At 42.1% G+C, this 144179-nt stretch overlaps 3 protein-coding genes and 1 pseudogene across 13 annotated transcripts; 2 read left to right on the top strand and 2 right to left on the bottom strand.

Annotated features, from left to right (window-relative positions):
• The first annotated feature begins 7786 nt into the window (after positions 1–7786).
• LOC147906242 (indole-3-pyruvate monooxygenase YUCCA1-like) lies at positions 7787–10278 on the top strand. Of its 4 annotated transcripts, XM_087377349.1 has the most exons (3): positions 7787–7865; positions 7942–8032; positions 8114–10278. In XM_087377349.1, the coding sequence occupies exon 3, from the start codon at positions 8143–8145 to the stop codon at positions 9925–9927; it is 1785 nt and encodes a 594-aa protein (XP_087233475.1). In that variant the 5' UTR covers positions 7787–7865; positions 7942–8032; positions 8114–8142; the 3' UTR covers positions 9928–10278. The 4 variants fall into 4 exon arrangements, with proteins under 4 accessions (XP_087233475.1, XP_087233466.1, XP_087233491.1 ...); XM_087377340.1 differs by having other exon boundaries at positions 7942–10277; XM_087377365.1 differs by lacking the exon at positions 7942–8032 and having other exon boundaries at positions 7838–7847.
• A 25684-nt stretch (positions 10279–35962) lies between these two features.
• Positions 35963–95415, bottom strand: LOC147906240 (uncharacterized). 8 transcript variants are annotated; one of them, XR_015541995.1, is made up of 5 exons: positions 94846–95415; positions 94676–94763; positions 67780–67907; positions 67214–67445; positions 36176–36308 (listed from the first exon to the last, which is right to left on the bottom strand). XR_015541995.1 is itself a non-coding variant. In XM_087383701.1 (5 exons), exons 1-4 carry the CDS (start codon positions 95412–95414, stop codon positions 55010–55012), a joined length of 846 nt encoding a protein of 281 aa, XP_087239827.1. In that variant the 5' UTR covers position 95415; the 3' UTR covers positions 36242–36308; positions 55003–55009. The 8 variants fall into 8 exon arrangements, 6 of the variants coding, with proteins under 6 accessions (XP_087239803.1, XP_087239827.1, XP_087239818.1 ...); XM_087383701.1 differs by lacking the exon at positions 67214–67445 and adding an exon at positions 55003–55070 and having other exon boundaries at positions 36242–36308; XR_015541997.1 differs by having other exon boundaries at positions 36249–36308; positions 67198–67445.
• LOC147906241 (uncharacterized) lies at positions 43495–44647 on the top strand. The gene is made up of 3 exons (XM_087378667.1): positions 43495–43598; positions 43742–44057; positions 44177–44647. The coding sequence occupies exons 1-3, from the start codon at positions 43510–43512 to the stop codon at positions 44645–44647; spliced, it is 876 nt and encodes a 291-aa protein (XP_087234793.1). The 5' UTR covers positions 43495–43509.
• A 7699-nt stretch (positions 95416–103114) lies between the features above and the next one.
• LOC147906239 (uncharacterized) lies at positions 103115–112789 on the bottom strand (annotated as a pseudogene).
• Positions 112790–144179: the final 31390 nt, after the last annotated feature.

Below are 144179 nucleotides of genomic sequence, written 5' to 3'. Positions count from 1 at the left end.
AAGGCAATCCTCCACATAAGGGACAATAAGTGGTCCTGCACCAATAGCTCTACAAGATGAGTCTGATTGTAGGGTGAATTTGATGCAACCAAAATGGTTCTGGATGAGTTTCCTGTGGCCCTCAAATATTTATTTTCACTTTCATTTACTAACCCTTCATTAGCTAACTCCAACTCTCCCTCCTCTTTTTATTTCTCCTTATTCTTCTTTTTTATGCTTCTTACTAATCCCCACTTAACCATTTGAGCCTCCCTAGGTGATATCAATGTTGATTTAAAGGACTTTCCTAGAGCCCAAGGCGTTCTATACCTCTTCAACCATATTCCTCATTTTAGGAGTTTGTATGGTGTGTTATCACACTCCTCTGCATTTGATGACTTGGATAAAATAAAGCTCTAGATGTTGCCACAACATTATTGGGCTCAAATAATTCCAAGCAAAGCCCTTAATGAAATATAATCCATAAAATGGACTCTGAAAGAACTTCAAATTAGAGGAGTAAAGAAAATTTTCTAATGAGAATCCAATAACAGCTCCACTCAATCCAAATATTGTACTTTGAGAGGAGTATGACAATACAATAATACTTACTCCACTAACACTAACCCCACTAGGATCTTACTCAACCCCTACTAATAACTTTTTCCTAATAACTTACCCCTTAGACTTTTCTTTTTCTTCTTCTTCTTCCTTCTTTGAATGGTCACAAGTACTCAACTTGGTTTACTCAAATCCTGAGCTGCTAGTTCTAGAAGAATCACTCATCCATACGTCCAGCAACAATTCCATAACAAGGATTCACTACATCCCTTTGCTGCAATTTAGCAAAAGAATATTCAGCCTAGTGCACACGATCCATGGGACTGGATTGAGAACTAGAAGGAGGGCATGTTAATAGCCATTGAGTATGTCAAATGGATTTGGCCCATTCAAACCCTATGGGTTTTGAGCCACAAATGCCTTGGTGCCATATATATATATATATATATATATAGAGAGAGAGAGAGAGAGAGAGAGAGAGAGGTGCAAGGAATAGGATTGGCCCTCCCTTCAAAAGGTGACATGTATAAAAGGCCAAGTGGTTGACTTGGGTCTTCATTGTTGGATGCACAAGTTTGGAATACAAGCTCTCTCTTCTCTTCCAAGAGTGTTTTTGGGTGTTCTCATGTTTTGTTTGTAGTGCTGTTGTGTTTGCCACTCCATCCCCCTTCATTCACCTCTTTTCCTTCCCTTTCCCCTCTTCCCTTTCCCTCCTTCTCTCGTGGAAACACATTGCAACAATCCAAGTGCTGCTTGAGTGACACTTGGGTGGATGGCTTGTGCTTTGCATTGCTCTCACAAGGAGTAGCTCAAAATGGAGGCTCCATCAGCATTCCTTCAAGATCCCATGAGATGTGAGTCATCGTCAAGACTACACAAATGCTTACTTGCCATTTTCCAAACAAAATTGCTTCAAACATTAGCCATATAAATATCTACAAGCCATTAAGAACATCAATATAGTTTTCTCTATGCTCTCAAACAAGTGATGAAAAGCATAACTCCACAAAATCCAACATAAATATTGGGAGACTTCAACATAGACTTTAATAATAACTTGGAAGCCATTAGTTATGTGTTGTGAAGGGCACCAGTATCTTTGTCGTAAGCAGATTCTTGTGGATCATTTTTGTGAGTAGGCTCTTGTGGGTCTACTATTATGGACTTAACTAAATGTCATACTAAAGGAGTAGGTTTGTATTTCTTCATGGGAAAACAGATGAAGGCCTTGAACTAGGATTGTCTTGTCCTTTGTGGAGCTTGCAGTAGGTGCTTGGGGTACTACTCCCTTTTTAGGAGCAAGTTCTTGTGTAGCTACTATAGGTTTTCGTGTTGTAGACTCAAACCTTTCAAATCTCTCCTCTTATTTTTGTGGCTCTATAGGGGTGAAGCTAGCCATGATATAAGCAGAGAAGGTGGGCTACCATGTTGATGATGCTTAGGGATCCACATTACCATCGTAAGATCTTTGAGCTTGCAGTAGAAGTGTGTATAAAAAGTCGAAGGAGATCAATATCTCTAAAATATATGTGTATTGATCATCCTTCACACCATTTAGATCCAAAGAAGACACTAGAGGCCTCTATATTTTCCTCACTTCTAATCCCAGCATATCTACCATCACCACTCTATAGCACCATAACATTTAGAAACCTATACAAGTTATGTCCATATTCTATTCCTTGTGTGTGATCATAGAGCATGCATCAGAGATTACTCAAATCCTCAACCGATGTGCTTATCAAGAAGTATGCATGCCAAATGGTCAACATGATAGAAAGCATCCCGTCATTCCTCCTAACATATAACTTTGATATGGTAGGGCTTTCCAAGAAACCAGATTGCAATAGAAAATCCCTCAAAGATACCCTCTACATCAGTTTCACCAAAGCCAATGCAACTTCCTTTTAAGTGGCCAATGCAATCATCAAGCAAATAAACCATAGCTTTTTGTAATTTGCTTTTTCCAAGATCTGTAAAAAGACACATTCTCTTAACTAGACACCATACTTGCAAAATGATACATATTTCTTTTGTGCTTAGAAGACATTAGTGCATTGCAAACTCTTGCCATTTGCAACAGAGCATATAAGAAACGTCCCAAAATGTTTTCATTTAGGGAGGGGGGGAGGGGGAGGGGCACTATGACAAATTTAATTGGAGCAAAAGGTGTTGGAATTTGAAAATATTCGAGCTATCAATAGATGTAACAATTGCAAAGCCAAGCCCCTATATATATTCTTACAAACGGATGCCAAAAAGTACGAGCACTAGCGTGGCCCAATGTTACAATTGATTTCTCCCAGGGGATGCATGCAGCTATTATCGGCAATGTTCCTCGATGAAAGTAGCCGACAAACAGTTTCTAGAGACATTCGCTCTCTAGGGTCTAAAGTAAGCATGCCTACTAAGATATTCCTATAGTTTACTACATAGTAACTACACTTATAAAAATTCAATAACATCCACCTAAGGAGTAGATATTTGCTGCAATAGACCATGGCCTTTTGGTTTTGCCATCATACACCTCTGGTGCCAACCAATTCTTGCTAGTGAACTTGCTTAAAGCTCTTTTAGGTGAGCACCAGGGTAATAAATTTCCCTTGAAATTTCCTCCCAATCACAAATGCCAATTCGCACTTGCCCTCCAGATGCATAATCCAAGAGAAGTTGCTGTTATGCAAATCACTGTGCAACCAACCATGCTCATGCAGAGACTACAAACCTAGTCAAAGGGCATAGGAAAGTGTTGGTGCATAAGCAACAACCTGATGCATTCTATTAGCGCATTGTAGGCATTTTAAATGCGCACTAGAGCCACAGCTTTTGCATCCACTATGATATTCATAGTAGAAATTATGTAATGTCCTTCCATTAAAGTATGGCACAAATACCCAATGCAGAGGGCCCAATGCGATAGTAGCACCCAGACTAGAACGTTGTGCTCTATCTGTATGGATGCTTCTTTCATAAAGCTCATCAATTTTTGCATCTTTTGTGGTGCCCACATTGGTATTCCAAAGAGTCTTCCTTTCATTGGACAACACGCTGCATTCAATGCAAGCTGCATGCTGCGCTTAATGCTTCCCTATAATTGTTGTGATGCATTTGAGTAGTTTAGTTGACCAAGCCTCCTCACCCATGCCTCCCATCTACGAACTAGTTGCCAATGCTTCATCCCGTTTACTAATTCTCTAGACAACTACAGCCTTGAACCATCTAACAAATCCTCATGTAGCCCAATTTCCATGATCATCATGCTAGCTTGCTCATCAGTGAAACAAGGGAAACGACTTTGTGCTGTACAAGGGCAACTAATTTTTTCCATTCTTTTGGGTCTCTTTTGGTTTCCATACCTACACATACATGGCAAAGAGTGGATGCAACATTTAGGCAAATTTCAATCAATAATAGAAACATAGCAAAGAAATCTAAATTGCATGTCACTTAATGTTTCAAGCAACTATTATTACGGCTAGTGGACAAGAATGAGGCTAATCCTACGACGTCTTGAGGACCAATGATAGGTCTCTTGCTTATTGATTTTGACTCTTCTACCCACCCATGGGTTGGGATATTCACTATGACAGTTAGGTTTTGTGGCTTGGCCATGGGCTGAGGCCCTTATTGCTCCCTCATTTGCCACATGTAGGTGCTTGTTACTGCTACCATTTGAGAAAGTACCACTAGAGGAAGATGATCTTGCTAGGGAGGTCGTGTCTTCATCCGACCCCTCTTGGATGATGACCTTATTACGTCCCTTCCCAATCTTCGTTGCACCCTTGGTGCTTACTCATGCTGATTCAATTGCCTCCCTTAGGCTGTGACATGCTAGCTTTATCCCTTTTGGCTTGTTGCATCCTTGGTGCTTACTCGTGCTGATTCAGTTGCCTCCCTTAGGCTATGATGTGCTAGCTTTATCCTTTGGGCTTGTTTGTTGTTTTGCGAAGCTCTTTATTAAGGGCTTTAGCTTGCAATCTTATGATTATGTTCAAGGATACTGCTAACACTTGGCCTCTTTCAACGCTTAACAAGTTAAGGCTTGTGGTCTTAGATGGCATTCTCATCGAACAATCCTTAAAAAGATGGTCCACACCACACCTAGTGCACAATGGCGATGGTGTATTGGATGGTGGCACACATGTGATCGGCTACTTAGATTTCCCCTTATACGGACACTCATTGGATGGGTGTGGCCCTTGACACATATGGCATTGAATGGGTTGTGTCTTGGTCAAGTTGTTCCTATCTCCCATTGTTTGAGGAATCAGTGCCATTTGGTAGACCGAAATGTATTGGTCATCATGTTGTATAATGTAGTGACTTATAATGTTGGACCTATTTGCATTGTCACCATATTGGGGATATTTGTTTCCACTAAAGGTAGGTTCAAGGTCACCCCAATCACTAGATAGCTTTTCTACCAATACTTGATTCACGGGAGCAATTCGTGGCGATGGTTGAGGTCCCACTACTGGCGGGCGTAATGGAACATTTTGAGCCCTAAAGAAATCTTGATTGGCTTTGTATTGCCAAATGTGCCTGATTGGATGGATTGGGTAGTGCAGGCAATGTTAGGTGTGGCCTTTCTTGATACATGGGTTGCAAAATCACCCTAGGATAATGACATTGGGATGTGTCATGATTTCCCCAACAAACACAATGGACACAATAGAGTGTTGACGGCACTCCTTCGTGGGATGATTTCTATTGCATACCCCACATCATATGTTATATCTTTGTGGAAATAGATGGGGTTGCCTTCCATTGGTGGCCCAATTCATTTAATAGATCAGTGGCAAACTCCTCCATGTTTAGCACCTCGGGCATCATGCTTGCATCCTCAGTTACTTCTAAGGTTGAATCCTTTATCGATTGGGACATATCAGGGGAAGCTAATTATTTATCCTTTTGGGGCTTCTCCCTCATGTTATTCCCAAGGCGTATCACCATCTTGGTACATAGCTCAAATGATGTTCATAGTAGCAAACAGATGACCATGCAGCTTAGCAGCCCCTAGCCTATGAGGAACATGGTAATAGCTGAGCATTGCTCATCCTCTCGTGGGGCTCACATCGTGAGTTCAAATGTTTAATCCTGGAAATATAGTCTCTTAAGGACACAGTCTCCTTCTACTTTACCTCATAAAGCTGGTTAATTAGGCTCCACTTGGGACCATTGGGGGCAAACCCCACAATGAAAGATTTACACAATGTGTCCCAATTTATTTTTTCCTCGGGGTTTAAGGTTCTGAACCATTGTCTAGCCTTGTCACCATCAAGGCTTAAGCCAAAAGCATTGGTCTTGTCTAGATCTCCAATATCACCAAATGTCTCACAGATTTGTTCAAATCTCTCAACATGGGAGACTGGGTCTCCTTCTCCTACAAACTTGGTGATTAGCTTGGAGAATGTGACAAGCTTGCTCCTTGAAGGATTGGTATTCCTTTCTGGAGAAGCTGGAGGTGGCGTAGTGAAACCCTTCCTGTGGGACTTCGTTCCCTAAGTACTACTTGTGATATCGGTGGTTGGGCCAGCATTGGAGGCTCTTCTGGTGCTCTAGTCTACCCAACAAATGGATTCAATATGTCAGCTAGGTCTGTCAATCCAAACCTTCCCATGATATTAGAAAAGGTTTCCTTTAATCTAGCTGATATTGTAGTAGGGGTAGGAGAGTGGAGATCATTGGGGATGGAGTTCAGAGCCATTGAATCTCTAACATTAGAGGGTTCACCCATGTCTCCGTCCTGACTCATGGACTCGTCCTAGTTGGATAAAACTCCAATCCCCCGCCCCTCCCCCTCACTCACCCACCCACCCACTAACACACCCATGGCCAACTATGAAGGGCACATGTGCTCGTGACGTAGCAACAGGGAGGCAACGCAGGAGCTACCTTAGGTGGGCGAATGCCCTACTACCTAACTTGCCACACTACTCTGCCAAAACCTCCATTGCTCATGTGCTAAGGAAAACGAGCTAAGATGTTGCAGAGCATTTATTTTAGGACCTACATAATGCATGCTTTTAAAGTGTACACATGTTAAACCAATTAGGATAACTCTAACCTAAAAAAAATATATTTTTCTAGCTCTTTATGTTGCAATAACATTTAAAAAATAAATATAAAGCTTTATGAAGAGATTGTTCGTAAACTGTAAGCATCGGCCACCAGCTTTGAGGTGCTGAGACTTTCTATCTTTTAAAATAATTGCAACTGGAAAAAAATAATTTAGCTCTTACACTTTTAAAACTAGACACAAGCAACCCTCCAAAGTCACACTACCAATGGAAACTCTAATCCATACATTTCCCCACAAACCATGAAAATTATAGTCCATACATTTCCGCACAAAACAAACAAAATTTTTTTTTGCTTGCATGATAGGGAGGTCTTTTTACAAACGAATTTCACCTTGTTGATGTGACGAGGCAATTGTCTTTATGTTATCGTGTAAATTCCTTAGAATAAGTGGCGACTACAAATGTAATTCTTGGCAGCTCTATAAATATCAAGTGCATTCAACTGTTCTGGCTTGGTTGGCTCGGAGTACTGATGAGGAGCTGGACTTCACGATGAAGACAACTAATGTGGATTTTATTATTACACAAATCAGACATACATATAGTAAACCCTGCTCTCCCTTTCTTCCACATCGCTATAGGGGTTCAAAAGCCCGTTTCCTAGAATACAGCTTGCCCTGTTGATTAAAATCAACAATTCCCAATGTTTTATCAAAAAGCATGGACCAAAGGAGATTTCTCCAAAGGCCTAATCGCTCTCCCTAATCGCATCTATGCTCCCTAACTATTAATTTGTCTATCTCTCCGCTCCCTCCTCCCGCCTCCTCCCGCTTCCTCCTTCCTCCCCTCCTCTGCTCTCTCCCTCCTCCTTCCTCCTTTCCTCCTCTGCTCCCCCTTCTTCCTCCTTCCCTCGTCGCTCCGCCTCTCCCCTCCTCCTTCCTCCTTCCTCCTTCCCTCCTCCCCTTCCCCCTTCCCCCTTCCTCCTTCCTCCTTCCCACTCCTCTCTCCCCCTTCCTCCCCTTCTCTTCCTTCTTGCATTGGAGAGGCCTTCAAAGGCCCCGTTGCCTGTAGTCTACCGCCCCCCTCATCCTTTTATACCCACAACACGAACCTTCTTGAGTCTCGAAGAAGCCACAAGGGTCCTGTGATTAATTACCATCACGAGCTGACCTTAATCTACCATCTAGGACCACGACAACTTTTCCTCGTTGGGCACTTGGGGGGGGGCCTATTTCAATATAATTCATTCTGTTTATGTCTGAAGGAGCCTAGGCCACACAACTTGTAAGCCGTCACCCGCGTGTGTATCGAGCGGTGGTACCGATCCAAAAGTTCACTTCCTGCACTTGTCCACGGCAAGCAAGACGTGTGAGTATAGCGACGTATCATCTTTGATTTTGGCTGTTTTTATGGCGCGGGCAGACCCGGAGTGAGAGACTAGTCCCAGAGGAACTTCCGCTGCAAATTTCGTGTTGATGCACAACTTTCTCTTTTGTCCTTTGATGCACAGTTTCATATCAGTTTTTGAGTTGCATCCCGTCCTTCTGCAGGTGTCGAGAAGTTCAGTAAAGGGACTAAGATGGCAGAGCTGGTGAGCGCTTGGCTGAGAAGCTTCGACACTGCGCTGCAGAAGGGGGACATGCTTGCCGCTGTGGAGCTCTTCCAAGAGGACGAATGCTTTTGGAGGGATCTACTGGCCTTCACATGGAACTTGTACACAGCGGAGTCCCGCGAGGAGATCCAGGCGATGCTGGAGGCAACTCTGGGGGAGACGAGGCCATACGGATGGGAGCTAGGGAGGGAGGGGGTCCTGGAGGAGCAGGCGGACGGGGGAGTGGAGGCGGTGATAAGGTTCGAGACAAAGAGGGCGAGGGGGAAGGGGCATGTAAGGATCAACAAGGCAGGGAAGTGCTGGACGTTGCTGACGGGTATGGAGGAGCTGAAGGGGTACGAGGAGAAGGCAGGGGCGTCCAGGGTGAACGGGGTGGATCATGGAGCTGCAAGGGGGAGAAAGACATGGTTAGAGGAGAGGCAAGAGGAAGAGCAACAGCTCGGGAGGAGTAAGCAGCCGTATTGTGTGGTGGTAGGAGGAGGGCAAGGGGGGATAGCGTTGGGAGCAAGGCTCAGGCGACTGGGAGTGCCGACGATCATAGTAGAGAAGAACAAGAGGCCAGGCGATTCATGGCGGAATCGCTACAAGTCACTGTGTTTGCATGATCCTGTGTGGTATGATCATCTTCCATATTTGCCATATCCGGATGACTGGCCAGTGTTTGCACCCAAGGACAAGCTAGCAGATTGGCTGGAGGCATATACCAAGGTGATGGAGCTAGTCTACTGGTCATCGACAGAGTGCAAATCAGCAAGGTTTGATGCTGAGGAAGGGAAATGGGAAGTGGTGGTAGATCGAGATGGTGAGAATGTGATTCTTGAGCCCAAGCAGCTTGTGCTTGCAACCGGCATGTCTGGAATGCCTAACATTCCAAGCTTCCCTGGAGCAGAGCTTTTCCAAGGTTCTCAATGCCATTCTAGCCAGTACAAAAGTGCGGATGCTTGGACTAACAAACACTGTATCATCGTTGGCTCTAACAATTCTGCCCATGACATTGCCGCAGATCTTTGGGAGCATGGTGCAGCCCAAATCACCATGCTTCAACGTAGCTCCACCCATGTCATCCGCTCCGAAACCTTACTCTCAGCTCTGCCTCTCTACCAAGAGTGCTCCCCATACCCCACTGCCACTGCTGACCTCCTCATTGCGTCTGTTCCTTACAAGATCTTCCACCGCTTCCAAATCCCTCTGTATGAGCGAATTGCTGAGATCGATGCTGATTTCTACCAACGCCTGGCAGGCAGTGGGTTTCTGCTGGACTTTGGGGATGATGGATCTGGATTGTTTCTCAAGTACTTGAGGCGTGGGTCAGGGTATTACATTGATGTTGGTGCCTCGGAGCTGGTGATCCAAGGTGACATCAAGCTGAAGAGCGGAATCACAGTAGACGAAGTGAAGGCAAGGTCCGTGGTTTTGAGCGACGACAGTGAGCTAGAGGCTGATCTGATTGTGTATGCCACGGGCTACGGCTCCATGAATGGATGGGCAGCCAAGCTCATCTCTCAGGAAGTGGCTGACAGTGTGGGCAAATGCTGGGGCTTGGGCTCCAGCACCACGAAGGATCCTGGCCCTTGGGAACGAGAGCTCCGCAACATGTGGAAACCCACACAGCAACCTGGCCTCTGGTTTCATGGCGGCAACCTGCACCAGTCTCGTCACTACTCACTCTTCTTGGCTCTCCAGATCAAGGCCCGCATGCAAGGCATCCCCACCCCTGTCTATGGTCTAGGGCGAGTTCACCATACCAGTTGATTTATTACAAGACAGAGATGCAGCATTCACTACACAGAACATAGGACACAGGTGATCGCCCAAAGGGAGTATGCCACAACAGTATCAAGTCCCCTTCCTACAAGCCACCTTATGCAAGCTTAATTTACCTCTTAGAGACCCTATAACTGATCGATGGATGATTTTCCCAGCTTGCTCCTGTCCAGAGTGGAGTCCTACTATACCGACTGTTAAATGCTGCTGTCTTTCTTTTGTGATACTTCTGATAACTATGTCCACAATTTGCATTTATGTGGAACATTAATTCAACGTGCCATCTCTAGCATCGATATGTTTCCTCCAATTGAGTTTCTCTCTTTGTTATTTTATCGCTGCCCTCTTTCTCTGTGTCTCTCTGTCTCTGTCTCTGTTGTTCTCACTGGATGTAAAAGACTACTATTAGTTAATAGTGGTCACCAGTCCCATAGATCCTGATCCTGAGAGTCTCAAGACGACTGTAATACAATCATATCATATTCTCTCTCTCTCTCTCTCTCTCTCTCTCTCTCTCGTTCGCACGGTAAATTATCTGCAGGCAAGATTGTTTACTCTTTCAAAAATCTTGCAATTCCAATTCAAGATGTTTGCAGGGGATAGACCTATATGTATCTCATCAGCTGACACATCATCACCTGACTTGTCTACCAAATTATCAACGGCAAAATCGCGAATGCCTAGGAAATCCAGTCACCGCATGGCCCTCATGCCTATCCTTGTCTCAGCCATGGATATCTGAATTCTTCACCTAAACTATTGCTCATTTTTTTCCCCTCGTAGGGGTCTTAAATGTTGAGCATCTAGATCTGGGTGTACATCCATGTAGAATTTATTGTTTAGGGCAGCGCCTGCCCTGTGAGCCCCATTAGGGGATATTATGCTTGCCCATGGAGATGCTTTTCAGGTGTTATTATGCCCTGTTTTGGGCAGGCACCTCAGGGGAAGAAAGCTTACTTTTGAGGACAGTGTACCCTGCTTTGAAGCTGCGGGGGGATTGCATAGGAGGGGCCCCCCATGGACTGGAAAAGACCATGTAAATGCCCATTTATAGGCAGCAAAGCCAGTCTGTGGGCAGACAGGTCGCCTGGCTGGTCTGTCAGAAAATGGAGGCGCCTTGGCCTATTTTCAGCCCTCCCGCCTCAGCCTATTTTCAGTGCAGTTCCCCTTCTTTCCCAGTGCCTCTACAGCCCTACTTTAGACTCTCTTCTGCATACAGCAGCTGTTTATGTTCTGCTTATCCTAGCCTACCTAAACCTCTGTATTGGCAGATTTAGTACGTGGCTTTTTATATCAATAAATATTGTTTTGGCTGTACATCAGAGTATTTTCTCTCTAGATCAGCCAAGTTCTATTTCCATACAAGTATGCACACGGAGTAAGTTGATGTTTGAATTGACATGTGATGTCGACATTCTTTTCTGTTAATGGAATTTGGCTATGACTAGCAACTTAGCTCTGTCACCCATATGGTGTCCACAGTGTCAAACAGTTTTAGTTTAATGCTCCACCCTTTGGAATGTAGAAAAACTAAAGAAATATTTGCCCAGGATAGAGAGTTCACTTCACAAGCACTTCACACATTCAACTGTGGAAATACTCTCACACAGTAAACAGAATGGTGATTTATTCCAGCTGAGAAATAAACGAGCCATGTACAAAATGTAACCATAGGGTTCCCAATTTAATGAGGGACCTCTGCTGCACGAAAACTCCATCTTTGTTTACCATCATTGTCGTTGAGGTAAGGTACCAAAACCAACTTCTGTATGCTGTACCTACTGAGGTAGACGACTCCTCTTCTACTGAGGGTAGATCTGCCCTCTCGTGTGCTTCCTGGAAAGTCCAAAGCTCCTGCAAAAATGACTGCCAGGAGATGCCCAAAGGCCATCTGTTTATAGGGGCTGAATGTCCCAGAATGCGGAGTCTCGGGGCCCTGCAAACTGTACGGCCAACCATACAATCTGGGCCTTTCCCAGCCCCAAGGCCCCACACATGGGCTCATGTCTGGGCCTACAACCATCATTAGAACACGGCATATACCCAGCCTTAATTGCTGGTCATATTGCTGTCAATAATACAACCTAAGAAGTGCTGCGCATGTGGCAGCCAGATTGCTGTCCACATGGCAGCCTAATCCATCCCCATTCTATGTTGTATCTCATCTTCCCCCATCTCTTACCAATCATTGTTGACCATCACCCACTTGTCGATGAAGATGCCATCAGCCCCCATGCTCTTGCTTTTCCAGGTCACATTCTGTACAAGCAAACAATACTAGAACACAAGTACCATCATCTTGTTGACTCCACAAATGTCGAGGCAATCATTCGTCTGATAGATGACCATCCGATTGTCTCCCTCACAAACTAAGGACTCCCAATATCCTACAAAGTGCCTTGCCTTGAAGATCTGTTCCAACCCAAAATTCAATTGGCACCATCCGGGTCTTGTTTTTTGATTCCATGCATAGTGAGATCTGTTTGGCTGCTCCACGTAGATCCCCACTAGTCGGAATCGCTCCAATTTTGTCTAGAGTAATGTAACCTTCCAAATCCCACATCTTCACGTGAAAGGCTTTGACAACATCCGGTCCTTCAGCATCATGCACTTGGGTCTACCAGGAGAAGCCTCCTAATCCTCCTTGTTGCCTTTCCCTTTTCTAGCTTGGCCATTCAAAGGACTTATGGCCTTTTACTCCACACTTGTAGTTACTTCCTTGGCCTCTTTCATACCTTCCATGAAATGCATATGATGATCCCCTAAACCACATTAGTAGAAGCATTTCTTTTTCTTTTTCTTCTTACTCTCACCGGATGCCTTGTTGTCCTTTGATGAATCCTTGACTTATAATTGGCCATATAAGCCTTATCATCACCTTCACACTTATCGTACGACTTTCTCTGAGCCTCTTCCTACAGCAATGTTCCCAAGTCCTAGTTGTTGCCTATCACCTTCACAAGGAAGTCGCAAGCTGACTCTCCTTCCCCCATCATCATGGTAAACGATTAATTCTAGAGCATGATGATTCTTTTTGTATCTCATCTCATAGAGATCCTTCAAGATCTGTATCTGCCAACTAGATATGGGGAGAGTGCTATTGCATCCTTTACTCTATTTGCACTACGACCTTCCTTGTGGAATCAACGTCGATACGCTTGAGTTCCGTGCCCACCACATGACTCCAAACTAAATATATGCGGATGTATACATGGCATCACTAATAGAAGATCTCTAGGTTTTATGGAGACGGTTTTGTGTCTTTTGTTGGGATATGTGTGATCCAGGGCTTGCTAGGTGCATGTGTGCATCCACTTGGTTGTGTGTGTGTGTAGAAGAGGCACACTTAGTGCCATAGACCATGACAGGTGATGATGTAGTGCAAAGGCCCCACATGGGGTGGTGCCTATGATTGTGGAGCTCCTATGATTTAGGAGTTACCTCCTTTGATGTAGGAGAGGTGCCATTGATTTAGGCCACCCTCTCTCCATTTCTATGAAAGAGAGACTTCCCTCTCACAATGATAGAACACCCATTGCTACATCTTTTAAATTCTCACTCCTCTTGCCACAATGCATCTATTCTCCCTGACGTTCCAACATTTGGTATCAGAGCCATGATCCTTCTTGAGCTTTTAGACTTCTAGGTTGCCACCTCATCATCTTCTTCAACCTTCTTCCATATCTCTCCCATTTTTCCCAATTCTGCCCGAATCTTGTAGCATCAATTTCTCTAGATCCAACCGTCAACTTTTAAAATACTTCTGGATTTAGCTTCCCCACGCTAGGGCGCACCTCTTCACCGTTGGGATTGACGGAATTTTACTATGAGCAGCCGCGCCGCTTCGTTCTTTGCTCGCCAATCTAGCTCAAAATTCCGCTTGTTGGGAGACAATTTTGCAAAACCATTGGGCACCTTATGAGCTAGCTGCTGTTCAATTTTGAGCACATTTGGTCCACAAATGAAGGAGAAAATGCAAAAAAACCAGTCGAGTTTGATGCTATTGTCCCAAGCAACCTGACGCAACATTGCGCCTCTACTTGGATGAGGATTCTCTCTGGTATTTAGGCTTCCATTTGCCTTTGAAAGCCCTCTCAAAGCTTATCTCTTTAGCTTCAATTGCACCCTCCAATTTCAGACTGCTCAATTTGGGTGTAATAGTGATATCTACTTCTAAGATCAACCATTGAATATGGCTAAGTGCTAGAAAGTTTCATTATTATCTCAATTGTCTTTGCTCTTTTGGATGATTGACCATTGTAAGTGATATGAGGCATTTTTTAGTCTTATCTTTGGAGCACTGCCCTTTAGTTTGATAGCTTTGGTAAATGCTCATGATGCATTTATGATATATTTTGAATTGAATATGTTTGAATCCTATTTTGTAAAGGATTAGCACTGCTTTGTAAGAGATAAGACCTTCCTAATGGTTAATATGAGGAGAGGCAAGAGAAGAGATAAGAAGAAGGGACTGGTTTGCAACTATAGTATGAAAGAAGGTCATGTTGAGTAGTATGGTAAAAACATTTTTAAAGAATATGAAAGGAAAGCTTGCCAACCTACATCAGCAGAGGAGTTCATTGGATTAGGTAAAGTTGACGGATATGAGCACGTAGATGATTGGGCATTTTCAAAGTTTTGCAATGTTTTTGAATCATTCCAACTATTTGTGGGTGTTCGATTTGTCTATTACAACTTGTCTCTTTGTGGGTTGTTGACAGATGTTTCTCTATACACTCTCGGATCCTCGTGGGTGGACTGGTATTTTTTGCAAGCTCTTTGGAAGCTATATTGTGTGTGCTTATTTTCATTGTAGTAGACATATTTGATTCTTTGCAGGGCGGACAGCTAATGTTTTCTGTATTTTCATGTTGTGCTCTCATTCAAAGTTAGGGGGGAATGTAGGATAAATCCTCTCAGGGCACTTGCTTTGCCCACATGTGAAGGAGGGGTGTTCAAAATCACATGGACAAGGTGACTCATCCATTGCATGAAGAGACATATGTGGTTGTTGTTTTTGGCAAGGATGACCAATTAGACTACAATGGGTTTGGATTATAGGAGGGCATGGCAGTGTCTGTCACCTTTTTACCTTGCAAACGGTAGTGGTGCACCACCCTGGTTAGGTCCTTTCAATGCATACAATCTTTGTTATTTTGTTGTGGCAACCATCTTATGCATTCAATTCATTTCAATTGTGAGGGGCTAAGAGTTTATTTCAAGTGTGATAAGCTTGAGATCATTCATAATCTAACACTCTTAACACAAAAAACTAACCTCCCATGGTAAGCTTTGGACATAATGTGTCATTGTATGTTTCTTTTATTTGTATAGTTATTTTTTCCAATTGTGGTGGAAGGATGCTCATCTAAAGATGTTAGAAAATTAATGTACAAGATTAGTGGTAGTCAAGGATGTTTACTATCAATCATCTAATATTATTTTAATAAATTTAGATGCACTAAATGAGTAATGTTGCAACCTTATTTTGGCATGTGGAAAAAGGGAGATCTTCTTATTGAGCATCACTAAGTCTAGGACTGATGAATCCATTGAGATTATGTGCTTACTTAACAGTTTTTCTCAAGCATTATGACAACCTAGGTGCACCTACTTGTGGAAAAAGGGAGATCTCCTTATTGAGAATCACTAAGTCTAGGATTAAATCCATTTAAGTTGTGCTTAACACTTTTTCTCAAGCATTATGACAATCTAGGTGCACCTACTTGTACATAGACTAGATGAGGTAGCCATTGCAAGAATAGTCCAAAGTCATTGATTGTTTTTCCTTGAAAGGGTTATGAAAATCTTAAAGGGATTTTTGAGGCCAAAAGTACAGTCTATAGCGGGTTTGTAGGAGTCATTGGTATATATCACAAAGTTTCTCGCATGCTTTGATCTTGATATGCCATTCCTTTGGCATAGTAAGTGTGATGATCACATGATAGCTGAGTTTGCTCATGGAGAGGGGATTTTTAGAAAAGTACGTGAAGTTTTTAGAGAAAAGGTCACTAGGTTCTGTATGCTCAACCCTTTTACCATTCAAGACACAGTTTCTACCATGGAGGCTTCTTTATTGGCGTGTCTCTTGATTGTTGAGATCAATCGGCAAAGGCCATTTGAATGATCTTCATGCAATGTTTGTAGGCTCCATTACCCATGCTACTAGAGTTTTACCCCTTGGGAAAGGATGCTATCATATTCAATTTGGCAAACCAAAGAATTTAAAGGAGGTTCATTATAAAAAAATTAGACTAAAAAAGGGGTTCTATATAGTGTATACGTACTAAAATAATAAAGGATGGATAAGGGAGCATGGAACCCTTTAGCATGATTTTACCAGGTGGACACATATAAATTCAATTTTAAGATAAATTAGTTTATTTACGAAAAACCTATTAAAATCTCATTGGCTCTTCACAATAAAAAATTCCTTTGATAGGTCTAACATGACCTTGTTAGTTCTCCTCATGTTCCTCACCCTCAAACCATTCTCAAACTAGAACCATGCTTATGTTTTCCTTACATTGAACCTTTTGGTTCATAACTTTGAATCCAAATAGGTCTCACTGAATTTCCCTCTGTTCCCAATTCCACCTCTACCAAATGTGAGCTATTGAGATAACCTCCCCTTGTAGCACCATTCAAAATCAGCTAAAAACCGTTCTCAATCATGTTTTTTCCTTCTCATGTTTTTTCTCTCTCCTCTTATAGTATTTTTGAACAAAATCTTATATCCATTCTCTTGCATTTGTGTCTCTTCTCTATTGTCTTCATCCATTCTAGATTCGTCTCTCTTTCAATCAAATATGAGGGTTGTGATGACTCTCTACCTTCATAGATGCAAGAAAAGTGCGTTTCAATGGTGGTTTACTATTTCCATCCTTGAAAGAGGAAACCAGGAGGTATGACCTTTCTTTTGTTCGTACTTTGATTTGCTCTACAAATCTTTGTGTATTGTATAGAATAAGGTGTTGTTCATGGAAACTTGAATAGAAGAAATTTGGATCTTGATGTGTACTAATCTATGAATTTTGGTTTCATTATTTGATATCTTTGTTAGAATAAGCTTTTGAGTTATTATCTTGGTATGTGCATAGGGAGTGAAACCAATGATTCGTTTTTACTTATTGTGAGCTAAAACAGGGCCCTTGCTTTGTTTTGTGTATATTCTTTGTAATAAGGCCTACCTTTTTATAAGCTTGAGAGAAATATGGAGAATGTTAAAAATCAAGAGTACAATAATGTATTAGAATCCATTGTATTGACCTCATCGAATGTCAACAACAATGTGCTTCAAAACCCAAAAAATCAAGATGCACTTCCTTTCTCCAAGTTTGGTGAGTTAGAGATCCCAGACTTTCCTCCTCTTGATTGTCCATTTTCTTATTTGGAGCTATAAACCCAATTTATTTTAATAGGTTAAGTAGATAAGTTTTAAAGTAGCTTTTAGTTTTAGTATAAACACCATATTCGATAACAAGAGGTTCGTTTCATTGTTCATTTTCTTGTGTGGGGAAATAAATTCAATTATTTCGATAGTTTAAGTAGTTTGAAATGATGTTTAAATATAATTTACAAAGTATCCTTGATTTTAACTTAAGAACGGTATTTATTTAATCACTTTTTGGAAGTAGATAACAAGGTAGTATTTCAATTTAAGTTTTTTTTTTTTGAAGATAGATAACAAGATTCACTTCTTTTAATGAACACGGCTAATCTTGCATTCTTGATTTTTCAACACAAATTTTGATAGATATTGAAGAGGTTTGTTGAGAGGTATCTCCTCCTCAATCTCTATCTTTATCAAGAACCATAGATTTGAATTAGTTACACCAAGCTTCAAAAACTTTTTTTTTTTTTAATGTTCTTTGTCTTATACGTAGTGAGTCTTTAATCCTTCTGCTTTTCTTGCTTTAAAAATTACTATTTTCTTTGAGTATTTTAGGCCTTTTTAAAAAAAAATAGTTGTAAAGTTCTAGCATCCCTTATTATCTAAGTAAGGTTTCATTGTTTATTGTTATCATTTTTTCAGGAAACATTCAAGATGGAATTGAAAATGAACAATATTGAAGCAAGTTACAATCTATCATCATGAACAATATTAAAAATTAACAATGATGAATGGACCCCCCAAGTAAACAAAAAGTATTCATGGAACAAAATATAGCCCACTAATTGGGGGAAAGGAAAGAGGATTCACGAAACCTCTCAAAACATTGGAACAGGAGAGTTCTAGACTTTGACATGATTTTTGGGGGAAAAATAGTAAACAAGGTCCATGTTCAGTATGCCTTCACACACAAGGATATTTGTATCAAAGATGCAATTATAAGGATTAAGATGGTAATTATTGACCGTGTCTTTAATTTTTGTTGTAGATGTTAAACAATGAATGGAGCTTGTAGGATGCATGAGCTAGGGAAAATTCAGTATGAAGGAAGGTCGCACTCCATCAACATTAAGAAGAAAAATAGAACTTTTTTAAATGGCTTGATGTTCATACTCCATGACAATGAGCTAGGGAAGCTTTATTATGAGGTTTGTACTCCATTAGAATTGAAGAAAAATTAAAGACTTGATGTCCATCTTGCATGAAAATGAGGGAGATCATGGAAAACTATAACAAACTATGTTGCCTTCCTTTGATAGTCTTGAATGGCCACTTCCTAGTATAGAGATGAGTGAAGCTTATAGAACCCAAATCTTTAATGATGTGTGATCTGCCATGAAGCCAAGCACTAGTGAGAGAAATGATCCATTAGAATTGAAGAAACATGGAACTTTTTAAACGACTTGATGTCCATCCTACATGAAAATGAGGGAGATCATGGAAAACTATAACAAACTATGTTGCCTTCCTTTGATACTCTTGAATGGCCACTTCCTAGTATAGAGATGAGTGAAGGTTATAGAACCCGAATCTTTAATGATGTGTGATCTGCCATGAAGCCAAGCACTAGTGAGAGAAATGATCCACTAAATTGGTTCCTAGCATTCCCCATGCTTTGTTGATTTCTTCCAACTCTAAGCAATTAACAAGGATAAGAATAACATTACTTGCAAGGGTATATATGAGGATTGGTTACGTGAGTTGTTTGATGAATGCGGATAATAAGAACGTCTAATGCAAAAGACTTGATGCATTGTCAAGTAAACCTTTTAGATATAAGATTTGGTGACATTTTTTACAAAATTTTGAGTATTTATAAATTTCATCAAAGGTTATGATAACAAGTGTTGATAGATTTTCATGGGAGTAGGTGCTTCATTGGAAGGAAGATTTTATGCATGTCTTTTATGTACCAAAGGTGGTGATGGAAAAACTTTTTGTGGGATGCTATGGGGATGATGAATTGCTAGTTGGGGGCCATATTCCATTAGTAGAGGTATGACATTGAAAGGCATGCCATTCTAAGACTATGTTATGGAACAAGAAGCGAGGAGGTGGAGTGATGCGATGGAAGGAGACCCTGGTGGGATAACCACATCACCTCCATCCCCTCCCCCTTACTGCTTCTCTACACCCTCAAGATCTAAATTTGAGTTTCTTTGTAGAACTAAATGATATTGAACAACCAAGTGATTTCCCTAAGTATGTGCAAAAGCCTTTTTCTTGGGAAGATGTTTCTTTCTCCTAGCTCCCTGCCAAGGAGGCTGATGCCCCTGCCATAGCTATTGTGACTTCCACCTCTTAGATGGCTGTGACATCTACTGTCATGACTCCCAATTGATCCTTGTGAGATAAAAGTGGAGGGAAAGCACCCAGTTCCTTGCCCCCTAATCCCATGTACATGGGCACAATCTAGAGCAATCAAGGCATGTTCTTTGCAATATCACTAGGCCAACAAAGAAACTATACTAGCTCTCCTAGCACCAAAGAAAAGAATGTGAAAAAATAAAAAGACACAACGACCACCAAAGAAAAAAAAGATGCTAACCCCAGAGCATCAACAAGTGCATCTAAATTTTCTTCAACAAATCAAGAATCTATAAATGAGAAGAGCCATGCCATGTTGGACATGATCCTCATGAAGGTTCCATGGATTGGCTAAAGAAACATGCATTGGTTGGTTTTCTCCTGGGTACTCACCCTCCTGCAACTACCGTAAAGTATTGGGTGAGGACAAATGGGGTCAAGAAAGGCATAGTTGTATCAAACATAAGGTTCTTGCCTGAAGGATTTTACGTTTTTCTTTTTGAGAAGGCCGAGATGGTAGAATAGGTTTGACAACATGTGCTATGGCCGACTCACAATCTTAATGTTGAGGGTGGACTATGGAATTCTCACAGGATAATCAATGGTCTACCAAAATCCGAGTTTAGGTCAAGCTCCCAAAATTCCTTCTATCCCTCTACAATCAGGTAGCAAAACTCTGTAGTAGCCTGGGAGAAGTGCATGGGAATGAAAAGAAATAGTTCATCAAAAACTTAGAGGCGAACTAAGCTTAGATCTATGTACAAATTGACATGTCAAAGGAGAGGCCAGACACCCTAGTAATCCTTAGTTGGAAATGGTTAGTTCTATAGAGAGAAGAAGCTAGTCTATAAAAATTTACCTAGCTCTTGTTTTATATATAAGGAGTCTAGCCATGTAGTTAAGAACTGCCCCCAGAAGATGGGTAAGGCTAAAAGTACCTTTTGAGATTCCTAAGACTACCCAAGGACTACCCCTACCCCTCCATGAACAAGTGGCTCCCCAAGGGAGGCAAGACTGTTGAGACCACCAAACTACCCCCTTCCCAAAAAGAGGAAAATAAGAATCATTCTCAAGGGCCACAAGATGACATGACAAAGAAGAGTCAGGATGTACACATCATCTCTAAAACTAGGTTTGATGCCCTTACAAATAAAGAGACAGAGGATTGATTAAAGAGAACCTAGAAAAGTAGGAATGCATGGAGGATGTTGTTGATGATGTTAAAATTAACCTGGTTGGGTCAAAATAATTTGACAGTGAAATTTACAAAGAGGATGCTATACTCACTGACACTATAGAGGAAAATGGGACTGAGGAAGAACTTCCCCAGCCCAGTCAAGGTGAAAATAATTTCATAGTGCAAGGGAAGACACATGCCACTATGCATAACATGAGAAGGAAATCCTAGATCAAGGAAAGTTCTCCCCAGATAACTGCAAGGCTAAGTAGGGGTCTAAGGAAATGGTAAGCTAGGGGATTGATAGACCCTAGTAGGGCTTCTAAGATCTCTCATTGAATGAGAGCTAACTCTAGCTCCTCAATAAGTAAAAGCTACCAATTAGGTCTTGGAGGCCAAATTGAAGGTTGTAGATAGGAAGAGATCTTGGTTTTTCACAAAACATGAAGAAGGGAGAGGAGGCACCACCACCATTAATCTCCTCTCTCATTTTCAAGGAGGTTTTATCCAAGAGTTCATTGGCACCCAATAGAGATGGGTGCCTATAAAATGTCATTTAAAAGGTGATAACTTGATTACTATTTCCATTTATGCTCCCATCAAGACCCAAAGTATAATTCTTACTTGGGATTCCTTAAGTTGAATAGATGGTGATGTTGTGGTGCTTGGAGATTTCAACATAGTGGAACATAGGAAAGATAGGTGATAGGACAAATGGTCAGTAATAATTAGAGGGGCTGAGCTACATGCTTGGGATCATTTTAAAGACTCACTAAAACTAGTTACCTCCATGCCTCCAAGGGAATAATCAAGTAGGGGATAATAGAAGAGAGGCAAGATTGGATGGAATTTATCTATCCCAAAATTTGATTAGTAAGACCATTAATTTATAGGATAGATTTTCTCCTCTCATTACAAGAATTTTGGACTAAAAAAGGGGGCCCTTTAGAGAACTTTTAAAATATTAGAGGCCTGGATAAGGGCATATGGAATCCATTAAGGAGATTATGCCATGTGGACTTCTCTGTAACAAAGGCTCCCAATTCTAGGGGAAGTTCCTTTTTTTTCCAAAATACCCCAAAACACGTCATTGGTGCTTCACAATAAAATATTACCCATGGCAGGTCTACTAGCCTGACCATGTCAGGCCTCTTTGTTTCTCTCTCATCCAAACTAGCCCTAAACTAGAATTGTGCTCACGCTACCCTTCTAGTTCAACCAACTTTGACTTCCAAACCAACTCTTTCACTGTTCTCTTTCTTCCAAAATGTTTCACCTCCTCCATGCACTTAAAAAATGCATTCCCACCATCTTGTAGCACATTGTTTCAAAGTATCTCTATTGTACTCTTGATTAGTCATTTTTGATAGCAGAAGTGAGAGGAGGAGAGAGAGAGAGGAATGCACACGATATAGCTACGTATACACACTGTGTATTGACAATGAATTGAAGATATACATGTGAACCCCTTAGGGCTAGGGTTAGGGTTTGCCCCTATGCCCTATGTGGATAGTGCAATTTACACTTTTCTTCAACACCCCCTCTTAAATTGCAATGGGTAAGTAGAGGGTACATGTACAAGAACTTTTTGTGCATTTCGTTTGGTGCATATGATAGCATCCAAAACTGACCGATGTATCATCAACTGTGTGATGAAAATAACTCCATGCTGGAGGCAGTCTGGTGGTCTGTGCAAGAGGCTTACCCATGAACCAATGAGAGTGTCTACCCATGAGAAACCTGTGTGTGAGCTGCCACTGGGGAGCTTATGCTATACTATCAGAACCAAGTCATGTGAGAACTATGATGTGCCAAGGATCAAGCCTATAGTAAAATGAAGATGACAACTACATGTTGGGAGTAGCCAAGAGGCTATACAAGGCTGATGTATGTGTACGAGAACTAATGCCAAAAATAGTCAACAAAGTGACTGTACATGGGTGGCATGTGTGTGTGCAAGATGTGTGCAACAATCCTAAATTCAAGAAAGATCACTCTACCAAGTGTCACACTAAGGTGCTGAAGTGCCAAATGCTAAGAGAACTGAATGGGTGTCAGATATGTGAATGTGTACATGGATGATAGAACCGCATCGACTGACGTTGGTGGGAACTTATCGGGTAATGCGACAATGGCTGACTTGGCTTGGTGGAGTTAGATCTCCTCTATGGCAGTGCTAGTCTACAACTAGACTACATGTCGATGCAATAAATGTAGCAAATGAATTTTATCTCGGTTCATTTTAATTGTTGGGTATGCTGCAATGGATCAAGAGGTGGTTCCGATGAAGAGGATTTGATAATGTTGACATATGGAAAAGTCAGATGGTAGATCTAAGGTACTCAGTGTGTAGAGCACAAATTGGTGATCATTTTTGCTTTTTATAGCTCTACAAAATTCCCTCTGGATCAAAAGATATGGGCCTCGGAAGGATAGGCCAAACTTTGATTCCAAGAAGGCCAAAAATGATGATGTGGCATATGGTAAGGTGGCAGTGGGAGGTCACATGTTGTGTACACTTTGTGCCTGTGAAGAGGCAAGTGTGCCTAGAAGGAGGGTCTAACATGTGGCACTACTAACTGTGCAGACGAACAAGGCAGTTGAGCTAGCACACTACTGAGGTGGCCATTGATGACATGGCTCATGCTGACATGGTGGCATGATGACATGGCAAGGTAAGGTTAGTTGATGCATTTGATATGCCACATGGATGAATGGTGACCAAGCCAAGGTTGGTTGGGCTTGGAAAGTTCCATGTGTGCAACAGAGATAAGGTTAGAATCTCAGAGATTCCTGACAAAATCTCTGAGATTTCATTTGAGTTCATTGAGAGCTGAGTAAAGCCATGAAGGCATTACGTGGCATGACGGGCTCGCTGGTTGATGGCATGGAGAACTATGGAGGCACTCTAGCCCTGCGTAGGTGGTTGTTGCTATGTTGAAGGTAGCTCATTTAAAGATGGCGTTGAAGGAGCATGTATGGGAGTTGGTCAGAGGAGCTCCATTTGCATGGAGCATTGGACGTGTCACTTTGGGCTTGTCTGAGGAGTTGCCTTGCTATAGTTTGCTTATCATAGTTGCTTGCATTGCAGATGTAGCATGGACATCCAGGCTGGCTACAATCAGGGTGCTTCATGGGCCGTGTGTTGCCACTAGAGTTGATGGAGCTTTGCTGTTGTAGCTCTCAGGACTTTGGAGTCATTCGGTCAGCTTATTCGGTTCAGCTTGGCTGAGAGGTTATAGAAGGTGATTGAACTTCTTTTGTGATTGCATGAGGTGTCGCACAGCTCATCTTGTGTAATCCTCCAGGTTAGGCATTGTTAGTTTGATTGCAGGAGCTGTTGTACTTTGCATGGCTGTTTGCTCGTAGGTCAGTTGTTGAGATGGAGGCGAGCTGGAGCCATTTGTTGATGCTGCTGTCACTCATGTTAGCGCATGAAGGAGTCGAGGAGTTGGATGACTGTGTTGTGGAAGGACCAGATATGCCTGTCATTAGAGGCTATGTAATTGGCCTTAGAGTTACTGCTATGGCTATGAGAGGCTGCACCAAGGTGTTGTAGAAGGACCTGGGGATGCTTTTGGTGAGGGAGCATTGGACTTGTCGGTGCTAGGAGTTGGCTGTATAGAGCACCTAGTAGAGCTGGAGCCCGTTGGCTTGCTATTTTGCTGCCTGGAGCTTGATCTGGTTATTGCAAGGCATTACAGCTTGGCATGGAAGCTGCAAGGTGGGCACGTCTCTTGGATGGACCTTTGGTTGTCATTGTTTGAAACTACATGGAGCTCAGTTGTATTGGGAGTCTCCAAGGCTTTGAGTAGCCTTGAACAAAAAGGTAGGGCTACCTATGTGCTTGATGCTTGAAGGTCTTTACTTCAAGCTCTAGTACTTATGTTGTTAATGTCGCATTGCATGAAGGTGGGCTTTGACGTTGTTGAAATCTCGTTGTGCCTGGCTATTGTTCTCTCAAAGCTTAAGAGAACCACTTCCTATCCTCTCTCAAACTGAATATCTCTCTCTCTTAGACTCAATAAACATAAGGAAAGGGAAAACACTAAAATGAGCATAAATAAAGCTCCATGAAGCGGAATGGAGAGCTTTTGGTCTAAAATGGAGAGGGAGAAAGCTCTACAAGCTGAGCTATGGAAATGAAGAAGATGCCTCAAACAGAGGGTATATGCCTTGGCGGAACAAGGGCTTTTGTGCCTTGGTGGAACAAGGGCTTACACTCTCTCTCAAATAAAAAACTCTCTCAAGGGAAGATGCCTCATGAACGGCGGGCTTGACACTCATGAAGGGAGTGGGAGCACCTGGTGCCATGATTCCATGATAGCAAAAGTGAGAGAGAGAGAGAGAGAGAGAGAGAGAGAGGAGTGCACATGATATAGCTACCTATACACTAAGTGTATTGACAATGAACATGAAGATATACATGTGAACCCCTTAGGGTTAGGGTTTGCCCCTATGCCCTATATGGATAGTGCAATTTACACTATTTTTAACGATTTTCTCTACTCTTTCTTTGTTCACGTTTTTCTTACACCTGCAAAAATCTCTTAGAGAAAGCCCTCTTCTCTCCTATTTCGTTATCACTTTCATTCATTGGTACATTACTGCTCTCTTCCTAGAAACCAAAGGTGCGACCTGATTCTTCTTAGAAGAAGTACAAAAAAAGGGTGGTCTATCATTTTTGCCTCTTCCTTTACCTTATTGGAGTATAGAGAATCAACTTCAAAAGAAAGAACACATAGTTTCAAGGTAATGAATGATTTCGCTTTGTAAATTACCTCTTTATTACATTTTCATCTTACCATTCGGCTATATGTTTGTTGCAAAAAGGTAGAGAGGAAGTGAATATAGAGGTAGATGATATTTAGAGCCATAACATTATTTTTAAATTTGTTTCTTCTCTAGTAGAAGAGGGATGGAGAGAGGGAGGGAGAGGGAGAGAGATAAAGAGAGAGAGAGAGAGAGAGAGAGAGAGAGAGAGAGAGAGAGAGAGAGAGAATATATTATAGTCTACAAAAGACCAAAAGGTCTATGAGACTTAGGAAACCAACATCAGTTAAGGACTGAGAGTTTAGTAAAACAAAAATATCAATTAAGGGTTGAGGGTCCAACCTAGTGTCTTTAGAAGACTTATTATTACATCAGGTATGGACTGAGTGTCTCCACATCTACATCTCAGCAATGTTGAAATCTTTAATGAGGGTAGCGCCTTCATGATATACTGCCCATTTTCCATTCTTTCGAGCTTCCCATACTTTTTGGAGTTCAGTAGCCTTCATCTTAAGCTGTTGAGGGGTAAGATCTTCTGGTATCCATATCTTGGTACCTTTCAAGGATTTGGTTTGATGAAGGATTGCCAACCTATCCTCTAGCATTTTGGATGTGATGATCGCATGAATTTGTGGTGTGCATTGGAATGCCTCAACTAATGCAGTGTCCCAAGTGATCTTGGGCATAGCGTTTGCTATATTATTAAGGTATTGCTCAAACGGGAAAAGAACTTTTGAATCCTCACTTCACCAATGCTCTAGTAAACCTCCACCAAGCCCAACTATTGCCTTTAAGACCAACCTTAATGTTGGCACACTTGGGCACACTTCCGATAAATAAGACCAAAATCACCAATGCTTGCTTAGCCCTTGCCTTGGCAGGCCAAAAACCTTGTTTGCATGTGTAGCCGCTGCATGGGAAGAGAAGTGGCAATCGACTCCCATGTAATGTAACTGGGACTAGGGGTGCGTGTTTGAAAGTTGTGGAAAACCAATGCATGCACGTTTGTTTGTGTGTGTGTGTGTGCACATGTGCATGTGCATGTGCATGCATGCGCATGCATGTGTGTGTGTGTGTGTGTGAAGACTCAATAAAACCCCGTTTCATAGTGAAATGTAAACAATTTTGGTAATGGAAACAAAATAAAAACTGCTATGAAACATTTCATAAAATTTGAGAAGAGCACAAATTGCAAAAGGTTTGTAGAATGCATTACTCCTTTTTTCTTCTTCTTCGTTTTACTCTTATATCTTATCTTTTCCTACTCTTAAGTTTCGCTTTCCCTTCTTTTATTGAAGAGGGGAGTCTCCATACTTGCCACCATTCAACAAGAAAAACGTGGTGAGAACCCGCTTAAACTTTAGTTGGGAAGAAAAGTGTCATTAACACCCCTCCGAGGTCACAATAAAACCTAGGTTGAGCTGGTTTCTTCCATTCCCATGTTTTGTTGATTTTGTTGCTGGTTGTATGCAATCTAGAAAAATAAAGATAACATATACTTGCAAGAGCTTAGACCTAGATTGACTGTTTCAATTATTTGACAATGGATGGATAACAAGAACATGACAGTGAAAACTTGGTACAATGACACTGAACACTTCAGATGTGACATTTTGGTGAGTAGGTCTAATAATTCTTGTTTGTATAAAAAGTTGAGATGTTACAAGATAGTATGTATCGACAGATTCCTATTTTTCTAGGTATTTCATTGTTTGGAAGGCAAAATCTTTGCATGTCTTTCACATATATAAGGTTTAGATGGAAAATTTTGCAATGGGAAGCAATGGATGATGATTTGCATGATGGGACTCACAGTCCCATTTTTTAAGGATTTATTTCTTGGCAAGGATAGCCTAATCTAATGTTGGAATTGGAAGAGGAGTGGACCATGCGGTTTATTAGAGAAGAGATGTAGTTGGTAGCAGTAAAGCCTCCCCAAGGCTGCTACTTTAGACTTTACAATCACAAAGAGTTAGATAAAGGGATGAGTAAAACATCCTTTGTAAGAATTTTTGTCCCCCGCATATTCTTGAAATTATATAAACATGATGGCAGGGGTTCATACTTTTTGTTTTAGAGATTTGAGATCAAGTGTTTGGATTCTCAGTGCTTCAACAATGCACTTGGCCATGAGGCATTGTTAGGTGTATGAACATAGCAAATAATACAAAGTGATGTTCATCCCCAGGACTACTATTTTAGACTTGACAATCACAAAGTTAGATTAGGGATGAGACAAACATCCTTTGTAAGAATTGTTGTCCCTCGCATACTCTTAAAATAATAGAAACATGATGGCAAGGTCTCATATTTTTTGTTCTAGAGATTTGAGATCAATTGTTTGGATTCCTCGGTAAGCCTTCAGCATGAGGCGCATTCGACAGTAATCCCTCATGACGAGGAAAATTTGATGGTAAGCCCTCAGTACGAGGCAATCTCATCTACATCAGCACAATCTGACTCTAATGATGCATGACCATCACATTCATGCATGGATCCAGCTCCATCTACTGTCACATCAAATGCAGATACTCAACAAGATTTCACCATTGATCATGCAGTTATTCTGTAGGTAAGTCCTTAGTACGAGGCTATCACATCTCCAGCCATATACATATATGCCACAATGCATCCAGCCCTGTGTGAAGTTAGCCATGACTCCACAATCATATGTGACTCTCTTTGAATCGATGCGTTTCACGCAAAAATGTCGTCCATATGACCATAATGCACTGTACTTTTTGTACTGTAAAAGAGCATCATTAAAACAATGAAGATGCATATATTTTATAGCATATATTGCCACGAATAATTACTTAATTATGTCAAGAGGTAAGAAACTTCTCATTGTCGCATGGGGACCATTGTAAATAGTTCTAAACCATTTTACATCAAGAATGAAAATACTAAATCGTCTGAAATCAACTTCATAGATTTCGCATATGGTTCCACAATAATCCAACTATGAGGAGAGAAGATTGGTATCCGAAGCACTTCTGAGACCAAAGCTCTAAGTATAGAGGTTGATGTGTCTGATAGTCTAGATGGCATGGTGCAGGGCCTTCCAAGCCATATCTTTAATCTCAAATAAAAAGAAAAAGAAACCTCTTCTTAGGAATCTCATACTAGTGACCACTAAGCCTTTTCTAATCCAATTATTCCTCAGCCATCCCTCAAGAAAAGCAGCTGGAGGTTTAGGTCCTGGGAGATACCCAATTAAAGCATCAGATTCCAGCCAATCAATGGATTTCTCTAATCTATTTTCGGGAAAGCTGCCACTTTACCTATGGCAGATGGTTTCTCCTCATCTTCAGATTGGTGATTCTCTTGTTGATGTGGTCCTGTGTCTTCTGGTATATTTCCTTTGATTTGTTCTTTACTGTTTGCAGGCTTGGTCCCTCCATTTGTGCCATCACTGGTGTTACCGGTGGGGGAGGCTGTTCTTCTCCCTAGGTGGTTGCCTGATCTGTGTCCATCTGTTGGGTGGGTGTCGACACTCTTGGAGGCAGTTGCATGTTCTTTTCTTCCTGGCTCAAAATCCTTCCCTCCCTTGAAGCGCATCGGCTTTCAACCACTAGCTCTGGTCCCTCCCGGTTCTCCAGTTGCACCCCAGTCATCTCCATTAGAAGTTCGTTGGTGATTGGAGGAATTGAGTCCCTTGACTATATCTTCTTGTCCACCGTTTGCTGGTAGTGCCAACAAAACGACGCGTGAACGAGGAGCCTTCTCTAAATTCCTAGACAACGCCTGTGTAAGAGGGCCTTACTGTTGGCCTAGGAGGTCGAATGCCAGAAGCTGGTGATTGGGATAGCAAAGCTCTATTCGTTGTGGTTCATACTCCTTCTAGGGAAAGTCGTTCATATTGCTCAATGGTGGAAAGTGGACAGAAGTGACTCGAGTTATGTCAACGTCCACATTCGGATTCCAAAAGTCATTATCATGATGGTCGTCTGTAGAGAATACATGCATGAAGGAGGAAGTCACATTGTGTGTACGAACAGTGGAAGTTGGGGATGGACTTGGAGGTGGATCCTTTCCTCCAATATCAGTCCCATCCCTCTTCAATGTTATGCCTTTCATAATTGAAGCGAGTAAACTCTCTTATTGACTTCGCATCTATGTATTTGTTTTTTGTCTTGTTTGTTTGTTACGATCATATTTGGGAGTATCATATTTGTGTAGAAGATGACAAGAAGCACAAAGTTGAAGGATAAACATTAAAAGCAATGCTAGAGGCTTTAAAAGATGCTTGACAAAGCCAAGATGATGAAGCATGACATTGAAAGAATGCTTGATAGAATGTATGGATAAAATGAACTTCTCGGGATACATTTTTGATGCGCTTAAAGGTGAACAAAAAGGAGTGGACATAGCTTTTGTAACTAAGTCAACACTAGAAAATCTAGGATCTCAAGCAAGGAGGGCATGGAGGGTCAAACTCCAATGCAGGCTCTAAAAGGTGAGTATGCAGTGCTCAAAATAGCTTGGAAGATTTTACAATTTGTCATGGGCAAGTCTTGGGGAAAATTCTAAAAGATGGAAAATAATATGAACCATATTGGAGGTGTACTCCAAAAAGCCAAACCTTCGTTGTAGGTAGTCAATGGACACAAAGATTAGAAGGTTACATAGGAGACCTTTAACACTATTTTGGTAGTAAAACAGGACATAAAAGTGTCCTTACGATGAAAAAAATTCACAACTTGATCAAAATATATTTTTTGAGGATTTCCCCTTGGGTACACTTATAAGACTATTTTTTAAAAATATAACATAAAATAGTCACACACATGATTTTAAAATACCCACAAAAGTATAGTAACATAGTTTTTCACCATGGCAAGATTCAACAAGTTCCACAACACATCTTGCTTTTATAGTTTTGAACTATTCATAAGTGTTCTACATAAAAGAATTTTTTGTTGGTATTACTCATTCATGACTAGAGCGATTGTGCAAGCATAATTTAGACCTTTGAGGGTTCTTATGATATCACTTAATCCTTGTATCTTGAAATTAGCATCAATTGTAGCATAATCAACAATCAATGCAAGGTTTGGATTTGACATTGTACATCATATTAGATCTCCTAAAACTCATGCTACTCCATAGTATCATATTGAAGAATATGATTGAGTTTGGAACTTCTTATACATGTCACAATAATGTGCAAAAGATCAAATTTTCTTAACTATCAACAGTCACAAAATTAAATTTGAAGTCCCAAAATTAAATTAATAAATATGTTTAGATTTCGTTTATTATCTTACTCTAAACATAATCTAAACATATTTATTATAGTTATTAGTAGACTATGGGACTTAAAAACTACAAAAAAGTTCTTTTTAATCAAGATGTATAGCCATTTTATCTAAAAGTTGAGAAAACAACTTGAAATTTCAGTGACAGCTTGACCTTAAAAACATTAGGTAAAACTCAAAGTCATAGGTCTGAGTTCCATTCCATAATAATTTCAAGTTTTTTAAAGCACACTGTCTATTATAGTTAATCAATCAAAATCTCAAAAGACTTATCAATGTCTTAGAGTAATTCTAGGAAGTGGCTGATGTAATAGGGCATAAAGCATCCTAAGACATCTTTTTGTCCTTCTATCAAAGTAGAATTAAGGAGGACACCAAAAGAAAAGGCAATGACTTAAAAGGTTCTGAGCCCGACATTCAAGATGGTCTTCTCAAGGACTTCAATGAGCTTGGTACATTGTTGGAAGCTTTGTAACAACAATTCTTATTTTGGCCTTTTCATGCCTTCATTAGCTTGATTTGAGTAGTTGTAGTTTCAATTTTGAGATAATGGTTTTTTGGCATTGTAGTTTTGTATATTTCCTCTTATACTTAATATATGTGAAGGTGTAAGTAATTTTGAGTGTCTTGAATTGTTAAGAAACTTTGACTTGTTTTGAGATTTGATCATTTAGCCATGTAATGCTTTAGGAGTGCATATTATCAATTACAAACATTTCAAGATCTCAAATGCCTTCTTCAAGATGAGGCCTTGCCATTTGGTTCTAGTTAGAGTGGGGAAGCGTGTATCCAATTGGCCCCACTAAACTCATGAAACAATAGAGACTACGATAATTGTGAAAGAAGCAATAAAAACAATGATAATTTCAACGATGAAGAAGCCTAGGAAATTACAACTTATTGAGTCATTGGCAATCCAAATTAGAAGAAAGAAAAGGCATGAACCATATAGGCAAAGATCCCAATAAAGAATACATTAGAGAATCAAAGTTGGATGCTACCAATGTTTAGAATAACATGTAATCAAAAAATTTGGCACAAAAGGTTTGGACAACTCCATATAAATATCAGCCTTTGTGAAGTAGTAAATTTAGTCCAAGGAGCACCATTAGTTCAATACCCAAGAAAGTTTATGAAAAATCTTGCATGGGCACATACGCAAACATCAGTAGAAGTAAGAACCATAGACTTTAATTGATACATATAAAGATCTATTCACATTTGAAATTGAGAACTACATTTACTCTCTAATTGTTATATTTAAGTAGCTTCCTAAAGTTAACTTTTTAGGGAGGCTAAGGATATTCCATCAATTTCATTGATAATCATTTTAGAAAAAGCATGGACATTATTCATGCCAAAAAATATGAAGTCATCAAGTAGATTCTGACGTTCATGGCCCAATAGAAACAAAAATTGTGAAATTAGCCTTGACGTATTATAATCGAGTTGTATAGAAACCTTACTAGCTTAATACCTTTAGTAGATATCATGGGATAAAATGTTTTGCATGCCTCTACACTTTCGATTGAACGGGGTTGCATAACAAAAATACATAAATAGTAATTGTAGAATACTTTGCTCAATGCATGAAAGATGAAGCGGATTGAACAAAATCATATTGGACGATTGGACAAAGGAATGCAACACTGTGGTCACGAATTGCGGCTTTGCAAGATATACTCTTGCAAAAACTATAAGTGGGTAAAAGCCGATAGTAAATTTATGCAACAATTGCATATACACAGATACTACACACCTTAAACCTATATTGAATAGTCGTGAATGAGAAACAGGTCACTTATAGACATTCCCAATAGATAATAAGCTATTAAGAAGATTAGGTCCACTACAAGCCACACATTAAGAGTTGGGTGAACTAAAAAATCATATGTTTTCATCGATACGATAGTGAATAGGTCCACTATAAGCCCCATAGTAAGAGTCAAGCCAAACTAAAAGGTTCGATGTTGTTTTCATTGATATAATAATGTACCATGATGTGCGTTCAAACCTACACAACAAAATTGTGAATGAATGTTGATATAAGAGACTAATGATGAATTGCGTGTAGGAAAATTGATGGCAAGTCCATTACGACTGGTGTTATTTTTCTCACTCTATTATTCAATGCTGGTATGATGGATTTCTTATTTATCCATGGTTTTTTCAATTTCATAAATAACAATTAGCAAATGAACAACTAGTGCCATTTTTTGTTTTTTTGGGCAAGTTTATATCATTTTTGTGCTGCAATTCTTTACTTACTTACAGAATTTTTGTGAATATGAGAATTTGCAATCTTGTACATGGACCAAGGAGAATAATAAGGATGACCCTCCTACACATCGTAGTTGCATAGTAAAATTAAAAAAGTTGGCGCACACATTCCCATGTTTGAAATTCAACACAAAAAAAAGGGAGATATTATGATGTGGAGATGGATATAGGGAATAGTTCTATGTATGTTCATCCAAGAAACATAATTTAGCATATGCACAAAAAAGATTGATGAAATTTTGAATTGACTGGGCATTGTCCTGTGGTTTAAAAATCCAAGTATACACATACAAGGTGAACACTTCACATATAGATTTGAAATGATCATAAGTGTGCACCTCCGAATGACCAAGGTTCCCTTAGGTGGAGTTGCGGTTTGAGTTGTAAGGTCTACTTGTGTAGCATAACAAGTACCATCTCTCCCATTTATTCTATTCATGGGACACAATGGGAAGGCTTCCATGCACCACCAACTAGAAGAGATAAGATATATTTTGTTGTAAGTGATTGGACCAAAGCTGTGTCTAGAATCTATAGAGAGGTCAAATGAAAGCTATTGATGTATCCATTGTCCTACACAATACCCAGAGGAGGGAATCAATTGAAGTCATCTACCAATATACGTGGTGTCTGAGGAAAGATCAATGTCTCTAGATGTGGTGTTTGATCAATAAAACAACTCTCTACGGTCTCATTACATGACCAAAGTGAGTAGCCCTCCCAAAGGCTAGTTGGATTTTGGTCAATCAACCCTAAACTCTACCATGGGTCTTGCAAATGGGACTCGTTGTAAATAGCTACTAGCATAGCTATTGATGTATCCATTGTCCTACACAATACCCAGAGGAGGGAATCAATTGAAGTCATCTACCAATATACGTGGTGTCTGAGAAGAAGATCAATGTCTCTAGATGTGGTGTTTGATCAATAAATCAACTCTCTACGGTCTCATTACATGACCAAAGTGAGTAGCCCTCCCAAAGGCTAGTTGGATTTTGGTCAATTGACCCTAAACTCTACCATGGGCCTTGCAAATGGGATTCGTTGTAAATAGCTACTAGCATAATTTCATCTCTCTCTCTCAAGGAGACCCATAGGTGAAAGGATCTCCCTAATCCCTCATTCGTGGACCAAGTCCCTCTCACCAAGCCTTTAGGATGTTGGCATTGATCTTGCTATTGGGTGCCCCACTTCTCAAGAAGACAAGCAATGGAGGCATTGATCCAAAAAAATTTGTGGTCTTGTCCCACACTATCCAACCATTGTAGTTAGAGGTCCCTAATAAATATGCTTCCATGTCTAAAATCCTAGTATACCATTGATTGGTGGCCTCTCTAGATTGGGCTAAATAAGACCTATGCAAAGTTTCTTTTAGACTCAAACTCTAAGCATCGATGAACCCTTCCTACTAAGGTGGTCCTATAAAAATATCCATTTGTGGAAAGATTACTAAGTTTTCTTGTCCTTAGGGTGTTTTTGAGGAGACATTTTTAAAGCAAATGCTTCCTAAGGAAGTTATTGAAGTCAGGCTACGAACAATAATATTTGCCCAATAATGCTCCATTTTTTCACCTTTGGATCAATGGGAGGTCAATGATGCTCAATCCCCGTTTTCCATGAGAAGGATCATCATCAACTAGCCCACTTGTCTCACACGTGTCATCTCCCCCAACCTGCAAGAAATTATTGACCATTATAGTTGCCTCATAAACCCTTTATGAAATCACTAAAAACATGCAAGGTACCACTAGATTGCCGCAAAAAGACATGGCTCACCACCAAATCTCTACCTACATGAAGGTATCAAACCCCACCTGAGATCCCAAATATTGTATACTCTAGGAATTAACTCAAAACATGGGTTTCTTCCCAAGTAAGATCTCTCTCTATCTTTGTGAGAAAGTCAATGGACTGATACTAGTCTATCCAAGATAGTAGTATAGGAAGCGTATCCTCTCTAGGAAAACAACTATCCCTTCTGCATATAGTACCATGTCATCAGTGTGCCATAAGTAAACTAAGAGTTGCAATCCAACCAACCCAAACCCTCGTGACATCAAATAGTACCCTAGGGCTTCCTTTATAAAGTAAAAGAAGAATGCTAGAGGGAAACCTCCTTAAATGAATACGGATGGGCAAAGGTTTCACTACGGCTTCCTTTCAATTGTTGTTGAGATGCCACATTTACATAAAGATTGAGAGGAGAAGTCTAAGACACTCTCTAATTAGGCATTTTCAAAATTCATGAGTAGAATTGTGAGATGCTATAAGAGCTATTTCTCAATGAATTCTTTTAGAGAGTAGGCCACATTACCTCCTGGCCAATCTTCTATGACTCGTGTACTTAAAGTCTCTAACAAACATGCAGCATGTGGAAAACCTTGAGAGACTTGACGCTCTAAACCTACGTTAAATTGGAAGGAGGGGAGAGACACGACTACACAATCTATAATGCACATATTCTATCAAATCAAAGAATGAAGGCTATATGCATTAATCATAAACTTGAAGGCTATTTACAAATCATCCTTTGCACCTTCCATTACATGTGCCACGAAAACACACAAACGTGTGTGCACACATTGATGTACATTATATTAGTAGCTATGTAAGTTTGGGCATGTCAGTCCTTACATTTTGTTACTACTGCACAAACACATCTATTTGTGTGACAAATCAAAGGGAATCTGCATCCAAGTTTAGGCAAATCACAATAGTCGAGGTTTTATTAAATGGCAAGAATGACCCTTACCCGTCCACAAAAGGAAGAAAAATCCTTCAGCGTGCCTTGGCATTATCCATAAAATAAAATTCATTCAAGATGAAAGAACCATTTCATTACCAAATACCCAAAAAAAAAGAAATGTTCCATTATTGGATACCCAATGCATTTAAGAAAGAAACAATCTTTGAGGCCACTGTATTTCTAAGGAAGATGCATCTCAACAACTCAGAAAGCTGAATCCATAAAGATGGCCTTACAATTTCCTTCTCCTTTCTTCGTTTTTGAAAAAACTTTTTCATAATCTCAGAACAATCACTTGCCAAAACACCACGTCTTACTTCAATTTTGGGGTTGAATGGATGTCTAAGGGAATTAGCGCAAGTAGTCTCGGTTCCTCTGCATTGAAGCACCTTCTCGTCTCCAGATTCATCACATGGAAGTTTTGGAAACAGGCTGCATATTCCATATTAAAAATCAGATGAAGAAGCAACAGGTTGAAGGAACATCATTCAAGCTAATGTAGTATTGTTCCACCAAGACAGCTAAAATTAAGTCATGGCTTAAGAAATCACATACCTTCATAAGACTAGAATATTTCCAATCTTACAGATTAAAATTGTATACATGATGAGCAAAAGGGACAAAGGGGAGAAAGAAAGAGTGAAGAAGGGCATTTGTTAAGAGACATCATACAAAATTCAGAGTAAAAGAGAAAACTAAAACTCTTCAACATTTCAAAGCTTATGAATAGTACACCAGGTTCATGAAAAGATGAAGAGCAACATCTGTACGAGAGCTCATGCCTACAAGCTTTCTTGCTCTTTTACAATTCTATAGATACACACAAACACACAAACTCTGTACTAGACTAAGAGCACATGCACACACTCCAAAGAGTTATCATCGCAACAATGTCGACTTCTGCATGGTGGAAGACAGTAATGGTGGCACTCTAACCATGCCCCCTTGAACTTCTCCACGAGAAGGGAACTTGAAGAGAAGGAAGTCATGATGGAAGAGGGCTTCCAGAAGGCATGCAATAAGCTGAGGGGACCAGCAAGTATGGCGGCTGGCCTAAGGCTTCAGAACACAAGAGCAGGCCTCACGTGTGCAAGTCAGTTGTGGAACTGGTTGTATAGATAGCTGCAGCAGCTGGTCGAAGCCTTGAAGCCCTTGAAAACTCCACACACAGGTTCAAACACTGCAAGGCGGCTCAGCAAGGCAGTCCAAAATGTTGTAGCAGCCCACCAAACTGAAAATCAGCAGGTATAGGTGTGCTGGAGGCTGAAAAACAGCTGCAAACAGCAGGGAATGGAGGCGAAACAGGGTGTGAAACAGACAGGAAGACATGATAACAGAGGCGGCTGCAAGAGGAGAGACAATGGAGAGCTGTGGTGCAGAAACCCTAGGCAGCAGCAGGCTGTAGAAGATGCTGAAGCAGATTTAGGGTTTCGAATTAGGGTTAGGGTTAGGTTTAGGATGACGTGGCAACTATGGCTATGGTAGGGCTAACCTGGCTCTAATACCATGTTAGAAACATGGTGAAGGGGGGGAGAGAGAGAGAGAGAGAGAGAGAGTTAGGGTGTGAGGAAATAATGCTCCAATGAAGACATAATGAAAGGCTCTCATTCGTTCATCAAGTGTGACAAGACAAGTGAAGCACAAGCCTTATATAGGCTACTCACTCACACACTAGCACCTAGTGCATATGGGATAAGTCCCATGATGACACGTGGCACTCACACAAGACTCACTCACATAGACTAGTACTAGATCACCTAGTACTTCACACTAACACTTCACACCAACACACTCTTTGACTATGATATCTCCAATAGACACGCTTACTTTCCCATGGAAGTACACGAGACTGCGAAGCAGATCTAGTCAAAGGAGAAGACTAGCAATTGACATGTTGCTTGAGGTGTGCTTTCAAGAATCTCTAGGAATCACTCGACTTATCCATGGATTCGCTGAAGAAGACTCGTTCTAAAGTTCACTGGTTGGAACTTTGCAACATGGCACCTATCCACGAAACTGTGGTTCATGGAAAAAGGATTATGGGGCATTGTCTCTAGCATGGAGAAGGAACCCAAGCTAGGAAGAGAGCATGGAAGAAAGATAGTGATAAAGGTTTCGGAATGATGGGAAGAGCCCTAGGTGAAGACTATTTTCACCATCTGGATGTTACGAAATCTACAGCAGTCAAATGGAAAACATTAGAAGCTTTGTTCAGAGTGAAGATGTGTCATTCCAAGGCTAACTTGAAGCAACAACTTTATGATCTGCACATGAACGACAACGAAGACCTGGTGACATATGCAAGCCTTGCTAAAGCAACTCCATGAACTCGGTTCGAAGGTCGAAGATGATGAACAAAAAGCAACACTGTTGAAGAGACTGTCCTCTAGGTATAGTGAAACCTCTCGAATTTTGAGATTGGATGATGAGGCTCACTTCATCGATTGTGTGGGATTGCTTAAGAGCGAGGAGAAACGTGAGGAGACACTATTCCCTAGTGATACTGCTTATATGGCAAAGGATAAAGAAAAGCAGCTGAAGACTCGAGAGCAGACAGATGGCTGTCAAGAAGACTCCTCATCAGGTAGACCTCTCCATTTGATAAGATATTTCATGTAGGACTTGTTCCTCACACATGATCTCTAAATCCAAGGATCTTCTCAGGTATATACTCAATTTGGCCCTCTTCATCCATAGGAGGTAGCTCTTCCATAACTTGCTCCTTAGGCCCCAAATACTTCTTGAGCAGTGATACATGGAATACTTTGTGTATTCTAGAGGATGGTGGGAGCTTCAACTCATAAGCCATTTCCCCAACTTTCCTCAAAACCTTGTAAGGTCCATAATACCTATGAGCAAGTTTAACATTGGTATTACCTTTCAAAGAAGCATGCCTAGACTTATGTAATCTAAGAAATACATAATTCCCTTCTTCAAAATGAAGATCTCTCCTATGCTCATCAGCATAATCCTTCATCCTTGCTTGGGCCCTTACCATATTATCTTTACATTGCTGTAATAGAGCAGTCATGTGAGCCAAATCATCCTTGGCTTGCTGGCTTGTCAATGCTTGATCAATAATGGTTGATGGGACATGAGCTTTACAGCCAAACATGGCTTCAAAAGGGCTCATACCAATTGAAGTGTGCTTGGTGGTATTATAACAAAATTCAGCTAGATGCAACCATTGATCCCATGATGCTTGGGTCTCAAAGCAAAAATGCCTTAGATACTCTTCCAACCAGCGGTTAACCCTCTCTATTTGCCCATCAGTTTGATGGTGATCTGCTGTACTTGGGGTAAGAAGTGTTCCCATAGAACTGAAAAGCTCTTGCCAAAAATGCCCCATGAACTTAGCATCACGATCACTCACAATCTCCTGAGGGAGTCCATGTAATTTAAACACATTCTCCATGAATTGCTTAGCCACCTTGGAAGCTGTAAATTGGGTCTTAGTAGGAATGAAGTGGGCAGCTTTAGTAAGTCTATCAACAACCACAAAGATACTGTTCCAACCCTTAGAGGTCACTGGTAGACCTGTAATAAAGTCCATGCTGATATGTGTCCATTTACCTTGAGATATAGGTAGAGGTTGTAGTAGACCAGCTGGCCTCAAATTCAACTCCCTGTTTTGTTGACAGGGCTTACAGCTTTGAACATAAGCAAGAACGTCCTTCCAAAGCCCCTTCCAGTAAAAACTCTGTTTTACCTTATCATACATCTTGTTGAGGCCTATATGCCCAGCCATAGGAGATGAGTGAAATTCCTGCAAGATTAGCAGCTTATAGGAGGAATTTTCAGTAAGAAATATTCTATCATTATACCACAAGAGCCCATTGTGCAACTTGAAATTGGGATATTGCTGACAGTCAGGATCTTGCAAGTCTTGGAACATAGCAGCTGCTTGAGGATCATTGAGATACTCTCCTTGAATGCCATGGATCCAATCTTTATAAACCTCAGTAATAGATAATAAAGTACAAGCCCATATCCTGGAAAGAGAATCTGCCACAATATTTTCTTTGCCCATCTTGTAATCTATGTCAAAGTCGTAGTTTTGCACAATGGATAGCCATCTCCTTTGCTTGGGTGATAGAGAAGACTGAGATAGAAAATATTTGAGAATCTTACGATCAGTCTTGACCTTGAAATGGCTGCCATAAATGTAGTGGTGCCACTTTTTGATTGCATGAAGTATTGCCAACATCTCTTGGTCATAAATGTGGAAACTTGACTCCTTGTCATCCAATTTCTGACTTTCAAAGACAATAACTCCATGACTCTGCTTTAGGACAGCTCCAATGCCCCTTCCACTAGCATCAGCCTCAATTATAAAAGGTTGAGAGAAATCAGGACATACCAAGATAGGCGCTGAAGTTCATGCCTCCTTTAATGCTTCAAAGCTCTTATTGGCACTGTCAGACCATTAGAAAGCATTCTTTTTTAGAAGATCAGTGAGAGGAGCTGCCAATTTGGCAAAATGCCTTATATACCTTCTATAAAATGATGCTAGACCAAGGAACCCTCTCAGCTGGGTGATATTCTGAGGTATAGGCCAATCCTTTACACACTTTACCTTGCTGGGATCCACCTTAATGCCACTACTGCTGACAATATGGCCCAAATATTCCACCTCTTCAGCCATGAAAGTGTGTTTACTTGATTTGGCATACAACTGGTGTGTCCTCAATACTTCCAATACTTGCTGGACATGCAATGAATGCTCTTCTTTCGTTCTGCTGTAGATCAGTATATCATCAAAGAATACCAACACAAATTTATAGAGGAAAGGCTGCAATACCTTGTTCATTAGGACCTAGAAAGTTACAGGTGCATTGGTTAGGCCAAATGCCATCACTTTGAATTGATAAAGCCCACGTTTTGTCCTGAAGGCAGTTTTATGTTCATCTCCCTCCTTCATCCTTATTTGATGATAGCCTGACCTTAAGTCAATCTTTGTGGAGTACTTTGCCCCTCTAAGCTCATCCAGTAGATCATCAATTCAAGGGATAGGAAACCTATTCTTAACTGTCATTTTGTTCAAATCCCTGTAATCAATACACATTCTAAATGAGCCATCCTTCTTCTTAACCAATAACACAGGAGAGGCAAAGGGTGACTGACTGTGTGTAATAAATTCCTTGTCAAGGAGTTTCTTTGTTTGCCTTGCCACCTCTTCCCTTTCAGCTCTAGAAAGTCTGTATGGAGCTTTGTTGATTGGCTTAGATCCTGGCTCCAACACAATTGCATGATCCACATCTCTCATGGGAGGGAGATGATTGGGAAGATCAGCAAATACATCAGAGTATTGCTGTAACAGGAAATGCATGTCTTTATCCTCCACCAACAACCCATTACCCTCTTGAGACTTGGTCAATTGAATAGCATAGACTCCACAAACACTTTTGAGGTCTCTGGCCATTTTTCTTGCAGAAATTAAGGACAATTTAGGAGATTCGTGACCCATCAAAGTGATGAGCTTACCTTCATGCATAAACTTCATATACAGTCTGTTAAGGTCCATAGAGAATTCTCCCAAGGTTCTCAACCATTCACAACCAAGGACAATGTCAATATGTCCCATTTCCAAGACAAATAGATCTCCATGAAAAGTATAGTCTTGAGAAAGTTGCACTTGAGCAGCCTGACAATATTGTTTACTGTGGGAATGCTAGCCATTAGCCACCTCAACTTTGATCCCATGATCCAAAGTGGATGGGCATAACCTCATTGTTTGAAGTGTCTTTGTATTAATGAAGTTATGAGTGCTCCCACTATCAATCAAAATGTGGACTGGTCTGTTATTGATTGTTCCTTTTAAAATTCTTCTTCTTCCTGTCATCAATAATTGCTTGAGATAACTGCTTAACCAACTTGTTTCTTTTATCACTCAGACATAGTTGCATATGAAACCCGTATGAAACGTGTATTTACACGTTTCATACGTATGAAACCCGTTTCATACAGCCCCAATTTTTGGGTAGGGTTCAAAAGGGGGCAAAATCGCGATTTGACGCATTTCGCCGTATGCCCGGGCCCCGTGCACTCCGTACTCCCGTACTCTCCCTCTTGCTCATTCTCGAGGTTTGTGCCCCCAATCATCCCCAATGTGCATTCAATCGTCCTTTCTACACTCTACCCTTCTTCTTGAATTTGGCGCTGCATCCTTTCATGCAGGCTGAAATCTGCTCTTTCTGATGTTTCTGAAATCTAACGCTCCTCTCTTGATTCATCTGCTCATCTTGCATGCATGATGTAGGCTGGAAAGCTGCAATTACTTTTGCTGTTCTACATCGCTTTTTGCAAGCAAGAAGATGCCTCGAAAAGGTAGTGCGTTGTGGAGCAATATCACCTTCAATTCCATTGGTGCACACTATGATAAGAGTGGCACAGGCAAGTGGACCTGCAACTTTTGTGCTGAGCCGCATCATGGGACATTTCAGAGATTGCAGGCTCACTTTTCTCGAACAAAGGGCTTTGGTATTGGCCCTTGTTCTCGTGTGCCAAAGGAGGTGTATGATGGCTTGAAGGCCTGGAAAGCTAAAATGCTAGGGATTCCAATTCATAGAGTCAATGCATGGGATGAGCTTGAATTAAATATCTCAGCTATTCCAGCATCAATGAGGGAGGAGAATGACATTTTGCAAATGTCGCAGTCTTCAGGCTCCACGCCCACAGCTAAAAGAAGTGCCCTTCCCTTGTTTAATCGAGGAGATATGAAGGCAGCCATGCAAAAGGCAGCTATGAAGGAGGCAACTAGAGAGGTAGCAAAGTTGTTTGTGCAATGTGCATTGTCTTTCAATATTACTCGAACCGCTCGTTGGAAGTCTACTATGCGAGCTATCTTGCGTATTGGGTGTGAGTGGGAGGGTCCGAGCTATGAGACATTGCGTACAAAAGAGCTTCGCCATGAGAAAGAAGCATTGATGAGAGAGCTAGAGCCTCTGAAGGGAACATGGCAGAAGTATGGTTGCACCTTGCTATGTGATGGCTGGTCAGATGTGAGGAAAAGAAATGTCTACAACATTCTAGTTTCCTCTTGCAAAGGAACTATGTTCCTTCGTGCTATAGATGCATCAGCTTCAGGGACAGTGGTGACAGGTGCATATATATGGTCTCATTTGCGCACAGCTATTCTTGAGATTGGTGTAGCAAATGTGGTGCAGGTGATCACAGATAATGGCTCCAATTGTGTGTCCATGGGAAGGATGCTTGAGGATGAGTTTCCCACTATTATACACCATGTGCTTCTCATAGTTTGGATCTTGCCATTGAGGACATGGCAAAGTTGCCTTTGGTTTCTCATATATTTGTTAAAGCTTTGAGCATGGTAAATTTTGTAACCAAAAGACCCAAGGTATTGAGCATGTTCAGGGAAAATAGTGACCTTGACCTTTTAAAGCCCTCAAAGACACGGTTTGCTTATATGTTCATAATGTTGGAGAGGGTTGTTAAAGTGCGGCATGGCTTGCTGCGTACAGTTGTTTCCTGTGATTGGCAGCAATGGGGGGTAGGAATGAGCCCAAAGCAATTGGTTTCAGCCACATGGTCATGAGAGATGCATGGTGGGAGGAGGCTGCAGCTCTAGTGAAGACAATGAACCCATGTGTACAGCGTTCTCCGATTGACAGATATGGAGGGGAGCACCATTGGGCTTCTCTATAAGTTCATGGACAAAGTGCGGGAAGCCCTTGATGCGTGTACTCACCTATCTGCAGACAGGTATCCCGTACTCATGAGTCATCCTTTGAAGTTTAGCATTTTTCCAATTAGCAAAGTGGCATGCTTAGAATTCCTTTTAATCTATGTTTCCATTTTTTCTAAACATTATTGGTTTTGCCTTTGATTCATAATTTCTTATGAAGGATTGAAGACCTTAAGGAGATCTGGAACACGCATTGGGATTGGTTTAATAGGCCAATCCATACTGTTGCTCATATCCTTCATCCTCTATGGAGAATTGAGCAGCAATATCTCGATAGAGAATTAGAGGATGGGTGGTCAGCTTATATGAGCAAGATCGTGGGAGATGATGATGATCTACTTTTGAAGCTGGAGGATGAGCGTCTTCTTTTCCGCAACCGAAGCGGTGTTTTTGGATCACGCAATGTACAGAGAGAGGAGACTCCGCTAGCAGCAGTTTCTTGGTGGGAAAAATATGGCATTGAGGCACCCCACTTGGTAATACTTAACCCTAGAGGCAATACTTTCTTATTACTTGAAAACATGTGGGTATAGCTCAGCAATTGGAAGCTGCCACTAAACTGTAAAGTCTGAGAATGTCTCTTGTTTTGTTTCAGAGACGCATAGCGATGCGAGTTCTCTCACAAGACTCTAGCTCTGGACCTTGTGAGAGAAACTGGAGTACATGGGCCTTACTCCATACCAAGAAGAGGAACAGATTGTCCACTGTGCAATTGGAGAGGTTGGTCTTTTGCCACTGCAATCTACGATTGCTCGAGCAAACGAACTACCCCATTGAGCCTCGGCAGGTAAATCCCTACAAAATCGACATCACAAAGTGCAAGGAGATGCCGGTGATTCCACCCGAGGAGGGGGATATCTACGCCATGTTGTACGAGGAGATCACAGCTTCATCTCACCACACCCGATCCTCCCAGGCAGCTGGTGCCAGTACTTCAATTGCATCTGCATCTCATGAGGATGCTTTTTATGAGTCTTCTGGGAGTTCCAGTAGCAGTGAGGAGGAGGCCGATGAGGACACGGATTCGGTTGAGAAGGAAGATGCTGACATTGATGATGAGGCTTGACTTTTGATTTGTGACTTTGTCACTTATTATTGATAGACAGTACTTTGAATTCCAATTGTAGTTTGACCTTTTTACCTTCATGGTCCATCACCATGGAGGTCTTGGGAGATTCATTGATGACTCTAGTTTTTATTATTGTCCGTATTCAGTATGTGTGATCAGTATGATCAAGATTCAATTATCAATATGTATGATCATTCAGTATGTATGTGTGAAGATGATCATTGAGTACTCTAATATGTATAATGTATGATCATTGATGACTAGCTTTTTGTATGATCAGGATTCAGTATGTATGGTGCTTATACTTGATATGTATGTTTTTTGTATCATGTCTGCACTATGGAGTCACTTACAATCTTTATTTGCACATTTTTGTATATGGCATGATGCATACCCTAGGTATGAATGCACATATTTTCACATTCCGAATGAAACCCGTTTCGTTCATTTTTCGAAACCCGTTTCAAACGTATGAAACCCGTTTGAAACCTCCCGTTTCAGAAACTCCTGGCAACTATGCACTCAAATCATCCTTTGGAGTGGGTTTAAAGGATGACTTTACATCTGTAGCCTTGTAAGCCTTAGGTTGTCCCATGCCACTGCCATACACTGTGGGGAACCTAGAAATAGAAGAAGTTATAGCAGGTGCAAGAAGTTTGCTTTCATCATTGGAAACCCCTTTGACCATAGGCTTAGTTACAAAGTGACCAATACCCAAAGTCTTCTCCTTCCCATTGTATTTGGGTTCATAAAGCTCTGCCAACTGCATGGCCTCTTTAAGAGAATTGGGCTTTTGAGCTGCAACATCTGAAGCAATACTAGGGTGCAAACCATGGATGAACTTGAGCATTCTAACTCTTTCATCAATACCATGAACAAAGAGAGCCAATTTTTAAAACTGTTTGATATAATTTTTCACTGATCCTTGCTGAGTAACATCATACCACTTACAAATATATTGATCCCTAGTAAAAGGAGATATAAAAGTTTTAAGCATTTCAGCCTTGAATTCATCCCAAGCATTAGAAGTTAACCCTTCTTGCTGTAGATGCCTCCACCAAGAGTGGGCATAATCTTCCACATGAAGAACAGCAAATCTGATTTTACCTTGATCACCCTTTGGATATAGAAGGAAGTAATCATCCATCTTGTTGAGCCATTCCTCCAATTCCTCAGGAGAGGTAGAATCACCTTTGAACTTAGGAAGTATAATTTTGTCTTTCATATCTTTGTCTTGATGAATAGGTCCTTTTGGTTCAATATATTTAACTGTTTGTAGATATTGCTGGAATGTCATTGCTGCCCTAAGGTCTGCTGCTAGCAACTTATATTCATGGAATTTTTGACACAACTCTTCAGCTGCTGAACTATAATTATTAGGAGTCTTACCATGTGCTGAATCCTTATCCATATGAGCTGTAACGCCACTAGAGTGATAGGTCCTTCAGGCAAAAGCCACAAACCAACCGGTTTAGTTACATGTACAGGATCATCATCATCATCATCATCATCATCTGAACCTTAGTCTCCATCAATTTGGGGATCCACATGTTTCTTCCCATCATAAATTTGGCTTCTCCTGAACTGATCAAACCTTTTATTAAAAGTGGCAGACATGTTCTGCATCCTTTGGTCAATCCTCTGATTATTGGTCTTAATCTCATTAGTTAACTCCTTGAATATCTGTAGCATTGGGTCCATACAACTCTTTATGATCTGCTCTTGGTTAAGGGATGCTTGTACTTGAGGAATTGCTGCTAAATCCCCTTAACATTGCCAACATGAGGATCAGAGCAAAAAAGATGGGACTCTAGAGATGCACAAGCTCTTTCAGTAATTTCTCTTTCTGTCAAGAGGTTCATTATACCTCATATTCGGTCATGCAAGACATCTATGGCAGCTTGGGTAATACTGGAGAGTATGTTTGCAGCAAGAAACGATGCCAGAGTTTCCTTTCTGAAGCGAGAACTTTCCCATACACATGGAGGAGGGAGATTCCATGAATTCTCACCTCATGAAGCTTCAGGATCTCAAGGAACAATTGCTTGACATTGATGAAGTCATTCCGGATTCAGAGATGATCTCCACCACTCTGAACTCTCTTCCTGAGTCCTATCTCGGTTTCCACACCTCGCTGAATTTGTCATTGAGGGGGGGCAGCAATCCTCTCCTTTCACGAGTTGGTAGGACTTCAATTGCAGGAGGAACAAACACGCAAAAATATGGCAACCCGGGCTGGCGAGCATGCTATGCTCTCCAAGTTCAAGCCCAAGGGTAAAGGGCAGCATAAGCCACATGCCAATCAGCCCACACATCAGCATAAAGCTGACTCTGGACAGCTTCTTATAAGGCACAGGGTGATACAAACAAGCAGAAAAAGAAGGGCATCTGTCATTATTGCAAGAAGCCAGGTCATTATATTGGAGAGAGAAAGAAAGAAAGAAAGAAAGTTTATTAAAGTCTTTGGAAGACCGATGGGTCTATGAGACTGTGAAAATCCTGATACAACGAGCTGTGGTAGTGGAGCTACTAAACGAGCGTCCATACCAATGCAAAATGCAAAATGCAAAAAATGCAGAATGGCAGTACTAAGTCCTAAGTACAACATAGTCATATCGATGGTCGACTATATATCAATCTCAGCATCATCATCAATATCATCATCATCCCCAGCAATAGCAAGATATCAAGATGGATGAGGCAGTGGAGGCATGAAGTCGGCAATCGAGTGTTGTCGGCCACTCAGAGGTGCGGTCCTGGCACGTCTCCTGGTCGTAGCTCTGCGTCTAACCAGGGCTACTGTGACCCCCGTTGGTCGGGCTCCAACTCTAAACAAGAAAGGGATGTCTCCAAGTGTGATCTGTGTGTCGACCCTCTGTCTGAGCTGTCGGGTCACGGGCTCCGGGTCACGGTTATGTCGAGGCCTCGTCTCGTTGGTGTCCATGTGATCTAGCTGAAAGAACTTCGTGATAGAGCTCTAAGAGGGATCAACCGAGAAAGAAGTCTGCTCCTGTCTCCGTGCTCAGAGTATCCTCTCGCGGTGTCTAAGTGCCTCATGAATGAAACCTACCAAACACCGTTGGTCTGGGTAGGAGAGGAAATTGGCTAAAATCCCATAACTATCTTTGAAGAGGCAGTGGAAACGTCCTCGGATCTCATAGTACACAGGACACCTGAAGATGAAATTCTCCTCTGTCTCAACCTCCTGTATGTCACATAGTGTGCATATGCGCCGCTCCCTGGGTAGTCGCTCTACTCTGCCGCTCTCAATGCGAAGTCTGCGTGAAGAGACCCGGAACTGCCCAAGAGAGATCCTCATCGAATGGGGTAGGTGAATCTGTGTGTTTCATGGTGGGTTAATGAAACCCTCCGCTGTGATATGTAAGAAGTGATCTCTGTAGAAGCTAAGCTTCACTGGGAGTTCACTCGGTTCCAACCAGGTCCGAAAAGTGTGTAGCTGTAGTAGATCCTCACGGATAACCTGGTTGACCTCGTGTGATAAGAGGGGAGAGAACGGAGCATCCATGCTATACTGGAAGGGAGGTAGTCTATCCATGTGGAGCCCCAGTCGCTCAAACCATCTCTCTGTACGTGCATACCAGCACCTCTGATCTCCTCCTGCTGCAAGTGCCATAGAAGAGGATAGAGCTATCCATGGTAGCCTGCTACGCCCCGAGGTATAATCCCCATATTCCCTAACTCGGTACAGATATGTGATGACCTGAAATGCAGCATCTAGCTGTAAAGGGGGTGACCCAAACTCAACCTAAATGATCAGGTGAGGAATGGATGACTTACCACGAATCATTCGTGATAGCATGAGAACTTGTAGCCGCTCCACACGGGCCCACTCTGTATCCGACAAGTCTGGCCCCCAACAAGGACTGCCGTACATCCCCGCTGGGCGAGCCAAGGAGTCAAAAAGCAACCCCTTGGTGCGTGGATCCTGAAAGTGTGAGCGGAAGCACTGCCTCTCTAGCTTGGCCAATGAGGCATACCCTCTACTCAGGCGTGCCTGCATCGCGGGTCTCATAGTGAAGCTCGGTCCGGAGAAGATAACCCCAAGATAAGTGTATGATGAAACTATCTCAACGATGACCCCGCAAATGTGAACTGCTCCTGACGCATGATGGCTCGAGATGTATTAAAGATCATGACCTTGGTTTTACCCACGTTGATCTTCAAATCATGAGACTCACAAAAGGACTGTAGTGCGTCTAGGTGTCTCTGAAGCCCCTCCGCTAACGAAGACAAGAGAGCCACGTCATCTGCATAGAGCAAAATCTGGATCAGCGTGCCCGCAAGAGAGCAACCTACACCTCCCTGTGTATGCATCACTGTCTCAAGCTCGTCAATGTAGAGGCCAAACAAGATAGGCAACAAAGGACACTCTTGTTTGACCCCGATGGTACTCATGATCTCGTCTGTCCACCCGAATTCTATCCGAACTTTGCCAAAAACTCTCTCGTAAAGTGCCATGACAGCCCAAATGATCTCCTGGTCATAATCCAAGTCTTGTAGGCGCCGTATGAGGCGGGCTCTCGGGACCGTGTCAAATGCCTTGCGAAAATCCACAAAGCAACAATAAACCCTCTGCTTTCGTGACCTTGCCTCCTCGATGATACAACTAAGCGTCAGAATGTGGTCCATGGTTCCATGATCACGCCGGAATCCGGATTGTCCTGCTGCTCTAAGTCCTCGACACTCTGCAAGTCTGCTAACCTCGGAGTCAAGTACTGATGCATAAATCTTGGACATGACATGTCCAATCATAATGGTCGTGTAGTTCTCCGGGCTCATGGGATCCCCTGCCTTGTGGATGGGTGCGATAGTGTTAATGGTCCAAGTGTGTGGAAATCCCAAACAAGCCGCTTCATTAAAAAGCTTGGCTAAGATCGGGACTAGGAGGTTAATCTCATATGCAATAAACTCAGTGCATAGTCCCCCATGATCCTTCGCTTGGCCATTATGAAGTTTCATTACAACATCCTTTACCCCTCCTCTAGTGAAGAGGGTGCAGGATGTGGGATGAGGCATGTGTGAGAGGCTAGGGACTAGCTGATTTGGGATGTCATAAAGTGCGCGTGCATAATCAAACCAGATCTGGGTGTCAATGAGTAGCGGAGGGGACTGTCCTTCGAGAAATCTCCGCCAGAATTCCTTAGAGTTGTTACTAAACAAAATGTTCAGTAGCTCCTTCTCGTTTCGAGGAACGAAGTCTAGTTTCTTCCTCCGTACCAGTCTATGGTATTCACGTAGCGTATCTAGTGCGCTCGAAAGACTGTTTTTGGTTTCGAATCTGAGTTGACGGCATAAGGACTTACACTCATCATCGTACCAACTATTACAGGGTACGGTTCCAGGGGGTGGTGGGCGGGTGGAGCGGGTGGTGTGGGAAAAAGCATGAATGGTAGCCTCGTGTAGTGAGCAGGTGACAAGGGCAGCACGATCCTCTAAAAGGGGTATGAAGTCAATATAAGCGAGAAGTATGCACAGACGGCCAGAGTAAGAAGGTGAGTGATCCCGATCAAAGCGTATATCGTGGTAGGTGAGCACTGAGTGGGGTGGAAGGTGCTGTGCGAAGGGAGGTAGAGATGCGAAAGAAAAGGTATGTATGATCAGCCCCTAGGGGGAGAGGTGCTACAGTGAAGTCAGCAATGCGAGATGTGAAGACAACGGATCATGATATAATCAACACTGGAGCCCCCCCCATGTGGAAAGCATGTGAAACCACCTGAAGTGGGCCATCTGTCACGACCATCATAGATAACGAGATCATGTATTCTGCCTAGGTCTAATAGGGCCTGCCCATAGGATGAGAGTGGACCTCGCCTGTCAGCCGAAACCCGTAGCATACCTGCCTCCTCAAGGTCAACATCTGCCAGTAGAGTGGAATCATCTCTGAAATCAAGAAGTGATACCTGACGGGCCCTTGTTCTCGCATTGAAGTCCCTCACTAGAAGGACTTCTCCGCAGCTAGAAAAGTCAACGATGGACTTATAAAGGGCAGCAAATGGGGATGTCTCATCATCACCTCGAATATCTCTGGCAAAGTGGGAGGTGTCCGGGGGGGAAGTAGCAAACTACAACAAACAGATCCTGGCTGTCCATGTGTCGTATCCGGATCCAAAGACATCTGGAATGTGTACCTCTCTGCTCTACTGAAATGATCCCCCGAAGTGTGGATCTGAAAAGGACTGCAACTCCACCTGAACCTCGAACTCCTCCTGTACCCCTCGTCTCATCTCTGTAGGCAGACTCCCATGTATATCCGCTGACTATTGGGAGAGGGCGCTATGGACTCTGATGTGCCTCTGAATAGAAGACTATGTTGTGGCCTGTATAGGATTCCGAGAAGTTCCCTAGTTCTGACCATAAGGTACCATTACAGTTCCAAATGGTGCAGGACAGGGTCTCGGATATCTGAGTCCCATAGGACCCGCTTCCCTATGTAGGGGAGGGGGCAGGTGTCATACGGGGGCCTGTAAGAAGTCGTCCCTCTCGTACCACTGCCCACTTTCCCTCCTTTCGGGCTTGATCCCGCTGCTGCTGCAAAGAGCACCTCTTCTCAACCTGTAGAGGTGTGAGGTCCTCATCCATAGAGATCGCCGGCTGATCTCGAAGGACTGACCTGCGTCGTAGAGCTGAAAGTCGTGCCTGAGTGTCATGAAATCGTATGATCAGGGGTTGCTCTCGGTTGGGATCTCTCCCCACCCGCCATGCCCTCTCTATCCTGTGCTCAACCACACCCAGGGTAGCAGTCACGAACGCAGTCGCATCTACCATCGGTGTAGCCTCAGTGCGTGGGATCCCGTGTACTCTGATGTTGAGAGCCTTACTGGCTCTCTGCTGCTGCTCCATGAGAATAGCCAAAACGGTGATCCTTGCAGATTCTCGTTTGGCCACCTCAACCCATCTAGAAGTCTCCTCAATAGCAGATTGCATGCTCGCAATCTGTGCCTCGACCACCGAGGTACTCCCTAGGGTAGTGTGTATGGCTGTGACCTCCTGTCGGAGCTGCATGATATCCTGTCTGAGTCCCTAAATAAGACCCACCTGCTCCCGAATGGCCCTAGCTTGCTCTTGTATGATGCGGCTCTGCTCCTGGTTGAAGTGGACCTGCTCCCGTGCGAAACGAGCCAACTCCATCTCCCGCTCACGAAAACTATGTATCTCCGTGAGTAGGGTCTCACGGGCCTCTGGTGTGTCAATCCACCCATGTCCATGCTGAAACTGTGGTGACTGTGGCATGAAAGAGTGGGACTGAGTCCGAAAACTGGACGGTGGCTGAGTGAGGAACGGAGATGACAGTGGAATGGATGAGGCAGTCCCAACAGGGTGTGGGAGGGTGGGCTGACTGAGAGGGAGAGGGGAGAGTGAAGCGTAATGCGGCACAGTGTATGACACCTCTGAAGTAGGGGTCATAAGCTGTGCGAGAGCAGTAACAGGACAACCGGCACCATGGACATGAGTATGTCACTGATCGTAGATGTAGATGGAGCTGAGACTGGAACTAGAGCTGGGCCTGAAGCGGGGACTGAAGTCGAAGTAGAGATACAGATAGAGGGAGCTGAGGTTGGAGCTGAAAACGAAACTGACACTGTAGCGAGAGTTGAGGTTGAGGTTGAGGTAGAGATAGAGGCTGAAGAAGCTGAGGCGGGTCCTACCTTTGCCTTGTTGTTTACCCCGAGTCCACTTCGGTTGTAACGTGTGTTCACATCCTCCAAATTCAGTTGTGTCTTTTGCTTTTTTTTTTTTGGTTATTTTCGTCTTTCTTGGCTTTGTCCCCCATTCTCTTCGGGTGCGGGTGCAGATCTTAGTGTTAATGTTCAGCCGGGAGCGGGAGCACCGGTTCCCCCCCCATAATGGGAGGGTGGAGAGGCAACCAAGAGGTGGAGAAGGAGGAGAGGCTAAGATGGCGAGGATTTTTTTTGCGGTGGATGAGCGGAAAAGGAGGGAGGGAGGTGGTTGAGTGAGGGGTAGCGGGCAGCGAGGGGTGGCTGAGGGGAACGAGGGGCTGAGCGGGGGGTAGCGGGGAGCGAGGGGTGGTTGAGGGGAGTGAGGGATGGTTGAGGGGAGCGAGGAGCGAGGGGCTGAGCGAGAGCGAGGAGCGAGAAGGGGGGGTGCGGGTAGCGAGAAGGGGGGCTGAACAGGAGCGAGGAGCGAGGGGCTGAGTGGGAGCGAGGAGCGAGAAGGGGGGGTGCGGGTAGCGAGAAGGGGGGCTGAGCGGGAGCGAGGGGCGGGGGGCTGAGCGGGCTGAGGGGAGGGAGGGGTGGCTGAGGGAAGCGGGGGGCTGAGCGGGAGCGGGAGCGAGGAGCAAGAAGGGGGGTGCGGGTAGCTGCAGCAGCGCCCAGGGAGGAGCTCGAGCGGGAGAAGCAGCGCCAACGGAGGGGCAGAGCAGGGTGGGTAGGTAGGCTGAGCGAAGGGAGGCTGAGAGTGCATAGCCAAAGAAAAGAAAAGGGATTCCGGTATGGCTGTATCAGATGCATCAGGTCCACATTGCCATGATGAAGGAGATGTTGCAGCCAACTTGGTTGAAGAACACTATGCCTTTTTTACTTGCACTTACTACAGCCACTAATCATGATGACCCATATGCTTTTTTGACTCGCAGTTACGATCCTTCAAAGGATGAATGCTCTTTCAGTGTTGATGAAACACTACATACTTGGTATTTTGATAGTGGTGCTTCAAAGCACATCACTTCCAAAAAAAATCTGTTTTTAACTTTGCATTCTTCACCCACCAAGAAGAAGGTAGCTTGTGCAAACAATTCTTCTCATTCAGTATGTGGAGTGGGAGACATTATTCTCACATCCACTGATGGCACAGATTTCAGAATTTCAGATGTACTCTATGTGCCAGGTATAAAGAAGAATTTGCTTTCAGTGTCCTCACTCAATAGAGGAGGATTTCAGCTTGTTTTTTATGATGACAAGTGTGCAGTCAGAGACAAAGAAAATGAATATGCTTTGAGGTTGTCTGGCACTTTGTATCGGGGTCTTTTTCAGCTTGATTTATATGAAAAAAATCCCATCTTGCATTATTAGTTAGCACTCCCACTGCTGCGATGCACAATGCGCAGTTATGGCATGCCAGGTATGGGCACATGAGCTATGGCAGCTCAATGACACTTCAGAAGCATGATATGGTTGATGCATTACCTCCTTTGGAGTCGCCGCCTCCTCATGCATGTGAAGCTTGCATTCTTGGCAAAATGCATAAGCTTCCCTTTAAGAAGGATGGTGTAGTGAATGCTACAAGAAAATTGCAGCTTATTCACAGTGATGTCTGCAGTCCCATGAGGACACCTGCTTTTGGGGGTTATCTCTATTTTGTTACATTCATAGATGACTTTACCAATTACACTTGGGTCTATGGTCTCAAGGCAAAATCAGAAGTGTTTATGCATTTCAAACACTTTGTGGCTATAGTTGAGAATGAGACAGGACTCAAGGTGCAGACACTTCGCACAGATCGAGGGGGGGAACACGTGTCTCATGAATTTGAGACATTTTTGAAAGAAAAAGGCATTATGCATCAGCTTACAATGAGGCTTACACCTCAACAGAATGGCAAAGCTGAGAGGAAGAATCGCACCACCATGGAAATGGATAGATGCATGCTCACAAGTAAGAAGTTGCCTCACAAGTTTTGGCTGGAAGGCCTCATGTGTGTGCCAACTATATTTTAAATCGGGCTCCTACAAAGGCTTTGAAGACAATCACTCCCTATGAGGCATGGCATGGGAGAAAGCCTTCAGTGGACCACTTCAGAGTTTTTGGTTGTGTTGCATATGCTCACGTGCCTGTGGAGTTCACACATAAGTTGTCAGATAAGGCACTAAAATGCATTTTTGTGGGATATAGTTCACAAAGCAAGGGAGCAGCCTTATGAGATTAGGGCGAACAGATCAAGCCAAGAATGTCCTAATTTGGTGCAGGAAAACAGCAGATCGTTGCTTTCTTCACTTTCTTGCACCAAAGAGAAAAAAACCTCAATGTTGACTCAATCCTTCATTCTTTTAGGAATCTCACCCATAGAAATGATCAGGGAAGGGCTTTCCACTGATGCAAAAAGCCCCAAATTCTGAGCACTTTGAAAATCAAGGTTTCTCAGAGCCTGCCATGTGGCAGCTCACAACAAAGAGCACTTTTGGCACTGAATTTTTGCACAGAGGTAGGCCCTAGGCTCAAGAGTAGATGCTCCACATTTCAAAGTGATTGGACTAAGAATTTCCCACAAATTCCCACGAAAAGTGCTATGATACCAATGCAACAGGACTTCTCCTAACTAACAGTAAACACTACCAAGTTAAGTAGAATTTGCAGGAGAGTTAAGTAGTGTAGTACCTTCTGTTTAGGAAAAGGGTAGGAGAGGAAGATCATGGGCTGGATCTTCAACAGGGACTTGTGAGGGGCTGCACAAGGACAGAAGGAAGTCAATCCTTTTTAGAATTCAGCTGAGTATTGAACTCTTGCTGTATATTCTATTTCAGTAATGGAGTACAAGTTATGAATGAATTGCCAAGTACAACTAGAGCCCTTATATAGGTATGGCCCAGGGCAGTACAAAGCAGTATTGCTTACGGGATTACCTCCTAGGATGCCACGTGGCAACTTATGGTATCCCCTTAAAAAAAGAAGAAAACACTTACAAGCCAATAAAGGCCTTTCTACTAACTTTTAGCCTAAGTAAAAAGTAACCCTCTGTTACACATTTTTATAATGTGTAAACCACTATATTCAAGTTGTTCACGTTTATCGTATATATCAACCTCTAATCCTATGGTAGATTGAGAAAGTCTAAGATCTAAGAAAACACAAGAATCCCCTCTTGAAATGCATATCAGTTCACAAGAGTCACGAGGATAGATTCCTTCTCCAAAGACACAAGTGTCTTTGAAGTTTGTACATAAAGTCTTGAAAGTCAGGAACATCGGGTACAAATAAATCATCTATAAAACACCTAACTTAGCTAAGCTTATGTAAAATGATAGGGCAAGTATTGATAGAAATAAGACGTTGCATAAACGCAGATTCATAAGTGAAAAGATAAAAGTTTGCTAAAAAGACAGCACAATTAGTGCCCATGGGGATTCCTATAATTTGTTGAAACAAAGAATCACCTATTGTGATGTAAAGATTATCTAAAAGAAAATCTATCCAAGAGCAAACATCTCAATACTTACTACCTTTGTGTATCTTTTCTTTTTAGAACCGATGTCGTGATCTTTATTATTTAGCCACAAAAAGTCAAAGCATAAAGCTGTTTTCTCAACTTTTAGCACTATGCATCTATCTTTGTCAAATCTCAGCTTGAAAACTCAACCACTAGCTTTTTGATTCTAAACTTCAGGTCTTCCAGCTCGATCTTTGTGTAAAGTGTGGTAAAATCATAGGTTTGAAGGAGCATAGGAGACTCTTTTTCCTGAATGCTTCGAGAGGAATTAAAAATTTTACGACAGGATTCACTCCTACAGAGTCATTTAAAATCCAGTTGAGTGCAAGGGGACATCTGCCTCCTTTAATAAGTCCCTCCAAAGTTCATGGACACTAGGCAACATGGCTTAAATATACAGCTGAGAAGTGAGCTGTGCAAACTGTAAAAGAGCTGCTGAAATGATACCCCAAACCTAAATCCGTTTGCTGATCCGAATCTTGGACTGATGTGCCGCGTAGACACCTTCCAAGGGCTGAACTAAGGCTTGTCCCTGGACAAGGGCTCACAAAGCGGGTCATAGCATACGACAAAATCTCCTAAGAGAAAACTATTACGCACTTGTCGATGTAGCCAGTGTGTCACTTTGCACCCAAGTGCAAGGGTGCATGTGACAACCGAACCATGTCGCAACACGTCATACCATTTGCAACATATTGGTCAACAACAAAAGGTGGAAGAAATGTTCAGCCATCTCATGCTTAAACTATTCCAAGTGGATATAGGGGATCTTCTCCCAGTGTTCACTTCCTGACGTTGATGTCTCCACCATATATGAGCATACTCTCTATGTCATCCCTAGGGCTAAGTTTATAGTGATCCTCCAACTTACTCAACCATTGGTGTGACCCTTGAACCTCACACTCCTCTTCAGCTCGCAGTCGATTGTACACTTCGCATGGTCTCGTTGAGCACTCTTGCTCCTTCAGCAAGAGGCACGTAGCGAGTGCGGCTTCCGTTCCCGTTCGTATCGGACCAAAAGTAAAGTAAATACTCTCTCCGAAGGGGGGGGGGGGAGTTTCCAAACCAATCTTGTATTGTCATTTAGTACCTCTTGCCTTCAATAGTCGTCTTTCCATTTAGAATACACGAAAAACGGTTTTGCTTAGATTATTAGTCGACACATGTCCAAAGATAGCATCCGAAAGTAAGTTACATGTTACTACAAAGTTTGCACAACTCTTCTATTTCAAACACAAACACCCAAAGTAGTATGTCCTCTTGAGATAGGGCATTTAACAAGATTCTCTTTAAACAACTCCTCTGCCACTTCTGTTATAACCTGTATACCCAACCAATGAACCAAGCTTCTAAAATCCCAACATTGCACCATGCCTAGTCTATTTTCGTGTATCCTTTCATTGGGATTCTCTCAAGACCTCTCACATGGTTTTTGCATATTTAAACCAACTTGTCAAAGTTGGTTTAAAATTAACGACCTCTTTGCATAAATTGTTGCAGCTACTCATATTGCTACCTACCATTGGGCTCAATCTAGATCATAAGCATCTTTTATCCCTTCTTCCATCGCATCACCACATCGAAGTATAAGCTTTTCACCATACATAAAGCGAACACATTATTTTCAAGGACTCCTCTCCCTGCAATAATTGTGTCAATCCCCTCACCTCTTACTTCTCCCCAAATCCTGAACACATTGCTGACACACCAGTATGGTCCATCCTACTCATCCCACTATGGGCCCTTCCCAAGCCAACTCACGAAGAATGCATCCAAAGTCTTAGGCTACCAAGGTGAGAAAGATTGTGTGTTCTAGCTTAAATGAGATGGAAGACACAATTTCTTAAATATTGCTAGTGAAAATTTATTACTCGAGGTTGGAGATGGAGGATGGTGATGGAGAGAGTAGCGAGATAGAGGGTGGAAGGCTCCTCCATGAGCACCTCCGCTATTCGCCCTCCCCCCAACCACCAACTACTTTCAGCCGCCAATACGGAGCGTATGGTGATGCTTAGATACCGAGATACTGCACTGACCGGATGGAGCTCTTGTACCTTCACGGATAAGACAGGACACGGAGTCCAAGGATCTGCTTCCTTTCCCGCTACTAGACGACGACATCAATTTGGACGACAAGGCAGCTTTCAAAAGACAGAGATTACCATCCCTTGTCAGCTTTTGCTTTTGAAGATTTCTTTTCTCCACTGTCGCTCTATGGACACAAACCTTCTGAAACCAGGGAGGAAGAGGAGGAGGACATGTACGTCCTTCCTATCCACATGCTGCTCAAAAGCCACGAGGCAGATTCTTTAGCATCCCCCCGAGATCGCGTGCTTTTGCTAGCGCTCCCTATCCAGATGGGACCATGGCCTCAAGACTACTATACCAAGCCGCAACCACTGGCTCTCGTCAACTTAGAAGAGGAGAAGATATGCATAGGGAAAATTGAGAATTACCCGCTTCAGGACCTGGGGATGCAACCTTCAGTTCAGCTATCATTCCACGTGAAGGAGGAGCCAATGAAGCTCGAACCTCAAGGGACGAACGACTCCACTCATGCAAAAGCAATGGGATTGCCAGAGGTTGTGGTAAAGACAGAACTGGTGGAGGCTCAACAGACGGAACCAATGGAGTTCTAGCGGGAGGAGGACAACAGGAGAGACTAACGCAAATGCTGGGCAGGCTAAGGACAACCAAGGAGATACCCCCACCCACCCCCACTCCCCTCCCAACAGAGGATAGTTCGTCGCCCACAAACGATCAAGGAGCATGAACTAATTCGAAATCAGCTGCTAGAGGAATACGCCAAGTTTCAGGTGCTGGTAAGTCCATTTTGGCTTTCCTTGATGACAAGCTCCTCACAGATTCTGTGAAATGGCTGAGTGTACCCATGCTTTGGTAGGTTACTTGCCTGGTGTGAGAGCCCCCATGGCAATCATTGAAACTTGGAAGGGTATGAATGTATTGAATGTGAGATTCCTGAAAAAAGGTTTCTTTGTATTCTTGTTTGAAAAGCCTGAAATGGCTGCTAGAGCTCTCCAATATGAATTTTGGACAATTAGACACCAGCCCCTTTATCTGGAATGGTGGACTAAGGAGTTCTCTCCTAATGCTCCTAGATCAACAGGAATCCATGTATGGGTAGAACTGCATGACTTGCCTCTGTATCTTTGTAATCAATTGCCCTTCTTGTGCTGAGGTCTAGGAGAGGTACTAAGGGTAGAACAGGAAAACTTCATAAGCCCTAGAGGAAACCCCCAGGTATGCATCAAGATTGATATTGCTGAAGAGCTTTCTAATACTTTGGTCATTTTGAACAGAAATGGCAGCACATTCAAGGAACAATCATTGCTCTACAAGAACTTACCCAACTCTTGCTTCCTTTGTGGTCTATCCACCCATGTGGTCAAGAATACTCCTTTGACAAAAGGTCAGCCCAAAGAGGCTGCTCCTCCTACCCAAAAGCAACATGTTGTTTCAGAAAAATGGGTCCCAAAGGCTCCTTCAGTGCCTGAGAACACTAGACAGGGAGTGCAATCAGTTAATGCCCCCAAGAGTACTTTAGAGAAAGGTTAAGGAAATAGTGCCCATTCCTTCTACTTCCAAAAACTCCCTTGAACCTCTTAGGGAGAAGGAGGCTGAAGAGGAAGGGAAGAAAAGCCAAGAAACTGAGGATGATATTATGATAGAAGCTGGCTGGTCCAAAGAGTTTGAAGAGAATGTCAACAGAGATGATGCCATGGAAGGGGAAGAAATAAGTGATGATGACTCAATAAATCTACTCCAAGAAAAAAGGAGGACATTGGTCAAGAGAAAGCCTTTACCGTAGTACACAACAAAAGGAGACAGCCCCAAGCTAAAGCAGCTTCCCTACAAGTGAATAGTCCTAACCCCACGGCCAAAAAGGGACAAAAAAAGAATGCTAGATAAATCTTTTACTTTCTTGACTCTAAATGCTAGAGGATTGATAGATCCTGGTAGAGGTGAGAAGATAGCTCAGCAATTGACAAAAGAAGAAATTGATACTATACTTCTCATTCTGAGAGGAAGGGAGGAATTGCTGTTGGGATACTTTCTCATTACAATGGAGAGATGCTTCAAGTAGTTACAGATGACCAAAACAGATGGGTTATGCTCAAATGCCTTATCAAGGGACAGAATTTTACAGTTATCTCAGTATATGCTCCATATGCTGCAGCAAACAAAAAAATAATGTGGGAATCACTGGCTATTGCAGAAGGCAATTTTTTTGCCTTAGGGGATTTTAGTATGGTGAAAGAAAGAGAGACAGATGGATGGAAAAGAGTACAGTGATAAGAGGCTCTGAACTTGAGGCTTGGGAAGAAATGAAGGATCAATGGCAGCTAGTAGATGCTTGTCCAGAGGGAGATTTCACTTGGTGCAACAGTCAGGTTGGAGAGTATAGGAGAGAGGCTAGACTTAACAATTTTTATTTATCTCAGGGTCTTTTGAGTAGAATAAGTTCTACGAGAACTCAGACCTTCTCCTCTTTTTCTTTGTCAAATCACAAACCAGTCTTTCTATACTATGATTTTGGATCTAGTCAAAGAGGTTCCTCTTGGTTTAAAGTTGACCCAAAGCTTTTCGCCCTAAAGAGTGTTCAAGGTATGGTCAAGACGGTTTGGGATAATGCATTTTCTTTTGCAGATCTGTGGTGGCACATTCTTGGGCATTAGCAGTAGTGAACACCAAAAATTGCTTCAGACAACAAGGAAGAACAGGGCTAAAATAAGAGCTCAAAGAATGGATAATATTCTAGAAAGGATTAAGGAATTAGAAAACCAAGCCAAATTGGGGAATATAGATGCACAAAAATCAAGTTAAATGACACTAAGATCTATTTCAGAGATTGGTGGGCAGGGAAGCTAGACAGACCCACTAAAGAGACCTTCAAACTCATCAGGAGAAAGAGGGCTAGCGAGGAGATCCCTTTGTTCAAGAAGACTAATAATACTTTAGTCTCTTCCAAAGAGGAGAACATAAACTTGATTCAAAGCCACTTCCAAACTCTACTTTCTTCCTCTGTGATACCAGATGAAGAAGTTCAGAGGGCTAGAGAGCTATGCCAAGCAGTGAGAGAAAAATCTGTTAAGAAATTTGATTTGGTATATTTAGAGAGGCACCTCTCACTAGAAGAGTTGAAGGAAGCTGTGGCAGAGGGGAAAACTCCAAGTGAGGATGGGCTGCCCATTGAATTCTACAAAGCATTTTGGAATGTGGTTGGCCCTTATTTGCTTTTATTATGGTAGGAAAGCTTAAACAATGGAGCTCTACCTCCACATATTAATGGGGGAGTTATCAAGCTCATCCCCAAGGAGGGCTCTAAATATGAACTCAGAAAATGGATGCCCTCTACTATGCTCAACTACAGTTATAAAATTTTTGTAAGGCTTTGGCTCTTAGGATCCAAAAGAAGATGAAGGAATGAATTTTGCAAGAACAAAAAGGATTTATTAAGGGACATCATCTTCTTGAGGACATAATTAACATTTGGGAGGGATGTGAATATGCTAAAGAAACCAAACAAGACATATGTTTTCTCAAGGTGGATTTTGATAAAGCCTATGACAGATTTGAGTGTAAATTCCTCATTCAGTCCTTGCAGAATATGGGGTTAAGCCCCTCTTTTGTTGCTTATGTAAAACTGCTACTCACCAATGCTTCTGCAAAAATCAGTGTCAATGGTGAAATGAGCCCTTCTTTTCCCTTGAAGAGATCAATCAGATAAGGATGCTCCCTTGTTGTTTGCAATTGCTGCTAATTCTCTAGGGTGGTTACTCAAAAGCCAGGTCCAAGAAGGTAACCTTAGAGGTATGGAATTGATTTCTAGCAAGCAGTTAGTTTGCCAACAGTTTGCTGATGACACAACTCTCACACCTAGAAACACAGTACTTGATGTTAAGTGCACTATGACATGTATCTTTTGCAAAGCCTCTGGTCAAGAATTAATCATACAAAGACTGGCTATGCTACTCTCAAAGGAAGAGAACAGGAAACACTGAAAGAACTCGGATGCCACAAGGGTACTACTTTCAGATTGCTTGGGATTCCCATGGGGTTTGATATTACCATGAAGCAAAGATGAGACTGGTTTATGAAGAGGTTTCAGAAGAAGATAGACAAATAGAGAGGTTATCAAGCCAACCTTGCAAGCAGGAGGCTGGTTCTCAACCATTGTATTTCTCCTATCTCCATTTTTTACTTATCATGTTAAGCTGGACTGGACAGATTCATTAGGATCTGCAGATCCTTTCTCTAGGGAGGGAACTCTAGTAAGATGGACCTACTGCATCAAACCTAAGGAAGAAGGGGGCTTAGGAAGAATTGATGTAGCTTTAGCAACTAGAAAACTCTCAGCAACATGGGTGATTAAAGCTATTTTGAATCCAGAATGTGACTAGGCACAACTTCTTTTGAGGAATATGAAACTGGTCAGGCCAATTAGGACTCTAAATGGAAGAATTACCCTATTCTCTCTGCCATTTGCAATCCAGAGCCTTGCAAAGCTAAGGGGAGCTCCCTTTGGCAATCTATGCGGAAAGCCTTTGAGGAAATAAAGGCCTTTTTGCAATTTCCTGGCAAAGGAGCCTTTATGGCTATTGACTCTATATGGGTCTCATCTATCTTTAGGAATGCCCAATTCAATGATGAACATTTTCTCTTAGCCAACATTATGTTTAAAAAAGGATTGCAAACTTGGGGACAACTTTTTGAAATAAAGAGCAGCGAAGATGAAAGACCTGGCAAGAAATCAAGGAAGAATTTGCTTTAACCAATCAGTGTCAGTTACTGATTATGAGCAGACTTGAACTCTAGCAAGGAAACACTTGTTGGAAAGGCGACACCTTCCTAATCTATCATAGAGAATTTAGCTGGGTAGGAAGTTCTGCACTGCTTCCAATCCCCACACCATCCTCTGATAGAGGATCTTTTCAGAACTATGAATGCAAGATGGCTACTTCAGGACAGCAGAAAAAAGTGGAATGAAAGGTTTGGGAAGATATGGAACAAGCAGGTCCCTGAAAAGATGACATGCCTTGCTTAGCTTATTTTACATAAAGCTGTGTGAATTAATGCAAGGGGCTTCAGAATAGGCAGAGGAGATGACCTTGGAATGGTCACCTCCCCATCTGTAAGCCCCCATGTGAGGAGAGCATGGGGGGGGGGGGGGGGGGGGGGGGGGGGGTGAACCTAGGCAGCAAAGATAAGGGAGGGGGCTGCCACATGGGCAGCACCTCACAAGGAAAGGACAGCACATCAGCCTGTCAAAGGCGCCTCAAGGGCTGTCTGTACGGGCTGGAACAGGCCCCGAATAGTGGCGGACAGGTGGGGCAACTGTACGGCTGGAGTGCGGCTGCATGGCGGGGGTATATGGGCAGGCATAAGGCCTGCAATAGGTGCAGGAATGAGCAAAGGAAGCAGCCCAAAAGGGGCTGCCAAAGGCCCTTATAAAGGGCTGGTTGGACCAGCCAACCAGGTCGGCCAGCAAGCAGACTGGTCGGCCAGTCTGGTCGGCCAATCTGGTCGGCCAGGATGAGGCTGCCTGGTCGGTCCATTCAAGGGGGCCTTGTGCCCTATAAAAGGAGGGCTTCTATGCCCTCATTAATAATCACTTGAAGCAGCAGTTGGGGAGCAGACAGCAGTAGCCACAAGCCCACCCTTGGACCTACACACAGGAGGAGAAGGAGGCTGACATAGGGCTGCAGACTGAACTCAAGGTGCTGCCCACCTAGGCTGGCTTCCAGACAGCAACGTGGAAGGGATCTAGACAGAGAGTCTACATATGCTCGAGGTGGAGCACGCGGGCTCAGAGATCTAGAAGTGCTTGACATCTAGTAGGAGAACCCTTTTGGTATTGTATCCTGTCCTACTTTGTAGACGGACGGAAATATAAAGTGTTGCTTCTATATTTGTCTCTGAGCATTGTCTATTTACTGGCTTGCACATCTATGCACATAAGTTTAAGAAGTTTGTGATTCCACACCCCACGTCACACTGTGTGAGCTCCTAGGCATTACTATCAGTCTTCCGCTATGCGTACCCTCTGTTGGGTCATTTCTACCATGGTATCAGAGCCCAAGTAGGAGGCTTATAGGTGTGGGAGCCTGAAGGCAAGGACCTTGCTGAAGGACGACCCTGATTCAGACGCTCTTGGGAATCGACTTCCACGACTAGAGGATTGTGCCCTTGCGAGAAGGAGGGTGACTCAGGTTCAGTCAAGTGCATTAAGAGTTCTAGTCTACTAAAAATTGAGTTTGGTTGACTTTGCTGTGTGATATAACAGCAGAGATGTCGACCTCTACAGCCTCTTCAGCCCCTGCTCTCCCTCCTCCCCCAGTTTTCTCTCATTCACTATCCCTAACTTCGGAGAGTCTAGGAAACTAGACGGGACCAACTACCCGATCAAAAGTTGTGGAAGTTGACAACAGAAGTGGAGGCGAAGCCGGAGGACATGGTGGACAAGCAAGGGAAGATAGTCATGGCAGTAGACAGAGAAGAGCTCCAAACTTGGGAAGCCAGAGATGCCCATGCCCTGACATTAATCATAGGGACTACGGCGGACTCTGTTCTTCCACATATCCAGATGGCCGAGATGTCAGTAGAGGCATGGGTCACTTTGAAGGATCTATACAAGACGGACAACACCTCCCGGATTTTGCTTCTTCAGCATCGACTCTACAATCTTGATATGGAAGAAGGAGATACTGTACATAGCCACTTGACGAAGGTCAAAGTGGTAAGGGATCAACTAGCAGTAGTTGGTCAGAAGAGAGACTCATGCCATTTGGCCTTGATGGTACTAAGGAGGCTACCTCGGAGTTTCAAGAGCTTTATTACGACCGTGACAGTAGGACAGAGGAACAAACCTCTGATGTTCGAGAAGTTAAGTCCATTACTGCTACAGGAGGACGCTAGGGAGAAGCTCTACAACGACGACAAAGACAACAAGACGATGCTGGTGAAGGATTACGTTGGCAAAGGTAAGGACAAGCCTAACGATGGCAAGTCCAAGAAAGACGACTCTGATGACGAGGAGACTTCCAAGAGGAAGCACAAGAAGAAGTGCTTCTACTATGATACGCCACGACATTTTGCAAAGGACTATAAAGGCGGATCGGAAAAACAAAAGAAAGGAGTCTGACTCAGATTCACAGGGAGAGGCCAAAGCAAATGTGGTAATCGAAGAGTTGTTCCTGGTGACATCACCAAGTGTTACCGAGGTCAAATATGTTGACCAAGAAATCACAGTGAGGATGTCTGACATAGAGATGTGGGTCGACGAGGAGTCACATGCCTTTGTGAAGGTGAAAGACAGCATGGAGCACTTGGTACCTTCCAGATGTGTAGCTGTCGACACTGACACGACGATGGATTCCATGGGGGACCCTGGGATCTCATGGTCAGATGGATGTTGTACTTCAGAAGGGGACAATACAGGATTACATAGACTTTTGACGGATGCCTCGATGAGGTACAAGGTTTGCTTTCAGAGCAAACACACAAGCAGTACAACAGTCTGGTATGTACTTGATATTCTGCATTTGAGTCTTTATAGCATGCTGTGGAGAGACTCTGCTCTTCATTTAGCTTAGGTGATACGAGATTGGAAGGAATTGGCCTTCTTCGAAGGCAGAAGGAGAAGTATTGGTGCTTCTTTAAATCTCGGACGCGGATTGCTAGAAGGCGATGGACAAAGAGTACTGAAGCCAAAAGAGTACCTGCTTGAGAGCTCAGCGAGAGTTCATGGTCCAGGTTATCTGAAAATATTCGTTGGTTGTAGACCTTGCCAAAAGGAGGACGGGTTGAAATAGGCCCTCAAAGCATGGTGCCTGGAAGCTCCACGTTGTTCACTCATTATGAGGGGGACAACTGGAAGATCGTGATGGCTGGATTGCTCGAGTTCGAAGGTAGGAACGTGACTGAAGATGGTGGTGCCAGGAGGTGCTACCAGAGATGGACCTGTGTACTAGGATGGTGTGCGGAAGCGGAACTAGACCTGGTGGAGCAGGAGCCACTGGATGAAAAGCCAGGAAAAGATTTTGACATCGAAAAGTTCCAGAGGACTAAGTTACTGGAGCATCATCATCGACGTGTTGGCATTAGGCCTAGATGTGTCGGTGAGAGGGGTGTTGGAATGGCATCTATAAGCCCCCATATGAGGAGAGCATTGGGGGGGGTGAACCTAGGCAGAAAAGATAAGGGAGGGGGCTGCCACATGGGCAGCACCTCGAAAGGACAGCACATCAGCCTGTCAAAGGCGCCTCAAGGGCTGACTGTACGGGCTGGAACAGGCCAGTGGCGGATAGGTGGTGCAACTGTACGGCTGCAGTATGGCTGCATGGCAGGGGTCTATGGGCAGGCATAAGACCTGCAAACAGGCCTGCAGGAATGGGCAAAGGCAGCAGCCCAAGAGGGGCTGCCAAAGGCCCTTATAAAGGGCTGGTTGGACCAGCCAACCAGGTCGGCCAGCAAGCAGACTGGTTGGCCAGGATGAGGCTGCCTGGTCGGTCCATTCAAGGGGGCCTTGTGCCCTATAAAAGAAGGGCTTCCATGCCCTCATTAATAATCACTTGAAGCAGCAGTTGGGGAGCAGACAGCAGCAGCCACAAGCCCACCCTTGGACCTACACACAGGAGGAGAAGGAGGCTGACATAGGGCTGCAGACTGAACTCAAGGTGCTTCCCACCTAGGCTGGCTTCCGGACAGCAACGTGGAAGGGATCTAGACAGAGAGTCTACATATGCTCGAGGTGGAGCACGCGGGCTCAGATCTAGAAGTGCTTGACATCTAGTAGGAGAACCTTTTTGGTATTGTATCTTGTCCTACTTTGTGGACGGACGGAAATATAAAGTGTTGCTTCTATATGTGTCTCTGAGCATTGTCTATTTACTGGCTTGCACATCTATGCACATAAGTTTAAGAAGTTTGTGATTCCACACCCCATGTCACACTGTGTGAGCTCCTGGGCATTACTATCAGTCTTCCGCTGTGCGTACCCTCTGTTGGGTCATTTCTAACAAATGGCAAATGCAAAGAGGCCCTAGTGTTATTGAAGACATTTTCCATTTGTTTGTTGCCTTTCCCCATGCTAGAAAGGTGTGAAAGTACATCTAGATAGAAATTGGGGAGCCAGTTAGCTGGAAAGCCATTTCTTAGGGGATGCATTTAAGACCAAGCAGGAGCTTTGGTTTCAAATAAGAGCCCATGCTTTATGGTTCATCTAGATATAAGAAACAACTTCCAATTTAATAAAACGGTGATGCTTACTAACACACTGTTTATTTCATGGTGGGACAGAAAAAAAGGAGACTGGACTTCCAACTAAGTGCAAATCTGGAACACACCAGGTTAAGTAAGGACCTTGCTGACCACATAAGCAGATGTACTTTGGAGGAAGATCATGACAAGCCACCTCACTACCTCCACAGGAAACCACATAAGCTAACTCAGACTTCTGCTCAAGGCAATGTTGCTCAAGGAATTGCTGCTCAATACCCTGCCTGAGATGCTGCAGACCAGTCTCCTAGTGTTACTTTTCATGATCGTGATATTTCTATTGACCCTGCTCAAGGTGTCTCTTCTCATGCTGTTGCTGCCACCAATGCACAGGGTTCAGATGCTTCTGATGATGCTGCACAGAGTTTTTTATTTCAGGTCCCTTCATGCATATATAGAAGGAGCTGAAATGTCATGTTGGTTTTCTTCATGTTGTTACTACTGAGCCACTGTTGTTGTGCTCTGAAATTTTGTTTGAGCTTAAAGCTTATGGCTTAGCTGGACTACAAGAATATCCTGTCAAGGATAACTTTTATGATGTACAAAGTTATTTGATATTAATATAATCACTCTTTTCTGCCCAAAAACAAACGAATTTTATTATTCAAAGGGCAAGAATACATAAAAGCAAAGACAAGCCAGATATCTACCTCACCCAACTTCCATCTGCTCCCAATAACGAGTTTCGAGCTCCCCACACAATCATACCAACTCGTGCTTGAAGAAGAGCCCCCGCACACATAGGACATGGTTCCAAAGTAACATAAATCGTTGATTCCTGAAAAGCAACTCAAAAAATGGGTCATTGATGACAAAAAGGAAGTTACTTCAGCATCCATCAAAATTAGAATACTCCACTTCTGACTTTCAGTTTGCTGAGTTCATTTTACAGATAGAATAACACATTTATTCAAGCACGCCTAAACATTCAAAGATACCAAAACGCAGCTATATTGTTAGTGTCACGTAGAAGTTGAGAGAGGATTCTTGTTATAAACAAAGCAGCTGGCTGGCAGCCTCAGTGGCAGGGCAGGCATCCATGCAGCCTTACTTTTCTAAACCACTAAAAGGGGATCATTTAACAAAAAGCTCAAATAGTAGGAAGAACATCCAGTTCAATAACTTGCAGCTCAGGAGGAATATATTTCAACTTTATAAAAATCTTGCCATTGGTGAAGGAAGGTATTAGAGTATCTTTATTCCTACCCGATGATGCTAGAGTCATTTTTGGATATCCATCCTAGCTTGAGCTTCTAAGAGTTGGTTCAGTAATGAAGTTAAACTCCTAACAAATTCTTCAGATAGTACAGACCTAGTTCGCCATGACACCACTCCAGATTGATGCTATCTTTCAGATGATGACATACCTCCGCAGGGTTTGGGCTTTGCCTAGCTGGAGACTACGGAGGTTGGCACTAGAGTCATCCAGACAACTAGTTACATGCTTGTGGGAAATGGCAATGGTTCAAGTTGCCTGTATTTCAGATTTGTGAGATAATAGTGTCAATTACACTGCCCTTTGTCAATCAAAGGCCAGTTACAGTGGTTCCATTGCCGGGACCCTCATTAAATCATCCAGAGGAGTCCCTAGGCAGCTTGGGTAGAGAAAGAATTTGCTGATTTTTGTTGGTACAGCCACCCATTGTCTTGGATATGGAGCATACAAGGCTTGATTATGATGCAGACTCAGTCTTGCCAAATAACATAAGGGCAACCCAAGTACAGGAATCCCATAGAAGCATTTGGGGTTCCAGTACAAAAAGTGACATAAAAGTCTCAAGAGTCTCTTAATTGTCACGGGTTGCGACCTGCTCTAGTTTACGGCGCATCCTGGTCATCAAAGCAGTTAGCCTATTTAAACCAACTTTGAACATTGACACCTCAGTGGATAGTAGCTGAACTTATTCTTTCAGCTTATCAACTTGTAGTCTACACCCATTCTCACATACAATTGCCCCTTCTCCACCTCTCCCCAAAATCTGCTGCATCCATTGATTAGAGTCCTTAACGCTTTTCTCAATTTGAGAAATCCTTGCAATGAGAGTTCCAGGGAATTCTCCCATGCCCTGTGCTATTACTGCACCACCATCTGAATGGATTTCTCCCACTGAGCTAGAGCAGCAGATAAGGGGAGCACACCCCGGAATAAGAGTGCAAGATGCAGCCCATGAAGAGCAGAATATTCAGGTTGATGCATTGGGGCAGCCAGCTCCACAAGTGCATAATCCTATGGGTACAATTGCATTGGGTGCAGACCCAAGTGTACAGCCAAATGCTATGGCAGTGATGCAAACTCAGATGGCTTCTCTATTGCAAGTTTTGACTCAGCTCACTCAGAGTTTTGATGAGATTGTGCATAATCCAGCTTTGATGCCAAGGGCAGAGGCACAGCCCATTCAGGGTCCACAAATGCATGTGGGACAGCCACTACTAGAGCCACAAACACCAATGGTACAGCCACTTGCAGTGCCACAGAGGCATGGACCAAATGGGAATAAGCATGGTAGCAATGCTCAGAATGTGCAGCAAGGGCAGCAAGCCCAACCACAGTATGTGGTTCAGTGAACTCACTTTGGAGGAGGATCTATATTTCAGGCCATGACCTCACAGCCAGCCCCAAATTCTTTGTATGCTAATGTGGGGATACAACCTGGAATGCAGGGAGGCAGTCCCATGGTGTCTCACACTCAAGCAGTACCACCTGTGCCACCAAATCCAGCTGTGGGGGTTCTTCAAGCTCCATAAGGACAGCAGCCTCTTTATTTGCAGCCCCCTAGCTATGATCATCTGGAACCCAAGCTTAAGATGAAGGATTACAAGGAGGGGGGGGCAGCATTGAAGTTTGAGACCTTCAATGGACATGCAGATAGGATGAAGGCTCTTACTTTTTTGCAGCAATTTGACTAGGCTTTTGATGGAGGTTACTTCAGAGAGTCCTCGAAAATCAGGAAGGCAGCCACATTCCTCAAGGGTAATGTGATGCAGTAGTGGTCTAGCCTTCTTCTTCAGGGTAAGTCACCTGCTACATGGGTTGAATTTAGAAGGTATTCTCAGCCACATGGCTCACTACTACTTTTGAAGTGGATGTCATGACTCAATGGCATAACTTGAATGCTAGGGAATGCAAGAATCTAGAAGACTATAACAAGAAGTTTTGCGATGCGCTTCTACCTGTGAGCTCTTACAGAACAGTCCCCTTTTCAGAGCAAGTTGAAAAGTATTGTTGTGGTCTTCCTAAAGAGCTGAGGGACTATTGTACTAAGACACACATTGCATGTCACAGTTGATAGACACAGCTTACTCATTCATGCAGGACAAAGTCTCAGGCTTCAAAAGCAACTACAAGGAGGAGCCAAAGAAACCACAGCTAGCTGGAAAATTACCTCTCAAATCAAAGTTTGTGGCAAGACAAAGAAGAAAATAGCAGCCCTCTTCTCTCACTCCTGAAAAGAGGAATAAATTGTTGGAGGTGTTTTCTCTGCAAAGAGACGGGTCATAGGGCAGCAGATTGTCCTAACAAGAAGAGAAAAGAACCTGCAGCAACTCGGGCTGACTCTAATCAAGGCACAAAAGAGGACCCCAAAGGCAAGAAACCCAAGCCAAGTGCTGGCCACATTCCTGATATCATTGGGGGTGAGCATGATGAGAAGAAGACAAAGATTTGCAGAGCATGGGGCAAGCTACAGGATCAGCATTGTCTGTACTTCTTTGACTGAGGCGCCAAAGCAAATTTAATAACTCTTTAACTTGCAGCTCAGTTGGGTCTTCGACCAGAGGGGCCAACATGGTTAATCCAGAGCTTAGTACCCCTGTCACTCCTATCATAGGGAAGCTACGGATTCACATTCAAGGATATTTGGATTATGAGGATTTTTATGTGATGCCTTTACCTGAGTGTGATGTTTTGCTAGGGATGCCTTCGATGTACCGTATTCATGTTATCATTGATACACATGATAAGAAGCTTACCTTGACTTATAGGGGTAAAACCAAAGTCATAGATGTAAACTCGAAAGGGGAATCAGTCCCAGTTGTATCCGCTTCAGCGATTTCTTCTATAATGAAAAAGCATCTTTCAACGTATTTGATATTTGTCAAAGAAAAGGAACCAGTAGAGGATGAATCTAATTTCTCCAAGCTGAAAAACAGCAAACTGACTTTTTGGAAAAACAGTAGTTTCAAGACTGTTTCTCAAATGAACTCCTAGAGGAGTTACCTCCTGAGAGGTTAGAAGATCATACCATTGATATCATTCGTGGCAGTTCTCCACCAAACTGACCACCATATAGGGTGAGTGCGGCACAGCAGGAGGAGATCATGTGTCAGGTGAATGAATTGTTACAGAAGGGGCTGATTCAGCCAAGCTCTTCTCCATATTGTTCCCGTCCTACTTGTGCAAAAGAAGGATGGATCTTGGAGAATGTGTATTGACTACAAGGCTTTGAATAATCAAGAATCGATTTCCTATTCCACGCATTGATGACATCTTGGATTGATTAGAGGGATCAGCCATCTTCAGTCGCATTGACTTGAAGAGTGGTTACCATCATATACGAATCAGGCCCGAAGATGTATATAAGGCTGCCTTCAAGACCACTTTTGGGCTTTATGAGTTTCTTGTCATGCCATTTGGTTTGACTAATGCTCCTGCTACCTTAAATCGCATGATGGATCGCATTTTTAGAGAGCACAAAGTTTGTGGGTACATTCTTTGATGACATTATTGTGCACTCGAAAGATGAAGAGGAGCATAGGCAACAATTGGCAGTTGTTTTTGCAGAGCTCAGGAAACACAAGTTGCTGGTCAACACTAAAAAGAGTGAGTTCTTCATCCCAGAGATACATTTCTTGGGACACATCATCTCATGAGATGGAGTGAGGATGGACCCTGCCAAGATAGAGGCAATCAAGAATTGGCCTCCATTGAAGAATCTACATGAAGTCCGTAGTTTTCTTGGCTTGTGTTCATACTAGAGGCGCTTCATACGCTATTTTGCTGAGATAGATTCACCCTTACATGCTTTGCAGAAGAAGGCAGTCACTTTCCATTGGGGAAAGAAAGACATTGCAACATTCAATGAGCTGAAAGAAAAGCTATGCTCTGATCCTGTTATCAATTTGCCAGACTTGCGAAAGCCTTTTGTTCTTCAATGCGATGCAAGCGGCAATAGTGTTGGTGGAGTACTTATGCAGGAGGGCAGAGTGGTTGCATATGAGAGCAGGCTGCTCCGAGATGATGAACACAACATGAAAGTGTATGAGCAAGAATTGGTAGCTGTAATTCATGCTCTTACTGTGTGGAAGCACTATCTTTTAGGTGCTGCTTTTTATGTGCAAACTGATCATCAATCACTGCGATACTTTCTCACTCAGAGAAAGTTGTCAGAAAAGCACATGAGATGGGCAAACTTCCTTTCCATTTTTCATTTTCAGATTGTTCATGTGGCTGGAAAGAAAAATGTAGTGGCTGATGCACTTTCCAGAAGACCACGTGCGGAAGCTATGTCCAAGAAACCACAGGTATTGCAGTTACTATTGCTTATCACAATGAGCTTGATGCCATGAAGGAGCAGTATGCTACAGATGATGCTTTTGCACGTATTTATGATCAGCTTATGGAGGGCAATCGGCATGATCATTATACACTCAAGGAGGGATTTATGATGATGCATGGAAAGCTGTGTGTAATGCAGCCATTGAGGCATACGGTGCTCACTGAAAGTCATGCCCCATCGTATGCAAGGCATACGGGTATTGAGGCTACAATCAAAGCAATAGGGCACTACTTTTATTGGCCTTCTCCACGGAAGGATGTTGAGGCTTCTGTCAGGACATGCATCACTTGTCAAAAGGTGAAGTATGACAAGCAAAAACAGCCCGGTTTACTTCAGCCTTTGCCTATACCAGATAGACCATGGCAAAGCATCGCTTTGGATTTTGTTTTTGATCTCCCTCGCACTCCTTCTAGTCATGATGGCATATGGACTATAATTTGCAGATTTAGCAAGATGGCTTACTTCATTCCAGTAAGGAAGAAGATTACAGCCGAGCAGATGGCAAAGGAATTCTTGAAGTTTGTTTTCAAGTATCATGGGATGCCTGAGTCAATCGTGAGCGATAGAGATCCACGGATGACCAACATGTTCTGGAGAGGTTTGTTTGATAACATGGGTACCTCGCTGCCGTTTTCATCTTCTTATCACCCACAGTCTGATGGCCAATCAGAAGAGGCAAATTCTACAGCTTTGGATTTGCTGCGTTGTTATGTGTCTGAGCACAAAGTAAAATGGGAACAGTATTTGCCGCTGATTGAGTATGTTGAGTAAGGCACCATTTGAAATAGTGGAAGGAGCGAGAAAGGTTCCTCCTATTTTGCATACAAAAGAGAAGATATTTGTAGCTGATGAGTATGTGGAAGACTTGCGGACAGCGTATGAAAAGAGGCAAATTCTACAGCTTTGGATTTGCTGCGTTGTTATGTGTTTGAGCACAAAGCAAAATGGGAACAATATTTGCCGCTGATTGAGTATGCATACAACGGGTAAGGCACCGTTTGAAATAGTGGAAGGAGCGAGGAAGGTTCCTCCTATTTTGCATACAAAAGAGAAGATATTTGTGGCTGATGAGGATGTGGAAGACTTGCGGACAGCGCATGAAAAGGTTAAGTATGCCCTTCAACACAATCAGGACAAGCAAAAAAGAGCTGCAGACAAGCATCGCAGGAACCTGGTCTTCACAGAAGGTGATTGGGTGTTGCTGCGTTTTCTTAAGGCACGCCTCAAGAGCAAGGAAGGGAAGGTAACGCTGTACACCAAGCTGAATATGAGGTACGGCGGCCCCTTTCAAGTTCTTCAGAAGATCAATGAGGTAGCTTACAGGCTGAAGTTACCTGAGCAGTGGATTATCCACAATGCTTTCCATGAAGCCTTTTCATGGAGAAGTGCCACAGGATATGCCAGTTGATGAGCAAGATGAGGTCTTGATTCCTGAGCAGATTGTGGCACATAAGGATCGGAAGGTTAATGGTAGAATTGCCAGATGCTATCGAGTGAAGTGCAAGAATTATCCTGCAAACGATGCAATCTGGATGGAAGAGAATGAATTGGCAGATTCACCACAGGTTTTACAGCTCTACCTTGAGGCATTTGGTCTCGAGCCTACTGCGGTAGCGGCTCATTCCAGTTCAGCAAAGCACAGGCGTGGAGCATTACCAGATGCTCATGGGAGGTAGCACCCGCACCCACAGCGCAGACAGGCTCACACGATATCTAGAGGTTGCTTGGTGACATTGCGGTTTCACCCGAGGCACTAATGCTGCACTGTTTCTGTCGTAAGACTTCTATGATGAGTGATCATGACACTCCAGTCGGTTGATACACTACCATACGGATGGCTCTGCAGTCCTGCTGAATGTACTTTTTTTTTTTGTACTTCATGTGATGTTGTACTATGGATTGTGGGCTGTTTATGCCTATTGTGACACCCTTTTCTATTTGCTGTAATTTTGGGACAGCAAACAAGATAGTTTGCTGTTTCAAGAGGGGGGTATGTCACGGGGACGTGGTGGTGATGGTGAAGTCTCCAAACTAACTGTCACTGAATTTAGCCTAGGGTGCCAGGCTAGGGGCCTTAGTTAATGCCCAAAAGGTACCTATGATTTCATGTGCAATAAGTGCAACTCCTAGTGCTATTAGAGTGGTTTCAGTTTCTAGTCATTGGTTTGGTTCAGTGGGGTCATCCTTTAAAAATTGACCCCTAGAGATCCTACAAACTAGGGTCATTGGTTCCAAGCATTGGGGTCATGGTTTGCCAATTGACCCCCCCTAGGGGCATTAAATTCCCACGCCTCATTTGCCATGTGTCTGTGTATGGAGCTTGTGTGGCCTCTCTGCTTGCCTTGTGGCACCTAGGTGTCACCTCTAGAAGCCCCTGAAAGGCCCTGGAACCCTTCCTTTCCCTTCCTTGCTGTTTTAAGTCTTCTCCCCCACCACAGGAGTTTCATTCTGAAGATGGCGGATTTCCGCAGCCTCCCTCTTACTGGCTGAAGTCAATTTTGGAGCTTTCTTCGCGACAGTTCTCCTCCCCTTGGTGTTTCCTGCTGCTGGCATGCTTCCTAGACTTGGACGCCTCCATTCTGGGCCATTTCTAGAGGTTTTCTTGACTTTCTTCGCGACAAAAGTCTTCCTTTCTTGCATCTAAGGCCATATTCTTGGACGCCTCACTTCTAGCTCCTGTCTGGTGCAAGGCGCATTGAGAACTAAGGTGTTGGTGGGATGGAATCTTCATTCTGGTGGACGCAATCATGGCGGTTCTGTTTCAGCTTGCTGGACCCCCTCTTTCTTGATCTTTTCTGGTGCTGGAAGTCAGTCATAGGTAGCTCCCTCCTACCAGAGTCTGGTGTCTGCTATTCAACCAACTTCTAGGGCTGTTCCGGGCTGAAACAGGCTCTTTTTGTTGGTTGGATTCTTATCTTCTCTTTCTACTCTATGCTACTATCATTCTTGCTGAGATTCTGCAAGGTTGGATGCCTTGCCATTAGCCCGGAAGAGGATTGGGGCACTGGTTGTGATACTCTCTTCTTGGGGGTGCAGTGGCAAGCCTTGGGCTCAGTAATGGCTTTTATCTATGTGAATGCATTGCTTGGCATGCTGTCGGGTTGTTCTACTTGTGTTATGCATGGCTATTGAAAGGAACCAAGAGAATAGCATTGGGAGTTGATCACAGGCACAGCCACGGGTTGGCATTGTACTGGGTTGCACCTGTGGGTGAGCTCTTGAAGGGAGTCCCTTGTATTTGAGCTAGCCAGTAATTAAATAAATACCGCAAGGGGCGCCAAGTGTTGGGGCCAACAGGTGTCACTTTGCATGCTTTTGAGTAGGGGCATTCTAGCCTCCCTTGTTTTAAATGGTTCAATGATGCTATGCTATAAAGTTACATGCTCTAAGTTTTGCTTGTGGGCAATGGCAATGGTTCAAGTTGTCTGTATTTCAGATTTGTGAGATAATAGTGTCAGTTACATTGCCCTTTGTTAGTCAAAGGCCGGTTACAGTCTGGCATACCCTAGGAACAAAAATGCAGTTTTATATGCAGGAAATTAATTCAATGGCAGCTATAGAATGCAGAAATATCTTGGAGAAGACATTTCAACATTCAGAAGCCATCTAATCTGCAAAATCAGAACCAGTTCACATGATCTCGAGGTAGAGAGGGGTAGATGGGCAAGACCCATGATCCCCAAAAAGGCAAGAACCTGTATAATCTGCCCCGCAGGGGAGGAACAGCATGTACTTATGAGATGCGCCCACGCACACATCAAGGAAAGCTATGGGGACAGCAGAGGTCTAAAAAATCTGCTTAAGCAGCCAGCTAGGTAGCTACTTGAAAGAAACTCTGAAACATCGCAACAAGGTACTGGGTCTAGCACACAAACTAGCCCAACATGACTAATTTGTAATAATTTCTCTCACTGGATGTAAGGGATCACTATCAGTTGATACTGATCACCAGTCCCGTAGATCTTGAAGGGTCTCACGTGGACTTTAATACAATCATATCATATCATATCATATCTACAGCAGACTTTCTCTCTCTACGGTTTCAGGCTTCTCTCTCTGCAAAAATCCCTCTTTCTTTTCAGCTCTGGAACAACAGCCACACCTCTTTCTCTTCCCCCTACCTTGGAGCAGCTACAGCACTCTTTATACCAATACTCCACTCCAAGTCTTTCTCTCTCTTCCTTGCATCACTTTTTCTCTTTCCAGCCCCAAGATCTCGCTCATCCAAGCAAGAGGGGCTGCAAATTTCACCAAGGGAGCAGAAGTGGAAGGGGAGTTTGAATTTGAGATTTGCTTATAAGCAGTACATTATTGTATTGAAACTTTTTCCTTTTCGAGATCAAGTACATGAAAATAATGTGGGATGAAGTTGTGATTATGAAGGTATCCTCCTTGTGGATTGAGGTGCCCCTGAGTCCAATTCTCGCTAGTTCCAGTTTTTGTGTCCTACAATTATGTCTATGTCCTCTCTCTCAAGAGTTTGAGTCCAAGTTTGTAAGATTGCATTGCACCTTGGTCTTGTATCTCCATTTGAGCAATAAAAGAGCCTCAATAAGGGGGGGGGGAGGGGGGTTGGGGGGCGGGGGGCGTAAATCTATCAAGTTATAAGCTCTTATTCATGCAAACTCCATTCCAACATGCATCTATGAGCATCTTGAAAAAGTATGTGAAACCGGCCTCTATTCACTCAGAGGGCAGTGGAACTAAACCTTTAATCACTTCAGCACTTATTTACAGCTCACAAAGCATATATCACAACCATTAACCATTGCATGATCACCATTTGGCATTTACCCATTTGTTCACAAACAAAACCACTGAAAAAGGGATGGAGGCTAGAATGCCCCTGCTCAACAGACATAGACAAGTGCACCCGATTGGCCCCAAACACCGTGGCGCCCCTTTCGGTATTTCTTTATATTTCACAGTGAAATGATTACAAGTTGCATCTGGGAGACCTTCCCTGCAACTGAGCACGCAGCCCCAATTCACTAAGCCTTCGCAAGGCTTTCAAGCATATAACACCATCACATAAGTGCACTTAACCCGTAGGCTCAACCCAAAGGCATTCTCTTTTCCGAGTGCAATTCCATTGGCTGTCCAGATGCAATCACACTGCACCTCAGCTGCACTCTCTTTGAGTGGTTTCCAGATGGCATTCACAAAGCTTTTCAAAGCTCCAAAATAAAATCAGCAAAGTACCCAACCAAAGAATGACTCATGTAGCTCTGCCTGGGCACCTGCGAGCCAAGAAAGAGGCGGCACACGATGCCAACCAATAGCTTATGGCAAAAAGAAATTGCAATAGCAAAATCACAACTCACCAAGCCCTGAAAACTCGAGCCAAGTCCTCAATCGCCAAGAGGACATAGTAGCCAATGCCCAATTGCATTCTCAGCCAAAGAGGAGTGCAAAGGCATGAAGAAAGAGCAGTTACAAGAGCCGACCAGCAAGAATTTCATTGAAAAATGCGAAAAGAAGCACTTCTGTCGCGAAGAAGTGGGAGTTCTTGGGCTCTGTGGGCTGCCCAAAGAAATTAGAGATTACTAGACTAAGACAAGAGTAACCAGCACGTCAAAGTTGATTGAAAATGCAACTACAGCTGATGCTTTGTTGCTTGGGAAGACTAGTGGTTACAAGAGCAGTAAAAATGATAATTTTAAGAAAGCAGGGAAGCTAGGGAATGTTTCCAAGGCTCCTTCCAATAGAGGAGGCTTCATGCATGATAGGCCAAGTTCTAACTAGCTGTCACGTGAAGAAAGGAAGGCATTAACGGATGTCAACAAATGCTTTCATTGCAAAGAAGAGGAACATGTGGCACGGGAATGCCCAAAGTGCAAGTTAAAGGGGAAAGCTCATGATAGGGATCAACAAAAAGGCAAGAAGCCTAAGCCCACTACAGGATTGATACTTGATGTTTTTTGTGAGCAGGATGCTACAGAGCTATTCAAAGCATGGGGCAAGGTGAGAGATTAGATGTCTTTGATTGATCTTCTTTGCTCCAAGCGCTCATGCAAATTTTATTTCTCCTGAGCTAGCCAGGCAAGTTGGGAATCTGTGCAAAAGAGATGGGACCTACGAGTGAGGCACACTTGGCTTGTCTTGGATTCAGTACACCTATACCCCTATCATTGGGACAGCGAGGGTTTTATGTTATGCCACTTCAGGGCTGTGATGTCTTGTTGGGAATGCCATGGTATCATAGAGTCCATGCTATATTAGATGCTTACAACTGGGAAATCACTCTGGTACATAGAGAAAGATACATGTTTTAGATATCAAACTTAAGGGAGAGTCAGTCCCTATTGTCTCTGCTTCTACTATTTGCTCAGTATTGAAAAATCATATTTCTACGTATTTAGCTTTTCCAAAGGATATTAAGTCTGATGATCCACAGATTGTCACTTTGGGGATTATTTCTCTGACTTTTTGCCGGGGGAACTTCCACCTCTGAAAGACCTGAGGATCAGCATTGATATAATACCAGGTACAAATCCACCGACCAAGCCATCATATAGAGTTAGTACAGCCAGCCCAACAAGAAGAGATCATGAGCCTGGTGAGGGATTTATTGGAAAAGGGGCTGATTCAGCCTAGTTCATCTTCCTATTGTTCATCAGTGGTGGTGTTAGTCTAGAAGAGGGATCGTACATGGTGAATGTACATAGACTATCGTGCATTGAACAAGATATCCATCAAGAACCGATTCCCATTCCAAGAATTGATGATATCTTGGATCGTTTGGAGGGATCTGCCATTTTCAGCCGTATAGATTTGAAGAGTGAGTATCACCAGATACGCATTCGACTGGAGGATGTGTCTAAGACAGCTTTCAAAACCTCCTTTGGGCTGTATGAGTTTTTAGTTACGCCATTTGGACTCACGAATGCTCCTGCCACCTTTGACCGAATGATGGATAGAATCTTCCGGGGAGTACAAATCTTTTGTGGGCACAAAACTCAAGAAGCATAGGCTGGTCATTAATGCAAAAAAAAAGTGACTTCTTTATCATGAGGTCCATTTTTTGTGACACATTGTCTCCAAGGATGGAGTGCGTATGGATCCTACTAAGACAGAAGCACTCCACAATTGGCCCCAGTTGAGAAATTTCCATTATGTACAAAGCTTTTTGGGTCTGTGCTCGTACTATAGATGGTTCACACATCATTTTTATCAATTTGGGTCACCCCTTTATGCAATGCAGAAGAAGGGAATGTCTTTTAGATGGGCTGAAGAAGAAATTGCAACATTTGCAATGCTAAAAGAGAAGTTTACTTCGGATCCAAGGTTGATCTTACCAAATCTTCGGAAAGCTTTTGCTGCGACTGTGGGTCCAACTTCACATGAGATAGTCTCTCCTCCTTCTAGCTGCATTCTCCCTTGGCAAGTTATCTCCTTCTTGCAAGTCTACCCCTCGTATCATGGGCTATTTTGCATCATTGCCTACTCTAAGCCTTCAAAGTACTTGAGATAGTTGACACGCTAGCAACAAGTAGATCATGTGATGCATGTGGAAAGAACGGCCTTGGAGCAGTTACCATGTAGGATGGACGGGTTGTTGCCTATGAGAGTAGAATTTTGCAAGATGCTGAGAGAAGTTTGGGGATTTATGAGAAAGAGATGTTAGTTGTGATTCATGCTCTTTCTACATGGTAACTTGCTTGGGGCTGATTTCATTGTGCAAATAGATAACCAACCCCTGAGATATTTCCTCACTTAAACTAAGTTGTTTGAGAAGCATATGCGTTGGGCCAATTTCTTTGCCGTGTTTCACTTCCAGATAGTGCATATTGAGGGTGAAAAGAATGTTGTGGCTGATGCATTGTCAAGGAAACCTCAGGTTTCAATAGTATCATTGCATACCACCATGAGTTGGATGCAATGAAGGATCAATATTATGGCTTTCTTATGATGCATGGTTGCCTTTGTGTCACAAAGCAGTTGAGGCCTAAAGTTTTGATAGAGAGTCATGCTCCACCGAATGCAAGGCATAGAGACATAGATGCCACCCTGAAGACAGTGGAGCACTTTTTATATTGGCCATCTTTGAGACGGGATGTAGATGCTTTTGTCAGCGCATGCTTCATTTGTCAGAAGATCAAGTTTGACCGACAAAAGGCACCCAGACTATTGCATCCGTTGCCTATTCCAAATAGACCGTGGGAGAGTCTAGGCCATCTCATGGGCTATCCATAGATGCCACTTATACCTTGGTATGAGCCTTGTAGGCCTAGTTATAGTCAGTCAGGACTATTGGTACAGTTAGTTTATGTACCATCTAGGTCAATTAGGACACTTAGTCCAGTTAGGGCAGTTAGCCCTAGGGTTTTGTTATGTTGGCTCTCCCTTGAGCCTCCACACTTGTACTTGCAGCATTCTGATCATAGCAGCTCGTTTTTGGCTTTCTATCTCTCTTTTTCTGGGTTTCCATTGCCCGTCACACTCAACAGTTGTATCAGAGCAAGTTAGGGTTCAACCCTCTAGCCATTGGCAGCCTCCCCGAGCATTGTCCTCGCCATTGGAGCTGTTTTGACAGTTTTTTAGTGGTGCTAGCAAGCACATCACTTCCTACGGAAAGTTATTCAGCTCATTGGAGCTTACAACTAAGGGGGGCAGTGTCACATGTGCCAATAATGCATCATATACCGTGAAAGGTATTGGGCAAGTTGCTCTTACTTCTGACTTTGGTGGTATTGTCAGTGTAGAGCATGTGCTTTATGTTCCAAGCATTCGTAAGAACCTCATTTCTATTTCAGCCATTGCTACATGTGGCTTTCAAGTTATTTTTGATGGTGTGAGGTGTGCAGTGTATGATGCTACACAAGCCTTTACCCTGGTTTTGGCTGGCACATTGTCTAGCGGTCTTTATAGACTTGATGCTTATGACAGATGTTCAGATGATGATGCTGCACTTGTCGATGCACGTGCCTTTGCTATTGATTCTACCATGGAAGATACTCATTTGTGGCATCAAAGGTTTGGACACCTCAATTTTGGAGCCCTCGTGAAGTTATATAAGGAAGATATGGTTGTGAATGCATATGCCGTTGGTGAACCATGCTTACTTGGTAAGATGCACCGTGCTGCGTTTCCCAAGGATGGAAGAGTTGGTGCTTCATGCAAGCTTTATCTGGTTCATAGTGATGTTTGTGGACCCATGAGGGTTGCAGCTCTTGGGGGATTCTACTATTTTGTTACTTTTATTGATGATTTCACTAGGTATACTTGGATTTTCGCATTGAAATCCAAATCTAATGTTTCTTCATGCTTCAAGCACTTTATTTCCTTGGCTGAGAATGAGAGTGGGCTGCACATTTCTCACATTAATAGAGACAGGGGGGGTGAATACATGTCGAAGAAGTTTGCTGTTTTTTTGGCTTCTCGTGGCATCAATCATCGATGCACGTTGCCTTATACTCCTCAACAGAATCCCATGGCTTAGCAGAAGAATAGATCAATGATGGAAATGGCCAGACGCATGTTGAAAGGCAAACATTTGCCTAATAAGTTGTGGTTGGATGCGGTCATGTGTGCAAATTACATCTTGAATAGATGTCCTACAAAGGCATTGCAGACTATCACACCTTATGAGGCTTGGACGGGTCATAAGCCTCGCATTTCCCACATGAGGACTTTTGGATGCTTAGCTTATGCTCGTGTGCCTTCACAGAGACGCACTCAATTGGATGATAAAGCTGTTAAATGCATTTTTCTTGGGTTTAGTTCAGAGAGCAGGGCTATAAGCTATATCAGCCCCGCACGGGCAAGTGTTTTGTCAGTCGGGATGTTGTGTTTGATGAATCTTCCACTATGCCTTTGCTGGACTGTCAAAAGCAGCCTGTTGTTGATGCCCCAAACATATTTGACAGCTTGATGCCTTTGTTTCCATCCAATGCTTGGGATGATGTTACATCTGAGGTTGTACCTCCTCCATCTATGGTCGTTTGCAGCCACATGTGCAGCCAGAAATTCAGACTGATATGCTTATCATTGATCAGGATCATTTGCACAGGGCTCTTGACCAGGAAAGAGCAGAAATTCAGGAGCCTAAAAAGGTACCCCGTAGGCTCCTTGACACCTTAAAAGACAGCAAACAAGACACTCCTCTGCCAACCCGTACGAGAGCAGCTGTCCAGAAAGAGCATGCTAGTTTTGTTGCTTATGCTTTGGTTGCTATCGCATGCAATGAAGAGCCCTTATGTCATCAAGATGCCTTTCAGAATGATTGTTGGATGAAGGCCATGCAAGCTGAATTGGATTCTATCCATCAGAATGACACTTGGGAGTTGTGTGATTTGCCTCATGGCAAGAATGCCATTGGAACTAAGTGGGTTTACAAGATCAAACAGAAAGCTGATGGTTCGGTGGACCGTTACAAAGCCCGTCTTGTTGCTGAGGGCTATGCTCACAACATGGCATCGACTTTGAGGAGACTTTTGCTCCCACTTTCAGGATCACTACCATTCACATTGTTGTTGCCTTTGCTGCCCACTTTCATTGGCAGATACATCAGCTTGATATTAAGACAGCTTTCCTTCATGGGCATTTGCAGGAAGAGGTCTATGTTTCCCAACCTCCTAGCTTTGAGGTTGAAGGTTCTGAAAGCAAGGTATGCCACTTGAAAAAGGCCCTCTATGGATTGAAGCTGGCACCTCGGGCTTGGTATTCGAGAATTCATTCTCATTTGCTCACACTTGGCTTTCAGAACAGCCCTACATAGGCTACCCTTTACATCCGCAAGCATGGGACAGATTTGCTGATTTTAGTCCTTTATGTGGATGACATGCTTGTGATTGGGACACATGCTCAGCAAATTGCAGATTTTAAAATTGATTTGCAGCAGACATTTGCTATGTCTGATCTTGGTCTTCTGCACTACTATCTCGGCATCCAATTTGCTAGCAGTGAGGGGGGCATTTTGATGTCACAATCCAAGTAAATTGGACAGCTTTTGCAGCGTTTTCAGTTTGAGGATTGTAAGCCAGTATCCACACCATTAGAGACTGGTTTTCACTTCTCTTCTGAGGATGGCAGCGGTACATGTGATGTCACTCTCTATCAGCAGGCAGTTGGTTGTTTGATTTACCTATGCCATACAAGACCTGATCTACAGTATGTTGTCTCACAGTTGAGCAGATATATGCACAGTCCATCTATGCACCATTGGCATGTGAGAGGGGAAGGTGAGTGGGAGAAGTACAACGGGGAGAGAGTGAGAGAGAGGAGTGACACAATAGATGTGGGTGTGAAGTGATGAGCCACACCACAAACTCTTAAGTTTTATTAGGATTAGGTTTTTCCCCCCTATGACTGTCTTAAGACAGTCATAGGTGTCACAACTTTAATAAAAGGGGTGGCAATGTGCCTTTACCCCAACAACCTCCCACCTAAAGGCCAATATGCCTAAAGGGGAGAAAAGAATAAAAAATTACAGCAATATACAGTTACTGTATACAAGACCATAAAATAAGAGTGATCTCATCCTAATCCCATGATGTGGCGGCAATGTGCAAACCGCTCTGTAGGCAAGCTCTTAGTGAGTAAATCTGCAGGATTATCATCAATATGCACCTTCACAAGCTCAAGTCGCTTGTCTTCCAGTACCTCCCTGATGAAATGATATTTCACATCTATGTGCTTGGTCTTTTGATGAAAGACCGGATTCTTTGCCAACATGATAGCACTCTCACTATCACAATGCAAAACTGGCATATCTCCTGTAATGCCCAAGTCTCCCACCAGCCGAGTAAGCCATATTGCTTCCTTGCAATGGCTGCAACATATTCAGCTTCAGTGGTTGACAGTGCAACGCATTTATGCAACCGAGACACCCATGATATAGCACCTCCTGCAAATGTGAAAATATAACCGGTAGTAGATTTCCGATTATCTGCATTCCCTGCATAGTCTGAATCTGTAAAACCATGCACCAATGCATCCTGCCTACCATAGCATATGCACAAGTCTTTGGTACCCTTGAGATACCTCAAGACACCTTTCACTGCTTCCCAATGCCGCTTGCCTGGATTTGCCATATACCTGCTGATGACTCCCACCGCAAAAGCAATATCCGGACGAGTGGCAACCATGGCATACATCAAAGAACCAACTGCAGATGCATACGGAACCTTGGCCATCTCAACCTTATCATCATCTGATCTGGGGCTGTCCTTACTGCTAAGTTTTAAATGTGGAGGCAATGGGGTACTAATAGACTTCCCCCCCTCCATTTTAAACCTCTGCAGTACTTTGTCAATGTACTCCTTTTGTGACAAAAACAAAAGTCCCTTGGACCTGTCACGAGTAATCCGCATGCCAAGAATATGGTTTGCATCACCCAAGTCTTTCATGTCAAAAGACTTATGCAGTTGTTTCTTTAAAGCACTAATCTCAAGCTGAGATTTACTGGCAATCAGCATGTCATCCACATATAGAATGAGTAGCATCAAACTGCCATCCTTTGCCCGTTTAGTGTACAAGCAATGATCGGTCTCACACCTATGATACCCTTGGGACTGCATAAAGGCATCAAACTTCTTGTACCATTCTCTTGGTGCCTGCTTGAGTCCATACAAGCTCCTCTTGAGCTTACACACAAGCTGCTCTTTCCCTTTAACAGCATATCCCTCTGGCTGACTCATATAGATCTCATCATGTAGATCTCCGTGAAGAAAAGCAGTCTTCACATCCATCTGACATACATCCATGTCCTCATGAGCAACAAGAGCTAACATTGCTCTCAAAGTAGTCATCTTGACTACAGGGGAAAAGATCTCATCAAAGTCAATACCTTTCTCCTGCTTAAATCCCTTGGCAACCAATCTGGCTTTATACCTCGGTAAAGCATTTGAATCCACTTTGACTTTGTAAACCCACTTACATGGCAAAACCTTTCTGCCTGCAGGTAGCTGCACCAAGTCCCATGTATCATTTTGAAGTAAGGAGTCCATTTCTGACTGCATGGCTTTCTCCCACTTCCTTTTCTCTGTTCTTCCCATAGCTTCCTTGAAGCTGGAAGGCTCACCACAATCTGTCAGCATAATAAAATCAGCCACATTATTGGCTCCTGGAACAAACCTGGCAGGAGGCCGTTGTACACGGGTGCTCCTCCTAACAAAATGTTCCGGATTAGGCTGCTGTCCAGCCTGTTCGTCATGCATGACGGGTGGCTGTACCACCATATCTGGCTGTTCTACAGCCCCATTTGCTGGCATATTCAGTGGTGCATCATTGGCAAGATTATCTGGCTGATTTTCAGCCTGTATACCCTCTTGAACAGGGTTATCTGCAGCAGTCTGCTGCTGCATATAAATGGGCATTCTATGCTGTCCAACATCATCATAAATAACCCTCCTGTATTCCACAGGTTGCACGGGTTCCTTGTGTACACTATCCTCTTTAAAGATGACATCATTGCTGCGTATAATCTTCCGTTTAACGGGATCCCATAACCTGTACCCCATTTCACCTTCGTCACCATAACCCATAAAGATGCATCTGATAGACTTTGGCTCCAGTTTGGTGCGCAGTTCTTTGCGTACATGAGCAAAGCACTCGCAGCCAAATACACGTAAGTGCTTATATGAGGGTGGCTTGCCAGACCACACTTCCTCTGGCACTTTCAACTCCAAAGCCTTGTTTGGCGACCTGTTAATAATGTGAACTGCTGTTTGTACGGCTTCTGCCCAAAAGCCATGGGGCAATGCAGCATAAGACAACATACATCGAACCTTCTCCTGAATAGTTCGATTCATTCGCTCACTTACACCATTTTGAGATGCATTATGAGGGGCTGTGAGTTCCTGTTTGATGCCCTTAGCTTCGCAAAACTGCACAAAAGCATGTGACACATACTCACCCCCATTATCGGATCTGAGGCATTTCAGCCTGCGACCTGTCCGATTCTCAACTTGAGCGACAAACTTCTTGAAAGCATCTAAGGCATCGCTTTTATGCTTCAAGAAATAGACCCACACTTTGCGTGTGGCATCATCAATAAAAGTAATGAAATACTTTGCACCCCCTAGTGATAACTGTGGCATCTCACACAAATCAGTGTGCACTAGATCAAGCGGTGCTCTATTCTGGGGAGTTCTCCTCTTATGAGGAGTCACAGAATGCTTGCCAAATATGCAATGATCACAAGTAGGCAAATCTGAAAAAGAAAGAGACGGCAGATAACCCAAACGTGATAGTTCTTGCATTCCTTTAACAGACATGTGTCCCAACCGGCTATGCCACAATGAAACCTTTGGCAGCTCGGTTATGGCAACAACATGATTACCCACACTGGAAACATAAAGAGGGTACAAGGTATCACTCTTAAAACCCTCAGCCACTACAACCTGGCCATCAGTAATCACCCATTTGGAATCCCCAAATGTGGTGTGGTAACCACTGTCATCCAATAAGCCAGTGCTAATCAGATTTTTCTTGATTTGCGGCACATGGCCAACACCATCAAGCATAAATGTGCGTCCATCAGGGAACACTATCTGTATACTGCCAATCCCTGCAATCTGACATGCATAGTTGTTCCCAAGGTGAACAACTCCATGAGTACCTGTGTAGGAAGTAAACCACTCCCTATGAGGAGTAACATGAAAAGAAGCACCTGAATCCAAGAGCCAGGTGTGCATGTCATGGCCATCAATAACCAAGGTATGTGCAATTACAGCAGAAGAGCATAAAACATCATGTCTGTCACTGTCACTGTCCTCTGCTGCAACATTCACTGCATCCAAGTCATCTACCTTGGCCTTGCCTTTGCCTTTGCTTCCACTGCCTGCATCCTTTGCCTCAGCCTTCTTGGCTTTCTGATCCCGTATAAACTTGAAGCACTTAGACTTCACATGTCCCTTCTTGCCACAATAAAAGCATTCAATATCCTTTTTACCACGGGACTGACTGCGGGATTTGGACTTACTAGCAGATCTGCCCTTCTGCTGAGTCCTGCCTCTATCCTGTACCTGCAAGGCATTTGAAGACTTGCTGCTCGCATTATTCTTCCTGCTCATCTCCTCCATAAGGAGAGAGCTCTCTACATCAGCATACATAAGAGTGACATTCGAATTTGACAGGGTGGTCTTGAAAGTGTCCCAACTCTCAGGGAGGGTACACAACAAGAAAGTAGCCTTGAACTCCTCATCAAGGTTCAATCCCTGTGCAATAAGCTGTGTAAAGATGGCATTGAACTCACTCAAGTGTGAGGTCATAGCTGTACCTTCCTTCATGCGAAGATCAACCAGCTTCTTCAACCAATAAACCTTACTGGCTGAACTCTTTTGGGCATATAACTCTGCTAGCCTCTGCCATAGGCCATAAGAGGTCTTTTCAGCCTGAACATTGAACACAAGAGTATCAGAAATAGTACGCATGATAGCTGCCCTTGCGGACAAATCAAGCTCTTCCCAGTCATCATTTGTCATGTCAGATGGCTTGACACCCTTCACCCTTATGGGCTTAGAAATCTTCTTTAACAGAAGTACATTCAAACATTGTTCTGCCCATAATGCATAATTGTGTGCCCCTTCCAACTTCTTTATGTTCAGAATTGATGATTCACTTCCCCCTGATGCCATATCAGATAAGGAAAGTACCTGACTTCCTGTAAGTCAAAAAAAGACTGAATAAAATTCTGATTTCTCAGAAAAAACCTGCTCTATCAAGAGCCAGGAGCACTCACAATAGTGCTGTTTTTACTGTCAGAAAATCTGCAGCAAAACAGAAAATTTCTCTCCAATTACTGTACCTTCTGACACACTGTACCGTGCTCAAATAGGCATAAAAACAGTAATTTCAGAATGCTGCATAAAAACAGTAATTGCAGAATGCTGCAGCTGCTCCACAAGTGCTTTAACAGTGCATCATCAGCTGACAAGGCACAAAACACTGCTGCATTGCTGTCCTGATCACTTCTCCCACCTCAAACGAGGTATTGCACTGATTTAATATGCATAAACCACTTGGCATAAACTGTTTTGTTCACTGAAAAAAAAAGGCTCCAGACACTTCAGCCTGTCACAAAACCTGCAACAGAAAATGGGATAAATCCCAAGCAATTACCCTTCTGCCAAGGGAATAAAATGCATCTGAAGATCTTTGACAGTAACCCAAGTGCTCTCAAGCAAAATCTGGGCAAAAGCCCCTTGATCTGACACTTGTACCAAGTGAAAACAACCTCAACAATGAGGGATAAGGCATACAATGTGCAAATCTCTCTGACAAAATCAACTAACAGTGTAATGCAAATACTGCCCTGTGTAGAAATGACATACACAGATCCCAACGTACAAACACTCAATGAGGAACCTTTTGAGCACTGTCAACGATGGACAGTTAGGGACCGAGTAAACTCGATGCGCCCTGGCCAAGCGTGGCTCAACTGAGGTTCTCTGAGTGTTGCACAAGAAATGTGACCTGCAAGAAAATGTCACCTCCACACTGCGGAAATCGAGACAAATGTGTGCACTCTGGCACCACACTACCTCAAGGCATACAAAGCATCAACTGCTGGGCAAAAGCCCTATGATCTGCTCACCCGTAAACTGAGATTCAAACCCAGTAAAAGCATATATCCTCTGTCAGATGCATAAATCCCGATATCTGTGCACAAGTCCTCCACGCAGAAAGAAAATAACTGAGAAAGTACTTGCTGTACTTCATGCAATGCAATGCACCTCGGGTAAAACCCAAATCTCCTCGCTGTACCTGAGCAGGGTACAGATCCAAGGAGAGAGTTCGAAATGTACTCCTCTGACGCAGATCCAAAACCAGAAAATGCACCTCCCTGTCGGAAAAAAAAATCCGGAAGCAACTCCCTGTCACAGTCCGTACGGTGATCCGTACTGTACGGTAGAAGGCTGTCCGTACGGCTATACGGCCGACGTCTGTTCGTACGGATGTACGGACGACGTACGTCCGTACTGTTGTACGGCACGCGAAATGGCGCCTGCGCGATGCGCTGCCCGCTGCAGCCCGCGCTGCCTCGCTGCGCTGCTGGCCACTAGGGCAAAGAGGTAGGGGGAGTGGGTAGACAAGGGTAGAGAGGGAGGGGTAGGCTCTGATACCAGTTGAGAGGGGAAGGTGAGTGGGAGAAGTACAACGGGGAGAGAGTGAGAGAGAGGAGTGACACAATAGATGTGGGTGTGAAGTGATGAGCCACACCACAAACTCTTAAGTTTTATTAGGATTAGGTTTTTCCCCCCTATGACTGTCTTAAGACAGTCATAGGTGTCATAACTTTAATAAAAGGGGTGGCAATGTGCCTTTACCCCAACAGCATGACCCCAACAGCATGTCGTGAAGCGTGTTTTCAGATATCTTAAAGACACTCAGCATTTAGGCCTTCTTTATCGGGCTGATAGTTCACTTGTCATGCATGGGTTCACTCAGTGTGATTGGGCTGGTTGTTCTCACACTCATGTGTCACATAGTGGCAACTGTTTTCTTCTTGGTACTTCATGTGTTTCTTGGTTCAGCAAGAAGTAGAGTACAGTTGCTACTTCTAGCTGTGAAGCTGAGTACAGAGCAGCTTTTACAGCTACAGTGGAGTGTGTTTGGCTTCGGAAGCTACTTGCAGATCTTTGTGCATGTCAAGCTGCTCCTACCGTCATCTTCACTGATAGTCAGAGTGCTTTGGCTGTTGCACGGAATCCAATTTTCCATGCTCGCACAAAGCACATTGAGGTTCACTATCACTATGTCAGAGAGCGATTATCAGCAGGTGATGTTGAGTTGTCTTATGTTCCCACTAAAGACAACTTGGCAGATCTTTTTACTAAGGCTCTACCTCGACCTAAGTTTGAGGCTTTTCAGCAAGCTTTAAACTTAATACCTTTTGTAACTTGATCTATTGTACTCTGTACAGTCATAGGTTGCTATATCCCTACGGGTATCCTGTCCAAGATACTTCAGCCCATACCATGGAGGGGGGTTTGTAGGCCATCTCATGGGCTATCCATAGATGCCACTTATACCTTGATATGAGCCTTGTAGGCCTAGTTGTAGTCAGTTAGGACTATTGGTACAGTTATTTTATGTACCATCTAGGTCAGTTAGGACACTTAGTCCAGTTGGGACAGTTAGCCCTAGGGTTTTGTTATGTTGGCTCTCCCTTGAGCCTCCACACTTGTACTTACAGCATTTTGATCATAGCAGCTCGTTTTTGGCTTTCTATCTCTCTTTTTATGGGTTTCCATTGCCTATCACACCCAACAGAGAGCAATGCTACGGATTTTGTTTTTGTCTTCCTGGAACACCTACGGGGAATGACGGCCTATGGACTGTGATAAGCAGATTCAACAAGCAGGCTCATTTCATTCCGGTGAGGAAGAAGATAACAACGGCACATCATATGGCAAGATTGTTTATGCAGAACATCTTCAAGTACCATAATATGCCTCATCCTATCATTAGTGACAGAGATCCACATATGCTGAGTTCGTTTTGGAGAGAGAACATGGGCACTACTTTGAAGTTCTCATCTTCGTTTCATGCACGGACAAATGGGCAGTCCAAAGAGGCTAATTCCACTGGCTAATTCCACTATGCTTGATCTTTTGAAACGATATGTGTCTTAGCATACGACACAATGGGGCAATCTTTGCCTTTAATGGAGTTTGCCTATAACTGCATACCTCCACAAGTAAAGCTCCATTTGAGATTGTGGAAGGTGGAAAGAAAGTCCCCCCAATTTTGCAGACAAAAGATAAGATTTTTGAGGCCGACAATTATGTCAAGAGCATGGATGTAGCATATTAGAAAGTTAGACAAGCTCTCCAGAAGACTCAGGCAAAGCAAAAGAAAGCAATTGATCGTCACCGCCGTGCATTAGAGTTTGCAGAGGGTGATTGGGTTCATTTGCATTTTGAAAAGGCAAGGCTGAAAAATAAAAGGGGCAAAGACCAGTTGTTCCCCACGTTGAGTTTGAGATACTAGGTGTCTTTTCAAGTTTCAGAGAAGATCAATGATGTAGCTTACAAGTTGAAGCTACTAGATCCTTGGAGGACTCACAATGCTTTCCCTGTGAGTCTTCTCACACCATTTCAGGGAGATGTGCCAGAGGATATGCCTTCTAAGATGGAGCCAGAGGTTGAGGAACTTGATGAGATTCTAGTTCTAGAGCAAGTATTGACACATACGGAAAGGAAAGTCAGAGGTAAAGATTCCCATCGCTATCTAGTGAAGTTTTGGAATTATTCACCATTGCATGCGAAGTGGCTGGAAGAAGATCATCTGGTAGATACACCACAATTATTGCGACTTTACCTAGAAGCATTTCAGCTTGAGCCAACCTTGGTTGTGGCTCCTTCAGGCTCAGCAGAGCACAGGTCTAGAGCATTGCTCAGATATCTAGAGGTCGCTTGGTGACATATATGTTCACCCGAGGTACTCCGTGCTAACACTATATCTACCTTGGGACTTCTATGATCAGTGTACTAACCACGATGAGATAATGTTTGTAGTGTGTATGAGATAATGTTTGTAATGCTCTGAGAATCATATAAGCAATGCCGGTTTTGCCATACATGTCCTTTTCTATTTGTACATGGCAAGCATATGTGATAAAGTTAGTGCTAGGACATTGTGTTATTCCTATGTTTCTCAAAGTTAGCCACGCTTCTGCTAGCTAGTGAGCGTGTGTGTGTTATTTGTCTCAGGACACATGCATTGTAGACGTATGTGTTGGTGGACCACTCCAGCTTGATGTTACCCACCTTTCAAGTCAATCCAACAAACACTGGTCGCTGTCTTAAGCTAATCAAACTGCCATCGATTTTGGGAATGCTGAGCATTCTTCTATTGTGACGTTGTTCAAGTCTCTGTGATCAACACATATACAGAAGGAACCGCCTTCTTCTGCTCAATCACATAGAAGAGTAAAAGCCTTGGTGTTGTGCCAATGGTCACAAAACCCCTTCCATCAATTCATTTCTCTCTCTCCTGGCATGTTATACATTACAAGCCACATGCACCAGGCAGATGACCAGAGCAGCAAAAATGACAGTCTTCTTCAAAGAAAGATTCAGCACAAAAGATTCCATTTGCAAATGGCCAGAGCAGCAATTAATTTGGTCATACGAAACGGCTGCAAACATAGAGTTAACAACAAAATTGTCTTCTTGAAAGAAAAGATTCAGCACAGAAGGTTCGATTCCAATTCCTAGGACCTAGTTTCAATGCCTCTGAGAAGATCCAACTATCTGTGTGAATGCAGTTGGTCCGTGTACATTCCTCATTAAGCCTGAATGAAAAGCAAAGGCGGAATACTCATGCTACACATAAGCCAAAGTGGCTGCTCTTTTGTGCAAGTCATTAAAAAATGACTTATGGTAGTCTGACTGCCATCACAAGGTGACCATAATCTTAGACTCCAATGAGGTAGAAAAACGCTGAATTATTTACCTTATTGGAATATTAGCTTTTCAAATCTGCCATTCTTGGAAAATCAAACATTCTTGCAATTTAAGCCCAGTGGAGGTTATACAGTCCTTGGACACCACACTGCTGGTCAGGGCAGTTCTCACGGACAGAGGTGTCTCTCAAGATCCATTTCTTTCAGAAGTCTCTTGGGTCCTTCCGCCACAGATTCTACAGGGTGGGACCAAGAGGCTTCTTGCAGGCTGAGACACAGAGAGGTGGCGAGGATGAGGCAGCCTTGGACGGTTTGGAGTGGCAGCGGGTCAGGATAGTGGGCTGCATGGGCAAGAGTTGGCACATTGATCCAGCCACAGTCTTATCGGTCCTAGAGGAAGCAATTTGGCGCCTTTGGCTTTGTGTGGGCCTTCCTCTCCACGACATTCAGTGGGACCCATGGGAATTGTTCTGGCCAGCTCGAGTCGGATAAAGGTCGTCTCTTTTTTCTCATATACGACTCGCATCAGGCGCCACCTTCAGTTCGAAGCAGCAGCTTGGACCCCCTTGAGAGAGCGGCATTGGGTTGAGTGGAAGGTCCCTTGCGAGGTCATCTCCCACTTATGGCCTCGTATTTGAACTAGCCTAAGACCACGGAAGATCTCGTCACCTTCAATTGGAGGCAGCAGCTTGGACCCCCTCGAGAGAGCAGCACTCAGTTGAACAGGTCGTCCCTCGCGAGGTCATCTCCCGCTTTTGGCCTCGTCTCTGGACTAGCCTAAGACCATGGAAGATCTCTTACTTCTTCTAGCTGCTCACCATGGACTGCCCATTGGCCCCTGGTTGGAGATGTTTTCCTTGGGCAAAGGGAGTTTGGGAGATGATCCCCCACTCCCTCTAGGGCTGTCCGGTAGCACAGAGGATTTGGCTAGCTGCCCTCATGATTTTGGCTTGCACTCAACAAATGCAGAGGGACTTCACATGGGGGATGGTGGCATGGCTCATGGAGGAGGGGCATGCCTTCTCGATTGATCCAATTTCGCCATCGTATAGGGATTCACAGCTAACAGGTCCCTCGAATAGAGATTTTAGTTGTCTTCCCGCTAGAATAGTGTTTGGGAGACCGTGTCCAGGATCACTACTTGGAACATCTAGGTCGCTCAGTGTAATCAGGTGATGGGAGGCTAGCAGGTCCTGACGGGTACCTAGTGGCCATCTAGCAAGTCATCATGTGTGCCACCTAGGAGCACGGTACTTCAGGATTGAGTGACCGCTGAAAGGAGAGAGCGTTTCTATAAGGCTTGGCCTACAGGGGTCTTTTACACCCTTTCCGCCGCGAGGGGTGTATTCGCTGGTGTATAGACCACCACCCTGGTTGTGGTTGTTAACCCTGTTTCAGAGATTCTCTAGGCAGTGAGCTGAGATCTCAGGAAACAGGCTGGTTTTTCTCGCTGACAACCCGCTTCTTCCTCATTGTACTTACCATCCTCAGCTCCTTTCGGAAGCTACTTTGTATGGTGTTTTTCAAGCATTAATAGAAGTTTTCTTTCTCCGGAAAATCAAAAGAAAAAAAGGAGGGGGCAAACCCCAAAACTTATCCAAACGAAGGTGGCAGCTACTTGTCGCAATCACTTACCAACAGGCGCCAATCACCGAGTTTTTTTGCAGCGCTGCGAATACAAAGCATCTCTGCATGTGCTGTGGGATCGCCTTCGGTCTCCACACTGAAAACCCAAGAAAAAGCGCTGTATATAAATTCCAATAACATGTGACGTGAAAATAAATCAATACAAGCAAGCCACTCACCAATTATGTGCCCGGGCGACAATTCTTCCCTTACAAACCATAACAGCGCCAACAGGGACTTCTCCCATGACGGCTGCCTTCTTTGCTTCTCGCAGCGCCTCCCTCATGAACCTTTCATCCTCTAATTTTTTATCAAATTCGCTAGTTCTTCCGTTGTTCTTAAATGTTTCAATTTGCGTGTAGTCAGTACTACGTGTTTCGTCAACCTCAGTATCTATATATTGTGTTGACTTCTTTTCCTTTAGTTGATCAGATCGTCCCGCTTTCAAGGAGTGTTCTGCAGGAAAAAGCTGCGATTCCGAAAGGTTTCTCCACTGAAGCAAGTCGCCAGTCGGCTCTCTGAATGCAATCGATGCGACTTCACTCAGGGCAACTCCCGCAGAGAATAGGCCACACATAGACTGGCGTGGACTCAAAGCTCGCAAAGGTGCCACATCTTGCAGGTCCAATTCATTTTTTGTTTTGAGAGCCAGCTTTCTGAGCAGACACTTATGTGTGAGGAGACGAAAGCCTTTCAAGCTTGGTGAGGGCGAGGGGGACGGGGACGGAAAGAATTGCGATGCGGCCATATCATCACCACCATTACAGCAGAGTGTGGCTCACACTCTTCATGAGTACCAAATTTTTTTGGGTTTTCGGGCTTGGGTTGGGAAAATGGGTCAGTTTGAGTGGGTTAGTGGAATCCTCGAGGTTTCTAGAGGGTTAGTAGGGTGGTTAGATTTAATCGTGTTAGAAATGTTTAGGTCTTGCTTCAATCATTAGATTGAGTGGGTTAGTGCTAATTAACCAAATAGGCCCCCCCTAAGTAGAAGGGGGTATTAATTAATTTATGTGTGTTGGGGGGCCACGATGGTAATTAACCTAAGGCATTTGGGGGCCAATTAATTTATTGGGGTGTCGGTTTGAATCTCAAAACTTCCTGTCGCACCTTATAAGAGGAATGGGGGGTAGTAGAGTACAACAGGGGGGCTGTGAAGCCCTCCCAATACAAGGAGGAAGAAGCGGAGGAGGGGGAAGAGAGGAGTGGGAAGGAGCAGAGAGTGGGAAGAAGGAAGGAGGAGGGAGAGGAGGAGGAGGAGTGGGGAGAAGGAGGGAGGAGGAGGAGGAAGGAGTGTGGTGGAAGAAGGAGAGGTGGGGAGGAGGAAGGAGGAAGCGGGAGGAGGAAGCAGGAAACGGAGGAGGGAGCAGTTGGAAGAGAAAGCAAGGCCGCGGAGGAGGGAATAGCAGGATGGTCGTGCAAGGGGGGTGTCCATTAATACATTAATTGGCGAAATAGAATAGGTTAATAAGTTAATCAGCGAAAGGGGGATGCAGATTAATTAATAGATTAGTGCATAGGAGCGATTAGGAGCCAATTGTCTTTATTTACTTTCACACCCATGCTTCCTACTCTTTGTTTCTATCCTTGCACCTCTTCTCTCCATTCTAGCTCTTTGCTTCCGTTTTGCTTGTCTACGTTGGAAGGACGAGCATACCTATTGTCCTCCCATTTCATACCCTTGCAGCTTAATTCCCCTCCCTCCCTCCCTCCCTCCCTCTCTCTCTCTCTCTCTCTCTCTCTCTCTCTCTCTCTCTCTCTCTCTCTCTCTCTCTCTTCCTTTGAAGTGCTCTCACAAAATCCGAAGTTTGTTTCATAGATTTGCATGAGCTCCTCTTTGTAAGTCATCTTTTGATGACACTACATGCGGTTATACCACCGTAGCCTTTGATTTTCTTGAAGTCATATGTAACTTGTATTGTGATGCGTTCTATGCAGTGTTGTGATTGGTTATATGGCTTAATTCGAGAAGCCATCATAGCCAGTGGAGATCTCATGAAAGGGCCCACGCCTGTCACCCTTGTTGTCTCAGACATGTTCGTGCTCTATACTTAGGACTTCGCCAACAAGTATGGGGTCTCCAGAGTTGGTTTCTTGACGTAGTGCACAGACAACTTCATGATACACACCTTAACGAGTCCATGAACACAGCTTCGTCAAACACACCGTAATGAGTCCCAAGCGGTCCTACTCAATGGCATACAGATTAAGAGATAAACGACATTTTCTCCCTTTTGATTTCTTCACTAGCTCCCTCAAAGCCAAGATTGGAACTCCCTTGTGGCAAAAGGACTACAATTACTTGAAATACTTGTGGCAAAAAGACTACAATTACTTGAATTGGCTAGATAAGCATCTGCCTTCATCCATTATATATGTAGCTTTTGGAAGCATCATGGTCCTAACATAGAAGCGATTGCCGAGTTGCATTCGGTCTTGAAAAGACTAGACTCTCTTTCCTCTCAGTGGTTGTGAGTGACAGTAGCTTTCTATCCTACCTTACAGTTTCTAGCAGAGGATGGAGAAACGTGTACTTATCATTAAGTCTAGATGCGAAATTTGCTAATGCATCGAACAAGAATGGAAGATAGGCAAAGCATTACAGCCAAAATTAAGTGGGATGGTGAGCAAGTTTGAGTGACAGTAGCTCTTCTATCCTACCTTATGGTTTCTAGCATGGGAATTAAATTGTTTAGGAGTGGTTGTGAGTGACAGTAGCTCTTCTATCCTACCTTACGGTTTCTAGCAGAGGATGGAGAAACGTGTACTTATCATTAAGTCTAGATGTGAAATTTGCTAATGCATCGAACAAGATGGAAGATAGGCAAAGCATTACAGCCAAATTTAAGTGGGATGGTGAGCAAGTTTGAGGTAAAGAAACAAGTGAGGAGTATTATGATAGATGAGAAGAAAGGAAATAAGTTCAAAGAAGCAATAAAGATCGGAGGCACGAGTAATATAAAGGTGGTGTCATACAACTGATAAAGAGAGCCTCTATCTTTAGAGAGAAATACCCAACAAAAGACAAAACCATTTAGGATTTCTACAACAAAAGACAAGAACGTTTAGGACCTCCACAAGCAAACAAAAACCTTAAACCCTAAACACATTAGAAGCTCTTCAACTACTGCTAATGCACACTTAAAGCTCATACTAACCACAATTTGCATGGTCAAATTGACCAAATGAACTAAGTTCAAAACAAGGTGGCAAACCATAGCTACTATAGCCTTGCTTTATACGAAAGTAAAACTTGGTAACAAGGTGATTGCCATCAAGAAACCTTCTGGCTCTATTGCTCTCCGGCATCTTATGCAGCTTTTTCTAGCTCAATAGACTTCTACATTTCTGTCTATAATCTCCCACACTTTTATTTAGTGGTCCATCCACCACACACCTCCTTCACCTCTTTTTTCTGCTCTCTTTCACTCATCGACCTTTCCCCATATTCCTTCACCTTCACTTGCTTTTTCTCTTTTCCTTTCCTTCCAATTTACACCTATCATTTCCCTTTTACAAGTTAATAGAAATATTTTTGGAGCATCGCTACATTTAGACTTATAATGACATCCCGAAAGGCAGGGCCTTAGTGGGATCCCCACCTTGTTTTGGAAATCTTGGGCGGTTTATGTCGACGAGGAGGCACCTCTCTCAAATGAAAGGCTCTTAGGGCAAATGGAGGGCTTGATTTGACAACAATATTGGCTTGAGTCGTTGCAATCGGTCAAGCAGTGCCCACCATTTCATTTATGAGTTTTCATTTGTTAATTAGAGTGACTAGGCAAGCACCTACACAGTCTATAAAGGCCCTTACTTTAGGCTCCAAATGTAGGGGGGTGTGAGATTTTTCTAACTATCAAGAATTACTTCCTTAATGAACAAATTTCCATGTAGGGGATTGTGGGGTGTTTTTAAAAATTGCTAAGAATTGTTTCCTAAACAATTTAATTCCCATGTAGCGGACATTTTTTGGGAATTGTTCAACTTGACCTCTTTCTATCTTCCCTAGTTTTTTACATTTTGATCAAAATGTGTCTTGATAATGGTGCCTCCAACTTATTTAGAGTGTGCATATCACTTTTGTTGCCACACCTTAGCCATAAAGAATGCCTTAAGGGCTATGTCTTGATAATGGTGCCTTAAAATTATTTAGAGTGCTTTTGTTGCCAATTCCCATCATCCCCACATTCTGACTCCACTCCTTTTCGTTTGCATGCTTCGAGTGAGCTCCTGACTATGATAGGGGGTCCTAGTGATGCTCGAGCAAAGATGAATCTTTCACCTCTGCATTCTTTCGATGAGTTTGAGACTCTAGACAAGTGTCTCTTCCCTTCACTAACCCGAAATCCGACGAATTTGCACTTTCCTGCTCTTCTACAAAATGGATCATTTGCTAGCACCCAAGGAGGCAGAGGAGGCAGAGGTGGTTCGACCCTCCTGTACCCATGCACCTCAAAAGCCATGGGGGGGATTCCTTAGCCCCCCCCAGGAATGCGTACTGTAGATGGGCCCTTAGCCTCGGGAAGTGTATACCAAGCCACAACCATTGTTGCTCACCAGTTCAGAAATGATTTTCGAAGCCTTAGTGAAAACGGAGGTCTTGCAACTACCGCGACAACAACACACATACCTTGCATGAATCAGTAGAAAGAGGAGACAACATCAGCAAAAACTAGAGTAGCCAGTGACTTGCTTCGGAATCACAAAGATGAAAATGGTGGAGTCGTCGTCGATCAAAGTAGAGCCGGACTTATCTCACCAAGCAGAGATACACCCAGAGACAAACGTGAAGAGAAAGAAGATCATTTTTCGAAGGTTTTGAGTCATCTTTGATTGAACCGAGGCTTCTAGCGACCAACCAGAAGAAAGCTAAAGACTAGACGCCCCAGGAAAACGTTGAAATAGGAGCTGCTGCAAAACAAAATGCTAGAGGAACACAATAATCTAATGGAGAGAGTGAAGTTGCTAGCCTAGTAAGTCGATTATGGCTTTTCTAGATGATACCCTGTTGCATGACTCAGTCCTTTAGTTGTGCACCCATGCACTGGTAGGTTTTCTCTCTACTATCAGACCTCCAATGGCTTTCATAGAAACTTGGATTAGAACCAACTGGGTTAGGAAGGGCATGAATGTATTGAATGTGAGGTTTTTGAAAAAATGCTTTTTGGTCTTTTTATTTGAGAAGCATGAAATGGCTGCAAGAGCAATGCAACATGGCTTATGGACCATTCGAAATCAACCTTTATACTTAGAGTGGTGGTCCAAGGACTTTTTTCCATATGCCCCTAGATCTTCTAGAATTCGTGTATGGGTAGAACTACCTGATTTACCTCTTTATCTATGTAACCAGTTACCCTTCTTATGTTGTGGGTTGGGTGAAGTACTGGGTGTGGAGCAAGAAAATTTCATCAATCCCAAGGGTAATCCCCAAATTTGTATCAAGATGGATATAGCAGAGGAGATGCCTAAGACTCTCATTATTCTGAATAGAAATGGTAGCACTTTTAGGGAGCAACCCTTGATATATAAAAAACTTCCCAATTCCTGCGTTTTGTGTGGTCTCTCCACACATGTTGTTAAAAATTATCCTCTAAAGAGGGGCAAGACCAAGGAGGTTGAGCCCTCTATTGTTAAACAAGCTGCCCCTGCAGAGAGATGGACTCCCAAGCCTCCTGCAACACCACTAAATACTTAACAGGATGATCAAAACATCAACATAAACATTGGAAAGGGTAAGGATATTGTTGTGACACCAACAGCCAACAAGAACTCCTCTGGCAAAGGTGCTTTTATGGCCATCGATTCAATTTAAGCTTCAACAAGTTTCAGGAACTTTCAACTAATTGATGAGCAATTTACTTTGGCAACCACCCTGTTTAAGAAAGGAATGCAATCTTGGGGATAGCTGTGGTGCAGAGACCTTTTCAGATGGAAGACATGGCATGAGATCAAAAGGTAATTTTACTTATCCAATCAAAGCCAGGGCCTTATTTTGGGTAGGTTGGAACTATGGCAGGGAGATGTCAAATGGAAGGGTGGTTCTGTGCTAATCTTACATAAAGAATTTAGGTTGGTAGGAGGCTCTTCTATCCTTCCTATTGCAACCCCAACTACTGATATGGATTATTTTTTTAGAACCCTTAATGCTAGATGGAATCTGAAGGATGAGAGAGCTCTCAACAAAAGCGAAATGGAAGAGGGTGAGAGAGAAGGAGAGCTAGAAGAGAGAGCCACACAAGTTTTGGTGGGTGCAGAACACCCTAATCTTCTATGTCATCCATATATATATATGTATTTGAGTATTGTACATAACTGGGGCTAAGGTACCCTAGCCTTTAACCCCCACAACCTCCCACTTAAAGGCCAATGTGCCTTTAAGGGAGAACAACCAATGGACATACTATCCAATGCCCATCAATACACGACAATACTCAAATCACTGACTAGTTAGACTCTTTGTCAGCATATCTATGGGGTTATCATTCGTATGAACCTTGATATGCTCTATGCGCTTATCCTCAAGTACCTCCCTGATAAAATGGTACCTAACCTCAATGTGTTTGGTCTTTGCATGAAAGAGCGGTTTCCGTGCTAGTTGAATAGCACTCATGGAATCACTATGCAATATCGGAACACTTGTATGAATTCCAAAATCTCCCACTAGCCGATCAAGCCATATAGCCTCCTTGCAACCCTCTGTGGCTGTAACATACTCGGCCTCTGTGGTAGACAAGGCAACATACTTCTGTGTGCGAGACATCCACGATAGTGCACCGCCTGCAAAGGTGAACACATAACCAAAAGTGGATCTTGTGCTATCCACATGCCTTGCATAGTCCAAATCTGTGTACCCAAGTACACGTATCTCTCATGTGCCAAAGCAGATGCACATCTCCTTGGTACCCTTCATGTTGCCTCCCAATGCCTCTTTCTTGGATTAGCCATATACCGGCTAACAACTCCCACTGCAAATGCAATGTCCAGTTTAGTAGTAGCTATCATAACATACATAAGGCTCCCAACTGCTAATGCATAAGGAACCTTGGCCATCATGGCCCTCTCCTCATCTAATTTGGGACTATCTACATGACTCAGTTTCACATATGAAGGCAATGGAGTACTTACTACCTTCCCCCCCTCCATATTGAAACGCTGCAATACTTTTGTAACATACTCCTTCTGTGAAAGCCAAAGGAGTTTCCTACTCTGATCACTCATGGTGCGCATACCAAGAATATGACGTGCAGATCCTAAATCCTTCATGTTGAAGGCCTCATGCAACTTGGCCTTCAATGCATCTAGCTCATAAATCTTCTTGCTAGCCAATAGCATATCATCCACATAAAGTGCCAAGAGTATCAGGCTATTATCCCTAGCCCTTTTAGTGTAGAGGCAGTGATCAATCTCACTTCTTCTGAAACCCTAGGATCGAATGAAAGCATCAAACTTTGATACCATTCTCTAGGTGCTTGCTTAAGGCCATAGAGCCTCTTTTTGAGCTTGTAAAGCAAATGCTCTTTTCCCTTTTCTTGAAAGCCTTCTGATTGTACCATGTAAATTTCCTCATGCAAATCCCCATGCAAGAAAGCTATCTTGACGTCCATCTGCATAAGCTTCATATCCTCTACTGCTACAAGTCCAAGTACACATCTAAGTTTGGTCATCGTCACAGGAACTTTGAGACGTTCTCTGTATAGGAAAAAAAGAGTTTTCTCTATATCATTTACTAGTTTGAAATGAACATAACTAGTAAAAGTGCAAACTAGAGAAAATGGAACACTAACTACCTTATCTAAGGAATAAATCAAAAAATTCCCTATGCAAGTCAATGCAGGGAATCATTAGAGAATTTCACCATATAGGAAAATTTTCCTAGATAGTGAAATTCATTAGTAATTCCCTACATAGTCTAACTAGGAAATGTTCCATTTTCCCTAGTTTGCACACTTCCTAGTTATAGTCTAGTAAATGATATAGAGAATCCTCTTTTTCTTTGTAAGACAAACTAGGAAATGCCCCATTTTTCATAGTTTGCAAACTTCCTGGTTATGAACTAGTAAACAATATTGAGAATCTTCTATTTCCCTATATAGGGAGAATGCAAAATAAGTGATTTTGTCTCAGTTATATCATTTAAGAAATGAAGCACTCATGTTTCACATTTTTATATGTAGTAATTTGAGCTTTTAAAGTACCTAGAGCAATAAGCAATTGTTACTATAATTACCTTAACTCACATTATCTACACTAAGATTCAACAAAACCATCAAAAAGATTATGGAGTTCTCTTTAATATTTTTACAAATAATAAGAAGGTAAAAAGTCCATTCGTTATTACAATATTCAAAAGAAAAAGCAAAAAACTTCTACTATAAGAAATATAAGACAACCAAAGAGAGCTAAAAGAGTTCTACATAACAATTTGAAGACTTATTTGAGTCAAGCTAAATGTCATATCAAAATCTCTATATCTTCTAAACTAAGCACATCAGATTTTTCCATGAATCTAACTTTTTGACTTTCAATAAGCCAATGCACAATGTCCCTTATCATAATGTTACTGGCTGGTTTCTTGATATCTGTAGAGTATTGTTTGAAGCTACTCTCCATCTTTTTAAGCTTCACATGTGTACTTTTTAAGGAAAAGTACATATCATGAATTGTGTGGACTCCCATGTATTTCAAAAGTATCGTCTCCATATTTTCCTCTGAAATGTCATCCACCTGAGGGCATAATAACAAAACAAGTGACAATATATTAACAAAATCGAAGCAAATGATTTAAATAATCAAGCCTAATGTAAAAGGCTTTTACATACTCTTTTATACTCGCTTGAAACCATAGTCACCTCCATGTCTGTACCTTGAATATCTTTTAAGTTCTAATTTGAGATTAAAATCAAGGTATAAAGACTTCAAATCATAGAAAATAAATTCTAAATATAAGAATACCTTGCATCTCTTTCCTTGGGATTTATCACTTCTTTGCACGGTCTTCTGTTCTAAGTGATCTCTCATTTTTTCACTCACCTATGAATGATAAACAACAAGTAGTGTTAATGCCATTCGAAAGAATTATGTAAAGAATACAAGCATACAAAGTACTTGCTTTACTTTTAAAGGGTATTGCATAAACGAACACTTTTACCTTTCTCTTTCGTTCACTTTTTCTAGATATTTCATTCGTAGAATCAATCACATTCGATATTGGATCCTAAAAATATGACAAAATTAAATTAAAACTTGTCTAAAAAGAAGATGTTGATCACAATTAAATCAAAGAAAATAGCTTCAATCATACGCATATCTAAAAAGTCAAAAGGCAATTCATACCTTATCTTCATTTGTAGTGATGCCACCATGAAGCATCTTAGAAAATGTCATCTCATTCATATCAGCATTCACTTCACCATAAGAATCCTGATATAAAATATTTAAGATAGATGAATTGTGAATAACTGAATGGTTAATAATACGTCTTCATAATAGAAGAAAACTCATGATTGAAACTTACACACCTGATCAGAGTGATAATACTCAAACCCTTCGAATCTCTTCGCCATGAACTTATCTATCTACACAAAAGAACATATGATTTTATTAAAGAAAACATTTTATATTCTTTATAAAAGTAAAAACGTATCTTTTATTGGAAATGCTTCAACAACCTCAGATGTTGGACATCCTTATCCATAAAATTCTCCTCCAATAGAAACTGAATTTCTAATAGACTGCCAATGAATTGAATAATCCAAGTAAGATGTCACATAAATTACACGAAAAAGTATAATTTTTTACTAAAAGTAGAGAACCATTCAAGGTATTAATATAAACATACCTTCTCTGAAATTGGATTACGTGGAGACTCGTCAATACAAGGAGTAGTTGCTTGAGGCTCCATATATCTCTAAAAAGTTTCAAATAGACATACAAAATGTTATTAAACTCTTATATATCACTTTAAAATCCAAAGGAATGAGAACTTAGTTCAATTAGTATACGATATTCTTATTTTTTCTTGGAAAAACATATCTTTCAAATGCATCAACAACCTGAGATATTGAATATCCTTGTTCATGAAATTCCCCTCTAATAGAAATAGAATCTCCAATAGACTGCTAAAGAGTTAAATAATTCAAGTAAGAAGTGGCACAAATTATGCAAATAAATACAAAATTTTTACTTCATGCTAGAGAACCATTAAATGTATTGAACATACCTTCTCTGAAATTGCATTACGTGGAGACTCGTCAATACAAGGAGTAGTTGCTTGAGGCTCCATATATCTCTAAAAAGTTTCAAATAGACATACAAAATTTTATTAAACTCTTATATATCACTTTAAAATCCAAAGGAATGAGAACTTAGTTCAATTGGTATACGATATTCTTATTTTTTCTTGGAAAAACATATCTTTCAAATGCGTCAACAACCTGAGATGTTGAATATCCTTGTTCATGAAATTCCCCTCTAATGGAAATAGAATCTCCAATAGATTGCTAAAGAGTTAAATAATCCAAGTAAGAAGTGGCACAAATTATGCAAATAAATACAAAATTTTTACTTCATGCTAGAGAACCATTAAATGTATTGAACATACCTTCTTTGAAATTGAATTTTGCGGAGACTTGTCAATACAAGGACTAGTTGCGTCATGCTCCAGATTTCTCTGAACTTTGCTCATTTCGTCCTTTGAAACACAATAGAATACACTGACTAGATCATATCTATATTACAAATATACAGTTTTATAAAATATCACATAATTCAAAAGCCAACTCACATTATTTACAAGGGTCCTCTTCTTCGAGTATTTCCTGCTAGACTGCTTTGAGGAGATCCACCACCTGTATATATCTTCCTCTCTCCAGCTATATTCAACTCCACTAAACTTTAGAGGCACTATCTCATGATGACGCTCATGGATGATGCCTTTAATATGCTGTTGTTCTTCCTTTTTATGCTGTAGATCTATAACAGCCTCTATTCCCTCGAACCACCTTCGTACATGATGGTAGTTTTCTAACAATAGAGAATGCTGGTCTCTGAAGCACTTTTCTAGGAGCTCTTTCCCATATAGCTTGTTCTTATCCCTACTATTCATTTTGGGTGGTTTAAACACCTCATCATATGTAGGTGTAAAACTTGCCCCTGAGATCGGAGGAACTGAAACTTGAGATTTATCTTGCAAAGAGAGACGCTCCTTGTTCTCTTTGAAGGACACATCCTTTGATGCATCTCCCATAGGCATTTTCCCTATATAAAAAACATACATGCCATATATTCAGCCACCTAGATTCTCCAAGTGCATAACATACATGCTTACAAATCAGCCCCTTCTTTCTCTAAATGCAATGAATACAGCCCATAAATTCATAAAACAGTTCTCTTCACCTAAAAATTCAGCCTTCTCCCTTAAATCCAAATGCGTAAATTCAGCCTTCTCTCTTAAATCCAAGTGCATAAAGTCAGCCCCCTCCCTTACATCCAAAAGCATAACATACATGCTTACAAATGCATAACATACACGCTTATAGTCAGCCACCTTTTTTCTCCAAATGCATAACATACATGCTTACAAAATTAGCATAACATACATGCATAACATACATGTTCAACCCCTTCTTTCTCAAAATGCATAACATAAATCCAACAAAAAATGACATACCTTTAATTGAACTAACCATGGAATCCATGAGTCTAAGGAAACTTGCATCTTCACTCATCATTTTCTTTAGTAGCGCCGCCATGTCCATGTTGTTGCTAGCCATCTTGATCTTGCATGACAACACAAGCATAAAAAAGTATAGTTATTGTTAGTATCAAATAAAAACACACAAAATAGAAATAGATGTAAAAGGAAATCAAATACAAATACGTACCAAATCTGTTTTCGAATTCCTTGAATGATGTTAACTTCATGTATCCTAGCTACATGCCTAAGATTGCCACATGATAGGAACTATCTTGGCTTTGCCCTGAACTACCATATTCTTTGTCTTGATAACATTCCACGTCTCTTTGACAGACACACAAAACCACCAATCCTTCCATTCGTTGTCTTCCATCGAGACCTTCCATCTCTTTTCCTCAGGGTGAACCAGCTTTAGCCATGCTACTTTAACTTGATTTAGCGTGTGATCCACATCTCTGACAATGGCATACTTGAGATCATTTGGTGAGCATATTGTATCAAGATCAGACTTCAATAAAACAATATCATTCTCCTCTAGCCAAGGAGGAATACATCCAATGCAACCAGGCTGGATTAAACGTGTTCTCAATCCTAAATCTTTTGTCTCATATGCAATGATACCACCTCCATGCTGTAGAGGAATAAATTATGCAATAAAGAACTAATTGGCCTTATACAATTCCAGGTGTATGGCAAATATGCATTTTGTAGGACACTCATGCCAGTGGTGCCATCAACATCTAATCTTTCATATCCTCTTTCAACAACAATGCGTTGCCTATAGTAGTGTGCTCCAAAGAATAGTTGCATGTCACCATTATGCTGAAAGGAAAAAAACGATGCTATACACGCTTTCCAGTGTCCCACACTAGAGACTAATGTTGCATCCTCTTCAGACTTCACGATAACCTTATCTTCAATCTTATAAACCTCACCCTTGAACATAATTTTATTGTATTCTGTTACTCTCTCAATCCCGAATTGAAGATTTTGCTCTACATATCTTCTTTCCTCACTTGTTGCGTATCTAACTTTAGGCTTATTACAATACCCTTTTGGCTAATGACTCTTTGGCAAGGATAGTCTTTCGTATGCAATGTGGCTAAACTCCATAAATGTTTCGCTTTTTCAATGGATGATACATGTATCAATCCTAATGAGTGCCATTGAGGACAGTCATAACATCCATGTTTATCCACTAAATATCCATCTGGGACTGAAAGAACTCCATGAAACTCTTTCAACATCCTTTGATGAGGAAACAACCTATCAGCATCTTCTTGAATATGTAGAAAGACCCATGTGAAAAATTTCCTTCGATGATAGTTTGCATATGAAATCTCATTGTCCTTATTGTTTGTTTTGATGCTAGCATATGTTGAGACCATACGCTCATATATGTAGCACCAAAACCCATCGTGGCTGCCATGTCGCAAAATATCATCAAGAAATTCTCCAAAACCTGCAACATGCTCTAATGGAGCTGAGTTTCTTCCAATCCACTCCTCTGATCTTACTCTCCAAGAAGCAAGCAATACCCTCAGAGTGTTTATGTCTTCTTGAGACCAGCCATTACTTCTAGTATAGTTATAAAAGGCATGAGCAATATCTATGATCAAGAGACCCAAATCATAGAATTTCTTAGGAATACCTTGGACTTCACTCAGGACATAAGGAAGACACCATTGTATGAACTTTTGTGTTTCCTCAGCCTTGTAACTCTCAAAATACTTGCTAGGAAACCTTGGCCATCGACCATATCGGATGGAATAAGGTGTGGCCAATGTCATTCTATGAGTTGCTTCATCGATTTCTTTCTTCACTCTATTATCGATATCTCTCATTAAAGAGCTCATGTACTTTGAAAACATATTCAATGCTAGTATGTGCATACAATCGTACACAAGATCAAGAGATAAATCGAACCGATAAAGATCATATAATCTCCATAGACATGATCTACCTGAAAGACCAGCCTCTTTGAGAATGTCTTCACGTTGCATTTGAGTGCTTGCTCGCTCTGCAAGAAGCAAGTCTCTCAACATATCTTTTGTGGACCTCTTGGCTGGAGCATATCTAAATTGGAATCTATTTTGGTCATAAAGGTATCGACTTGATCCTTCACATTCTAAAGTAGCTATAGGTTTGTCTCTACGACAAAAAGCTTGGCCACCATCTTTAAAAGCTCCAATCTTACATTGAGCTGGATGATCACCAGTCACCATCATAAGCATAGCACGTGCTTTGAAGGTTTGGGAAAAAGAGCTATCACGCCCAAAAATTAAAGGCATTGGATAATTGAAATCTATATCAATTCCATCCATGAACAAACTTTCTAATTCATCTATCAAAGGTTTCATAAAAACATGAAACAGTTTGCTTGAGCTTCCTATAATTTTTTTGCAACTAAATGGAATGAACAAGACTGGTATTGCTCCAATTATGGACTTCTTTCCACAATTGAGAACCTTTATCTCGACGATGCCACAATTCTTCTGCGTTGTTCTTGATGTTTGGAACCCATCCCAGTGCAATAAGAGAGCAAAATTGCGTGAATCTCCCTATATATGTAAACAAAGACACATTTAGAGTACAACATTACGTGTAATCCTCGAACATAAATTAATTAGAGACCACACATAGTATAAATTAGGAAGATTTACCTTACAGAGTCTTTGGGGACATTGTATCAGAGCTCGACAAGCCTTGCAAACAAATTTGTAAATTTTCTCACGTTCTTTCCAACCCTCCAAAAGTGCTTCCGATTTAAGTGAAGATGGCCATGCTGTATAAGCTTGTTTGCAATACCCCTTCTCACATACCAATGGCAACTCAAACTCCGATTCTGGATCCCAAAACTCTTTAACACTTTTACATTTACTGCCATCCCAAAACTCATCAATTCTAATATTTTCATTAGAATTGTTCGATACCAGCCATTTGTCTTTATTTCGCCACATTTCCAATAATTTGTGGCATAAAGATCTACTTTTAGTAAGTAGTTTCAATTGTTCACCAATCGAAATGTAGTCAAAACATAACATTTCCTTTCTAGGCACTGCACATTTCTCACACTTCTCACAACATGCTAAACAATCACGCTTTAATTTTCTCTTTCTAGTGACATTTCTATTGCATTGGCATTCAACAGTGTTACCACTATAAGCATCCTCTTTGCTTGGTAGATAGAGTATTGGAGCATGTATGGAATCCTCTTTCCCTTGACATATTCTATATCTCTTTGATTCAACCATTCCAAGCCTTGTCAACATAGTAGTTAATTGCTCCCAACATGTGGGAACAGTTATTCCATTTAGACTTCCATCCCATGTTTCTGGAAGTTGGACCAATAGTTTACTCAGACTCGATCTTTTTGCACCTTCATGTGTTGTAGACCTAGGACCACACATATCTCCAAATAGAATTTTAAGCATACTATCTTGAAACTCCACTGAAGCTTGATGTCCATCCCAAAGAGCTTGCAACTCAATCAATCTTTGTATGATTTTATCAGCGAGAGATAAATGGCTATCCTCTCCTAAAGCATCCATGTTATCCTCTTCATCATCCAACGTATCCTCTCCTAAAGCATCCATGTTATCCTCTTCATCATCCAACCTATCCTGTTCATGCAAACCAAGATTTTTTGCAATAGTTTCAAATCGCTCATCAACTTGCATATGCCTTGCATAAGTTAACGGAGCGACCAAGCGGCCACCATGGCAATAAGTTTCACATCTACACCATACCTGCCTCCGTCGATTAGATGATTCAATGAGTTCTTCATTCACTACAGTATCATTGTCAATAGAGTTCTCCTCATCCACATTCCTCAAAATTGATGCGTGTAAGTTTCCAATGGAGTCTTGTTGCAAATGCACATAATACATTCTCCGGCTCACATCTTGATAGCCAAGAGGTGAATGCCTACACCTATAATTGCATCTACATCTCCGTAGGCTATCATCTGTTGCCATCTGGAATAAGGCACATGAAATCATAAATAAAACACCCTAGAGAACAAACACTTACATAAGCTCAACAAAGTCCATCACAAGCATAGAGACATAGCATTTATAAGCATGTATAAACACATTTAAAATAAACACACATAGTAGGGTCCTAAGTATGGGCAACTAGTGCCAGTCGTATAGATGGCCTCCCAACAGATATCATCAAAGTAGCCTCACCCATGGTAAGACCGTAGGTAAGCCGTTGTAGGCCACGCAAATGCACACCCTAGCAACGACTCCATGGATAAAGAAGGACTATACCCGTGAGATTTTGTCACTTCTGGTACTTAGCTCCCACACATAGGACCATAGATACGTGTCAGGCATAGCATAAGTGCATAGCATATCATACCATTTATAAACATGTATAAACACACATAAAATAAAAACACATAGAAGCATAAATAAAACACCCTAGAGAACAAACACTTACATAAGCTCAACAAAGTCCATCACAAGCATAGAGACATAGCATTTATAAGCATGTATAAACACATTTAAAATAAACACACATAGTAGGGTCCTAAGTATGGGCAACTAGTGCCAGTTGTATAGACGGCCTCCCAACAGATATCATCAAAGCAACCTCACCCATGGTAAAACCGTAGGTAAGCCATTGTAGGCCATGCAAATGCACACCCTAGCAACGACTCCATGGATAAAGAAGGACTATACTTGTGAGATTTTGTCACTTCTGGTACTTAGCTCCCACATATAGGACCATAGATACGTGTCAGGCATAGCATATCATAACATTTATAAACATGTATAAACACACATAAAATAAAAACACATAGAAGCATAAATAAAAGCATAAAGATTTTAAACATGAGCTTTATATTATACATTTAAAAACAAAAGCATTGTAACAATCGTAGAATTAAACGAGCTTTATATTTATATACATTTTAAAACTAAATCTGTTCCAATCTACTTTGAAATTACATGCCTATTTTAAAATTACTTTAAAATTAAGGAAAAGTAAAGGCACACATGTAATTGCAAAGGTTTACTTTAGCATGATAGGCATAGAAGCATAGGCATGCCTTCACATAAGCATAATTTCCAGACAAGCATAGGCATATAAGTATTCACATTGGCATAGAAACATAGGCATAGAAGCATAGGCATGCCTTCACATAAGCATAATTTCTAGACAAGCATAGGCATATAAGCATTCACATTGGCATAGAAACATAGACATGCATAGGCAAATAGAAGCATAGGCAAATAGGCATTCACATAAAGCATGTAGAGACATAAGCAAATATAGGCATACATAAACTTAAAGAATAGGCATACATAAAGCATAGACATAGGCATACATAAACTTAAAGAATAGGCATAAAGCAAATATGCATAGGCAAATAGGCATAATTTCCAGACAAGCATAGGCATATAAGCATTCACATTGGCATAGAAACATAGACATGCATAGGCAAATAGAAGCATAGGCAAATAGGCATTCACATAAAGCATGTAGAGACATAAGCAAATATAGGCATAGGCATACATAAACTTAAAGAATAGGCATTCACATAGGTACTAAATTAAGGAAAAGTAAAGGCACGCATGTAATTGCAAAGGTTTACTTTAGCATGATAGGCATAGAAGCATAGGCATGCCTTCACATAAGCATAATTTCCAGACAAGCATAGGCATATAAGCATTCACATTGGCATAGAAACATAGGCAAATAGAAGCATAGGCAAATAGGCATTCACATAAAGCATGTAGAGACATAAGCAAGCGTAGACTAGCACATATAGAAACATAGGCAATGGCATTCACATAAAGCATAAAGCAAATAGAAGCATAGGCAAATATAAGGCATAGGCATAATGCATATAGACATATAGAAGCATAGGCAAATAGGCATAAAGCATAAAGTAGGCATTCACATAAGCATATAGACATATAGAAGCATAGACATAGGCATACATAAACTTAAAGAATAGGCATAAAGCAAATATGCATAGGCAAATAGGCACGCATGTAATTGCAAAGGTTTACTTTAGCATGATAGGCATAGAAGCATAGGCATGCCTACACATAGAAACACAATGCAAAGATATAGAAGCATATAGAATTATATAAATATAGAAGAATGAAAATGTACAAGCATATTATAGAAATATTGAAGCATACACATAGGCAAAACATGATTAGGCATATACAAATTTATGGCAACATCTTTGACAGGATTTGTGGCATGGGAGGCATATATATTAAGAGATAGGATTACTTTAGGATAGAAATTAAAATGGGGGTTAATGCTAGAACATTCCTTGGTAAATGGATCGAATTCGTGTATACTAACCTGGAAATTGCTGCCCAAGGTACGAACGTTGAATGTATACGAACATACGCCCCGGCCGCGAGCTGCTTCAAATGGTGTGCAGCAGCTAGTATACACATGTACAGATATATCACCCTTTTAAATTAAGCCTCCATGCCCAATCGAGTGTAGTGTATAATCTCGAAAAACGACGCGGTATACTAGCTAGCCTTAGTGGACGAAAAACAACTAGCTCTCAGTAGGGACTTCTTACCTTCAAATTAATTAAGCCTTGATGCCCAATCGACTAGTGTACTGTATAATCTCGAGCTCGAGCAGTCCACGTCGTACAGCACCAATTTAATAATACATATGGCACACAGATGCAGCGAGGAGTCGACTAGATCGACATCTACAGTAGCGTATAATTATAATTATAGCTGGCTACGCATATGCTGCTGCAGGACTAGGGCGTGCACAGATCGAGATATCAATTCGAGCACCTGGACAAATTAGCAATCATGGAAAAACAGCCGCAAAATGGATAGCCTCGAGCTAGGAGATAGCGAAATATATATGAAGGTTCGATTCGTGGACGGCGGCACAGGCGCAGGCACAGTACAATATATATCGATTTCGATTTCGACTAAAGTGATATATATTCGGTCCAGTCTGTGAGACAGCGCCGTGCCTTTGTCGATTGATGGGCCAGAGGAGTACCAGACCGTACCTTGCAGTCGCGCACGCGTCGATTTTTTGATGGACTAGCAGCTGCTATAGCTAGCGCTATAGCTAGTAGTCGACCTAATTGCAGACGTACTCGCGCTAGTCATCAATGTTCATGACTCCGAAACTACACGCGTGGAGATATCCATATATATTCACTTCAAAGTTCAGCGCTTGATTAATTTGATCAAGGACCTTAAGCTTGCACGTGCAGTTGATGCGAGATGAGGCGGCTCAGGAATCGAAGGTACAGGGAATGTAGAGGTAAGGCCAGATATGGTAAGCTCGAGTCGTGAGCAAGTAGGGGTTAGCTGCTATTACCGTTGTGAGTGTAGAATGAGCCGTTAGGGATAGGTTTGGGGGAAATCTCTTTCCCCCTATTTTCCCGCTTCCCTCTTTCCTCTTCCCTCTCAAATTTTTGGGCCCTCTCCCTCTCAAAATTTTGGGCCTTGCACCTTCCATGCTCCATGCTTGCACCTTCCATGCTTCTTAACTTCTATTCTTGTCTAAGTCGAATGGCCTATGTGAAAGCCCATCAAATTTTGAGTATTCTTGAGCTTAGGAGTCCTTAAGAAACTATGAGTATTCTCTCTCGGATTGGCTTCCCAGTCTAAACTCTATTAATTAATTAGTTATTCTTCCTACGATGGCTCAATTAACATAATCTTAAGCACTTAATTCACATTAATATTAACGTAATTAACCTTAATATTAACCTTTTTAACTTGATTAAGGTTAACACTTTCAATTCACCATAGCACTTACACCTCATAATCTTAGAGTTTACATTAACCCATTAAAATTTCCATAAATGAGTTGCCTTTTATATTATTTGTATTGCAAAACCATTGGTTTACATCATATTCCAAACCATACGAAATGAGATTTGAGCTTCAACTTCCATTTGGTATTTGGTGGAGTTTTCCTTTCAACCTTGATCAACCAAAGCTTATCAACCTCGGTCGCTAAGAGCCTTTGCACCTTGCCCAAGTATCTTGTAAAAGTTCAAGGATTTGGATATGTTCACTTGCTATGTAATGGAAGTCCCGTTACATTGTTTTGATCTAGCAGGTATACTGTTGGCATATTGTGGGATCATTTGAAGAGTTCATGTATGGGTTCAATGTTCATTTGATAAGTCCCTTGCATACACCAAACAAAAGGTTTGTATGATGGTATGCCTTCCACACACCAAAATAGACCCTTGCATAGTCCCTTCAAGTTGGATCATGTAAGTCTAATGGTATGACTTCCACACATTAAATTGTAGGATCATGTACCTTCAGGTCTAATGGTATGACTTCCACACATTACTAAGATCATGTACCTTCAGGTCATCGAACCATACACTCAGATGTAACTTGCATAGACCACCAAAATTTGGGATCATTTGATAAGTTCATGCAATACTTACCTTCATGTGATTTCCATACACCCAGATTTTCCTGTGCATAGACCTACCAGAATGTGGAATCATTTGATAAGTTCATGAATCCCAGCTTCCTTGCATACATCCTCATCATGTGGTCCGTCAAAGCAATCTTCATGTTATGGCACATCCCCAACTACGAGTAGACTATGGAAGCCCCGATAGGCTATAAGCCCTTTTTCAATTGGCCCAGTCTCCATAATTTCCTCCTTACTTCTAATAAAACTAAGTTTTATTATTATAAGATTTCCAATTAAGAGAAATTCTCCTTTACCACATGGCACCAGAGAGTGAGCCGGGTACGGGATTCCTAATATCACTAATGCAATGTGGCTGGTGTTGTTAGCACAGAATGCACCACATGGCACTCAGGATGTGAGCCGAATATGAGATCCCTAGCACCCGTCCCATAGCTGCCCCACCAAAGCTCCACAGTCTCCCAAAAAGTCTAGAGAGGGGGAGATGACTATGGGGGGGTGAAGAGGCTAATACATACAGGGTCTCCCCAAGAGTAGATATGCTTATGGGATGGACATCCCCACTTAAACACATGTCAATAGCATGTGGCCTCCTCCAAATCCGTGTATTGGACATGCATTGGATCATAATGGCCGATCTTCATGGATTGATATTGTAAGCTGTACTAAGCCTTCTTTCATGTTACAACACTTAAAAAATATCCAATTGTATAGTTGATAAATGCTACTTATGAATAAGTAAAATTGCCATGTATTGGGTAGTAATGGTGAGTCTTCATGAACACTATTGTCTATTGCATCCTCACTTGCTACCATTTTTAAAAACTCCTAATATGTGCCAGTATATTCAAGTATCCATCTTTTCTATTCCATCACCTAATAAACTACAAACAACCTTGGTAATATTGATGAGCTATTTAGCTAAAGAGGCATCTCTATTAAACCCCTCCATGATCTTTTTTAGATGGTATTCAACGTCTTGAATGTCCTAATTTCTTTCTTATAGACAACATCCATTGCATGATGAGTCGCATGATGCATAGCATCTAACAGCATTTTAAAAAAAACATATAGAGTACTTTGAAGCCAAATAAACCTTCTCACATTGCTTTTAGTTCCATCTATTTGCCTTAAACCTTGGAGAAAGATCTCCTAGTGGCACCATTAGAACATTACTTTGAAAGATTCTACTCCAAACTAGGGAGCCCTTTCCCTATACATGTAGTTCATAGACAAATGTGCAATGTCCTTTGGAGAGTCGCGGCACCTTTGACATATTTGAGACCTAGGATCTTCTAACTTATCCTCCACCTCTATCCAAAATCAAGCGTATTAGAAGATGATAAGAGAAAAAAAGGAACATTCAGTTTAATCCTCCCATCTATGATTTTCATCTCCCATAGTCTTGGAGAGTTATAGCCTATCTAGTTGATCCTTTCTATGTTTGTCTCCTACTTGAGTTTTGCACCAAGTAAAGGAGGAATTGTTTGACAAGTCTACTAGCACTACTGGTTTTTTGAGTCTTAGCTAGGTGTTCAGCCATTACCACTCACCACCTTTCTGTTGTTGGTCCATTTGTCCAAGTGGAATTCTACCATAACACTGTATTAGTAACTTTGGGAAAATCCCAATTCCCATTTTTAAAAAAATGTCAAAAATCAAAGGCCAATTGAACTTGAATTAGAAGGACATTAATAGAAAAAATCTTATGTTCAAAGATGTATTTGCGTTTTCAAGTTGAACACCATTAAGCTTGAATACAAAATCAATTGGTATTAGGAGATCTTGATCCCAGGAGCCATTCACCCTAGGATCAAATTGAAGAATTAATTTATTGTTCACTTCTTTCGACAAGTCATCAAACCCTGTGAAAAAGGATGATGAGTTATTGATTAGTTAGACAAAAATGAGAAGTAAAGGAAATTACAAGAATGATGCATCAAACAAAATGAGTAATTACCATTCTCAAAGATTTATTGCATGTTTAATCCAAGTGAATCTTGTAGTCTTGTTATGTATGCTTTGGCAGAAGTTCCAATGATATATGGTTGAACGTAACCTTATTTTAGGGCATACAAACAAGCTTGCATATCACTCAAAGGATTTTGCTGCTTTATCTTCTCCAAGAGACCGTCCAGCTCAAAAGAATCCAAAGTAGTTGGGCTTGTTTTGAGCTCGTGCTCTTGGAATTTTGCTTATTGTTCCTTATTTAGCTCACAAGCATCTCCCCTTCAATTACTATGTTGGGCGAGCTCAAAATGACTTGAACTGCTTGATTTTTCCTAATTGGTATAATTAGGCACGATTTTTCCTAGCATTACTAGGACTCTACTTTTGGTTTCATGACTTGTACTGTTAATAAAACATCATTTGTCGATGGTGTTATGCCTTTAATGGTAGTAATAGTAATTATACCAATGATGATAAAATTACCCCACCACAATAATTTAAGGATGCCTCTGATATCTTTTTACTAATTTTGATTTGAGAGGTAATTTCCCTCTCCTATCAAGAAGGCTTGGCCTTGGGAGCTATGGTCATAAGGAATGAGAGCTAGATGGGACCATGCTTGGAGTATAGGTTTCTGGACTGTCTCAAAGGGGGAGGTGGCTTTTGTCAGTTTTTTATTTGTAGATAGCATGTTGTGTCTTTTGTTGCAATGTAATATGATACATATTGCATGCATGCTTTCTTTTTTTATGCATGTAAAATGTATTATATTGCATGCTTTCATTGCAATCAATATGCATGATACATAATGCATCATATTGAATTACATGCATACAATATGTATAGGTTGTGTGCTGGCATGTAATCCGTATGCAAGATGCATTGTGTGTCGTGCTATGTGCACATGCATTCAACATAATGTTACATGCATTGCATGTTACATATGTAAGTGTTAAAATTTGTTTGTACACCACACGTTGCACTAACATGTTTAATTCCATATATGCAGATATTATAGTTTGTTCACATAGTTTTTTCACTTCCACACAACTTTTTCTACAAGTAGCAAGATGGAAAATTTTGTTGGTGTACTCACTACAAGCATGGGTTAACATTGAAGTAGAACAAGGTTGTTAACCAAAGCATTTGAGAACAAGATTTCGACTAGATAAATCTTGGGGGGTCACCTCAAAGAAATTTAGTGTAGTTCATTTGCACTCAAAAGAAGGGTATTTTAAAATTCCACTATTGGGAAAAATTTAATAGGATTACAAGAACACGAGGGGATTTTAATTCAACTTTAGAAGAACAATATGTTAGTTCATAAGTAAAGAGGGGTTGTTTTAGTGGGGAGAAAATTCAAGTTGATAAACACCCCTTCAATGCACGTGATACGTAGGGTTTCTTAGCAATGCACCCCTTTATATATAAATAGCTTGTAGGTGAGAGAGATGCACATCATAATAGAAAGCATGGATAGGCTATAGAATTTCAAGATAAAGATATATTACATGATGCAAAGACAAAGATTGAACAAAATGCTCTAAACCATGGGTTGGGTAGTATGGCAGAGTAGGAGTCACCAAGCACATTTCTTTGGGTAGATTCCATAATCAACAATGTCATGGTATAGTTTAATGAGATAAAGAACCATCACTTGCCATAGATCTTAGTGAAACAAAGATGCTAGCATGGGATAGAATCCTGACTGAGTAGAAAAAACTAGTCATTTGATTAGATAAGAGGTACATGAAACTAGTCATTTGATTAGAGAAGAGGTACAACAGAGCTTGATCTCTTAGAATCCAATTCACATTTGCTTTTTTATGTGCCATGTCGTCTAATTAATCTCTTATACATAAATAAAGAACTTTTCCTTATAATATATATATAGGAATAATGTAACACACTCTTCTAATTTCCTACTTGACCACCCCTTTTCCTAGATAGAGGTATATATCTTAACTATTTCCTATATAGGAATGCAACACACACGTCTTATTTCCTAGGTGAAAACATCTGTTTCCTAGATAGAGGTATCGATTTCCTATATAGAAATGTGTAACGCTCATCTAATTTCCTAGATGACAACCTCTTTTCCTAGATAGAGGCATGCATTTTATTTTTTTCCTAGATAGGGGTATCGATTTCCTATATAGAAATGTAGCACACTCATCCAATTTCCTAGATGACAACCTTTTTTCCTAGATAGGGGTATGCATTTTATCTAGGGAAGGAGTTTTCCTAGATATACATACCTAAAATGCCTAGTTATATCTAGGAAATTTCATCCTTTTTCCTAGTTTGTGAGGTTTTCCCTATATAGTGAACAGCTAGAAGTTCCTTGTGTCGCAAAGGTGCGACATCTTGCAGGTCCAATTCATTTTTTGTTTTGAGAGCCAGCTTTCTGAGCAGACACTTATGTGTGAGGAGACGAAAGCCTTTCAAGCTTGGTGAGGGCAAGGGGGACAGGGACGGAAAGAATTGCGATGCGGCCATATCATCACCACCATTACAGCAGATGCCATCATAGTGTGGCTCACACTCTTCATGAGTACCAAATTTTTTTGGGTTTTCGGGCTTGGGTTGGGAAAATGGGTCAGTTTGAGTGGGTTAGTGGAATCCTCCAGGTTTCTAGAGGGTTAGTAGGGTGGTTAGAGTTAATTGTGTTAGAAGTGTTTAAATCTTGCTTCAATCATTAGATTGAGTGAATTAGTGCTAATTAACCAAATAGGCCCCCCCTAAGTAGAAGGGGGTATTAATTAATTTATGTGTGTTGGGGGGCCGCGATGGTAATTAACCTAAGGCATTCGGGGCCAATTAATTTATTGGGGTGTCGGTTTAAATCTCAAAACATCCTGTCGCACCTTATAAGAGGAATGGGGGGTAGTAGAGTACAACAGGGGGGCTGTGAAGCCCTCCCAATACAAGGAGGAAGAAGCGGAGGAGGGGGAAGAGAGGAGTGGGAAGGAGCGGAGAGTGGGAAGAAGGAAGGAGGAGGGAGAGGAGGAGGAGAAGTGGGGAGAAGGAGGGAGGAGGAGGAGAAAGGAGTGTGGTGGAAGAAGGAGAGGTGGGGAGGAGGAAGGAAGAAGCAGGAGGAGGAAGCAGGAAACAGAGGAGGGAGCAGTTGGAAGAGAAAGCAAGGCCGCGGAGGAGGGAATAGCAGGATGGTCGTCCAAGGGGGGTGTCCATTAATACGTTAATTGGCGAAATAGAATAGGTTAATAAGTTAATCAGCGAAAGGGGGATGCAGATTAATTAATAGATTAGTGCATAGGAGCGATTAGGAGCCAATTGTCTTTATTTACTTTCACACCCATGCTTCCTACTCTTTGTTTCTATCCTTGCACCTCTTCTCTCCATTCTAGCTCTTTGCTTCCGTTTTGCTTGTCTACGTTTGAAGGACGAGCATACCTATTGTCCTCCCATTTCATACCTATTGATTGCCGAGTTGCATTTGGTCTTGAAAAGACTAGACTCTCTTTCCTCTCAGTGGTTGTGAGTGACAGTAGCTTTCTATCCTACCTTACAGTTTCTAGCAGAGGATGGACAAACGTGTACTTATCATTAAGTGTAGATGCAAAATTTCCTAATGCATCGAACAAGAATGGAAGATAGGCAAAGCATTATAGCCAAAATTAAGTGGGATGGTGAGCAAGTTTGAGTGACAGTAGCTCTTCTATCCTACCTTACAGTTTCTAGCATGGGAATTAAATTGTTTAGGAGTGGTTGTGAGTGACAGTAGCTCTTCTATCCTACCTTACGGTTTCTAGTAGAGGATGGAGAAACGTGTACTTATCATTAAGTCTAGATGTGAAATTTGCTAATGCATCGAACAAGATGGAAGATAGGCAAAGCATTACAGCCAAATTTAAGTGGGATGGTGAGCAAGTTTGAGGTAAAGAAACAAGTGAGGAGTATTATGACAGATGAGAAGAAAGGAAATAAGTTCAAAGAAGCAATAAAGATCGGAGGCACGAGTAATATAAAGGTGGTGTCATACAACTGATAAAGAGAGCCTCTATCTTTAGAGAGAAATACCCAACAAAAGACAAAACCATTTAGGATTTCTACAACAAAAGACAAGAACGTTTAGGACCTCCACAAGCAAACAAAAACCTTAAACCCTAAACACATTAGAAGCTCTTCAACTACTACTAATGCACACTTAAAGCTCATACTAACCACAATTTGCATGGTCAAATTGACCAAATGAACTAAGTTCAAAACAAGGTGGCAAACCATAGCTACTATAGCCTTGCTTTATACGAAAGTAAAACTTGGTAACAAGGTGATTGCCATCAAGAAACCTTCTGGCTCTATTGCTCTCCGGCATCTTATGCAGCTTTTTCTAGCTCAATAGACTTCTACATTTCTGTCTATAATCTCCCACACTTTTATTTAGTGGTCCATCCACCACACACCTCCTTCACCTCTTTTTTCTGCTCTCTTTCACTCATCGACCTTTCCCCATATTCCTTCACCTTCACTTGCTTTTTCTCTTTTCCTTTCCTTCCAATTTACACCTATCATTTCCCTTTTACAAGCTAATAGAAATATTTTTGGAGCATCGCTACATTTAGACTTATAATGACATCCCGAAAGGCAGGGCCTTAGTGGGATCCCCACCTTGTTTTGGAAATCTTGGGCGGTTTATGTCGACGAGGAGGCACCTATCTCAGATGAAAGGCTCTTAGGGCAAATGGAGGGCTTGATTTGACAACAATATTGGCTTGAGTCGTTGCAATCGGTCAAGCAGTGCCCACCATTTCATTTATGAGTTTTCATTTGTTAATTAGAGTGACTAGGCAAGCACCTACATAGTCTATAAAGGCCCTTACTTTAGGCTCCAAATGTAGGGGGGTGTGAGATTTTTCTAACTATCAAGAATTACTTCCTTAATGAACAAATTTCCATGTAGGGGATTGTGGGGTGTTTTTAAAAATTGCTAAGAATTGTTTCCTAAACAATTTAATTCCCATGTAGCGGACATTTTTTGGGAATTGTTCAACTTGACATCTTTCTATCTTCCCTAGTTTTTTACATTTTGATCAACATGTGTCTTGATAATAGTGCCTCCAACTTATTTAGAGTGTGCATATCACTTTTGTTGCCACACCTTAGCCATAAAGAATGCCTTAAGGGCTATGTCTTGATAATGGTGCCTTAAAATTATTTAGAGTGAGTATATCGCTTTTGTTGCCAATTCAAATGTTGTTGAGATGAAGACTTGGGAAAACATTGATCTTCGGAGAGTATGGATGGAAACTGAGGATGGCAATGGGGATGGAGAGGGCACAACTTTTTAGGGTGACAGCCACACAAATCACCCTCACTTCCCATCATCCCCACATTCTGACTCCACTCCTTTTCGTTTGCATGCTTCGAGTGAGCTCCTGACTATGATAGGGGGTCCTAGTGATGCTCGAGCAAAGATGAATCTTTCACCTCTGCATTCTTTCGATGAGTTTGAGACTCTAGACAAGTGTCTCTTCCCTTCACTGACCCGAAATCTGACGAATTTGCACTTTCCTGCTCTTCTACAAAATGGATCATTTGCTAGCACCCAAGGAGGCAGAGGAGGCGGAGGTGGTTCGACCCTCCTGTACCCATGCAACTCAAAAGCCATGGGGGGGATTCCTTAGCCCCCCCCAGGAATGCGTACTGTAGATGGGCCCTTAGCTTCGGGAAGTGTATAACAAGCCACAACCATTGTTGCTCACCAGTTCAGAAATGATTTTCGAAGCCTTAGTGAAAACGGAGGTCTTGCAACTACCGCGGCAACAACACACATACCTTGCATGAATCAGTAGAAAGAGGAGACAACATCAGCAAAAACTAGAGCAGCTAGTGACTTGCTTCGGAATCCCAAAGATAAAAATGGTGGAGTCGTCATCGATCAAAGTAGAGCCGGACTTATCTCACCAAGCAGAGATACACCCAGAGATAAACGTGAAGAGAAAGAAGATCATATTTCGAAGGTTTTGAGTCATCTTTGATTGAACCGAGGCTTCTAGCGACCAACCAGAAGAAAGCTAAAGACTAGACACCCCAGGAAAACGTTGAAATAGGAGCTGCTGCAAAACAAAATGCTAGAGGAACACAATAATCTAATGGAGAGAGTGAAGTTGCTAGCCTAGGTAAGTCGATTATGGCTTTTCTAGATGATACCCTGTTGCATGACTCAGTCCTTTAGTTGTGCACCCATGCACTGGTAGGTTTTCTCTCTGCTGTCAGACCTCCAATGGCTTTCATAGAAACTTGGATTAGAACCAACTGGGTTAGGAAGGGCATGAATGTATTGAATGTGAGGTTTTTGAAAAAATGCTTTTTGGTCTTTTTATTTGAGAAGCATGAAATGGCTGCAAGAGCAATGCAACATGGCTTATGGACCATTCGAAATCAACCTTTATACTTAGAGTGGTGGTCCAAGGACTTTTTTCCATATGCCCCTAGATCTTCTAGAATTCGTGTATGGGTAGAACTACCTGATTTACCTCTTTATCTATGTAACCAGTTACCCTTCTTATGTTGTGGGTTGGGTGAAGTACTGGGTATGGAGCAAGAAAATTTCATCAATCCCAAGGGTAATCCCCAAATTTGTATCAAGATGGATATAGCAGAGGAGATGCCTAAGACTCTCATTATTCTGAATAGAAATGGTAGCACTTTTAGGGAGCAACCCTTGATATATAAAAAACTTCCCAATTCCTGCGTTTTGTGTGGTCTCTCCACACATGTTGTTCAAAATTATCCTCTAAATAGGGGCAAGACCAAGGAGGTTGAGCCCTCTATTGTTAAACAAGCTGCCCCTACAGAGAGATGGACTCCCAAGCCTCCTGCAACACCACTAAATACTTAACAGGATGATCAAAACATCAACATAAACATTGGAAAGGGTAAGGATATTGTTGTGACACCAACAGTCAACAAGAACTCCTCTGGCAAAGGTGCTTTTATGGCCATCGATTCAATTTGGGCTTTAACAATTTTCAGGAACTTTCAACTAATTGATGAGCAATTTACTTTGGCAACCACCCTGTTTAAGAAAGGAATGCAATCTTGGGGATAGCTGTGGTGCAGAGACCTTTTCAGATGGAAGACATGGCATGAGATCAAAAGGTAATTTTACTTATCCAATCAAAGCCAGGGCCTTATTTTGGGTAGGTTGGAACTATGGCAGGGAGATGTCAAATGGAAGGGTGGTTTTGTGCTAATCTTACATAAAGAATTTAGGTTGGTAGGAGGCTCTTCTATCCTTCCTATTGCAACCCCAACTACTGATATGGATTATTTTTTTAGAACACTTAATGCTAGATGGAATCTGAAGGATGAGAGAACTCTCAACAAAAGCGGAATGGAAGAGGGTGAGAGAGAAGGAGAGCTAGAAGAGAGAGCCACACAAGTTTTGGTGGGTGCAGAACACCCTAATCTTCTATGTCATCCATATATATATATGTATTTGAGTATTGTACATAACTGGGGCTAAGGTACCCTAGACTTTAACCCGCACAACCTCCCACTTAAAGGCCAATGTGCCTTTAAGAGAGAACAACCAATGGACATACTATCCAATGCCCATCAATACATGACAATACGCAAATCACTGACTAGGTAGACTCTTTATCAGCATATCTATGGGGTTATCATTCATATGAACCTTGATATGCTCTATGCGCTTATCCTCAAGTACCTCCCTGATAAAATGGTACCTAACCTCAATATGTTTGGTCTTTGCATGAAAGAGCGGTTTTTGTGCTAGCTGAATAGCACTCATGGAATCACTATGCAATATCGGAACACTTGTATGAATTCCAAAATCTCCCACTAGCCGATCAAGCCATATAGCCTCCTTGCAACCCTCTATGGCTGTAACATACTCGGCCTTTGTGGTAGACAAGGCAACATACTTCTGTGTGCGAGACATCCACGACAATGCACCGCCTGCAAAGGTGAACACATAACCAAAAGTGGATCTTGTGCTATCCACATGCCCTGCATAGTCCAAATCTGTGTACCCATGTACACGTATCTCTCATGTGCCAAAGCAGATGCACATCTCCTTGGTACCCTTCATGTACCTCATGATGCACTTAATTGCCTCCCAATGCCTCTTTCTTGGATTAGCCATATAGGCTAACAACTCCCACTGCAAATGCAATGTCCAGTTTAGTAGTAGCTATCATAGCATACATAAGACTCCCAACTGCTAATGCATAAGGAACCTTGGCCATCATGGCCCTCTCCTCATCTAATTTGGGACTATCTACATGACTCAGTTTCACATATGAAGGCAATGGAGTACTTACTGCCTTCCCCCCCTCCATATTGAAACGCTGCAATACTTTTGTAACATACTCCTTCTGTGAAAGCCAAAGGAGTTTCCTACTCTGATCACTCATGGTGCGCATACCAAGAATATGACGTGCAGATCCTAAATCCTTCATGTTGAAGGCCTCATGCAACTTGGCCTTCAATGCATCTAGCTCATAAATCTTCTTGCTAGCCAATAGCATATCATCCACATAAAGTGCCAAGAGTATCAGGCTATTATCCCTAGCCCTTTTAGTGTAGAGGCAGTGATCAATCTCACTTCTTCTGAAACCCTAGGATCGAATGAAAGCATCAAACTTTGATACCATTCTCTAGGTGCTTGCTTAAGGCCATAGAGCCTCTTTTTGAGCTTGTAAAGCAAATTCTCTTTTCCCTTTTCTTGAAAGCCTTCTGATTGTACCATGTAAATTTCCTCATGCAAGAAAGCTATCTTGACATCCATCTGCATAAGCTTCATATCCTCTACTGCTACAAGTCCAAGTACACATCTAAGTTTGGTCATCGTCACAACCAAAGATAAGATCTCATCAAAGTCCACACCCTTCTCTTGCTTGAACCCTTTAGCAACCAAATGGGCCTTGTACTTAGGCACATCATCACCTGTGACCTTCATCTTGTAGACCCATTTACATGGCAATGCTTTCTTTGCATGTGGCAAAGAAACCAAGTCCCAAATCTTATTTTTCATGAGTGAATATATCTCTGATTGCATAGCATACTCCCACTTGTGCTGATCCTCGCACGTCATAGCCTCTATGTGGCAAGAAGCCCCATAACCTCCGTAAGCATCACATAGTCAGCCCCTGGAACAAATCTCTCAGGCAGTCTAAACATCTAGATGATCTTCTCAATGGCATTTTAGCTTGCTGTCCCACCTGCATATCAGCCACATTTGGCTCATCACTTCCAGCAATAGATGATCGATCATTTGCCCTTGATTGTGTACCTATGGGAGTACCTAGTGGCACCATTTCTTGCACATTCGGTGCATGGACAACTTGCTATCTATCAACATATGTAGGTGGATTCACATCCTGGAAAGTGATTCTCCTCATTTCCACATCCTCATGGGTGTCTTATGCATCTTCTTCTCATTGAAGACCACATCATGGCTTCGTATAATCTTCTTTTCTTATGGATCCTAGAGACAATAGCCCATCACTCCACTTTCACCATAACCTAGAAAGATGCATTTCCTAGACTTAAGATCTAGCTTCTTCCGAAGCTCTTTTGGCACATGTGCATATGCCTCACACCCAAATATATGCAAATGAGAGTAAGAGGGCTTCTTGCCACCCCATGCCTCTTCAGGAATACCACCATCCAAACTCTTGTTAGGTGATCTATTGATCACATGCACTGCAGTCTTCATTGCCCAAGCCCAAAAACCACTAGAAAGACTTGCATTGGAAAACATACATTGCAACCTTTCTTGAATGGTGCGGCTCATCTATTCTTCACCTAGATTTTGCTCTAGAGTATGAGGGGTCCCTCTTGATCCCACATGTATCACAAAAATGCTGAAAGTCATGAGAGATATACTCTCCACCATTATCAGTCCGTAGGCATTTAAGTGTTGTACTTGACTGATTTTTAGCCAAAGCCAACCATTTTTGAAATACTTGGAACACATTGCTCTTCCGAGCTATAGCATAAGCCCATACTTTCCTAGTTGCATCTCAATGAATGTCACATAGTATTTAGCCTCGCCTAATGACCGTGTAGGCATGGGACCACATATGTCTGAATGCACCAAATCAAGCCTTTCAAGCTCTTTCTTTCCCCTTCTTTTATGGGCTGATTTAGTATGCTTCCCATAGAGATAGTGCTCACTAAATTCAAAATCAGAAAAACTCAAATGCGGTACATAACCCAAATGGCATAAGAGTTTCATTGCATTCTAGCTCATGTGCCCCAACCTGCAATGCCACAAAGAAGTACTTAGCTACTCGATTATTGCAACAACATACTCAAACACCCATAATACATGTAAGGGATACAAAGTCCCACACTTGGCCAAAACCATAGAGCCCTTTTGAATTTTCCAACTCTAAAAGCCAAAAGTGGTCTGAAAACTAGCATCATCTTGCTGACCTGTTGAAATGAGACTGTTGGTCAGCTTAGGCACATGTCTCACATTTTTCAAAACAAATGCAGACCCATTTGTAAAAGAAATCTTTATGTCACCTACTCCCACTATGTCACATGCATAGTTATTTCCAAGATGCACACAACCTATCTTTCCACTGTCATAAGTGGAGAACCATTCCCAGAATCCAAAATCCAATTCTGGGAATATGCATCATCTGAAGTGGTAAGCAAGTTTGCAGGTAGACTAGACATGAAGAGAATGTCATTGTCACTATCATAAGTGATTGCATTAATCTCCTCGATCTTGATCTTTCCTTTGTCCTCCCTTGGACTCTCTTCCTTCTTATTTGCACCCCAATTTGCATTCTTTTTCTTATCCTTTTGCTCTCTTTTCAGCTTGTAGCAATCCTTTTTCATGTGGCCCTTTTTGCCATAGTGGCAACTCTCAATGTTATGTGCCCTGGATTTGCTACGAGACTTCCCTCTTTCTTGGGACTCCCCCCTGAACTGTGATCTTCCCCTTTGCACATTTAAAGCTGCATCCTGCTTGTTGCCATCCATGGACTTCTATATAATCTCCTCAGCCAACAAGCTATCCACAACATCATCAAACGTCAGTACTCCACCAGGTGTAGAGTTACTGACAGTTGTACGAAAGGCATCCCATGAGGATGGCAATGAACACAAGAGGAATATTGCCTTAGTCCGCATCAAAATTCATCTTCTTAGCTTTAAGCTGGCTGAAAATAATATTGAATTCATTCAAGTGAGAACCAATGGAGACCCCTTTCTTCATCTGCAGCTCAAACAACCTCTTCATGAGGTAAACTTTATTAGAGACAGTTTCCTTCTCATAAGTGGCACATAATTTATTCAATAAATCTTCCGTAGTCTGCTCATTTACTACTGTGAAATAGACTGACTCTGCAAGATGAAGTCTTACAATGGAGTTTGCTAATGCATCCAACTCATTCCAATCATCCTCAAACATATCTGTAGGCTTAGCTTCAATCCCTGCCAAGGGTTTAATCTGCTTCTTTTGAATAAGCACATCCCTTATTTGTTCTTTCCACAAAGAAAAGTTTGTCCCATCAAACTTTTTAATACTGAAAAACTCCTTTTCAGACATGGAAGAGGATGCCATATGCAAATGAAACAAAATCCCAAATGCTAGTACCTGCAAGAGAGAAATCATGCCAAATACTAGGTGCACCCAATATGTCTACCTTAGTGTCACCAAAACTCAAGGCTCAAAGAATCAAAATGCATCGGACTCATGTGCATATACTATGCATCCATATGAGCAAATTTGGCCCAAAAGAAAATGTCAACTCGCAATGGCAAAGTTCCTCTTGCTGCTACTACCTCTACTCACAGATTAGGTCTCAATGAAGAGGCTACCAGCTTCTTCTTTCAAGTTCCTTCTAGTCTACATAACAAATTCTGAGCATGTATCTTGCTTTTTTTTTTCTACTAGTAGTCTTTTTGCAAGATGTTAGTCCTATCTAGGGATAGTAAAGCTCTATTGGCTAAACTCTGATGATATACAAATCTTACTCAAAGATAATATAATATCTCTTTTTTTTGCCCCCAATATATATATATATATATATATTGTTAAGACACCTTAGCCACATAGAATGCCTTAAGGGCCATTATAACCTTTACAAGACCTTCTCTGTTATTAAAAAAAAACAAGCTTCATATGGTCTTTCAAATCTTGGTTCCATGCTTATACACATCTCATTCCATGCATATTTTACAAGCTTCCTATATAGTTATTGTTGTTTCCTTCTGTGGCACTTATGTTCTCAAGTCACAGACATGCTATACCTTGAGGTCTACAGCATGGAGTGCTAGCCCCCCTTATTTTCCACATATTTCCCCTCTGTTTGCCATGGTGCATTTTGCATAGCATGAAGGTGTTAGATATCAATGCTCCACTCTCATGTAACTACGCGGGAACTAGCTAACTCTACTTGTAAGCCCCCCATATGAGGAGAAGGCATTTGAGTAGGTCGGTTATTCGGTAGGTCCTGGTTTGGACACTAGATGGGGGCCATGTGTGGCCTGATGGCTGGACGGCTTCAGATAGAGTTGGCACACCGCCAACTAAGCTATATGCAAGTGTGGGAAGGCATCCCTTGACTGATCGCACTAAGGGTAGATGGAGCATTTCTCGAGGTAGCCCACTCTTGGGTTGCAGTGCCTGTTTGGAGCCTCAGATGATCTCAGATGGCTCTAGGCCAAACGATGACCATAGGTCAATTGCTCTACTTTGTGCACCGGTTCTATCGTATGGTTGGTGGGCTATTTCAGGACTGACTCCCAGGTGACCGTTTTGGGTGGACTGGGTCGATCACCCAATTGAGCCTAATTGACTATGACCGGTGGCTATATAAGAGCAAGCCCGTGAAGCCCATTTCATCACTAGTTACAACAACCTTGATTCCTGAGTATCCAGCCTCCGTCTTCTACTGTTTCTAGCATGTAAGCTTCTTTCACAGGAGCGCACAGTTGGGAGGTAGTGCCATCTATTGTATCAGTTCTATAGTAATCAAATTTTTGATTCTCCATACTATCTTGTTTTCTCTCTTGCGTACGAGATCCTGTTATCTGTTGAGCACAGACGTTGTATTATTTTCTTACATGGTATCAGAGCCTGGACTCTAGCAAGAAGATTTGGTAGTGTGTTTCTATTTGCGAGCAGATTGTGAGAGATGGCCCAGCCCATAAGACTGTGAATCCCACCGTTCGGCGAAAGCAAAAAGTTGGACGGCTCTAACTATCCACTCTGGAAGTTCAAGATGAAGACCATCCTAAGCGCATACAAGCTTTGGAACACTGCTACTAGAGTGGACTTGAGGTTGGTTGCAAGACCGGATCCAGCTAATGCAGCACAACAGATAATACCAATTGTAGATGAGATTCTCGCGTGGACAAGAAGAAATGCAGATGCACTATGTTCTATTGTCTGCAGTGTAAGGGATTCCATCATGGCGTTAATTCAACATGTCACCATAGCGGAGGAGGCATGGACGGTCTTGAAAAATCAGTATGAGACCACGAATCAGATGCGGATTCAGAATCTGGAGACTCAACTCACGAACGAGAAATTGTCTGAGTCTGAAGCGACAGAGAAGTTCATCACTAGGGTGAAGAATTTGCGTGATCAGATGACCGCAATTGGCATCACCATAACTAGCAAGAATCTAGCACAAAGGTGCATACGGATTTTCCCACCAAAGTACGATGGTCTTGTTACTGTGCTGAATATGCAAAACAGAAATCCACCCCTCAACTTTGAGGATTTCAGTGCAATGCTTCTGGAGGAGGAGATGCGTCAAAAGATGAGGACTAGAGAAGATTTGGCTTTCTGGACCGGATCAAAGAAAGGTAAGGGTAAGGACTCTGGTAACCCATCTTCTTCTTATGATAAAAAGAGAAAGAAGAAGATCAAGTGCTTCTATTGCAACAAGGCAGGGCACAAGCAAAATGAGTGCCGAAAGAAAATTGCAGATGAGAAGAACGGAGTAAAGAAAGAGTCCAGCAACAGTGCGCGGGTAGTACCAGTAGAGCTATTTGTCGCAATTGAGGAGATTTGCATGGAGGCAGTTCATGTACCTGCGGATGAACCATGGATCATTGATAGTGGTGCATCGCACCACATGACCAGTCGGAAGGATTGGTATACCTCTCTACAGCCGGTAGGGAATGACATCCTAGTAGCAGTCGGCAATGACACAAAATGTCCAGCAAAAGGAAAAGGTACGATTGCTCTCAAGTCAGATGGAGTTATAAAATAGTTGTCTGATGTTCTTTATGTGCCAGATATCAAGAGAAAGTTGTTGTCCATTTTCGCAATCACAAATCGGGACCTCAAAGTTCAATTCGATAAGAATGGTGCACAGATTCTTGATCTTCAAGGGAAGGTCATTGGTAAAGGTACATGGCGTAACAACACTTACGAACTCTTAGCTTTCAGTGCTCGAGCGGATGTGAAGAACACTAAGCTGTGGCATGAGAGGTTTGGTCATCTAAACCTTAGTTCTTTGAAGGAGATGCATAAAAGTGGAATGATTGCAGACCTATCAAAAATTTCAAATCTGCCCGATGTATGTGAAGCTTGCATGATGAGCAAACAGCATCGGCATCCCTTTCCTAAAGAGGCCAGTAGGGCAAAGAATCCTCTAGAGCTCATACACATGGACCTCTGCAGAAAGATGGAGATGAAAACTTTGGGTGGTTCCTACTACTTCATGATGCTGATCGACGACTACACTAGAAGGATATGGATATACGTACTGAAGACTAAAGATGAGGCTTTTAGTAGGTTCAAGGAATGGCATGTAATGGTCAAGAAAGAAATGGGGAGGAAGGTGAAGAAGTTGAGATCAGACAGAGGTGGAGAGTTCACATCAACTGAATTTGAAAGTTACTGCAAAAGTCACGGAATCAAGAGGCAAAAACTCCCACCACATACATCACAGCAAAATGGAGTAGCAGAATGCAAGATGCATGTCATCTGCGAAATGGGCTAGAGTATGATGAAAGGGAAAGATTTGCCAAAGACTTTCTAGGCTGAAGCATGTAACACTGTAGTTTACATCCTGAATCGTAGCTACACGAAGGCTATGAACAGGATGACTCCACTGCAAGCCTTTTCTGGTAAGAAACCTTCAGCTGCATATTTCAGAGTTTTTGGATGTGACTATTTTGTGCATGTCCTTGATGCTACCAGGACCAAGTGGGAACCGAAGAGCTGGAAGTGTGTTTTCTTGGGCTACAGTGAAGAGGCGAAGGGTTACCGTCTCTATAACCCTGTTACCAAGAAGGTAATTGTAAGTCGTGATGTGGTCTTCTCAGAACAGTCGCATCAATTGGAGGAGGATGCTTCCTTCCCAGACAACCAGGACCAGGATATCCATCCAGTACTACCACCAATAGCAGATCGAACTCCCCCAACGGTGCTTGGGAGGATTCAAGACAAAGAAGATAAAGAAGACACCATTGGGAGGATTCAAGACAAAGAAGATAAAGAAGAGCCTGTAGAACCACAACGGCAACGGCCATTCCCGAAGTGGGTAAAGCAGCTTTTGGATGGCAGAGAACCTCAAGCCATTGAGGGGGAACCATCCAAACACCGCCGGTCCAAGAGATTAGAGGAGCAAAGAAGGGCATAGGAACACTTGGTCAACTATGCTTTGATGATAAAAGTGATCCGTGCTGATGAACCCAAGTGTCTTGAAGAGGCACAAGGTGATGATATGTGGATGGAGGCTATGCAGTCGGAGTATGGCTCCATAATGAAGAATAACACTTGGGACCTTGTGGATCGACCACCAAAACGCAAGGTAATCGGAACCAAGTGGGTGTACAAGACCAAGTACAAGTCTGACGGCATGTTGGATAAGTACAAGGCTTGGCTCATGGCAAAAGGATTTGCACACGTACATGGTTTTGATTATCAAGATACTTTTGCTCCCATAGCTCGACTAACCACAATTCACAGTGTTTTGGCTTTAGCTGCCCAGGGAAGTTGGCCCGTGTTTCAGATGGATGTGAAATCCACCTTTTTGAATGGAGATCTCAAGGAGGAGGTATACGTGGAACAACCACCAGGTTTTGAGATCCCTGGTTCAGAAGGTAAAGTTTGCAAACTGAAGAAGGCACTTTATTGGCTAAAACAGGCCCCACGAGCATGGTACCAGTGAATTGATGTCTACTTTCTGCAAAATGGGTTCAGGAGGAGCCCATGTGATGCAAATTTGTATATCTTCAGAGAAGGAGGCAGGTGTATGATCGTGGTCCTTTATGTGGATGACCTTGTCATAACAGGGAACCATGAAGAGAAGATCTCGTAGACAAAGCATTTGCTAGGAAGAGAGTTTGAAATGACAGACCTCGGACTGATGCATTTCTGTTTGGGGATCAAAGTTTGGTAGGAGTCGAAACAGATCTTCATTTCACAGCTGAAGTATGCTGGAGAGATACTAAAGGCATTTGGCATGGCTAAGTGGAAGACAGTTGGTACCCCTATGGAGGTTGACGCGAAGCTCTCAAATGAGGATTCATCACCACTGGTGGACGAAGCGAAGTACAGAAGGCTTGTGGGTAGCTTGATTTACCTGTGCAACACACGACCGGACATCAGTTTTGCGACTGGTGTACTGAGCAGGTTTTCCAATAAGCCCTGGGAGAACCATTGGAGGGCAGGGATGTGGGTGCTGAAATACATCAAAGGCACACTTGATTATGGCATCACCTATACCAAGGGCAACATCTTGACTAGATTCTGTGACTTGGATTAAGCAGGAGACGTGGATAGCAGGAGATCAGTGATAGGGTACTGTTTCTCACTTGGATCTGGAGTTGTGTCATGGGTCAACAAGAAGCAACCCATAGTTGCTCTTTCTTCTACCGAGGCCAAGTACAAATCTGCATGCTTTGCTTCTTGTGAGGCAGTGTGGTTGAGGAGGATTTTGGGGGACATGGATGCAGTGCAGAACAAGCCTACGCAGTTATCATGTGATAATCAGAGTTGCATGGCGATTGCAAAGAACCCGATTTTCCACGCTCACATAAAACACATTGAGATTCAATATCACTTTGTACACGAGCTCATCATGGTGGAGATGTCAACTTGGTGTACTGTCTGACTACAAAGAATGCTGCGGACATCTTCACAAAGGATCTTGGAAGAGACTTGCTAGAGAGGCATCTTCATCCACTTGGCATTGGGCTAAAAAAGTAAGTTCACTTGCGGGTGGACATTGAGGGGGGGTGTTAGATATCAATGCTCCACTCTCGTGTAACTATGCGAGAACCAACTAACTCTACTTGTAAGCCCCCCATATGAGGAGAAGGCATTTGACTAGCTCGGTTATCCGGTAGGTCCTGGTTTGGACACCAGATGGGGGCCATGTGTGGCCTGATGGCTGGACGGCTTTAGATAGAGTTGGCACACCGCCAACTAGGCTACATGTAAGTGCAGGAAGGCATCCCTTGACTGACTGCATTAAGGGTAGATGGAGCATTTCTCGAGGCAACCCACTCTCAGGTTGCAGGGACCGTTTGGAGCCTCAGATGATCTCGGATGGCTCTGGGCCGAACAATGACCATAGGTCAGTTGCTCTGCTTTGCACACAGTTCTATCGTATGGTCGGTGGCCTATTTTGGGACTAACCCCCAGTCGACCATTTTGGGTGGGCTGGGTCGGTCACCTAATTGAGCCTAACCGACTACGACTGGTTGGTGGCTATATAAGAGCAAGCCCATGAAGCCCATTTCATCAGTGGCTACAGCAACCCTAATTCCTTAGCATCCAACCTCTGTCTTCTACTATTTCTAGCATGCCATCGAAGCTTCTTTCATAGGAGCGCACGGTTAGGAGGCAGTGCCATCTATTGTATTAGTTCTATAGTAATCAAATTTTTGATTCTCCATACTATCTTGTTTTCTCTCTTGCGTACGAGATCCTATTATTTGTTAAGCACAGACGTTGTATTATTTTCTTACAGAATAAAATACTGATTTCTAGTCTTTTTCCCCTCCATGACGTAAGACACTTAGTATCTCGCCCACCAAAACCAAGTAAAGCCATAATACCCCTCACGCATCACTTGTGCAGGTCCATCACTAAAAATGTTAGTATTCACTCTAATGCCCAAAGCAAGTTCGTAAGTGTATGGCATAATTTACAAATGTGAAAGAAAATCCTCATCATCAACGTAAATTCTTTCAAAATAATTGGAATTCATCCCACTCCATTAAATCCCCCTATAATACCTTTCATGCCCATGCCAATAAATCAACACAATATGCTTTTAAATTTGAGTACATCCCTCAATAGCCCCTTAGGATATTGTTTGCACATTTTTTTAAAGCCAAAAAAATTGGCATTACATAGAAGCAAGTATTAACTCTTAAATGATAGATAGCTCAACCCCAAACAATAAGAATTTCAGCATGCCCTTCATACACTAGAAGGTTACAGTTCCACAATTGTATCGAATATCATTTAAACCTTGAGTGTATATCTAGCAAATGAACCATGGCATAGGTAATCCATAACAAATTTATTCACTAGACACGTTCCCAGTGATAATTCATTGTATAAATTCTTACATAGCATTAATACCTCCTTAGCAATAGCCAGGACAAAGACTATCAAGACAAATCTTGTTGGTGTATACACTCCTATAGATGTTTATCTGTTTTGTTAATCTTTCTTGAGAGCTTCCTCAAGTCCTACACTACCATTCTACCCACAGTATTAATAGCAATATCATCAAATACATAGTGGTTGCTAGCTTCACAACATCCACATTGTCTCTCCATGTAGTCCTCTCCTTCTTGAGCATTCCTCATGGGTGTCTTAGTAGGCAACATTGTATCCATGTGAAGTCCTTCACAAGTTTTCATGTCTTTGTAGCAAGAGGGCAACCATAACAAGTGAAAAATGCCCTCTTTGACCCTAGGCACCTTAAAAACAACCATGTTTCACCTAGCCTATTGTCTAGATTACTAAAAACTCCATAACTTTCATAATACAATGAATATCGCCATGATTCAAACACCGATATTTTTTATTTTCTACAGAGAAAATTCACATGCCATAAAACACAATACCATGAAATAAAGAAGGCAAATTAGCAATAATGGGTCTACATAATAGCCACTCTAGCTATGTTAGTTTTCTACTCTAAGCTCTCCTCATGGGTCTCTTAGTAGGCAAATATCCCAATTACATTGTATCCCTATGGAGTCCTTCACAAGTTTCCACATCTTTGTAGCAAGAGAGCAACCATAACAAGTGAAAAATGTGCTCTTTGACCCTAGGCACCTTAAAAACAACCATCATAGCCTATTGTCTAGATTACTAAAAACTTCATAACTTTCATAATACAATTGATATCACCATGATTCAAACACCAATATTTTTTATTTTCTACGTAAAAAATTCACATGCCATAAAATACCACACCATGAAATAAAGAAGGCAAATTAGCAATAATGGGTCTACATGATATCTACTCTAGCTATGTTAATTTTGTACTCTAACCTCTCCTTTATGTTTATTTATAGAATCACATTTATAACATGCCATAAAGCCAAATACCCCCATGTTTCCTGCCCATTTGGAGATTACATTTGGGATTTGTATCATCATCAACCATGCCTACACTCTACTAATTTTCTAAACCCAAACAAGGGAAATTTCATATGCAATTTGTCATAAAAAACTTTACTTCTAGAATTTAAACCACATGTTTCATCAACTGCTTCAATTTCAATTGTTACTTTTGCACCTTCAATCTCTCCTCTTCAACCTCATCTATAAAACATGGGCTGAGATGCTAGAATTCACACAGAAAGTAGTAGCACAGTTGTCACTTTAGGTCTACACAAAGATAGTGTGCTTTTCTCGACAAACTTCAAACTAGGATTGGAAAGGAGCGTCCTTCATCTTTAGTACTCATCCTCAACTCTTACCCTCCTACTAAGATTGCTAAAATGACACCCGCTCACTTCTAGTCCTATTTCTTGGAACAATCCTAATTGAGAAGGACATTAGGAGCATGAAACAACTTCACAAATCTTTGCTAAGTGCAAAACTACAAGATCCATTTTTTCCTCACTTGTTCAAGTGTGGTTACAGCAAAACTGAAGTGGCTAAGAGATTGGTCTTCTACTCATTTCCAAAAATATAGTCATGTACTTGCTTTCAGAGCTATATCAAACTTTATCAAAATAATCTCTCTCTCTCTCTCTCTCTCTCTCTCTCTCTCTCTCTCTCTCTCTCTCTCTCTCTCCTCTCTCTCTCTCTCTCTCTCTCTCTCTCTCTCTCTCGTGTCCTTCATTGGAGCTTACCTCTATCTCAAACATCTCTTGAATTATGTAACCTTCAAAAAAGCCTTATAATAGGCATGAGATAGTTCCTCCTTATTTACAGGGTCATCTTAGTGTAATCAAGAAATCCAAATTAAATCAAGAGCCATACATGTTTATTTTCATTATTATCTGATGTGGCCTTTGATATGCATGCCAAATGGGTTTCCAAAGGCATTGTCTTCGATAGTGCATGCTTCAAAGTTGAAATGGAATTTGATAAAGAAGGGAAATGTAACCATAAATTGTTCCCTAAAGCATATTGCATGAAAAGAAAGGGCAATAAAATCCAAAAGGCCTTTTGAAGTCAAAGGAGGTTTGGATTAGAAGTATTATTTTCTTTTTCTTCCCCTTTTCTTTAAAGTGAAATCCTTTATTAATTCTTAGCAAGGCTACATAAGAAACAAAAATTAGGTGAATGTTAATAGAGCGATGGCTAGACTTGTGGACCACATATTGAATTGATCAAAATAGTATTCGTTAGTTTCTCAAAGAGCTCCATTTAGACATAGACTTCTGGGTGATCATGAGGATTATGGGATGAGCACAAGGATTGATGAATTATTCCTTTTAAATTTCTAAAACTTGGCTTGAATAGGAGCAAAGCCGATTGGCATGATGACAAAAAGATAAAGCTAAATCTAATAGCCCACCCCATAATGGGGCCATACTTAATCTACAAGCATATGGATCAAAGGTAGGAGCCCATGTTTCGAGATAAAGGGGTTGGCTTTGAATGGACTAGACCGTAGCTAATAAAAATAATACCCATCTCTAATTTTTCAAAGAGGAAGTTGAGGTATACCTTCCTCAGGTACGAATGAGTTGGTGGGAGGGAGATCAGTTCGTTATTATGTACCTTATGAGAGATATAAAGGGGCCATACCTCAAGGGGGCTACTTTGACATATAGATTTCCTTTCATTTTCCTCCTTGTAAGGTCAAGCTACACCATGTTGTAAATGGTATAATGAACTTCCTAGATATGTTTATTTGCTTGATGCTAGTACTTTGCTTGGATCATCCTACATCACCTATCATTATATTGTAAGTGTTTGAAGAAAATATTTGCTTGGAAGATGTCTTATGTAGCCTTGAATTTGGAAGCATGAATAACCCAGTCCATGGGAAAAGAAGGCCAATACCCATTGCGACACACAAATGGACTTTCCCTATGGAGAAGTGAGGTAGCCCATGGGACCTATTTGTTGAGGCTATAAAATGCCTTTTTCAAATGGCATAACAAATATTTTCAAAACCTTTCTAAACAAATCCATGTGGCTAATCAATGAAAACAAAGGATGTATTTGTTTACATCCCACTTGCACACTCGACAATCTTGTGAAACTTTCTTTTTGCTACACTATTTTGTTCAGTGTGTCTTACGTATGGGAAATTATCTCCTCATATTCTCCACTATCTCCAAAACTCACAAGATATATATTCTCCTTTATTGTTGGATCAAAGACATTTGATTCAACAATATAAAATAGTCTTCAACTCTTGAAATTTGTAAAGCAATCTTTTTCATGAAGTAGACAAACTAAGTCATGCCATATGCATTACCTCTAACAATTTCTTTGGTCTTGTGGCCTATTTCCCAAATATCCTTCACATACTGCCGTTGGGAGTCCCCAATCATGTTCATTCATTTAAGCATTGACATGGATCTATAGTGAACATGACAAAATGTTTAGTACAATAGTTGAGAATCAATTTCTGCAAGCATGCATGCTCTCTATCTAGGGACTGAGACTACTAATTTGTAGAAGATTCCATCCCTCAATCCATGTGCAATGGTTCCTTCCTTTGTGAACAAGATCACACTCTTGTCATAAAAAAGAGCTCAAATCTTTTGATCAAAACATTGTAGAGTTGACATTAGATTCATTCAAGTCTTGGTATATATAACACATCACCAATGAACTTGTTCTTGCCATTTGGAAGTTGAATGGGTATGTCACCTATTCCTTTCATCGGGAGTGGATAAATCTCTCCAACATCAATATTTGAAGCACCCTTGGTTGCATAAAGTGTCTTGAATCAATCTACGTAACACATGTTATGATGCACCTCATTCTACTATCTTAACGTTAAGATCAAATTTCTTTGCTACAAGTAAAGCTATGAATAATGACATGGTTCAAAGGTCTCCAAGATCTTCACATAATTTGTCTAGCACAATTGGCTCTCTTTCCATTGTAAAACACATCTTATGAGGTGTATCATCTCTATTTCACCCTTCAAAAGCACACTTTACTTTAGGCATAAGTGGCAAAATTGCTTCTTTGTTCTTTGTAGGTGACTTTTGTTTTTCATGAGACTACACTACTATTGGATTCCATTGTTTTGTTTTGTCCAATCTTGGACCAATAAAAAAATACCATTATATTGTGCATTCTACCAAGGCTTCTTGCCTTTGAACTTTAGGTTGTGCATATTTGCACACCAATCTTCCACATAGTCTTGCCCATTCCTTTGCTAGGGTCCTCCTCTTGGATCAATAGGCTTATCAATTCATCTAATTTATATGTTCCACCTAAGGCCTTCAAATATGTGGCTATCTTTGATTTATGGAATACAAACTCATAGTCCTTTATATTAAAAGCCTTTACAGTCCTTTATGTATTCATAGTCCTTTATAGTCTTTCAGGGATGGGGTTAATCTTTGATGTATGTAATACAAATTCATAGTCCTTTATATTAAAAGATGTCCTCATTCAATCTATCCTTGTTTGGATGATCCATGATGACATGTCCAACTCTCATGGTGATTGGCTAATTACATCTCTGGATTGAGACGTGTCACCAAAGTTTTAACCTCATAGATGGAACTAGTGTTTTTCATATTTATGATGCATTTATTAGATGCATCAAATTAGGGTTAAATACTTTCTTTGAACATGGTATGAAAATGTCAATGGCTTTCACATCCAACTAATCATAGGAATTGTCACCTACTTGTAGTGCATTTTGTGCTTATTCTATGCTAGTGTAGGCACTATTCCCTTAACCAACTATACAATACCTATCACACAAAGAGAATTTCTAGATATGAAAGTTGCTTCTCTCAAAGAAAAAGGTGTCTAATATCTACTCTTCGCAATTGAGATCAGCCTTTTGACATCTACTACACTTGAATATGGATAAATGGGAAAAAAATAAATCGATGTATTAGCAGCCAGCTGATGTGAATTTGGAAATCATCACTTACTCAAATTTGGCCTTTCAGTAATGCACTACATGGAGTGAGTTGTGCTGTTTGATCTAGCTCACATGGATCCAAAGTCTAAGTTAAGGACATGCCCATTCATGCCTCTTTATGCTAAAATTATAAAGAGACATGGAGCACCTCCCTTCTATTGGGTTTTACCGTCAGTATGCACCCACGGGAGTGCTAGTGATCACACTGTAGTGGTTCGGGACACTTTTTACTCCGGTAGCTGGAGGTTTTTTCCCCGGACCCATGGGGCCCACATGGCCTCATGATATCTCATTTATTATTTAGCTATTTCAGTTTACAGCACTTTGTGCTTAGCTAGCATTGTGCTTAGTTAGGGGTGTGCTTAGATAGCACTATTTTATCCCGTTTGGGGTCTGGGCTTATAAGCCTTGTACTTTTCATTCTTAAAAAATCCCAATCATTGCATCGTTGTTCAGTGTGCTTCCACAGTGTGTATCCTTCATTTGGTATCAGAGCAGGCTCTCCTTCTCTTGGCATCTTCATTCTTGGAGGTCGTCTCTTGGAGTAGGAAACGTGGAGCCGTGACTCCTTCTCTCCTGCTATTCTCCCTCTTACTTGTGGAGCTGCTCCTGTCGTTTTTTTTTTGAGGCTGCTATTGGGGATCACGATTTGTGAGAAGTAGGCTGTTCATTTCTGTCTGCCTGCTCGTTTTTCCTCACCTAGCGAACTCTTGGAGGCCTACGACCTGCTCTACTCGAGCTGTGGGCTAGGCGAAGTGGTTGTTGGTCGTTTTACCCTACTCCTGCTCCTTCGTTTTGGCTGTGGGCGAGTTGGACGAAGCTGCTACAGGCCGTTTGCTGTTGAGCAATACATTTCTTCAGTTCGTGATCACCCTAAAGCTGCCGTTTTTTCTACTAGACAGGTCGCTTCCTGTTCTGTGCTGGGCGACACTATTCTGTGGCTTCTTGGCGACCACAAGCAGCAGCAGCACTAGCATTGCGACTTCCCTTATAGGCGGTAGACACACAGGCAGCGGGCCGTATAGGCACAACCAAGTAGGCAAAGTGTTACACACCACACGTAGGCATCTAGCCCATTCTGCTACTTTCAAGGTCTCTCACAATCGTATGCAAATACATTGCGAACATCTATTTTTATGCAAGACACTAGCTGTGGGTTTATGCAATTCACTTCAGATTTTTGCCAACCATCATTTGCTACTGTAGAACGGTTTTCGAGGAGGAATTATGTTGTTGATTTCTGAGTTTTTTACTCAGATTCGTACTTGTTGATCCACACTAAGTGAATCTCAGTTTTGTGGTGGATAAACAAGGGGCTTTTTATTCCTTTGTGCTCAGGAACATTGTGTGAAGTATCAAATGCAAGCTTGGGCAAAAATACTCAGTTTGTGAGTGGATTTGGTTGGCATTTGTGCTCAGAAATAATGCAGACCTGAATTTAAATATTCAGATTTATATGCTTTGAGTACTCTCAGTGGTGAATGCATTTGATATTGACTTAACAGTCAACAGTGGGAGATTTTGGGCAATGTTGTATGCAGTAGCAGAACATTCGATGCATTAGTAATTGTGCAGCAAAAAAATCAGAATTCTTAATCCAAAAGTGTCACATAAGGTGACCTTCGTTATTTGGGTATTCTTTTATTTGCTGTAGGTACAATCAGTGTGAGAACACATACAGTGTTTATTTGTCTTTTTGATTGCACGCAATGGCACAGAATCAAAATGATGTGTTATAGATTGTGTCCAAGGAGGACAGGCTTGATGGCACCAATTTTTCGATGTGGTCCTTTATGATGAAGAACATCTTGGTGGCCAAAGGCCTTTGGGAGTATGTTAATGGTGACGAGCTTCGGCCTCCCACAATTGCACCTGCCACTCCACCACAGGGGGGTAGACATCAGCAACTGGCACCACCTCCACTTCCTCCTAGGACAGATGATCAGAAAAGATGGGACAAGAGAGATGCACAGACGATGTCTCTTATATCTCTTTCAGTGCAAAGATAGATAATTCCTCACATTCACTCTTGCATAGATGCTAGAGCAGCCTGGCTAACCTTGGAGAGGTTATACGCAGCCATGAATGAGGCTAAAATCTCCTTTTTAAAAAGGGAGCTGGATCATTTAGAGATGAAGGAAGGTGATGCTATGCAGACTCACTTGAACAGAATACAGGATTTGAGAGAGCAACTGATAAACATTGATGAGGTTATACCTGAAACGCAACTTGTTCAGACATCTTTGAGCTCTCTGCCACCGTCTTATTTATCATTTCATACTTCTTTGAATCTCTCTTTGAGAAACGCAGCACAGCCACTTTCCTTTCAGGAGCTGGTTTCTTTATTGTTACAGGAAGAGCAGGTTCGAAAGAACAAAGATTTGAGATCTGGTGCAGCAGAGGATGCTTTTTATGCTAGGTCCAGAGGGAAAGGCAAAACTAAGCCTAAACCCCATCCTGTAACAAAACCACATGCACCTGTTGGTGGGCAGGGAAGTGAAAGTGCATCAACCTCTTCCGGTGTGAAGCAGGATGGCAGCAAGCCTAAAAAGAAGGGCAAATGCCACTATTGCAAAAAGCCAGGGCATTTTATTATAGAGTGTCCGAAGAGGATTGCAAAAGAAAAGCAAAGGGAGAAAGGCTTGGTTGCCGATGCCTCTACAGCAGGTACTTCAGATGAAAATGCTGATTTTGTTGAAGAGCAGAATTGTGTTTTTATACTTGCAGTTATGATGCTTCACATGCACTTCAAATTGGTGAGTCTGATGATGCTTGGTGCTTTGATAGCGGTGCTTCAAAGCACATTATAGCCAGGCATGATTTCTTTGTGTCCATAGTTCCTCCACCTCTCAAAAAGACAGTGGCATGTGCAAATGGTGCCACCTATCTAGTAAAAGGTGTGGGTAAGATTATGCTTACAGCCATAGATGGCTCCACAATCTGCCTCATGGATTCTCTGTTTGTACTAGGAATAAAAAAGAATCTATTATCAGTATCTTCCTTGGCGAAGGGTGGACTTGTTGTTGCTTTCGAGGGAGATCAGTGTGTTGTACGCAGCCAGCATGGCTCTCTTTTGATGACAGGTACTTTGACTCGTGGTTTGTATCAATTGGATACATGATAGCCTATTGACCAGGTTGGCTTTTTAGTCACCCCACTTACTCATGCACAGTCCACTGCAGAGTTGTGGTATGCCCGTCTGGGGCATGTAAATTTTGGAAGTTTGATGCTCATGCACAGGCACAATATGGTGGATGATTTGCCTCCTATGGAGAAGCCACCACCACATGTTTGCGAAGGCTGTATTTTGGGAAAGATGCACAGATTCTCTTTTGCCAGGTCGTCCTTTCGAGCCACACAGAAACTTCAGGTTGTTCCCAGTGCCGTATGTGGACCCATGAATGTTATGTCATTAGGGGGTCACTACTAATGACTTAACATTTCTCGGTTCACTTGGATATATGCTTTGACCAGGAAATCTCAGGTGTATGATGCCTTCATGGCTTGGATTGCCATGGCTGAAAATCAATCCTCATGTAAATTGTAGTCTCTCAGATCTAACCGAGGGGGGGAGTACATGTCTAAAATTTTGAATACTGTTTTACAGGAGAGAGGGATCTCTCATCAGTACACATGCCCCTATACTCCTTAGCAAAATGGCTTGGCTGAGAGTAAGAATCGGTCACATCTTGAAATGGCCAGGTGTATGCTCAAGGCTAAGAAGTTGCCGAATATCCTATGGATGGAGGCAATCATGGCAGCTTGCCACATTTTGAATAGGTGTCCTACAAAGGCACTGAAGAAGGTTACACCTTTTGAGACTTGGTATGGCAGGAGACCTACTGTAGCACATCTTCGTACTTTTGGTTGTATTGCTTATGCTCATGTACCAAAGGAGATCAGAAGAAAGCTGGATGATAAGGCAGTC

Source organism: Dipteris shenzhenensis, chromosome 1 (assembly GCF_047967505.1).
Source record: "Dipteris shenzhenensis isolate YYH24624 ecotype China chromosome 1, Dip_SZ_1.0, whole genome shotgun sequence".
Taxonomy (NCBI): domain Eukaryota; kingdom Viridiplantae; phylum Streptophyta; class Polypodiopsida; order Gleicheniales; family Dipteridaceae; genus Dipteris; species Dipteris shenzhenensis.
The sequence above is the reverse complement of the archived record's forward strand: the minus strand, read 5'-3'. Positions and strand labels throughout refer to the sequence as shown.

Coding starts and splice junctions, on each gene's coding strand:
- LOC147906242 (XM_087377349.1), top strand. CDS start 8,143: ATGGCAGAGCTGGTGAGCGCTTGGCTGAGAAGCTTCGACACTGCGCTG.
- LOC147906241 (XM_087378667.1), top strand. CDS start 43,510: ATGGAGGGGAGCACCATTGGGCTTCTCTATAAGTTCATGGACAAAGTG. Junction 43,599..43,741: donor ACTCACCTATCTGCAGACAG/GTATCCCGTACT, acceptor TTTCTTATGAAG/GATTGAAGACCTTAAGGAGA. Junction 44,058..44,176: donor GCATTGAGGCACCCCACTTG/GTAATACTTAAC, acceptor GTTTTGTTTCAG/AGACGCATAGCGATGCGAGT.
- LOC147906240 (XM_087383677.1), bottom strand. CDS start 95,414: ATGGCCGCATCGCAATTCTTTCCGTCCCCGTCCCCCTCGCCCTCACCA. Junction 67,908..94,675: donor TCGGTGATTGGCGCCTGTTG/GTAAGTGATTGC, acceptor GTTGCTTTTCAG/GAATCAACGATTTATGTTAC. Junction 36,309..67,779: donor GCAGATGGAAGTTGGGTGAG/GTAGATATCTGG, acceptor TGGAATATGCAG/CCTGTTTCCAAAACTTCCAT.